The 137518-nt window shown below is 53.0% G+C and overlaps 7 protein-coding genes and 1 long non-coding RNA gene across 14 annotated transcripts in view; 4 read left to right on the forward strand and 4 right to left on the reverse strand.

Moving 5' to 3' along the window:
• The first annotated feature begins 27152 nt into the window (after positions 1-27152).
• Positions 27153-44827, forward strand: WNT2B (Wnt family member 2B). The gene is made up of 5 exons (XM_051808630.1): positions 27153-27431; positions 40128-40348; positions 41783-42060; positions 42451-42715; positions 43754-44827. The coding sequence occupies exons 1-5, from the start codon at positions 27268-27270 to the stop codon at positions 43981-43983; spliced, it is 1158 nt and encodes a 385-aa protein (XP_051664590.1). The 5' UTR covers positions 27153-27267; the 3' UTR covers positions 43984-44827.
• ST7L (suppression of tumorigenicity 7 like) lies at positions 44138-75508 on the reverse strand. Of its 4 annotated transcripts, none has more exons than XM_051808578.1 (16): positions 75268-75508; positions 73950-74032; positions 72797-72956; positions 72134-72188; positions 71593-71708; positions 69648-69726; positions 68737-68891; positions 68518-68615; positions 68007-68121; positions 66215-66287; positions 65388-65490; positions 61978-62128; positions 61774-61866; positions 58629-58768; positions 53365-53434; positions 52599-53130 (listed from the first exon to the last, which is right to left on the reverse strand). In XM_051808578.1, the coding sequence occupies exons 1-15, from the start codon at positions 75458-75460 to the stop codon at positions 53381-53383; spliced, it is 1668 nt and encodes a 555-aa protein (XP_051664538.1). In that variant the 5' UTR covers positions 75461-75508; the 3' UTR covers positions 52599-53130; positions 53365-53380. The 4 variants fall into 4 exon arrangements, with proteins under 4 accessions (XP_051664535.1, XP_051664536.1, XP_051664538.1 ...); XM_051808577.1 differs by having other exon boundaries at positions 68707-68891; positions 75268-75475; XM_051808575.1 differs by lacking the exons at positions 52599-53130; positions 53365-53434 and adding an exon at positions 44138-44361 and having other exon boundaries at positions 68707-68891; positions 75268-75475.
• Positions 58775-61761, reverse strand: LOC127480503 (uncharacterized). Its single transcript, XR_007907932.1, has 3 exons — positions 59117-61761; positions 59059-59086; positions 58775-59004 (listed from the first exon to the last, which is right to left on the reverse strand). It is a non-coding gene; the product is annotated as an uncharacterized LOC127480503 (long non-coding RNA).
• A 629-nt stretch (positions 75509-76137) lies between the features above and the next one.
• Positions 76138-86364, forward strand: CAPZA1 (capping actin protein of muscle Z-line subunit alpha 1). The gene is made up of 10 exons (XM_051808662.1): positions 76138-76213; positions 80778-80841; positions 81103-81154; positions 81977-82040; positions 83304-83510; positions 83903-83982; positions 84403-84481; positions 84974-85045; positions 85591-85653; positions 86169-86364. Exons 1-10 carry the CDS (start codon positions 76175-76177, stop codon positions 86307-86309), a joined length of 861 nt encoding a protein of 286 aa, XP_051664622.1. The 5' UTR covers positions 76138-76174; the 3' UTR covers positions 86310-86364.
• Positions 86365-89137: 2773 nt separating this feature from the next.
• MOV10 (Mov10 RISC complex RNA helicase) lies at positions 89138-97406 on the forward strand. The gene is made up of 23 exons (XM_051808543.1): positions 89138-89336; positions 89855-90115; positions 90931-91027; positions 91122-91261; positions 91333-91571; positions 91649-91889; positions 92122-92244; positions 92333-92486; positions 92567-92721; positions 92844-93020; positions 93103-93250; positions 93341-93502; positions 93597-93700; positions 93929-94026; positions 94118-94237; positions 94324-94426; positions 94626-94749; positions 94829-95020; positions 95145-95219; positions 95327-95452; positions 95619-95707; positions 95840-95961; positions 96147-97406. Exons 2-22 carry the CDS (start codon positions 89982-89984, stop codon positions 95952-95954), a joined length of 2916 nt encoding a protein of 971 aa, XP_051664503.1. The 5' UTR covers positions 89138-89336; positions 89855-89981; the 3' UTR covers positions 95955-95961; positions 96147-97406.
• Positions 97407-97614: 208 nt separating this feature from the next.
• RHOC (ras homolog family member C) lies at positions 97615-108550 on the reverse strand. 3 transcript variants are annotated; one of them, XM_051808676.1, is made up of 6 exons: positions 108444-108550; positions 107113-107185; positions 99977-100134; positions 98975-99095; positions 98528-98658; positions 97615-98406 (listed from the first exon to the last, which is right to left on the reverse strand). In XM_051808676.1, exons 2-6 carry the CDS (start codon positions 107117-107119, stop codon positions 98233-98235), a joined length of 591 nt encoding a protein of 196 aa, XP_051664636.1. In that variant the 5' UTR covers positions 107120-107185; positions 108444-108550; the 3' UTR covers positions 97615-98232. The 3 variants fall into 3 exon arrangements, with proteins under 3 accessions (XP_051664636.1, XP_051664635.1, XP_051664637.1); XM_051808675.1 differs by having other exon boundaries at positions 106926-107185; XM_051808677.1 differs by lacking the exon at positions 107113-107185 and having other exon boundaries at positions 108444-108489.
• A 1863-nt stretch (positions 108551-110413) lies between these two features.
• On the reverse strand, positions 110414-119409 carry PPM1J (protein phosphatase, Mg2+/Mn2+ dependent 1J). Of its 2 annotated transcripts, none has more exons than XM_051808605.1 (10): positions 119147-119409; positions 117754-117880; positions 116939-117250; positions 116342-116454; positions 114684-114768; positions 113036-113154; positions 112796-112859; positions 112508-112615; positions 112228-112379; positions 110414-111973 (listed from the first exon to the last, which is right to left on the reverse strand). In XM_051808605.1, exons 1-10 carry the CDS (start codon positions 119407-119409, stop codon positions 111826-111828), a joined length of 1491 nt encoding a protein of 496 aa, XP_051664565.1. In that variant the 3' UTR covers positions 110414-111825. The 2 variants fall into 2 exon arrangements, with proteins under 2 accessions (XP_051664565.1, XP_051664566.1); XM_051808606.1 differs by lacking the exon at positions 119147-119409 and adding an exon at positions 118245-118310.
• A 6563-nt stretch (positions 119410-125972) lies between these two features.
• The window catches only part of TAFA3 (TAFA chemokine like family member 3), an 18148-nt gene continuing 6602 nt past the window's right edge, over positions 125973-137518 (forward strand). The window contains exons 1-3 of the mRNA XM_051808692.1: positions 125973-126123; positions 132139-132223; positions 132490-132608. Of these exons, the coding sequence (XP_051664652.1) occupies positions 132491-132608 (118 nt within the window). The 5' untranslated portion in view covers positions 125973-126123; positions 132139-132223; position 132490. The remainder of the gene's footprint in view (positions 126124-132138; positions 132224-132489; positions 132609-137518) is intronic.

Raw genomic sequence — 137518 nt, forward strand, 5'->3', positions numbered from 1 at the left:
AGAAGCTCATAATGAAGGATGAAAGCTTAATCCTTGAGGTAGAGCAGGACGTGGTGGGGGAAGAGTATAAACATGACAGTTGTTGCTCAGTGAGTCGGAAAAAAAAGGTGAAGGGATGAGAGCCGCGGTGGGGTGGGAGGGCCGGGGGGCGGGGAGGGGCTGCGGGAGCCCCGGCAGCGCTTCCTCCCCGGCCGGCTCACATCCATCACCCCCGAGCGAAAGGCACAGCTTATCCCGGCAATTCCGGGCACAGAGAAATGCTCTCGTGCTCTGGTGGGTGAAGGTGGGACAGCAAATGGTGCTCCATACCTGTGTGATTCACCACTGGGGGCTGCCCTGGGAAGGGGCTTTAATCAAGATCAGGCTTTGACCGATATAAAATAAAGCACCAGCACGTCTCAGGCTGATTTTTTCATGTTTTCTGGGCTGTCAGGGCTGATGCTGGCGGGTGATGTGACAGTGCTCAGCCAGAAAGGCATCAAGGGAAGCAGATTTTGCTGCTTCCCTGCCATCCCCAGTAACCACAACCCTGACTCAGCATCTTCAAAGCCAGAGAAAACCTGTTTAAATTGAAGTTAAACCCTCTGTACCACTGCTCAGGTTAAACTGAACCTCCCTACCAGCAGACAGATGGACAGGCAGGGCAGTGATGACCCCAGGCAGTGGCAGGACAGGGACAAGGCCATGGGGACATGCACTGGTGGTGGCCACGCTCAGGGCAGTGGAAAGAGCTGGGCTGATGGTTTGGGGCAGAAATGGGTATTGTTTGTGGCTCCTCACTGGAGGCAGCTCCCTGACCCCCAGGCAGCCCTGTGTCCCACCCTGGGTGCTGCAGGAGCTCAGCCAGGCACAGGACAGGGATATCAGTGCTGGCAGAGCCCATCCAGGACAGATCTTGATCCCATGGACAGCTGGGGGGGGTTCCCATCTCCTGCCTGTGGTTTTACTCTCCCCAGCTGCCTCTGTGCCATGAAGTGCTGTCCCTGTGCCCACCATGGTGGTTTTGGGGGGCTGTTGGGTGCCAGGGAGGGCACTGACAGGTACCTCTGGACTAGTGGCTCCTGGCAGGTCCCAGCCAGCCAGGCCAGGCCTGAGCTATTGCGTGCCCTGGGGGGTTCCCAAGACAAAAAAATCTGTGAAAGGGGTTTCCCTGCACGGCATCCCCAGTCCAAGAGGGAAAAACAAACAAGCTCCACTCCTCTGTTTTATTTTTAATTGGCATTGGAGCAGCAGAGGTGGGGTTACACTCTCCAGAGCCCAACCTGCTCTGCCTTTGCTCAGTGCACAGTAATGCTGTTTATGGACTCAGATTCCAACCTTCTCCTCTCTCGAGGCTGTGAAGATGTATTTCCTCTTGTGCCATTTCTCCTTCTGGCAAGCAGGCTCCCAGGTGGGTCTGGAAAATGTCAAAGTGGGAAATAAAGTTGTTCGCTGAAGAGAAAAAAAAAAAAAAAGAAAAAAAAAGGGAAAAAAAAAAAAGGGAAAGAAAGGAAAAGGGGAAAGACAAAAAGGAACAAGTCCCAGAGGTGCAGGGTGAGGGTCTACTGGGTAGGAGTGTGATGACTCTGACAGGGAGCATCCCGAGATTCCCAGCTCTGTCCTGTCACTGCCATGTCCCCAGTGCTGGGCACCACGGCTCCATCAGCACAGCCCAAGTCTCTGGATTTTTTATCCCTGCAGCAGGCTAAAAACACGGGGCAACACGAAGTACCAGTGACACCCTTGGATGCCTCACACCCAGCCCAGGTTCCCACAGTTTTCCTGCCGGGAGCTTGTTTGCTACCTTGCCAGGCTGGGCTCCAAAGGCCTCCAAGTGCTGAAACTGGTGATTTTATTTATCTGAGGTGACTGACAGGGGAGAGAATTCCTGGTTCTGCCATCATCTGGTTCTCATATGGTCAGTCGTGGTCAGCCCTAGTGAACACACACCAGTGTTATTGGTGGCGTTGGGCACCAGCGAGGTGGGGCTGACCTGGAGTTTCTCCTCACTCGAGAGAATTTTTAATACCTTGCTCTTTTACATAGCTCAAACATCCCCCAGCTGGTACCACCATGGGCTGGCAGAGCTCCCAATCCACTGGCACAGGTGTCACAGCCCCATCCAGCAGCGGGGCAGGAAGAGCAGCAAAGATGACACGATGCAGGGAAACTTCTGCCTGTGCAGCCCAGGAGGGACAGGGAGCACTGACCAGCCCCCTCTGCCTGGGAAACTTGTTTCCCACAGAAAAATCAGATGTTGACAAAACAATGTTTATTTCACCCAACAAATCTTCACGGAAAATATTTGGCACTTCCCACAAACAACAGGAAGGAAAAGGCTGGGGCAGGGCTGCCCCACTGCCAACACTGGCAGGAGGGACCCCTGGGAACGCAGGCACTGAGCCCTCAGAGAGTCTCCCCAGCCTCCATGGGTGGAAACCACCCCATCCCTCCAGTTTCTTGGTGAAAGTGTCTCCATCTGGCGAGTTAAAGAGGAGAAGTGACCACCCATCTCTAGGACTGTTGGGTCTCAAAGAGCTGGCGACCCCAAGTGCCACAGTGACCTGCACCCACCATATACCTTGGGCTTGCAGCCACCTGTGCCCTTCCCATGGGAAAAGTGGGATTAGGAATCAGTCCCTGATGTTCCTGCTGCCATCATTCTCCCTGCTGCCCGCCACGGCCCGGATTCCCATCCCACCATGAGCTAAGGGGATGCTGGTGAATGCCCTGTGGCAGCACGTGGGGCTCATCCTGGCACTGCAAAATAAAATAAAAGACAAATAACCCAAAGCTGATCTTCGTGGCAGGTATAGAGGACAGCAAACAGTGGGCGGGTGCCTGGGCTGTGATGAGTGATGGGGTGCCCTGAGAGAACATCTCCTCGCCCAGGGGGTGGGAACCCAGAGGTGCAGGTGACACCATCGCGGTGGTGCCAGTGCCACCTCCACCAGCAGAGCTGCCCAGCAGGAGAGGCTCCACCTGCACGTGCCTGCGAGCGTGAGCAGGGGCAGGCCGGGCCGTGGCCAGGGCTGGGCACAGATGCTGCAGATTAGAGAATGAAGGGCTGGGAGGTTTCTGCTGAAGACATTTTTCCGTTCGTGAGGCCATGGGGTGGAGCGGGCGAGAGGAGGGGGGGGGGGCAGCGCCTGCAGCAACAACAAAAGGCAGAACAAGGGGGGAGGGGGAGCACGAGGGAGAGATTTTTGATTCATACTCAAAAATTACCCAAACTTTATTGCCAGAATGTCTACATTTTTATGTGCTTAAGCACAGTGAGTTATGGAAATCTTAGAACAATGGAATGATCTCCTTCATTGCCCTCGACGCGTTCAAAGTCACCACCCCTCCTCACCAAGTGGAATCTCTTTTTCCGTTTTATCGGCCTGCAAAAATGCCTCTGCTATCAACACCCTCCTCGTGCATCTCATAAATACCAGGGTGGGACACGGGGCTATTGGTGGGTGTTTTTTATAAACCCATCTCTGCCCCAACCCTTCCTCAAGAAATGTTTTTACGGCGTTCGGTTGATTTGGCAAATTTTCTACAAGAACCTGCCTGAGCAAGAGGGGCTGCAAATTCCTTGACTCATGTCCAAACACAGAGCTTTTCTGGTTCCCCTGCTCTCGTCTTTGCTCTGTGGGAGTCCCTTATCTGTCAGTCACGTACTGATCTTATAAATCCTCTGCTGCTCCATGTGAGAGCGTTGCAGGGTGTGCCTTACACGCTCCATCTGCCAGGTAAGGGACTTGCAGCGCCAGCAATCCAGCTCCAGCATGTGTTTTGCAGCCCTGGACACGCAGAATAAAGCAGGTTTTTAGGGGGTTTTAGCGTCGTAGAGCAAAGCCTGGAGCAGACCCATTCGTTTCTGAGCACAACAGGAGTGGAGAGGGCTGGATGCCCCTCACAGGCACCTCCGGCGGGACACGCTCGTCCATCCTCAGGCATCGCAGCCGGGCTCCGAGCCGGCAACGCCCGGAGCAGGGATGCTCTGCTGCAGGGAAAAATCCTCCAGGCAGCAGCTGCGTGAAGGAAACCGTCACAGAGAGTGCAGCGAGGGCCAGCAGAGAGCACACGCCGGGGTGGTTTCCTTCGCCGCCGAGCTAATTCCTCCCCACCCCTCCGAAACAAGGTCCTGCTCGGCTGCGCTGCCGGAGCAAAGCGCGGCCACACAGGCCCGGGCTCTGATTTACAGCCTGCCAGCTGATGGGGCTGCAGGCAGAGAAAGTGCTGAGCTGGGAGAAAATGAGGACCAGACCGGGGAGAGGAGGGAGGGGGGTTTTGCCGGGGAGGTTTCAGGAGCCGGAGTCATCCCACCCTGCCTTCGTGCACCGGCCGGGGTGAGCGATGCCCGTGGCTGAGGAGGGACACAGGGAGCAACTCAGCCCCCGAGCTGCAAGAAGAACTCTGGGGGGGATTGGAGGCATGGATGGGAGGCCCCAAGGTCTGCACAAACCCCCCTGCTGATCCCTCATTTCACAGGCCATCCTGCCCAGCTCCCAGCCCGCCAAGGAGAGGGAAGCTGAGCGAGCCACGGGAAAACGTCTCCAGCCCTATAAACTGACACAGTTGTTTATAATATTCCTAAGTGCCATTGCGTGATGGTAGCAGTGCTCTGACAGGGAAAATTTACTTTTTTCCTTCTTTTTTTTAAATAAAATTAGAAAGCCGCAAGTCCCCCCCGAAGATGTTTTGGCCATTGTCCTGGGTTTGTTTGTTTTCCTGCTTCCCCTAAGTGACACGGGAAGGGCCATGTGTTGCCACTGATGTTCTGGTGCTGTTGCAGCACCAACAGCTCCGTGCTGTGCTCAGCCTGAGCTGGACAATCCCAATCCCTGCTGGCACTGGGCTGGCAGCCCAAATCCTGGGGCAGAGGCTTTTGCCAGCCTTCCTCCAGCCAGCCACTGGCCAACCCATCCATCCATTTATCCATCCATCCATCCTCCCTGCCCTGAGCCAGGGCTGCTCACAGTGGGAGAACAGGGAGCAGGGGGCAAAGGGACAGGGAATAGGGGGCATGGAGCAATGGAGGATGGAGCATGGAGCAATGGAGAATGAAGCAAGGAGCAATGGAACAGTGGAACATGGAGTAGTGGGACATGGAATAAAGGAGGATGGAGCGTGAAGCAGGAAGGGAGCAGGGAGCAGGAAGCAATGGAGGATGGAGCATGGAGCTATGGAACAGCAGAACATGGAGTAGTGGGACATGGAGCAAAGGATGGAGCATGAAGCAGGGAGCAGGGAGCAATGGAGGATGGAGCTTGGAGTAGGGAGTAGGGAGCAACGCAGCAAGGAGCAATGGAACGGTGAAATGTGGAATATGGAGCAGCAGGAATATGGAGAATGGAGCAATGGAACAGAATAACACAGAGAATGGAGCAATGGAACAGAAGAACGTGGGGTTCTGAGCATTGGAGCATGGAAGAGTGGGACATGGAGCAATGGAGGATGGAGCAGGGAGCAGGGAGCTTAGAGGAGCCTCTTGCAGCTCCTTGTCCAAAGCATCCGCAGCTTTCTGAGCCACCCGCAGCTGAACTTCCTGGGAAAGAGGCTTGGATTTGAAGGATGAAAGTTAAAAGTTGTTGACCTTCTGGATAAAACTTATCTGTGCACTTTTCACATCCCGAGGGTTGAAACCACTACTTTGTCATTACTTTTTGTGTGGAAAGACTCCTCCATAGGAGTCAAGAGCTTTGCTGAGGATGCTGCAATTTCCTGCAATCTCCAGTTTGCTTATATTGTGCTAAAACCAAACAAACAACCCCTGAAAGGCAGCGAGAGCTGCAGGAATCTGCTTGGCTAAAAAAAGAGCAGGGATTTATCAGGGTTTCAGTGTGGGACACAGCTCGGATTCTGCAAGGCCACGGAGCCGACTTAGGGGCACCCTCCAGTGTGCCCTTGCCTTTGGGTGTCAGATGTGGCTGTTTCCCATGGGCAGGGAAGGGGCTGACGTTTCACTGACCTGCCCTTCCATCGGCCAAGGCACAAGGAATTACAGAATCACAGAATCACAGAATATCCTGAGCTGGAAGGAACCCACAAGGACCACCCAGTCCAACTCCTGGCCCTGCACAGGACACCCTAAAATCCCACCCTGTGCCTGAGAGCATTGTCCAGACACTCCTTGAGCTCTGGCAGCCTTGGGGCCATGTCCACTGCCCTGGGGAGCCTGGTCAGTGCCCAACCACCCTCTGGGGGAAGAACATTTTCCTAATATAAGGAAGACAACTCAGAGAAGAGAACACAAACTCTTCCTCAAGTGCTGCAGTTGCTGCCCCAGACACCACAGTGTCTGAGGGCGTTTGCTGTGGGAGCCAGGAAACAAGAGATGGGAAGCTTCTAAACATGCAGCAGATGGTTTATGGAAAGAGGTTATGAAATGCAATTAAAGGTTTTATAAAGTGTCCTGGTCGCACTCCTTGGTCACTGAATGATTTTGACCATAAATCAGAAAATAAGATGGAGAATTGAAGGGAAGGGGATGGTCAGGAGGGCAGAGGAGTGCTGTGGGTATTGGTGTGGGCATCACTGTAGGTATTAGCTGGTTCTCCTCAGCACTTGCTTGTGCCTGGGGTTGTGCAGCTGTGACATTCATTTGGGAAATATCCCATAGATAATTAGTCCCAAGTGGGAGCTGCCAGCAGAATTCCCATCCTCTGGCCAGCACCCACCTCAGTGGCTGTTGTTTAATGGCATTTTGATGACATGCAGATTATACAGGAAGGATGAAGGGGCTGATGAGGAACCTGGGGCTACAAAGCTGAGGGTACTCCACTAACTCCACTCCTCCCAAGCCTGTGTGCCCTGTATTTTGGGGGAACCCTGCCAGGAATGCACCAACACCAGTGGCTCCATCACCCACGACAGATCCACAGCACTGAATGCACAAGTCCAGTGGCTCCATCACCCGTGGTGGATCCACACCACCATTGTGGTGGTCTGTGGGCACACAGCTGTGACAAACTGTCCCACCAGCCCCTGGCACCCAGGAAATGTTGGCCAGAGAAGAGAACTGAAGAGGGAACTTATCACAGCAACCCAGCTGTGACTGATACACAGTCAAGCACCTCAAAACTTGGAAAAAAACAATTAACAACCCCCTAAATCCCAAGGCACAGCAGAGGCATCATGAGTCTGACATTTGGCTTCTCATCCCTGAGCTGCTGGTCCAACAGCTCACAAGCCAGAGGTCAAGCTTCCCAGTTCCTCTTTTTGATCTGCATCATTCGCATTTTTCCATGTTGTTGGACACAAGAAGAAACAAAAAAATCCCTTTGAATTAGCAGGCAGGGCGAGTCTGTAATTGCTTCCCCAGCTCCTCCCTGGGTCAGGTCCGGATGGCTGCCCAGACACCCGCACACACCCGCTCGGCCCAGGAGGAGAACAGGAGAGAGGAGAACAAGTGCTGCAGTTCAGGGTGGATAAACACACTCTGGAAAGGCCCTGAATTAAAGTCCAGCAGCCAAGAGCTGCCTGAGCTCTGCTGCCATCCTGGTGCCCGTGGCCAGAGCTCCCGACCCTGCACGCATGGGCCGACTTGGCAGCCAGCTCTCTGTCCATTACCAGTTAATGCAATGGAACTGGCTGACAATGGGCTCAGAGGCTGCCAAAATCCAACATGAGGGCTGCAGATGTCCCTGGGACCGGCAAACCCTGCTGGAAGATCCCTGTGGTACGAGAGGTTCCCCTCAATTTGCTTCAGATGCTGCTCGCCCCGGCCGACAGCCATCGAGGGAGGAGGGGCCTCCTTCAGAGAGAAAAGATAAATCCAGCCCTGCCTCCAGACTGTTATTGTCTTCTCTGGTTCGAATTAAGTGACTGGGGTCATTTTTTATGTGTTGCAATTTGTCTTTTACCTGAGGGCATTGTGGAAAGGAAAGAAGAAAAGGTGAATCCAGCACGAAAGCAGGGAAGGAGCAGAGTCTTTAGTAGATAATTAGCTGAACCGACATCAGGTTCTCCCTAAAACATCAAACTGGAGATTAAATGTAGGCAGACACGACTAATTCCCTGCCAGTGGGCCCGCTGATAAATCAGCACCAGTGACTGTGGCTGCACAGCAGCATCCAGCCCTGATCCCAGGGATGTCGCAGGAGAGGAGCAGGATGGACACCCCGGCTCCCACCAGTCATCAACCTCATGTCAGCACCTCCCAGTTTGATTCCCAAGAGCCAGGAGTGATGCTGATGCAAAGATATGCCCCAGCAACCAGACAGGCACAGGGTGACACCAGTGCCACCACCAAAAGCCACCGAGGGCTTGTTATTCCAGGCAACTGAACCACAATGGGGAAAACAATTTCTCCTCACAGCATCTGCTCCGTGTTTCCACAGCCAGTGCCAAAGGGCTCTGCGTGTGCCTCGCCTGGAAACATGGCTTGACTTTGTTCAACAAGTATTTAAAGAGATTGGGTGTTTCACCAGCTCCTGTATTAGAGGCAAAAGAACAGCAGGAAGCCTCAGGTTGGTGAACATCAGCACCACGGGGCGTGGGGAGACCTGGCAGGTGGACCTTGTCCCCTTCTGACACTCACATCAGCCTGGCTCACCTGCACAGAGCATCCCCAGGGCTGTGTGTGCCCCGGGAACACCAGCACTCCCTGCAGGGTTTGTGCCCACCAGAGTCCCTTTGGCAGCTTTGCACCTCAGCCCCACCCTGTTCTGGAGCCTGGACTAGTCCCAGGAAACATTCCCACTGTGTGTCCCCATTTTAAACAGAACCCCACTTCTCACAGCCCTGCAGAGGCACACAAGGAGCCTGTTTGGCTGGAAGTGCTTACTGGGAAGACACCCAGTGAGTGCACTGGTGGGGTGGGCCTGGGTGCATTTGGGTTCTGGCTGTGGAGGAGGGCACATCCCTTATGGAGAAACTGCTTGGCAGAGGAGGAAAAAATAGGATGTCTAGTGCTTATAGCAATCTGATCTGCCCCCCAAAAGCAAATTATTTGCCATTCCTAAGAGTTTTATAGAATCATTAAGATCATTGAGTTCAACCATTATGAGCCTGTAGAAATCAGCAAACATGGATTAGTTCCAGAAGGCTGGCAAGGGGCTGGGCAAGAGGCTGGGAGCCCCTCCACCCTGCCCACAGCAGGGAGGCATCCCTGGCCATGGCTGGGACTGAGGATGCTCCACACTCCATGCTCCTGGTGCTCCCCAGGGTCACATCCCTCTCTCCACGAGCTGGGATATTCCCGTGGTATGGCAGGAGTTTGTCAGCACCTTCCTCCCCGGGCCAAGCCCAGCCCAGGATGCAGCAGAGGAGATTTATTTCTCCTGACAGGCTCCACACACGCTGCTATTTTTCTTCATTGCTCTTGACATCCCTCCTGCCACACTGGGCAAACTTCAGGGGTCGGCCCAGAGCCAGTGTTGGGGGGGGGGGTAAGATGTGAGCTGTTTTCAGATGGTTTCAAAATTAACACCCCTGAGGTATCCCCGTGTCTGCAGAGGTGAATCTGTGTCTGTTCTGGGTGATTTCATCACCAAGTGACTCCTCACTTAGATTTTCCCTGCCTTGTAAAGAAGGGAGCTTCCCCCTGCCAAGCTGGCCTGGCATCAGGGTGCCCTCTCACAGCCCCCCTGCAGCACTGACCCCTCACCAGCACCAGGTTTGGTGTTGGAAGCAAGGTTTAATTACTTCCAACACCTGGAAATCCGTCCAAGATCCCAAATCACCTGCACTGCCTTCCTGCAAGTGTCTCAGGGCAGCCAAGCTCCCCACAGAGCCCCACAGTGCCACAACCCAGGGATACCCTGGGACACAGGGACAAAAAGCATTGCCTTGCCTTGAATTTTCCATATTAAAACCCAATCAAAACAACTTCTAAAGCAGAAATTTAGACTGAAGTTCAGACCTGGTGCTTTGATCAGAACACATGCAGCTCCATCCCGAAGCAGCCTCTTTTCAATATATTCGGTGATTTAATGAAAAACATGATTTACTTTTTGTTGAAAGCAGATACATCTCACATTTCCACTGAAGGAAAATATAAGCTTTTAGAAAACAACAATTTGATGAAAACCTGTTACTCCTGCCCTGTCTGTAGCACCCAGGGAGAGCTTCATCCCAACACCCAGCTCACCACAAACCACACGCCTGCCTTGGGTCAGGCTCTTTTTTTTTGAGGCACTCTGATTATTTTTTCTCCTGGGGATGGGGCTGGGAAGGACTCAGCCTTCAGCTCAATACAAATCCTGCCCTTTCGGTAAAGTGTAATAAACTTCTTCCCCTGACACATAGGAAAATGTTTTAAGGCAAGACTTTATAGAGAGCATCAATCACTTCGGAGGTGATGGAATTGCTGCAGAATTATAAGCAAGTCTGAAGTGTCTACAGAGGACTCTAAACACTGTCTTCTATTTATTCTCTGTGTCCTTTGTAAATGTAAACTTCGGTGGAGTCCAGAGGCCCTTCAGTCTCCACGGCTTGTCAATCCAGCACCTTTCACCACCCCTAAAATCACAATTAAAAAAAAAAGGGGGATTACAAAAACAAACACAGAGCTCGGCGCGCTCGAGTGATGGCTGGGGACTGTTCTGGGAGCTGTGCTGGGATCCTGCCCTGGATCTACATCTTCCCACCACCAGTGAGCAGGAGCAGGACCCCCAGAGCCACCTCCTTCTGACCCCCCTTCCTGCAGGAGGTGAGGGAGGAGCAGGAGCAAGGATGGGGGAGGACGTGTGGCCTGGCCACAGCATCCAGTCCTGGGTGGTCACCTGTGAACCCACCCCCTCCTCTTAGAGGGTCAGGAGCAGGGAGAGAAAGGCCTGAACTAAAACCCAGATCCTGTCAGGATCCACAGTGAAACCTATCCATCAGGATTCCCAGTGTGAGACCCATCCATCGGGATTCCCAGTGTGAGACCCACCTGTTGGGATTCCCAGTACAAGACCCAGATGTTGGAATTCCCAGTACAAGACCCAGATGTTGGAATTCCCAGTACAGCACCCATCTGATAGGATTCCCAGTGTGAGACCCATCTGTTGGCATTTCTGGTGTGAAACCTGTCCAGTGGGATTCCCAGTATGGGACCCCTCCATCAGGATTCCCATTGTGAGACCCATCCATGGGGATTCCAAGTGTGAGACCCACCTGTTGGGATTCCCAGTACAGCACCCAGCTGACAGGATTCCCGGTGTGGCACCTATCCAGTGGGATCCCCAATATGGGGCTCATCCATCAGGATTCCCAGTGTGGGACCCATCCATCGGGATTCCCAGTCTGAGAGCCATTGAGGGGGCACATGTCCTGGCCACAGCACCCAGTCCTGATGGATCACCTGTGAACTCATTCCTACCTCTCAGAGGGGCAGGAATGAGGAGAAAAAGACCCAAACTAAATGGCAGAGAAGACAGGGATGGAGACCTGGCACCCACCTGTGCCCTGGCTGTTGGCACATTTCTGTCTCTCCCAGACACGACCAGCAAGGAAGGGTTAAGGTGCCCCCCTGCATAAACATCAACTGGAGCTCTGAGAGGCTCCAAGAAGATCACACAGAGGACAGTGCACTGACAGCAGGATGGAGCTGGGTGTGGGAGAGCCATCCCAGCTGGAATGCTGCTCAGGGGAGTGAGCACCGGAGCGGGAAGTGACTTTTCCTTCCACTGAAAGAAAAAAAAAAAGATAAAAGCTCTATAAAGTTTAAAAGATAATCTATATGAAAAACTTCTCTTTGCCAAAATAGCTGGGGGAAAAAAATATTTTATACGTTGAAATATCCCACAGCTGCTCCAGGGGGGAAAGAAAAAAATTAAAAAGTCTGTTTTGATAAATATCTTGCACAAGAGACTTGATGTGCCCCTGGAGCATCCTAATCCCAGCACAATTTACCAGCCAGTGTGGAACTGCCTCTTGCCAGCATCTCTAGTCCCCTCAAAAGCCATTTGCCCCAAAAGATAACTCAGAGCAGAATTATTCCAGCGGTAAAGCAGCAGTTTGGGGACTCCCCCATAGCACCCTCATCGAGTCATGATGACAGACCAGAGCTCAGAAAGCCAATGTGGGGCACAAGTGTGGGGAGGTCCCTCTGCACCTCCTGATGGAGATGTGATTCCACATCTCCCGGGTAGGGCTGGGCTCCCTCTGTACCTCCTGATGCTCACAGTGATCCCACATTTCCCGTGCAGAGTTGGAATCCTCCCTCCACCTCCCACACGGGACCGGGGTCTCCCCACATCTCCTGATGCTTGCTGCGACCCCACATCTCCCATGCAGGGCTTGGGGTCCCCCCCACACGTCCCACACGGGGCTGAGGTCCCTCTGCCCCTCCTGATGCTCGCTGTGACCCCACATCTCCAGTGCAGGGCTGGGGTCCCCCCTACACCTCCCACACGGGGTTGGGCTCCCCCCACCCCTTCAGGTTTAGGGTCCCGCCACAATTCCCACGCAGGACTGTAACCCACCCCCCCTTCATCTCCAGCGCAGGGCCGGGGTCCCCCCGCATCTCCCACTCAGAGCTGAGCCCCCCGCTGCCCCCGCAGGTCCGTGTCCCTCCGGCGCGGTGGCCCGGCGGGCCCGTAGCCAGCAGGTAGCGCTGCGGGTCCGTCCCTGGCTCCGCCGTGTCCCCGCCACCGCCCGAGCTCCGGCCCCGCCGGGGTCCGTCTGTCCGTCCCACCCCCGCCACGAGCGACAGCGAGCGCGGGGATCGTCCAGCGCAGCCGCTTCTCCCCGACCGAGCGCGGGGACCGGGATCCCGAGCCGGCGGCGCTGCCCGACGGGATCCCCGGTGTGCCATCGGGATTCCCACTGTGAGACTCGTCCCTCGGGATACCTAGTGTGGGACCTATCCATCGGGATCCCTGGTGTCAGGAATTCCCATCTGTCAGTATTCCCAGTGCGAAATCCATCCTTTGGCATACGCAGTGTGGGACCCACCCGTGAGGATTCCCCGTGTGGAACCCCCCCACTGTGATTTCTGATGTGAGGGGCTCTGGTGCTGCCGGATCTGCGCGGACGGGGAAGGGGAACACAGTCGCGTTTGCGACAGGTCCTTTTCCTGGCACGCTCCACAACGCCCAAACATCCCGGTGGCCCCGGCATTCCGCTGCTTCCCGGCTGTGCCACAAACAGCTGATCCCTGTAGGATCACACCCACAGCCTTTCCCAGGGCTGACCCGGAGCATCCCTGCCTCCCCAGCCCACTCCGTGGCCTCCCTCCCTGTCTGCAGGCGGTTTGTTTGCACTGATGAGTCGCTGTAGCAGAAGTGCAATTCCAGCAAAAGCTGACAGGGAATCCGGGGGCCAAGTCCGGAGTAAAATTCTGATAATGCTGTGTTTATATCAGGAATTTCTTTGGCAGATTAATCACATGAATGAAGTAACAGATGGGAACTCGCCGGAGACGCTGTAACGGGAATTCCAGTGCAGGGCCAGGCTGGCAGTTCACCCTCTGGAAGTGTCGGGACCACCTCTGCAGGGGAGCAGTGAGGAGGTTAAACAGGGAGCAAAGCAGCACCCGGAGGTGAACTGTCCTCTGAGAGCCAAACAAGAGGAGCCAGGGCAGCAGTTCATGTCCCCTGGCACACGCCAGCCCGTGATTCCAGCCCTGTGGCATCCAAGAAATGATGGGCATGGGGGGCATCGCTGCAGGAAAGGTCTCGTGCTCCTGCTTCCAGCCCCACCCTTGCCACCCGCTGGTTTTGCCAGCTCTGGACTCAGGTTGCACTTGGAGATTAAAAACACACAAGGTCAGAATTCCCCAGGGAGCAGCAGGTGACCAGCCCGGGCACAGCCACCAGGCTCTGGCACATCACCAAGGGACAGACACAGCCCCCACCACCTCAGCTGCATTTCATTTCCTGGCAGTTGTGATGTCAAACCTCTCCCAGACTGGGGAATTATTTCCAGAGTCAGGAACACACCAGGTGCCTGTTTGAACAGCCTGTAGCTGTGCCCGACTTGCCAGGAGCTGCCCCGAGGAGCGACCGGCCACCAACCCTGGCAGAGGGCAGGGGAGGGAGCAGATGTGCCAGGAGTGAGACCACGGAGCAGAGTTCCCTGACCACAGAAGGCTGTTTGCAAGAGGCAATGGGCTTCCTACTACTTCCTTCTTCATTTGGAGAGGAAGAAGATGGATCCTGATCTTTGCACAACCACAACAAACCAAAGCACACCCTTAGCAGCGACAGGCGAAGGGGAAGGTGGCAGCAGTCAGTGCCACAGGACTGAAGCCTTCCCCTCTCTCAGCCCTGGCCCAGCACAGGAGCAGCAAGCACAGGCTGTGGGAAATCACTCCAGGATGACCTTTCCATGCTGTAGGTCCTGCAAAGCGACCTGTCCAAGCTGTGTGATCACCTCACAGCTCCTCTGCTCCTTCCAGGAGCCAGGCACACAGATGGGCAGCACCCACGGGCACGTGTGGGAATGTGCCACCAGGAGAGCGTGGTCTACACATGCCTGACACGGGTTTTAACTGCTCCCTGGTTCTCATAATCTCTCTCTCTCTCAATAAAGCTGCCCACAGTTTTACTGAGCGTGATTTGTGAGAGCCAACGGGTTATTTTAATGACACAGCAACTCGCTGAGGAAACACCACTTCCCCTGCTGCTGGGTCCTTCCAACACGCCCCGAGAGACAGCTCCAAGTGAGGGGCATCAATGAGACCACGATGGTCTCTTGCAGAGTAACAGATCCAGGTGAGCTGGGACAGAGTGGAGACTCTTTGATCTCCCCATAAATCTCTCCAGTGTGCCTGAGCGCTGCCCACAAAAGCTCACCAGTGGCACCAGCCCCATCCACACGCTCCCAATATTCCCCCAGGGTTTGGGCCACACCAACACAGCCTCAGCACAGCTCCAGCTGCCACAGTAGGGAGGACACATGCCCAGCTGCAAGGGGCACCTGGGCACCGAGCGGTCCCATTCCCTCTTCCCTGTTCCAGTTCCTGGGTTCTGGAGCCAGCAAAGTTTCCTGCCCTGGGGCCAAAGAAGCCACTCTCCCCTCGGGCTGCAGCGGGGGAACATATGGGACCCGTTAGCTGGGAGCACATAAAACTCCAGGCTGTGTTAGTCATCGCTGCCTCCACCGCCGGTGGACGCGACTCTCGCAGAATCGACAGACAACTGCTTGTGTTTCTGTCAGCTCCAATAAACAACTGTGGGCAGGGCCGTGGGGGGAGAGGGGGCTCGGCAGCCCCATCCAAAAATAACAAGTTTGAAGCACGACATCCTTTCCAGCTCAGTGGCTCTCCCCTGGGTTGCTGAGTGGCACCAGAGGGAAGCAGGGTCTGAGGGACAGGGTGACCCGCTGGGAATGAGTCCCAGACCCCCTGCCTGCTGTCCCAGTGTGAGTTCCAGCTCGTGGGACCCCCTGAGTCACGAGCCATTAACATTCTCACAGTGACATCTCCAAAATGCTTCGGGGATAAATTGGTTGCTGGCTGATTTGCAAAGCGTTTAGGCAAAATTATTAGGAGGAGGGCTGGTGGGGAGCCAAGGGCTGGGTCCCCAGGGGGGCTGCACGCTTGTGGGTCACTTGGATGTTCATCCCATGGCCTTGGGAAGCTCAGCCCAGGTGCTGTGGGCTCCCAGCTGTGCCACCCAGGCCGACAGTGTCACTTGCCAGCCAGTAAACATGGCATAACTCTCACCCTCATAAAGGGCTTAAGTGCCCTGGCACTGTTGGATAAACAGGCCCGTGCTGAATGCACACAGCAACTTGGCAGAGGCCCTGGAGGCACCTCAGCATCTTCACAACCCTTCTGTGCCCTGAGAGTGGCATCAGAAGGGACACAGAACCCAGTGTCCCTGGGTTCTGCAGCCCTGCAAGGCATTGGCAGGATTCACACAGCCAAGGGGGAATTCGACACCCAAAAAGGGAGGCAGAAAAGCCAAAATCCCTCAGCGTGTTTTGCACAGCCACAGCTTCACATACCCCTGCTTTGCCCATAAAACAAAGCAGAGGCCAATGGCACCATCAGCCTCCTCCTGCCCAGCCTGTCCTGGCCCATGTGCAGCTGAAACCTCCATGGCACAGGGGATGGTCCCTCCTGCCCCAAAGGAAAAACGGCTCCTGGTGTAGCAGGGATGATCTGGTGTCACCACCTTGGCATCAAGATCTCCCTGTAAGGGATTTCCAGCAGAACCCTTAAATGTACTCTCTGAACCAGTAATGGATTTTGTTCCAGATTAATAACAGAGGAAAGCAAGAATGACTCGCTCTGATGAGGGTTGTGCCCCAAAATTGGGAAGGGTTTTGCAAGGGGGTCTGAGGATACCATGTTCCCACCATTATCTTCCCAAGGATGGGCAGCTCTAGGAACACCACACATGCACTTTATCCCCTTCTCTCATATGATACTCTCCCCTTTTTCACTGATTCTTGCAGGTTAAGCTACAGCCCAGCTCCACAGATTGGGTGACCTCATGGCTTGTATTCAAACAAAACAAATAAATAAAATGAACAAACTCCTCCCTTGCAGCTCCTTCTTGAGCCAAGAGCCAAGTCAGAGCCATTCCAGCCATTCCCACCTCTCCATGTGGAAATCCAACCTGCCTGCACAAGGAGCTAGGACTGGGACACAGGGGATGGGGGGGAGAGGTTCCTGTGGAGCCAAACTGGAAGAGACAAGGAAAAATAAACAGGCAGCAGTGAGTTGGCAGTGGGGTGCTGGGGGCACACCCCCAGCCCATGGTGGGGGCAGGAGCTCCCAGAGAGGAACCTGCATCTGTCCCTCATCAACAGCACTGTCAGACCCCACAGGAGACCCCAGGTGAAAAAAAAAAGAGCCAAGGTTCCTCGTGCTCACTTAATTCAAGGGAAAAAAAATCTTTCACAAGAGTGTCTCACCATTTCCTTCTGGAGGTGATGTGGCTGTTAGAGGGCTGGGAAGCTGTTGCTGGAAAACCTGAGCAAGGAGGAGAAGTGTCGCCCCAAATTTATTGTATTTACTTTCTCCGGTGTTTTCAGAATTTTTCACTCTTCAATAGTTTATATTATACACATTTATCAGCTTTCCTCCAGGCTTTTAACCCCGGATTCACTGTCTCAGGTTATAGCAGAAAGTGATGAAATGGGCATTCCTGGCACGTCTGCTCGAGGGGGTGGGTTGTGGCCAAATTTAATCAAATGGCAAAAAGGAACCCAAAACAAGGGCTGCTGCACACTGAAATCTTCAGTGTGTGTCCCTGGCACTGTGAGTTTTCCGTGGATCTCCTCACCCCCTCTCAGATGTGGGACTTCACATCTGCTTAGAAGCACTCGTGGGTTTTATTATCGGCGTATTCCTTATTCATCAACCCTGGATTTTGTTCTTTTTGCTTTTTTTAAGGACACAGATGGGCAAAACCACTTTTTTTTTTTCCCCTAAAGAGGCTTGTAAAGTAAAATGGTGCACTGAGTAGAAATCTTATTTTTTTAAAAGCGTTTACAAGCCTCCAAGAAGCCAAGGCAGCCGGCAGCGATACCAACCCCACCAGACCACGTCCTGCCCGCAAAACCCAGCCACAGCAGGAGGGTGGTATTCCCCAAAAGAAGGGGAAATCACAGGAGTGAAGGGAGGATGCGGGCAAAACCAGCATTTCAAGCCAGGCAAATGTGTAGGTAACGAGTAAATTAACTCCCTGGCTGGGAAACCATTGAAGAGCACAGCCCCGAAAGCGGACAATGGGATCAAAGGCGGGATTTCCCCGGCCTCAATGGAGCGCCCACCGGGAGCTGGGCTCCGTGCCCACCATAGCGCCCGGGGGCACTAAGCTGCTCAGCAAAGTTCAAAGGAGCCCACACAGCCTCGCACAGCTCCCGGGGTGGCACACAATTCCCGGGTTTTCTGGGGGCGTGCTTCCCAAAGGGAGGGGAGCAGGGCTGGCAGCGGGGGCCAGAGACACCCCCGGTGACCCCGGAGCCTGGATAATGCTCGCTCCCGCTGGCAGGATTAGCCATATAGCAGGACAGCTGAATCAGACTCTCAGCCCTTAACAGGATTACGCTCCCGGGAGCTCCAATGAAAATACAGACACCCTGCCCATGGAGTGGCCGGGTAGCCCCCCCTGCAGCCCCCCCTCACAGCGGCCCCGGGGTGTGAGAGACACTCGGGGGGGGGGGTTAATGTCATAATAAATCGTGGGGCTGAGCTCCTCATGGAATCACAGGGAATGGGCTCGACTTTCCGCCAGCCACCAGGGATTTTACACGGGCAGACAGTGACAGGACAAGGGGGAGTAGTTCTAAACTAAAAGAGATTTAGGTTTGATGTTAGGAATAAATTATTTAATATTATTATTTATAGAGTGCTGAGGCCCTGGCACAGGTTGCCCGGAGAAGCTGTGGCTGCCCCATCCCTGGAAGTGTCCAAGGCCAGGTTGGACAGGGCTTGGAGCAACCTGGGATCGTGGAAGGTGTCCCTGCCCATGGCAGGGGGTGGAATGAGATGATATTAGAGGTTGCTTCCAACCCAAAGCATTTGAGGATTTCTAAGATGCTATAATTTGGGCTCCCCAGGGTCCCTGACAATCACAGCTTCCCAGTTGCCCCCAGAGCATCTCACCAGGCAGGAGCAGGAGGCTGTGGCACTCTGGCTGTTGGAATGTCTGGATCTGATCCAGAACCCTGTGCCTCCCAGCAGTACACACTGCTGTCACCTTCCCCACAACACCCAGACTCCTGCTGGAACCTCACTGAGACACAGCCAGTGGGTTGCAGCAGGGACAGCACATGGCAGTGCCAGTGGAGCTGGATCCCATCCCAGCAGTGCCAGTGGAGCTGAGATCCCATCCCAGCAGTGCCAGTGGAGCTGGGATCTCATCCCAGCAGTGCCAGTGGAGCTGAGGTCCCATCCTAGCAGTGCCAGTGGAGCTGGGATCTCATCCTGGCAGTGCCAGTGGAGCTGGGATCTCATCCTGGCAGTGCCACTGGAGCTGGATCCCATCCCAGCAGTGCCAGTGGAGCTGGATCCCATCCCAGCAGTGCCAGTGGAGCTGGGATCCCATCCCAGCAGTGCCAGTGAAGCTGGGATCCCATCCCAGCAGTGCCAATGGAGCTGGGATCCCATCCCAGCATCACCAGGAGTGGGTCGGAGCCCACTGGGAGCACAGGGGCTGATCCTTGGGGCACACACACTGCAGGGTGCTGGGCAGGGGAGGGGTGTCCCATCACCAGGTACCACAGCCAGACAGGGCAGGAGAGGAGCTGGCAAGTCTTCTCCACTGCCAGGGCTGATACCCCTGCTACCAAGGCGGGGGTCTTCCAACATTCTCTAGTAACTCTGGATCAAACCCTCCATTTCCATGGAAACACAGACCTTCAGGTGTCCGTCCTCAGGGTCGTCACATTCCTCCAGAGAGGCTGGATGCTTCCTGAGCCACACTCCTCACCCACCAGGATTAACTGGATAACCAGGTCAAAAGCAAAGCCCGAATTCAGCTCAGCGAGAGGCCGCTCTCATTACATCTCTATTTCCTTGAACAGCAGATTTCCACCAGGCCAGACATTTTTGGGGAAGCACCAGGCCAAACATTTTCCAGGTTAACAATGGTTTTCACCTGCTCCAGCCCGGAATCTCCACAATAGCTCTCGACAGCAGCACACAGGTTATCAGAGCAAAGGCTGAAAGCACAGCTTGCTGCCCTGACTCCTTGTTGGATTTCAGAGAGGCTGGCGACTGAAAAGCTGATCCAATTTATCCCCAGTTCATTATCCGACATAGCATGACATTGGGACACTTGCAGACATAATCCAGCTTCCTCCTGCCTTGCAAGATGTATTGACCAAAGGCAAGAAAACAGAGCATTAATAGCTCTCTGCTGTGCAGCTGAATCTGGGCAGCAGCAATGAGATTCTTTGGGCTATTTCTATCCAATCTCACATAAGAGTAAATCAGAAGCTTCTACAGACTTCCATTAAATTTCTCCCCATTAATACCAATGTAGCAGAGATCACAATTTGTCCTCTTTTTTTTTTTTTCTGCTTTTCTGATATTTTAAAAAATGCTAAAACTCTTCTGCTCCTAGCTGAGCTTAAGATAAAAGTTAACCTCTGAACCACAGCAGCATCTTTCATGTAAGGCACAATACAGACAGAGCTTTTTACAGCAGGTTTAGCTCAGTAACATGTGTTTCAGACGGTATTTGCCCCCATCCTCACCTGGCTCCAGGAGCCAGGCTACAGCATGGTTGAAACTGCCTAGAGAAGCTGTGGCTGCCCCTGGATCCCTGGAAGTGTCCAAGGCCAGGTTGGATGGGGCTTGGAGCAACCTGGGATAGTGGAAAGTGTCCCTGCCCATGGTAGAGGGTGGAACAAGATGGTGTTTAAAGTTCCTTCCAACCCAAATCACTCCACAATTCTATGACAAACAAGAGGAGAAAGAGGCCCTGTCCTCTACCCCCAGCCCACCTGAATCACACTTGAGAGACCATATATTGTCCCTCCTCATGGCCACGGAGTGGCTGCCCTGGGAGATGCCCCGCGGCAGAGTGAGGGCTTTGTAATAACCTGTTATCTGATCTGAGCTCTCTGGCCTTTCCTCCCCGGCAGACAGTCCTTCAAACCCATTCAGGGACGATGAGTCACTGAAGAAGCACTTAAAATTCATCCTGGATGATAAGGTTAGGGCTGTGTGCCGTGCATTTCCTGCCCTAGTTTGGAGTTATGCTTGGGCTCTCCGCACTTCCTCGCTTATTCCACCTACTTTCTCCTTCCAAATTCCCGGCCACACCAAGCTGCAAAACCTCAAGGAGTTCAGTGGAGATTCATCAGGACTCAGTGACCACACTGGGGCTGCAACAGGGAGCAGGCAGCCGGGGTGGATCCGGTCTGAGGAGTCACAGCATCACCTGCTGCAAAGGGCAGAAGGAAAAAACGTGGGAACTTTGACCAGGAAAGCTGCTGCGAGGATGCCACCAGCCCAGGAGCAGCTCCTCACTCACCCTGGGACCTGGCAGATGGCTCTGGGGTGGCTCAGTCCCTCAGGGCTGCAGAATGGACTCTCAGCAGAAAAGGAAAAGCAACTCAGAGCTGCTGAGCCAGCTCTGGTCACAGCAAGGGAAGTGGATAGAATAGACTCAGAGAGTCAAAGAGTATCCACAAGGATCGTCCAGTCCAACCCCTGGCCCTGCACAGGACACCCCAAAATCCCACCCTGCCCCTGAGAGCATTGTCCAAACACTCTTCGAGCTCTGGCAGCCTTGGGGCTGTGCCCACTGCCCTGGGGAGCCTGGTCAGTGCCCAACCACCCTCTGGGGGAAGAACCTTTTCCTGAGATCCAACCTAACTCTGCCCTGACACAGCTCCAGACTTTCCCTCAAGGTCTGTCACTGATCACCAGAGCAGAGATTGGTGCTGCCCCTCCTGAGGAAGCTGCAGACCCCGATGATGTCTGACCTCAGTTTCCTCTCCTCCAGCTGAACACACCAGCTGAGCTCAACCACCTCTTGTGAGGCTTCTCCTTCACACCCTTCACCGTCTTCACATCCCTCCTTTGGATGCTCCCTAACAGCTTTACAATTTCCTAATATTGTGGTGTCCAAAACTGCACACAGGACTCGGGGTGAGGCTGCACAAGCACAGTGGGTCACCCTTGCCCAGGTGGGTCACCTCCACCCAGGAGAAGGTGACCCCAGTGTCCGGGAGCTGAGTGTGGGTTCATGACAACAGCAGTAAATCCTCATCACTGTCAGGCACTTGTCTGACTCACATCTCTGGCTCAGCAGCATCCCCCTCACTATCAGTGGTGTAGGATAAGAAATTTGCCTTACATTAGTGAGGTGATTACTCTGAATACTCAGACACCCGATCCTATTCCTGAGGAAAAGGAAACATAAATCCTTCCTTGCACTGACAGCGACAACCCGCATCCCTAGATAGGAGAGGGCTAATTAAACCTGGTCATTCCAGCCAAAGCCCAACCAGCGTGTTTGTACAAGCCTTGTGGTCAAAGCATGTGCAGGATTTGGCCCTATTTCCCCATTTTCATTAATCACAGGAAAAATTCTCCACTTAGAAACAATGCAAGAGATATACCTGATAGGGGTTTTTTTTCCCCTTGGCCACTTCCCACTTGGCAGCAGAGATGAAGTTCTGCCTTTGCAAAACATTTTGAAACCTGTTTCTGTTCCAATTCAGAATCACCCACCCCAGAGCTTTCCAGGTTATCTGTAAAAGAAAACCCAGAGAAATGGATGGCTTGAAATGCTTCAACTGATAAACTCGAAATATATTATTTTAACTAATTTTGGGTTGCACCATAAAGGAGAAAGAAAATGTTAAAAAACACAGAACAAGAAGTCATTGGAAATGGGAAAGGTTGTTTTGAAACTGAAGAAACAACATTTTTGTGGCCCTAGGGACCACCTTCTCTCTCTCCCAAAGCTTGACAAAGTTTCACAAAACATTTCAAGTTTGATGTGCTGTGTTTTGGAGGAGGGGGGGAGCCGAGCTGTTCTTGCTGGGGAGAGTGAGGAGAAACTCCAGGAGCAAAGAAAACAGCTGGAATCTAGACAAAGGTGGAGTGGGACTGGTCCCTCCAGCCGGGCTTTAGTACCCTGGCACTGGTTTAGGCTTGATTTTGGTGCTCCCGAGCCCCGTTCCAGCTGCTCCAGCGGCGTCCAGCGGAGGCAGAGGTGTCCCCAAAGGCGGCTGCTCCGGGGACGCGGGACATGCCGCTCCACCCCTGCCAAAACCCACCTCAAACCCCTTCCCCGGGTTATAAATAAAGCAGCCGCTGACCTCGCGGAGATTAATCAGTGGGATGGTGTCTCTGCGTGATGTCACCCCGTGTTTTTCCACAGGCCTGTCGAATTTCAGCGCCGTCTGATCCGCCGATGACAGCCGGGAATCGCGCCTGCCAGACAGCCCCGGGACGGCCGCCGTCGGTGGGAGGGAGAGGGAGCAGCCGAGAGCGGAGCCCGGCAGGATTTATGGCCCGTTTCTCCCCGTCCTGCTCTCCCCGCACACACAATACACAGATGCCTCTGGAGGATGACGGAAACCGGGGCTGCTCGGGTATTTTTAGGTGTTATTGCACCACCTCTGGCCTCCGGGGACTTTTCTGACTGGCGCGGCCGAAGCTGGGTGCTCGGGAACATCGGGGCTGCTCTGGGAGGAGCTCGTCGGGCTGGTGGGCAGGGAAGGGAGGGATGGAGCCAGGTCCGAGCTGATGCCACGGTGCAGGGTGGGTCTTGTGATGGGAAACCAGCTCTTTCCAGAGTACTTTCCTCCGGGAAGGCACAAAAACTGCTGGGTGGAAACCCGGGACTGACATCACAGCTTTAGTTTCACTATTCGACCTTTACTCCTGCTCGCAGTCAAACCTGCAACACCAACACCTTTTCAGGTTCCTCAGGCAGGAGCTGCTCAACTCCAGCTGGGCACACAAGGAAGGGCAGGATGTCCCCATGCTCTGTGTGCCCACATATCCACAGAGGCCAAAGGGTTACACACACCACGTGGCTGCAAGGCCAGGCATTGCATGTCCACACAGCAATTCATCAATTAATCTGAGAAGGAACAAAGCAATTAACAGGGGAAGCAGGGGATAGACTAACAAAGCACATGCCTTTGCTCTGCTAACAGGGCTGGCTCGTGCCTGTTTGTTTGGCTCCTGTTTCTATGGTGGTGGGGCCGTAAGGAAGGGTCAGTTCATCCTCCTGGTTATTTGTAGCTCTCCAAAACGTATTCTTAGCATCTCAGACCTTGGGGGTATAGCCAGGGGCTAACTGGGGACTGCTTGGCCGTTGGGAGCCGTGTTCTTTTGGGGGATAAAAGGCCTTCCTTTCACAGGCAAGTGCTGGAGTTGCCAGGGCTCACCACTCACCACACCTTTGCTGGACAAGGTGCAGCTTGCAGAGAGCACTGGGCTCCTGTGGCTGTGATGTCCCAGTGCTGTCCCTCAGCAAAGAACCCCTTACCTGCCCCAGAAAGGGTTCCTTTGCCTGTCTACAGCCAGCTTGAACTACTTCTCCTGAGCATCCTTCTTGGCACAGTGGGGAATGTGGGGGTCCAGGGCCAGCTCTGCCAGAAGCTGAGCCCCCAGCATGGAGCAGGACACCCTGCCTCGAGCATGGCTCTCTCCTGGGGCTCTGCTGTGTCACTGTGCTGGGTAGTGACAATGTCCAGCACCGTGCCCCCTGCTGTGCTGTGGCTGGAGAGGAAACAAGCCTGACAGATGTTGTGCCCCCAAAGGCCCACAGCCCCTCTCAGGTCCCTTTTTCACAAGTTCAGGAGCTTGACCAAGCTGCAATACCCATCCCAAAATAAGTTCCCAATCAATATGTTTTAATAGGTCTCTGTTGCCCCAGAAAATGGGTTTCCCATGAGGTCAGCCAGCCTGGCACTGAGGGTTATCCCAGGACACTGATTTTTTCCCCTTGGGGTTCCAGGCAGCTGTGATCATCCAAAGGCTCCGAGTTATTCCTGGGGCTGCCACGTGAAAGGTGAGCTTCCTAGCAGTGCCCAGCAGGGGCATTTTGGAGGCATGGCAGCAATCCCTCTGCCACCTCCGCTCGCTCCACGCGCCTGGCACAGCCCCAGCACCTGTGCCTGCACAATCAAAGCAGGAATCCAACGGGAGGGACAGCTGGAGAGGGAGAGTGACCTCCTGCTCACACTGCCAGAGCGAGCTGGGCTCATGGGGCAGAGCACCCTCACCTACAGGGACATGGCAGGGGTAGGTGAGACCACACTGCCTCTGTGGAAAGATGGGGAGGCTTGTGCAGAGCAGGGGTGGATCTGGTACCCATCCTTGGCTTGCAAACCCTGCCTGACAGTGCCCTGGGCACGCTGCAGGCTGGATGCCACTTGTGGAGCAGCTTTTTGGGGCAGGGAATGCCATAGATCATCCTCACCTGTGCATTTCCTTACCCTGCTCATCTCCCAGTGGGTAACATCAGCCACGGACCAATCCTCTGGCCCTTGCCACAGCTCTGTGTGTGACACTGACCCTGCAGAGGCTGCCCCAACTTCCCAGCATGACCAGCCACCACCTTCAGCACCCAGAGTGAGTCTGTGGAGCCACCGACCTGCTAAGAAAATAGAGAGCCCGTTCCTTTGAAGTTAATGAGTCGTGAAAGCCTTTGAAAGCAGAGCCTTGTTTATTTACTCACCACAGCTCATGTGGACCAGGCACCCAGACACCCTGAGTGCTGCTAATTTGAATGGAAGATCAAACACCACGAGGCTCTGCCCGGCTGAGCCACAGTCAGAGAAGAGCAAGGGCTGCCCTGGCCTCCTCACTGCCCAGCACGGGGAGAGCCTGACACAAACCCAGGGGACAGTCCATGAGCTGTCAGTTGGGTTTTATGGAGAAGAGCATCAAGATAAGCCACCAGGTTGACAGGGAAATTCAGCATGGTGGGTGCAGAGCTCTGAAACCCGGCCTGAGCATTTCACTTCGACACCAAAATTGAGCTGTGATCCCCCCTGCAGACACCCATCAACCCTGCCTCCTCTCCCAGGGCTGGCACTGCTGCCTCTTGCCCTCATCCTGAGTTTCACCCTGAGCCAGAGGTCTCCTGCCCAGCACCACGTCACAGCCAAGACCTGCACACCCACATGAACGTGGTGCTTGTCAACTCCCCCCTTCCCTCCCCATCAGAGCAAGAAACAGAAAACTCAGGCTCCTCTCTTTGTGTGAAACAACCCATTAGCAGAGCAGAGCCCATGAAATGGCCTCAGCAGAGCCCCCAGCACGCTGCCTGCTAGGTTGGGTCTTCTAAACAAATTCACAGCTTTTCACAGTCTATAAATATCAGCCTTTTCAGTGCCACCACTTCAGGGATAAGCTGTAATGCAATATTCCATGTGGGCTCTCGGACAAAAGGACAGCACCCCACCAGCACCAGCTTTCTGTCACTGCAGTTTTCTGAAGTATAATTGGATTATAACCGAGTGTGAGCTTCTAGTCCCCATTTCTCTCAGGCTGGGGAAGTCTCTCTCTGATCTGAACAACAGGAATGGGAAGGAAAGAGCAGAATGAGGGGAGGGGGCAGCTGAGGGCTCTGGCAATGTGGAAAGGACTCCGGTGGATAATGAGTTTTACAATCCCAGTAAATAATTAGGCATATTGGGAAGGTGCTGGCAATGAGAGGTTACCCAAATGCCTGCTCACCTCCATGGTGTGGAAGGACCAGCTCCACAGGAGCTGGGGAAGAGGCAGCTCCCAGGTAGGGCTGGTCTTCAACAGCTGCCAGCCAACATTTTTAGGGTGATAAAGGAAGGAAAGCTGAGTGCCCAGGGCAGCTCATCCACCTTTTGAAGTCACAGGTGACAGGGGCACATGGAGGTGGGGAGCACTCGCCAAACTGTCACAAAGGGCTGTGCCTGGGCTTGGACACTGATGCCGGGTGGTGACCCTCACTGGGGCCATCACCGTCCCAGGGAGAGCATGTCCATCGTGTCCCACCCCCCAGCCGCTGCCTGCGGGTCCCCGGGCACCTGTGGGGTCTGCACCACCTCCACCCCCTTGCTGAGACCCTCACGGCCACCCCGCACCGGAGCCACCAGCTCTCTGCAAACCGACCCCCGTGCGCTGCCCACTCCCGCCCGCACCGGAGCCGCGGGCACCGCGACGGGCGGGCACAGCCCCCGACGGGGCGCGGAGCCCCGCGGAGCCCCGCGGAGCGCGGCCCACCCTGCGGTTTCCCACCCTGCAGTGACACCTGGCGGGGGGCGAGCGCGGGCGGAGCCGGCCCCGTGCCCCCGCATCCCCGCATCCCGCATCCCGCATCCCGCATCCCGCCGCGCCGCTGCGCCCCTTCCCCCCGGGCGGGGCCCGACGGGGCGGCCGCGACCCGCGGCTCGGCTGCGCGTCCCCCGCGGGTGCGGGCGCGGCGGTGGGAGCGGCCCCCGGTGCGGGGCGGCGGCGGGGGCAGGAGCCCGGAGGGGGCTGTCCGACGTGCCCTCGGGGAGGCGGGGGTCGGTCCGGCCGGAGCGGCGGCTCCGCGCCTCTGACTCTGCCCAATGAGAGCCCGCAGCACGGCGGGCGCCGGCAATATTTGGCCGCGGCCCCCGCGCTCCCATCCCCAGAGCGCCCTCGCCCTCCGCGCAAGGACCTCCATGGCCCGGCCCGGCCCCGCCGCCGCCCGCCCCGCGCCGCTCGGGGGGCTCCGACCCCGCTGAGCGCCCCGCAGCCCCGCGGGGAGCCCCCCCCGCCGCCCCCCCGGCCCGGCCCGGCCCGGCCCGGCCCCGCCGCCCCCCGCAGCAGCATGAGCCTGGGCGCGGGGGCCCAGCCGGGGCTCGCTCAGCAGCGCGGAGCCGGCGGACGCGCCGCGGGGCCGTGACGGGCAGTGCCCCGAGGGAAGTGCGGGCAGGACCCCCCTCCCCGGTCATTTCTCCGTCTGGACCCCGCCCCGGAGAGATATGCTCAGCCCAAACCGCCTGGAAGCGTCTCCTGGGATTGCCGTGGCCCCCGGGCGTGCGGAGTGCGGAGCCTTCCCTCGGACGGCGGGCGCGGCCCCCCGGCTTTGCCTCCCCCTCGTCCTCCTCCTGCTCGCCCTGACGCCCCGCGCCGACTCCTCGTGGTGGTGAGTGAATCCCCGCGACGGCGCCGCCGCCCCGACGGTCCCGGGGCCGCCGCCCGCGGGAGCTGCACTGGGCGCGGTCGAGGGACGGGAATGGGGACGGGGGATGGAGATGGGGATGGAGATGGAGGTAGGGATAGGGATGAGGAACGGGACCGGGGACAGGATAGGGACGTGGATGGCGATGGAGACGTGGATGGCGATGGGGACGGAGAAGAACGAGCGGCGGTCGGGGCAGCGCCGGCGGGAGCGCAGCGAGCCCCGCCGTGCCGGGGCCGGCGCCCGACGTGCGGCCGTGGGAGCCGGCGGGGACCGGCCGGGGCTGTGCGGGTTCCCCGTCTGTCCCCGCGGCTCCACCTGCGCGGCTCCGGCGGCGTCCCGGGGTGCCGGTGTCCCGGGGTGCCGGTGTCCCGGTGTCCCGGGGTGCCGGTGTGCCGGTGTCCCGGCGTCCGAGGTGCCGGTGTCCCGGTGTCCCTGTGTCCGGGGTCCCGGGGCAGCGCGGCGGGGGGAGCGGAGAGGTGGGAGCGGCACCGCGCCGGGGTCGGTGCCGGGTCTTTCCCCGCGGCGCAGCCACCGCAGTGCTTCAGGCACCCCGCGCCCCGAAAGTGCCGCCGCCCCTCTCCCGGGGCCGAGACTTGCGGCGGGCACCCTCCGTTCTGTCGGGCGCCGTGACCTCCCTAAAAGCCATCCCTCCCCGGGCACGGCGGGGAGCAGGGGGAGCCCCTCTGTGCGGTTTAGATCGGGGAAGCGGCAGCAGCTCCCAGCCGATCCACCCTGATCCCGCCGGAGTTCCCCCATCCCTACGGGCTGCGGTGTTGCCCCGCACGCTTGTATTACAGCTCTCGGGAAGTGAAGAAGCTGCTGTTCCCCCTCCTTTGGAGAAAGTGGGGCTCTGTAACAGATAGAAATGATGCCACAGAAAATACGAGCCTTCTAGAAATTAAATCTCCTCCTGCCCCGGTTCCTGTAACAATGAAAATTCATGTATGCGGAATGAGAGTAATTAGGAAAACAAGGATGGCAAAGTTTTCCAAGAGAGACCTCGCGCTGCTTCAGTAGTTCAGCAACACTGGAGAAAAAAAATAGTTGGCTGCAGAAAAGTTCTCAGTGTCCCCCACCCTATAAAAGTCCTCTCTAATCTTGTGGAAAACACTGTTTTCCACGCCAATCTCATCATCATTAGCAGATCGCGGTGGATGAGGCAGAACTTAATCAAATTCAACCCATCTGCCACTGCAAGGGAATGGTGGTTTCTGGAATTCCTCAGCTACCGTGGAGCACTCTGTGAGGGCCCGGGAGCACTTCACAGTCACGCCGATAGCACAAGTATTCCCGGTGTTTGAGAGCACGTCTGGGCGTGTGGCAATCGCGGCCGGGCTGGCATCCCCTGGGAGAGCCATTCCAGGGTGAGGAAGGCAGATGGAAAAGCTGTGGGGCTGGGAGGGAGCGGGTTGCTCAGGGGACGTGCTGCTCAGGCAGCCGGTGGCAACCAGGCACAAAAGGTGGATGGCGTGAGGAGAAGCTTCTTCCAGAGAGCAGGACAGGCTTTGGGGGGCACATACTGAGCAAAGAAGCAAGAGCCGTGCCATTCCCAACCATGCCCAGAGGAGATCTCCTGCAGCCAGATCAGCCGCGGGGCACTGGAACCACCGAGAGAGAAAGTGAGTCACTGTTGGGGAGTCTCAGGTTGATACAAGCACTGGCCTGGCTTCCAGAGCCAGCTCTGCCCCCCCCCCAGCAGGGCAGGTGAAGGCAGGATGGTTTCTGCGGGCAAGGTGAGGTTGCTAAAATCCTAAAAGCTGAGGAAGGAAGGAAGGGACAGTGGAGAAGTTGGATTGCTACCATTCTCGAGGAGGCAGGAGAAGGGGAGGCTCGTTAGAGCCGAGGAGTGGGTACCTGGGGTAAATGTGGCCGGGAAAAGAGGAGGGATGGAGCAGTCACAGCATCATCCGAGCTGGGCACTTCTGGTAACACACGTGGACGCTGCCTGAGGGGTGAGGATTCTTTCTTTAGGAGGAGTGTAAATACCACCCATTTCCCTTGCTGTCGAACCCCACTTCGCCGCGGTCTGCCCTCATTCCGAGCACATGTCGCTTCCCAGCAAGCGGGAGGAAAACCAGCCACGTTTTAAGCCTCGGTAGCTGTGGCTTGTTTGGAGGAAGCTACATTTAGCTCCCACAGCAGTTTGTGTTCTCAGCTTGCAGACAATCCCTGCCTGGCAGCTCGAGGGGAGAGGAGAGCAGGGCAGACCTGGGGTGCTGGGGCAGGGGGGTGGCTGGGGCTGGGCAGCCCCCCACGCAGCCCCACAGCCGTGGTGCAGCCAGGCACGGTGCCTTTGGATGTTTTCAGCAGGGAGAACTGGTCCCAAGGGCCTTAAATACGTTACTTTTAAGCCCCCAAAAAATCAAACCCAAAATACATTAAACTCTAAAATTCACACTTTCAATCGAACTTTCTCTTCTGTAAAGCAGAACATTCCTAAGAAAAGCCTAAATTGAACTGGGCGCTGTTGTGCTGGACGTGTCAGTTCTGACAAAATAGTGTGTTTAAGATGAAACTGGGTTTTACTGAAAGTGGTTTCAACCAGCTGTGGTTTGGGAAAAAGTTATTCAGTGATTTGCATAGGTTTCCAAACACATCTCTAGCACCGCTGATATTACAGTAAATACATTCGGTGGTGCATCATCGTTCCTTATTTTAATTATTATTGCCAAATTCTTCTAGGGATTCACACACAATAAACTTGCGGAACTGGCGGAAATGCTTCTCATTTTCCGAGTCAACTTTTTAAGTAGTTTAATAGGAAAAACCGGGTCCCTTCTGATCGCAGTACACGGAAAGGAAACATCAACCGAACGTCTCTTCTAAACAACTGCAAATTATTAATTTTCGGTGACGTCAGGCGCGGCCCAACCGCCCCGCAGAAACGCCAGGAATTGGTGAACTCCGGCGTCCAAAAAAGCGGCCGTGGGTGCCTGTGTGTGGCTGTGCACGTGCTGGGGGCATGGCATGGTGAGCCCAGTGTCACAGGGGCAGGAGGGACGGGATGGGGACATTGCAGTGGTGGCCAGCGCAGTCGTGGCCGCGCTCCCAGGGCCGCCGTGACTAAGGGTGAGAGCGGGATGGCCGTGGCCGCGGGGAGCAGCACCCTCGTGGAAGCGCTTCCAAACCCTGAAGTGTTACTTAGCAACAAAATACCAGCTGAAACACAGACAGAAATTAAGAAGGAATGCAACGGGGAAAATCCCTAAATCCCGTTTACACTTGCGGTGCGCCGGGGGTGGGGAGAACAGCGTGGTCCAGGCTGGCAGGGCTGTGCCCCTGGCGCCCTGAGAGAGGCCAGCGGGCCCCAAAAGCGGCCTCCGAAATTCCTTCGGAAAGATTTGGGAGAGATTAGACAAATGTTGCTTATAAACATAAACTGTGCAATAAACAAACTTGGTGTAAATAACTAAGTAGAGCTTTACTCGCTGCGGAGAGCCCCGGCGAGCTGCTCTGGTGTGGAAAAGCATCCTAAAACTGAAGGTTTGGTTAAAGAAAAATGTACACAGAGAAAGTCCTGCGTGCCCCCCCTGCACCCCACCCTCACACACACGGACACCCCCAGCCCCCGGCGCACCAAGTCCTCGTTAGCTAACTTGTTTATTGCTAACCACAGCCCTTGGAAACTACAAATATTTAATTTCATCTGGCATTGGAACAGATGGGAGGCATCAGGCTCCCAAAGAGATAAAACAAATCTGTGGAAGGAAGACGAGCGCGAGTTTGGGTGCGGGTTGGGGAGCACGTGGGACCACGCGGGGCTGCCCATGGAGTCAGCAGGGTATGGGGGCTCCAAGGGAGCTGCTGAGCTCCAGGGCATGATGCCCAGATGGGAATTTTGAGGGATACTCCAGTTCAGAGTCAGGCAGCCACCGTGGTCCAACTGCCTTCCTTGGCCAGGGAAGGAGGAGAGTGTTGGTGGGCATGGAAAACACACAAAGGGCAAATCATGGAGCAGGAGTGACTGTCATTGCCAGAGCAACCCCTGGACATGGTGTCGGTCTCTGGCCAAGGGTTTGGCAAGGACACCCCACTGCCAGTGGAGAAGGGGACATTCCCACCACAACAGGATGGCAGGAGTGGTGACCCCACTGCCCTTCTTCTCTGGGGTTTGCCATGTTTCCATCATGACACCAGTGCTGGTTCCTGGCCCAGGCATGGTGGATGGGCACAAGGAGGGATGGAGGAATGGAGCCACACATACATGTGGACAGAGGATATGGGAGAGAGGGGCTCATTTAAACAGGCATCACGCTGAGGTGTGTGGGAGGGGAAATAGCATCAATAGGAATGTTTGAAATTAAGCCAAGGGAAAGACAGCTGCATGGAGGAGCTCCACAGCCCGCCCTGTAACCCTCTGGGGGTGCTGCTGCCTCCCCCTCGTGCCAGTCTCAGCAGGGCAGACATGCAGCAGCCCCAGAGGGCTTCACTAGCAGAGGGTCTCTGAGCCAACGTGGGGGCTCTGAGGGCTGTGTGTCCGTAGCTCTAATGCCATCCCATGCCATGGATAAACCATTCCCTCTGTGCCAGTGCCCCCACTCATTATCCACTCAGTCTGGGCACTGCTGCAGGCAAGATAAGAATCCCAGAATCCCAGAGTGGTTTGGGTTGGAAGGGACCTCAAAGATTATCCAGTTCCAACCCCCCTGCCACGGGCAGGGACAGGGGACAAGGTCCCACCTCAAAGGGGAGAGGGCGTGCAGCACTCAGGGCCCGGGGGATCTCCAGGGGTTCGCCCCAGCTGTCAGTCTGTTGTTGCAGAGCACTTTGCATGGCAATAAAAGCAGGAGGTCAGTGACCAGGAAGTCTTTATCCCGAGGCGCTCTGCAGCTCCGGCTGTCCGGGCAGCCCTGCTGTGAAAAATAAGTTTTAAAGTAACGTCAGACTGATGGGGAATGAACCCTGTGGCCTTTGCAGCAGCCCTGGTGTTCTCGGTCGGGGTGGATGGAACAGATGGGTTCTCTCAGTCGCTCCGCGCCGTTACAACAATCCCAACCGTGCTGCTCAGCCCATTTGTCACTGGGGTCATTTTCACCTATAGCAGATCTTTCTTGGGAAGAAATGCAGAAGGAGGAAAAATCCTTCTGCTCTTCCAAACTCATTAGCTCTGACTGTTACCAACGTGGAATTCAGCAGTGCCGTGAGGAGATCTGTGCTGGGCCAGATCCCGTGGAAACACAGTCCCTGCTCAGAGCAGCATCCCAACACACAGGATGTGCCCTGGACAAGAGAACTGGACATCCAGCTTAACCACCAGAGACTCCCCACCTATTAGCAAAGGGCTTTGGGACAAAAAAAATTGATACTTAAGGATAAAGCATATTTTTGATGAGCAGCTATTGTGTATTCATGCATTGCCAAGGATGCCCCGAGGACCAGCTTTCACCCAGCACTGAGTGAAGTTTTGAGACCTCAATTTCCAGGTCCCTCTCACGCAAGATGCCAACAGTAAACCCTCCCACATCCACCCAGGGGACAGCAGAGCGTGGCACCCATCTGCTCCATCTCCCCTGGACCACAGTGTTTCAGTCCTTCCCACAGAAACCACATCCCCCTGACTGCACAGGGGTGCAGGAAAACCACAGAGAGGGGGCTCCGGCCAGGATCCAAAGGCAGACAACTGGGAAAAGGGAATGCACAAGAAACAGAAAGATAATGGTGCCCAAAATGAAAAATATGTCCCTTGAATGGCACTGGTAGTGGCTCAGCAGGACAATGTTAAAAATTATTCAAGTGAGACTAACGCTCTCAACATGCAGAGTAGTGGTTCTAAGTGAGGAAATTAGGACTATTAATCATTCCAAGGCGTTAACAATTCCAGCAGGCCAGGATGGCCCTGTTCCCAGTGGGGCTTAATAAAATACTCAGGGTTTGTAATACTAAAATAATATCTCAGATGTCTATAGCACCTTGCAACCCGAAGTACTTGGCAGGTGGCTGTAAATTGTCTGCCACAGCCAGGGAGAGCAGAGGAAGGAAGGTGCAGCATCCTTGGGAAGTATGCAAAGAACTCGAGGAGGTGAAAAGCTGCCAGGTATGTTGGAATTTGCTCTTTATCAGGCAAAGAGGCAGGGATGTTGGATTTGATCCTATCTGCACCTCCAAGAGCTGCCCAGAGCTTTCCAGCCTCCCACCAAAACACGGATTTTGTGTGGACTCAATGGGATGGGAAGAGGACAGAAGCCAAGATAGTTTGGCTTCCAAGTGGATCCTTCAGGACTGTCAAAGCTGTTACAGAGCAATTGGGAGGTGAATCACTTTTCCCAGGGGATGGACTCCAACAGCCTCTGGTGCCACCAAGAAGCCAGAGCACGCTCTCATCTCAGCCTCAGGGTCTTGGAGCAGAAGTTGGCAGCAATGAGGCTCTGAGCAAAACCAGCTGAGCCTGAGGAGAGGTGGACTGGGACCCCCAACAGCAGAGCCATCCTCCAGCACTTCTCCAGGAGAGGAGGCTGGAGATGTCCTCAGTGGACACAGGCCAGGTTGAAGAGGCACAGCCAGACCAACACAGCCAGACCCACTCACAGACAAGGGGAACTCCGGGGGTTTTGCAGCACTCGGTTTTCAGAAAGACCTAGAGAAATCCCCAAAGCTGAAAACAACGCTGGAGCCTAAACCAGCCCCAGGCTGCCCCTCCCAGGGATGCTTTTGGGAGCAGGCATCATTCACAATTGACTGTGTCATAGCACACTTGGGGACAAAAGCAGAAGCAGCACCGAGGGGAATGTCCTGGGCTGGTTCTGAGGCCCTGTTACAGCTCAGCTGGTGGCATCAATGGGAGATGTGGAAGAGCTCCAACCTCAGCATTTCTTCCATGTGGTGCTCAGATTATTTACCTGACTCATATTAGGTGGGACAGTGACACGTGACAGGCAGTTGGTGGCCCTCAGAGGACACCATCGGGACTCACACTAAGTGTGGCAGAGACACCACCCAAGTGCTTCACTTACTCTTTTGTTTTGTTTTTTTTTTTGCTGTTTTAAACCTGGCTTGGTCAGGTTCAGAGCCCCCAAGTGCTGCTCTGCCTCTCTGTACTGCTGTAAGACAAGAGAGTGTTCAGAACCCCCCAGGAGGAGTCAACATGTGTGGGGATCCAGGGATTTCAGGTGTCCAGGCTGCCTTACCTGAGCTGAGCACATCCTGCACTTGGTGGGGAGCGGCAGCGCCAGGAAAGGCAAATTCTCCAGCTGAAAAGCCATTCCCTGGGATGTCAGAGCCAAGCCTGCTGCCTGTGCTGAGACCCTCTGCATTGGAGGAGCATCCCTTGATGCTGCTGTGCTGACTGGGCTCATGGTGCTGTGTCCAGCCAGAGCCCCTCCTGCCCCTGGGTGCTGCATCTCCCCACTCTCCCGTTCCCTCCCAGCTCCAACACCAAACAGGGAGCTCTGGCAAAGCTGGCAAGGTTTTGGGATCCTCAGGTTTTCACCCACAAACTCTGAATTAACAAGTGACAGCAAAGAAGCCTTCTGTGTGCTGGGGAGCAGCTCCCTGAGCTTCCCTGCACCCGGATCCTGGCTCACTGCATCACCACAGCTGCTTGCATGGACATCCTTCTCCCATGTAAAGCTGTGACAGCGATTTTAGTTAAGCTAAGCTTCTATTAATCTAATTTAAAACTGTACCTTTAATGGTGTTGGTGCAACCCTGATTTCCCCACAGTGGGAACTTCCAATGTTTCAGCAGCTGTTTTAATTCAGAGCTCAGAGATGTTGAGATTTGCCCGAGAATGGCGATTCCAAAAATTTCCCTTTTGAAATCAAGTCGTGCTCAAATAGGCATTGGAATGCCATATGAAATGGTGAAAAATGAAATGTTAGGCACAGCAGCATCTACAATAAATTTCATTAGGAACTACATTAGGGCACTCACTTATTTCTCAGGAACACCTTGGCATTATGGAGAGCAACAAGAGCAAGCTCTGATTCCATGTAATTTTACCAATTCCCATGACATGCATTCCTTTCTTCAAAACCTCATTTTCTAAGAGACATTTCCTACCTGATATCTCCCAGTGAGTGCAGAACAGTGGCATGGCCCCAGCTCAGCCTGTCCTGGAGGTATCCCAGGTCTATATTGCAGGGCTTTGTTTATATCTAAGGAAAGGGAAACTAAATTCCCTTTGGCAGCATCCTCCTGCTCTGATATATGGAGTTATAGTTTCCTCAGCACCTACCCAGTGGATTTGCTCACTTGGCCGAGATATTTGGGGCTGGCTGGCCTGGGCTGCCACAGGGGTGGCCTTTCTCCAGCAGCAGAAACTCCCATCTGCCTGTTGCTGAGGTGCCTTAGGCTCTGGCCATGCTCTCCATCTCCCCACTGCTGCACTTACAGAGCTTTTCCTGAGCCTTTTTGGTTTTTCCCATTAACGAGCAAAGCAACGAGGAAGCTGCATTCTCCATGTCATGGCCAAAAGCACAGTTTAGGGATCCAGAAAGGCTCCAGCCCAGTGAAGGTGGAGAAGGAACGAGGTGTACTGGGAGATGATCGCTGGGACAAGATGCAGCAGATCCCAGGAGCTCACAGCCCACATGGAACTGCAGGAATCTCCTCCTAACCCTCAGGGAGCTGCACAAGGAGAACAGACATGGAAAGCTCTGGAACTGTTCCGAGCTCTGTCTGAGCTCAGCCTGGCAGCAGAGCAGAGGGCAGAGACACGACATGGGGCAGAGCACCCCGCGGAGCCTGCGAGCCCTTCGGGAAGCCGGGCAGGCTCTTGTGGGAAGCACGGGAGCAGCGCACATCCAGCACGGAGGCGAGCCGCGGAAGGGGGTTTAGCGCAGCCCGCACGCTGCCAAGTAAATAGATGCGTCTGCCTCTGATTTGCATGTTTATCTTAGAAGCAATTTAGGTTTCTCCCTGTTTACAAGAGCCGAAGTCAGCAGACTCTCCGCAAGAACAACAACGGGGAGCCAGCACGTGACGCTCGTCTCCTGTTCCCTCGAGCATCGGGCGCTCGGCGGGATGTTGGGAAGAGCTCGCTGCAGCTGGATGTGCATCCGTGCGACTTGCAGGGAGGAGGAAGGCTGGCAGGGAGAGGGAGAGGAGGGCTTGACCCCGCAGGCTCCGAAGGCACCTGCCTTGGGAACACAAAATCTCCATCCTCCCTTTGTTGCTGCCTCGCGGGAAGGGAGGAAGGCAGGGCGGGAGATCCCAGTGCTGCGTGTGCAGCACAGCGTGTCCCGCAGCACGGGCGGCTCACACCCGGCTCCTGGCAGCGCAATCCTGGGAGAAAGCGGGAAATACACCCAGCCTGGGATTGCTCGCCGATCGGCGAGAGGGAATGCTGCAGCATCAGCCAGGCAGAGGCGGTCAGAGGGGCTGGCACAGCCCCTCACCCGAGCTGGGCAAGCAACTCTGCACTTGGAAGGGCAATGCCAAGGCTTTATGGACCTGCATGAGGAGCTCCCAAGAGGCAGCAGCCCGAGGAACCCTGCTGAACAGGGTGGAGGATCATTATCCCCACATGTACTTAATTATCCACTCCCTCCCTCCCTCCCAGCTCCTCCTCACTGCAGCCTGCCCGGGTCTGCCTCTCTCCTCCCAGCCATGAGCTCCAGGCCTGAGCAGCCACCAGCATCAGGAGCAGCTCCTTCTCACAGTCTTTTCTGAACTCATGCCTTGGGTTTTGGTGGTTTTTTTTTTTTTTCAGCTGGAAAAATAGAGATTCCCCCAGAGTACAGCACTGCATAGAAATGTGCCACTTCCAGCACAGCTTCATTCTTTTAAAAACGAGGTTCTGATAAGGCAGCTGGGGACTTCTCAGAACATCCATTGTCTTTCCTGTTGCAGTGTTTTTAAAATGTCACAGGCTTTGAGAAATAAAATCGGAAGGGATGCTTTCATCCATCCAAAACAAATGTTTGGGTTTTTTCCCCTCCCAGAACTCTGCTTGGCAGAATTTTCTGATGTTCCCTGTCTCTCTGCATTTTAGAGTAACTGAGCCCAACTGGAGCTTTTCTCAGCAAGCCTTGCCGAGATAACCACAGCCTTCCCGGGACATGGGAGGAATTTTCCCCTTTCTGATGGAATCCTATAGGTACTGCTGTAAATACACTGCTTGTTCTCAGCCACAGGCAAAGGGAGATTCAGCCACCAACCCTGGTGGGTCTGGGACCCACACGGCGGTCGGTGCCCTTCGCCTTGCTCTCCTTCCACTTTCTCCTGCTGATAATGTTTGCTCTGATCTGGGTGTTTGGCAGGAGAATTAAGGAGAAGTAATTAGCTCCCAGTGTGAAAAAGGGAGTGCCTGGTGTTTATCTTGTCTGGAGGGTTTCCCTTGATCTCGGTCTCCCAGGGGATGGTGTTAGTCGGTGCTTTATCCGTCACTCTCCCATCCGGGAGGCAGCTCCTCTACCAGCCCAGAGACCAGTGCCCCAGCTCAGGAGCACAGGGTCCCTGCAAGGTCCCTGGTGAGGTGGCCCATCACAGAACATTTTACCTTCTACAGCTTCCCCAGCAAAGGGGAGCTTTGGCTCTGCTGAACTTCCATCCTGCAACCCGCTGACTCCCAGCACCTCATCCCTGCCCTTGGCAGCACAGGCAGGGACATGCCAGCCATCCCCATCCTTGCTGGGCAGAAGGAATTTCGGGCCAGGTGCCTGGCCACACTTCCCCACAAGACCTCTGCTGCCCTGCTCAAGACCACCGTGCCCTTATCCAGCTGGTGGGATGCTCATCCTCCCTGTCCCACTCACCAGCTGCTCTCACAGCCTGGCACGAGCAAGGCAACAAAATACCCTCAGTTCACATTGCTTGATGAGCTCCTGTTGGATTTTCTTTCCTAAAAGTCTTCTGCCATGTCCCTGTCCCCCTGCTGCAGGATGAAAGGCTGATGAGCATGCCTGGGACAATAGTGCTCGCTGCCCCTCTGAGTCTGGGCTCACAAAGCCGTGGGGAGCCGGGTTTATTATCCTCAGCTCCAGCCCGAGATGACCTTGTGCTTCTGCCAGCATTTAAACAAAATATTTTAAAAAGGGGAACAGATCCCATTGCTTTCTGTGCTCGCAGGGCTTTCCTGAGCTTGGGAGCTCTCTCTGGGGCAGACAGAAGCGATAGAACGTGGCCAGAGAGAGACAATGAAATATTGTCCGAGCTTATTGCTTTTTAGTATTGTTATTAAAGGAAGGTTTTTACTTCCAGTCCGGGGGCTAGAAAAAATCTGAATCCCACCCAAACCTCATCCCTTCCAGCCAGAATCCCAGCTCCGTGCTCTGCAGCAAACATCATCCTCCAGCTCAAGCAGCCAGAGGGGCGAGAGGGTGGCGCAGGCGGGAGCTGACCGGGATGGAAAATTCCACGTTGCTGCCATTGTCCGGGCTGGTGTGAGAGTGTGGGGCAGAGCTCAGGGGCCCTCCCCCGTGGCCACGGAAAACTGCCCCCGGGGCTCAGCTGGGCTCTGCCAGACTGTTGTTTGTGCCTTGTCTTCCTGCTCCGAGCTCCCACTCTCTCCTGCTGCTGCAGGGGGGGGACAGGGATGCAGGTGGGACACAGCCAGGATGGGGGACACGGTTCAGCCAGGATGGGGGACACGGTTCTCCCAGTTGTGCAACTTCAGGGCGTGATCACAAGTGTTCACCAGTGCAGGAGGTGCACAGAGAGGAATCGACAGCTGGGGGATAACAGTGTGAGTGAGGACTGTAGCAACAACAGGTGAAGCCTGGTCCTCTTCCTTCTCTACCTAAGCATGGCACAGGTGCCTGTGCCATGGACACTGTTCCCATGGAGTGCAAGCAGGAGACAGGGCAGAGCCTGCACCAGCCATCCTGCTGTGCTCAGCAGGGCCAGGCAGGGCTGGGATGTAGGAAAGAGGGTGGGAGGGAGGTTTTGCACATCAGCAAGTTCCTCTGCTGCCACCCCAGGAGCTGACAGAGCCCAGGCTCATGGGGCTCATCCCAGGACTCGCAGCACCCAGAGCTGGCTGTCTCCTGGGGCAGATGTTCTCCACAGACCCCCTGCTCCTTGCCTGCACAGAGCAGAGCTTTGTCCACCCCATTATACTGAACACAAGGACCGAAGGCCAGTGGCTGTGATGGCTCAGCAGTGCCCTGTCCCTGTGTCCTGCCTGTCTGAACCACAGCCCTGGGCAGGTCTCACATGTGCTTCACAGCTTGCCCACACCAAGAGGATGCTGCAAGAGGGGCACACTGCTGTGGGGGGACACCCTGGGCAGAGCCCAGAGCAGCTGTGACAGGTAGAAAGGAAAGAGGGGAAGGTGGGCTTCAATATAAGACCCCCGAGCAGGGTGAGGACCTGGCATCACTGTTTGTTCAGCCTGGAGGAGACGGAGGTCAGACCTCATCAGGGTCTGCAGCTTCCTCAAGAGGATCAGCTCTGATCTCTGCTCTGTGTGAGCAGTGACAGCACCTGAGGGAATGGCTGGAGCTGTGTCAGGGCAGTTTGGGCTGGATATCAGGAGAAGGTTCTTCTCCCAGAGCGTGGTTGGGCACTGAACAAGCTCCCCAGGGCAGAGGGCACGGCCCCAAGGCTGCCAGAGCTCAGGGAGTGTTTGGACAACACTCTGAGGGACTGGGTGGGATTTTGGGGTTGTCCTGTGCAGGGCTAGGAGTTGGACTGGATGATCCTTGTGGGTCCCTTCCAGCTGAGGACAGTAAGATTCCCTGCAGGCAGGGCAGTGACGTGGCACCGTCTCTCCCGCAGGTACATCGGGGCGCTGGGCGCGAGGGTGATCTGCGACAACATCCCCGGGCTGGTGAACAAGCAGCGGCAGCTGTGCCAGAGGTACCCTGACATCATGCAGTCAGTCGGGGAGGGAGCCAAGGAGTGGATCCGGGAGTGCCAGCACCAATTCCGGCACCACCGCTGGAACTGCAGCACCCTGGACCGGGACCACACCGTCTTCGGCCGGGTCATGCTGCGAAGTAGGTTCTGCCTCATCCCCTCCCCACCCTCGCCTTCCTGGGAGTCTCTCCTCTTGCTGGGCTGCCGTGCCCGGTGGCTTGGATTACTCCCTTAGGAGAGCTTTGCTTTTCCCTGTAAATTAATCAAGCAGTAATGGGAGAAGAGCGCTGCGTTTGGAATAGCTGCACCAGATGAGATGGAGCAGGGGGAGCACTGGGGGAGAAGGGGGAAGGAGGAGACACCTCCGGAGAACAGGCTCATATGTAAACAGTAATGGGATATATAAATATTTGGAGAGCAGGGTTGGCCAGGACTCAGCAATTCACGTGGGAACTGGCTGTTCCCTCGCATGGCAAGGGAGGCAAGGCAGAGCCACGGCTCCAGTCCTCACTTCAGGCGCCAAGGTGGAGGAGGACCATGGATACGGGGCAGGTGCCAGCCTCGAGCAAAGGGCTGGGCACAGCCCCTGCCCAGGAGGGACCGTCCTGCTCCACGTGAGGGACAGACACAACACCAGCAGGGATGTACCCAAGGACAGGTGTGGTGGGGACAGGGATGGGGCAGTTCCAGAGCAGGAGCAGCATCAGGGGCTCCAGCTGCCCCTGGGAGGGCTCCGGCAGGGAACGGGCCGCGGGAGCACCGGCACAGGCAGCGGCACTGCGGGACAGATGCTGCTGCATCCCGTGCCGTGCCGGAGCATCCAGCCATGCAGCCTCCAAATCAAAGGCGGCTGGAAGAGCCTTCCCACTCCCAGCTCATATGGAGGACATGTGAGTGTTGTGGAGGGAGTGGAGGGCTTGCTCCCAGCTGGCGGGGGGATGGGGCGGGCAAGCAGCAGAGCCACAAGCCAGACTCCTGACAAGGACCTGGCCGGGAAGAAGGGGACTGGAATGCCAGGGTGTAGCACTCACCCTGCCATGCTGCAGCCTGCCTGCTCTCAGCCTCTCCATCCCCACCAGGGCACCTTTCCTCCTGCTCGCATCCTCTCCTGGCAAAGGATGGGGAATGATGAAAGCTCCTCGCCACAGCCCCATCCTGCGAGGCCCAAAGAGAGCTCTGCTGCCTTTGAAGTTGCTTTCAAAGGCTCCTCGAAATGAAGACGAGCATGGTTTTGATTTGCAGCTTCTTTTACAGCGTTATAAAAACAGCTGCGAACTTGAAGCAGAGACATAAAATAGCAGGCGCAAGCTGTGCCACGCGGGGAGAGCTGGGGCTGGCGCCGGCTCCGTGCTCTCCATCGCCCCGGGAGGGAGGGAGGTGGCCTTGCCTGAAGGGTGCTGGCTGGTCCTGCAGGCTCAGCACATGTTGGCATGGCTCCTGATAATTCCCCTTGGTCAGAAGGGCAGCGGGGAAGCCAGCGGTGGGTTTGGCTTACCCGTGCACAGGATGGGCTGCAGCCGCCTGGCACAGCCTGGCACGCTCACTGCCCGTCCCTGCTCCTCTCCCCGCTCCAGGCAGCAGGGAGGCCGCCTTTGTCTACGCCATCTCCTCGGCAGGGGTGGTCTATGCCATCACCCGGGCCTGCAGCCAGGGGGACCTCAAGGTGTGCAGCTGTGACCCGCTCAAGAGGGGCCGCTCCAAGGACGAGCGCGGGGAGTTCGACTGGGGCGGCTGCAGCGACAACATCAACTACGGGATCCGCTTCGCCAAAGCCTTCGTGGATGCCAAGGAGAAGAAGGTGAAGGATGCCCGGGCGCTGATGAACCTGCACAACAACCGCTGTGGGAGGATGGTGAGTGAACCCCCAGTGCCAGGACAGCCATCCCACCTGGACCTTCCGAAGGGAACAGCTTGGGCATAGAAGCAGGACTGTGGTATTTGTGGAGGGCAGGTCCTACTGGGGATGAGGGCTGGATGCTGCCCTGCCTTCCCAGTGCTCCCCTGCCTGCTCTGCCCTGGGAATGGCCCCATGGAGGTGGCAAGGGCTCTGCTTACCTTTTCCCCCAGCATTGTGTCCCTGCTGCTGCTGCACCAGTGACCTCCATACACAGCCCCCCTCTCTCGTTAGGAGCCCATCCCGCACAGCCAAGAGCTGATAAACTGCACCAGGGATGAGCAGGCACTGGTGCAATGTCTGGCACCCAGGGTGACCACCAGTCCTCACACATCCCTCTTCCCACAGGCTGTGAAGCGTTTCCTGAAGCTGGAGTGCAAATGCCACGGGGTCAGCGGCTCCTGCACACTAAGGACTTGTTGGCTGGCAATGTCAGATTTTCGAAAAACAGGGGATTACCTAAGGAAGAAATACAACGGGGCCATCCAGGTGACGATGAACCAGGACGGCACCGGCTTCACAGTGGCCAACAAGAACTTCAGGAAGCCCACGAAAACAGATCTGGTGTATTTTGAGAACTCACCTGATTACTGCGTGATGGACAAGTCAGCAGGTAAAACCCAGAGCTCCAGTCATAGCCCAAAAGCAGCTCTTCCTCCCTTGCAGACAGGCCAGCAGCTCCCAGCCAGCCCAGCTTTGGGATCTCAGCTCCCCCAGTGAACCCCAGCCCTCAGAGAACGGGGCATCTGCAGCACCTCACACTTGCACAGGCAGAACTGTGTTTTATCCAAAATCCCCAGGCTTTACACCAAAGCCCCAAGTCCCTCAGGCCTCTCGTAATGACGGTAGCTCAGCGTTTCCTCGGAGCCTGCCCCCCGCGGAGCAGAGCTCCCTTGAAGAGGCAATAAAGAGCCTGTTCCGTGCACAGGCTGCCGGCTGCTCCTCAGAACACAGCCCGGGGCTGGGATGAGAGCGGGGAAGGGGCGTCGGGGCTGCTGGGCTCCTGCAGAGATGATCAATGGTTTCCCAGCCTGGAGCATCCCCGGGTCAGGGGTTGGCAGCAGCCAAGGGGGGCTCGGTGGGGAAGGCAGCACGTGCTCCCACCACCCTCAGCCTGAGCAAAGAGGGCATTCCCAGCTTTGCCAGCTGCAAAGCCTGGCTCAGCAGGCACGCATTGCTCTAGGGGTCCCCCGGGCACAGAGGGGCTGTGCAGACCCCCTCCCTGTCCCCCACTGCCCTTACACTCTGGCAGCAGTGGACACAGGCTCCAGCAGTGGGCACAGGGAGAGGGCTATGCAGAGGATCATAGAACCACAGAATGGTTGAGGTTGGAAGGGACATTAAAGATCATCTCTTTCCAACCTCCTGCTACGGCAGGGACACCGACGCTGCATCCCTGGCTGGGATTGCTGCATCCCATGTCCTTAGAGCACAGTGAGTGCAGGCTCCAAAGTGCTGTGACAGAGACGCGGGGTTTCACCACTCAGGCACTCAGACCCAAGGTCCCTTTGGAGATGGAGGTTCCCAGTCTCACCAACACCTGTGGCTGGGGCGGCGGGGGGGCGGGGAGAAGTGCTGGAACACGATGGAGAAGGAACCTCCTGACCCCGTGTCCCTCCCTCCCTCCCTCCCTTCCTTCCTTCCTTCCCAGGCTCCCTGGGCACGGCGGGCCGCGTGTGCAACAAGCTGTCCCGCGGCACGGACGGCTGCGAGGTGATGTGCTGCGGGCGCGGCTACGACACCACGCGCGTCACCCGCGTCACCAAGTGCGAGTGCAAGTTCCACTGGTGCTGCGCTGTGCGCTGCAAGGAGTGCGAGGACACTGTGGACGTGCACACCTGTAAGGCCCCCAAACGGGCCGAGTGGCTGGACCAGACCTGAGGAGACGGGCGGGAGCACCCCCGGGGGAAGAGTCCGCTGCCAGCCACCCTCGCGATTTTTTTTGTTTAAACCCCTGTGCCCCGAGGGCCGGGACGTTCTGGGAGCTGTAGTTCGACTGCATGGCTTTTATTTAATGAATCCCGCGAAGCACTAAGGGAAGGACTGCGTTTCCCAGGAGGTACTGTGGGCCCTTCTGTTTGCTCAGCAAAACTAATCCCCGACCGGGGAGGAGGCTGCAATCCTTGCTTAGACTGTGAACCCGCAGAGGTTCTCTTTGCAGAGGGATGGTGCGACCGATAGGGGCTCGGAGGGCCGACCGTCGGGATGCGATGGCTGAGGAATCCTGCGCCTCCCCAGAGAATCTACGTTGCAGTAAAGCTTCACCAGCAAAAAAAAACCAAAACACACTAGTTCAGAATAATCCACTCTAGCAAAAGCATTCTTGCTTTTCCTTTTTTTTTTTTTTTGCAAGGCCAGAGGAAGGGTGTTGAGAATCCACGAGACAGTTCTGTGATCCCCGCGTTTCCCTCGAGCAGACCTGGCACGCCACTGACCCCACTGAGCAAGAGCCACCTCTGCACGAGGCTTGTCCCCCTTGTCCCCAGCACAGGGGACAAGTGGAGCTGTAAATTGGAACTGAACCTTGGAGGACTGCACAGGGACAAGGGCCACCCCTAAATGCTGGCGGGCACAGAGGGCTTGAGAGAGCAAATGAAACCTGTGAACTTACTGGTAGGTTCTGAAGTCAACGATACAACAGCGTCTCTGTAAAACTCACGTGTATGTTGTGTATACTGCTTATTATTTTAAGTCAAAAATTCATTATAAACCTATATCAGAAAAAGATGTTCTTTGCTTTTTGAATTCCTACACGCCCAGTTGGGCACTTCCCCAGAGCAGTGTTTCTTCCCCCTGCTGCTTGCAGCTCCCACCATCCCAAAGCACAGACCCTCCCCTCCCAGGAGTTATCTGTAGCTTCCCACAAAGCAGAGGATGGCATCCAGCACCCAAAGCCCCAGGGGAATCCTTCCTCAGCAGCAGCACACCCTAGGACATGTGGCTGCCCATCCCTGGCCAGGTTGGACAGGGCTTGAAGCAACCTGGGCTAGTGGAAGGTGTCCCTGCCCATGGCAGGGGGTGGAATGGGATGAGCTTTAAAGACCCTTCCAACCCAAACCATTCCAATGCTCTCTAGTACTGGGTTGAACAGGAGATGCCAGATAAACTTCCAAACCTTTCCCATTAAAAAAAACCCAAAACAACCACTCCAAACATAATCAAGTAAAACTGAAGCTGATGAGAGGGGGGGCAGGCAGCTGCAGAGCTGCCAGTAAATACATTACAGGGACCCACCCCTCTGATCTGTAGAAATTCCCTCAATTCTTTTCCCCCAATTTGAGCATTACAAAGATGTCTTGTTTAGTGTACAGGTATTTTATAGTCCGATCAAAAGGTCCCAGTCCACACAAACAGATGTAATGTACAACAGTTGCACCTGCAAATTTAATATCCCCAGGTAAAACAGAAAAATTACCTTCAGCATTGCAATTCCTGAGGCTGAGGATGCTTCTGGCACTTCCCCCCTGCCTAGAGCTGGGCTGCCCATTGCCCCAGGCAGGCTGTGCCACCTCCCTGAGCCAGAAAAAAAGGGGTGAGTTTTCCTAACATTGCTCAGCATTGTGTTGGTGGGCAGGTAAGGATGCTGTGCACACTCAAAGGAAATTTTCATGGACATTCCAAGCCAATTGGAAAGGCCAAGTCAAAGGGGACATTCACCTGTAAATACTTTTTTTGCTGGGATCTGCTTTATTGCTGCCAGAGAGGCTGTGGGAGCTCTCCAGGGAGGGTTTTCTCCTGGCAGCAGCAAGATGTGTGGGCAGAGGGAGCTGAGCAGGCCTCAACAGCCAAGTCTGGAGGAAGGTCAAAGGAGCAGGATGGGATTAAGGCAAAGAAGATTATGCTGGTCCTAAGCCACCCATTGGCTGCTGCACCGAGAGCATCTCTGAACGGGGATTTTACTCAATGGCCCTAGGAAATATTAGTTTAAGTGGGGAGAGAAAACCACTTTGAAAACTGCTTTGATGGGAACTGCTCAAAGAATTTAAAGAGCCTGCCATGGGCCAGATTAGAGCACCTTCCTCTGTGCCAGACCACCGAGAGTGCTCGTGCAGAAAAGGGACCTCAAGCAGAGCTGCTGCAGAGCCACAGGCAAGCAAAAAGGTGACATTTTAACAGAACTCTTTTTAAAAAAGAGTTACAGGAATCCCACCTCCCCACTACCTAACTGTTTCTTACAGAATTAAACCATCTCCCTTCTGAATCCTGTGCTGACAGCACGAGAGGGCTGGGCAGCACCTTCTCTGCTCTTGCACTGGTGTTTACCTGGGAGCCTCCTGGTCTCCCCCCAGGCCCTTCCAAGCTCTCTGGGAATTCAGAGACCATTTTCCCATCTCGGCTGTGCTGAGGAATGCTGGCAGGTGAGAGGGAGGTCTGAGCCAGGCCAAAGGCATCCCAAGCCTGCCACAGCCATCAGGCTGATCGACCTGGAAGAGCCCCTCATTTATCTTCATTACTGCTCCACCTACCAGCAATTTACAACAGACTTGAAAAAAATGCTGCCCCCTCAGCCATCAATCCAAGCCTCCCTCCCAGAGCAGGACACTGGGAGGGATCCAGTGCCTGGGGACCTGGGGTCAGCTGTCAACAAACACTTCTTCCTCTCCAGAGGACCCCCGGGAAGTGTCTGCAGCAGATCTGTGGGCCCACCTGATGAATGACACCTTAATCAATGGCTGCTGCCAAAATACATCCTCCCTCTGAGTGCAGATGTTCATATTTTAAACCAAAGAGGGAAACTCCTGAGGACAGGTTGTCTTGGGTTTATTGGCTTCCCCCTTTCCCATGTCATCCCAGAGATGCTGAACTGGATGCCTCCAGTGCTCTGTGGAATAACCACAGCTGAGACAGAAACCCTCCATAGTCCTGTGTTCACCAGTGTGGTGGGACCCCCTGCCTGGCTGCCTTCCCCTGTCACAGCAGTGAATCAGGAGTAAAAACACTTGGAAGCAGGTACCAGTGCTCCAGAAGCACCCAGAGGAGCAGCCATGGGCACAGCCTGAGGAGCTCGAGTCCACCTGACAGAAGAAGGGAGAGTTTCTCCTGAGAAGGGCTATGCAAGGCTACACTCCCTTATTTATTAACAAGCAATTAGCAAAAAAAACCCCAGCAGAATGGCTGGGAATTGAAATGCACTGGTCAGCCCGAGCAGACTCCCAGTGCTTGTGCAAGATGACATCCCGCTGTGGGCTGAAGGAAATCCAGACTGGTCTGTCTTCCCACAGATGAGCCCCACCGAAGCTCCCCCCAGCACACTCATCCTGGGCAGGCAGCTGTTTTCCATCTCTAAACGTTTCTGAAGGCTGCAGTCTCGTCAGGGAACACTCAGTCCCTCTCACAAGCCCCTCTTAAGTAATCTGCCTGAAATGTGCAGGGAGCCTTTTATGCAAGATCATCTTCTAATTATCCTCCAGTCAAAAGCATGTCTGAACTTAAGGACAAGGAGCAGAATTAATTGCTTAATGAGCTTCTGAATAAATTACCTTCTCTGAAGAAGCTGGACAGGACACACAGGTAGAAGGCACTGGAAACACAGGATCATGTGCAGGGCCAGGAGCTGGACTTTGATGTTGCTTCTGTGTCCAAGTCAGGAGATTCTACGATTCTGATTTTCAGTAGATCACAGGAGTGACAACAGGCCTTAACCAAGATGACACCACCATTTTTCTGCATGGATGGTGGTGGCAAGATCCTTAAGTTTTTGAGCCCAGCAAAGCAGAGTGACACCAGTGCCCAGCTACACCTCAATCCCAACACCTTCTGTCTTCCTGTGGGCCTTTTCTGTTCTCCAGGGGGTTCACAGAGGTGCAAAAGGTGCCTGTGATCAGTGTGATCATGGGGGTCACCTGCTGTTACAGACCCAGCTGGCAGGGACAGATTTACTGGGGCATTTTGACTAGAATTTGCACAGCCTGTCAAAGACCTGTGTGGGAGCTTTCACATCCCATATTCCCGATGCAGAGTCACGGAGGGCTGCTCCAGCAAGCAGCAGGGGGTCACTGCTCTGGAATCGCAGCCAGTGAGTCAAGGCAGGAGAATGCAACAGTCACATACTGTGTCACTCTGTTTTATAACTGATGAAAGCCCACAGCCAAATTAGAAAAGGAATCAAGAGGTTGTTAAGAGAAGGGTCCGAGCCGACGGGGGCCACGCTGTGATTGCACAATCCAGCGCATCCAGAGTGAAAGGAAAATGTCACTGGCCAGGAATAACCAGAGGAGGAAGATCCCGAAGGAGGAGCACACTCATCGTGGCGGGTGCACCCTCGGTGATGCCGTAAGTGTGGGTGTGTTACCTCGCTCTCCCCAGCGAGCACACTCACCGAGGATCCCACCAAAGAGCACAGCACAGCAACCCAGGCTGGAAAGGAGGGAAATTCCAAGCACATGAGCAGCATCCCTGATCACCGGCTGTCCCTCCAGTGGAAGGGCTGGGGCAGGCAGAGCACACCCCGCCGAGGAGGCTCCAGAAGGGAGGAGGGAGCCGGGAGGCAGAGCTGGAAAATGAAGCTGCCTTTACTCTGTCTCCACCTTTGTTGTAACTCGGGTGAATTCAGAGCACAGAACACCGTACACAGAAGCCCACTGTGAGTGCTACTGTCACCTGGCTGATGTACAGAGATGGCAATAGCCCACATGTCACCTCTGCAGCCACCCTAATTAACTGCAGGAGAGGGACGGGAGGAGTCTGTCTGTCCCTGTTGGCAGCAATACAGGGCAAGCTGGACACTGCTCAGAGGCTGGTAGAGCCTGGAGGGGAGGTTCTTCCCCCAGAGGGTGGTTGGGCACTGAACAGGCTCCCCAGGGCAGTGGTCACGGCCCCAAACCTGCCAGAGCTCCAGGAGTGTTTGGACAACGCTCTCAGGGACAGGGTGAGATTTTGGGGTTGTCCTGTGCAGGGCCAGGGGTTGGACTGGATGATCCTTGTGGATCCCTTCCAGCTGAGGATATTCTGTGATTCCACGAAGCCCCTCTGCCCTTGCTGCCCACAGTGCCCTCTGTGAAGGGCTCAGCACTCAGCACCAGCTCACATGTGCTCCCAACCTCCCTTCCAACACCTCAGCACAGCCTCACGTGGCTCCCAACCACACACCCCATCCATTAGTGTTTGGGAGGTGCAGCTCCCCTCGGAGTCTCATCCCCGAGCAGGGGGAAGGGCAAAGTTAATTTATGTCTGGCTGAGCCCCGTTGTTCGTCTCCCTTCCCTAAGGGAGTCTGCTCTCATATTTAACCTCTTCATTCTGCTGGCACTGGAGGTGGATGATGCAGCTTGTGGAGAGGTGCAGGCACTTCACTCTCCCCCTCCCCCTGGAATCTTCCTCTCACTTGTGGTCCTTGGGATTCACCCAATGTTTCTCAGGATAAAAAAAAAAAAAAAAAAAAAAGAGGACCTCAAGACAAGTATGCATTTAATAAGCAGTGAGACAAATAAGCTCCAGTTATCCCAGCAGAATTACAACACCAGAGAACAATTTTCTGCATTCCTCTGAAGGCCTGAAGGAACCCAATTGCCTGCTCTCAGCCTAAATAGGTACCAGACACCAAGTGCTCCATAAGCAAACAGAGCCCCCAAAGTGCAAAAATGAAATAAGTAAAAAGCTTCACATTACATATAAACCAGCCGTTTGCACCTTGTTATTAATGGTCTTGACTATGACCTTTAAACCCTGCCTTGCTCAGAGTCATGGATCTACGAGCCTTGGCACCCTCACAACAATTCCAGGACGAGGAGCAGGGAATAAACATGCCTGGCCAGTGCTGGAGAGATGCAGGGAAGGAACTGGCCTGCGACAAACCAGGATGGAGAACCACTCCAGGGCCATCTCCATGTGAATCTGTCCCCATAAACTCAGTGACCAGGGTGTGTGACAGCATGAAAAGTCCTTTGGCCCCATACACACGTGCATATGAGCTACTAACACATGGATCTATCCCAAATTTCAAGACTGAGGGGCTCACAGCATGTAAATAACTGCCAGAGAGCTCATTCCCCAGAATTCTGATGTGGTTCATAAGCCCACATGACTAGAGTTGCCTTGAGCAGACCCTGTTACCCAGAAATATTTGAGTCTAAACTACCTCACCTCTGCTTTAAGAATTTTATCATAATAGCACCAGTGAAAGCTGGTAGCACCCACTGTACTACCATGAGCCACCAACTGAAATCCTCCTACATCAAATCCCCAACAGCACGCTGATATCAACTTCCAAACACCTCAAGTCAGACATCAGAAAGTTGTTCCAGTGATGTGTTAAATCACGTTCGTGTTGTCCCTCCAGATGCACATGCAATGAAGTCCTGATCCACAAAGATCTTTACACACTTTTCGTTAAAATCAGTGGTAAGAGGGCAAATTCACACAGGAATTCAGTCCCCAATTGCCTCACAAACAATAGTTTTACTGTGTGTGGTAACACTTTCCCCCTTCCCTCCCTGTCCTTTTTGGAAATAACTTCTGGAGAAGCAAGAGGTTGGCAGGAGGAAAGGCAGAATTCCTCTTTTTAATCAAGAACTAACCTGTCATCACATGGTGAGACACTGTGAGCACCAAAAACCACCCACCCAACCAAACCCACCCCAAACTTGAACCCTGCCTAAATTGTCAAAGAGATTATAATTACCCTGGTTTACAAATATACATATTGGCCTCAGGTATAGAAATAAATGCTGATCTTCAAGATTTGACTGAATGAACTGAAAATCTGAGAAGTCTATTAATGCCACACAGAGCCTCATGGAAAGGCTTTTTCCATCCCAATGGCTGTAAGGTCACCACAGTGCATGTTTCCAGGAAATTACATCAATGCTTATCTGCCCTGAGTCATAATTGTAATTTTTTTAATATATATATATACACACACACACACAACTTAACTGAGATGGTATTACTAAGGTATGGGTCAGGTCTAAGTCCCTGCTCCCAGGTGGCAAGGAACACTCCTAAAAAGCATGGACAATCCTGCTAGGAAATCATACAGAGCACTCCTCCTTCCTCAAGAATTGCTGGCACTTCTAGAGACAGGAAGATTTTCATTACATAGCCTGCTGCCAGCTCTCCTTTCAGCACAAGCCCATCCCCTTTCTGTTACTGTTATGTCAGGGGAGGACAGTGAGAGAAAGCAGCTCTTGGGATGATACATGGGAGGCAGAGCTTCATTTATAACCCCACACAACTGCTGGAAAAGGTTCAACTTTAAAAAGCATTAGGTTGGTTACCTTATGGGCCCCTGCGGACCAAGAAGTGAAATCACATGAACACAACAGGTCTATTAATCACCACAATGATTCCAAAGTGAGAAACAGCCCCACTGACACACATTCAACTGGAAAAAAAGTTGAGAAAATCACCTACTAGTAGTTAGGTAACTCCAAAAGTATGGGTAGTTACCTTTCTGTAGGGCTCCCCTTTTGATTTCTCAATGAATTAAAGTATTTAACTTGGATTAAAGTCAGTCAATAGACACATAAATGGAGAGCAACAATGGCATTTCTACCTAAACATGTGTGTTTCCCCTCAGCCAGAGTTACAAACAAACTACACTTACATGAGATGCAGAGGTCACTCTCAGCTTCATAGCACTTGGATTGCAAGGTAAAGAAGGATTTGAAAAGAAGAAAAAAATAATTCATTTAATGGTCTTCTTTGTCAAGATGGATTCTAGGTCAACTCAAAGTGACCTCGTAAAGTAACTGATTGCTTTAGGAATTGTTTCAGAGAACAGAGTAGGCTACAACAAGACTCCTCCATTCACATTGAGAAACTGGAATAATTTACATGACCTTTGGAAGAAGCCATCAAAGTCACAAACCTTCACAGAGATAGTGGAGATCAAGTGTGTAAGTTATTAGGGGTAAGTGTATGTGTTTATCTGCAAAATGTAAGATGATGGGTTTCCACGTGCCCAGAATTAGCATTTCTCCACAAGCCTGTGCTATTTTTATCACTTCCCCTCTTAAGAAGCCTGGGCTAACGTGACTCTGCTCCCTCACTGCAGAGCAGCAGATCTGCATGGGAAAAAGGAGACATTTTCTCTAATGGGAGAGTGGAAATGAGGTCACACCAATTACCCCAAACCACTTGGCTGCCACAGCCATCTTTTCACCTCTGCAGTAAACAAACCCTTGGGGCTGGTCTGTACATGAAGCAACTCCTTTGAGGAGTTCTCCACATCTCCCTTCTCCTCAAGTCCTGATATCAACAACCACAGTACTTTGGACTAACACTTGAAAGTTCAGGTCTCCCCAAAAAAAGCCTCCCATGCAGATATCACAACCACTTTGGGCAGATTCAGAAGCCACCCTGCCTTTCAAAATGCTTTGCCTTGAAGAATAGAAAGTGCACAGTTAAATCTAAAGGAGTAACAACATGAAACAGAGGAGTTTATACAACATCTCCTTGAGTTATTCAGTAAAACTACCCTTAAGGACAGAGAAGAAAGAAATGTGTTTGCACACTATAATCTATATTAAACAGACGCTTAAGAAGTCAACAAATTCAATGTGTTAAGAAGCAACTTTTTAATAAAGAAAGCAAAATCATACTTTGCTGTTAACAAATATTTTGAAAAAGGCTTATAAAATTAAATCTAAGCCAAGTATCTGGTGCATCTGCAGCTGAGAAGGAAGTATCAATACTCCAAACACCTGCTCAGTTTGTGTACTCTCCTTTCTTACAGAGGAAGTATGAGCTTCCAGTTGTCCAAGTGATTTAGAGAGCAATAAACTATTGCTCAACAAAAACTATTTTCTTAGATGACTATAGACTAAGGCCAAAGAAGAAATTCATATGTTAAGCACCATCAACATGGAAGCCTGTCAAAGATGTCAGTTTGAGGAGCCCAGATTTCTTCCTTGCCCCCCAGGACTGGGGTCAGCCAACCACCAGGGTGAGGCTCACGAGAATCAAACCAAACTATCATGGAAAACACACTCCAGTCACACTGGAGTCGGCTGATGCCACGGGCTGGGCAGCAGCAGGACCTCAGTGTGTTCCACAGTGAAGCTGAAGGGTGGAAGAAGAGTCCCAAAGCACTGGAAGAAAGAGAACACAACAATAAATCAGCTCAGCTTCCAAACCAACTTCCTCCTGCAGGTTCAAAGTATGAACAAAACCCACCCCGTGTCTTCCCCTCAAGGCAACAGAACCACAATCCCTTCACTGCTGATGACATGAAACAGGCTGGTTGTAAACGTTAAGTATTAATGAAGACACACAAAAGAAGAAAAAAACCCCTGGGAGCCACAGCTCCAGCCTTGTCCACTCACCCCTGGCAGGGTCCACTCAGCTGGAGGCCAAGACACTGGGAGCACTCACCGGCCACAGCACCCGCAGCACCTGGGCAGAGGCAGGAGGGTTAGGATGGCATTTCTCCATGCCACAACTCTTCCAGCTGCTCAGCACTGTGCCTTCAGGGCTGAACAGACAGGGGAGAAGGGGAGTTATAGAATCACAGAGTGGTCTGGGCTTGGAAGGGACCTTAAAGATCATCTCCTGTCTTGATTTATGGGTCATCGACTCAAACGTGCAAACTGAACAGCCCATCCACCAAGAGCAGCCCGTGCTTCCAGACAGGATCCATATTCTAGATGCCATCTAAACAGTTCCAGAAATAAAGATTAGGCTAAAACAAATGGTGCAAGCTCCCCTGCACCTTCTCAACCCATCCCCCAAGTATTCCCCTGGGACTCGGGTTATCCTCACACAAACCCTCGTTTCACGAGGCAGCAACGACAGGACTCATTTACTTTGAAGGTTTCACTTTGGCCCTCCTGGCTTCTATCATAACCTCAAATATTACATTAAAAAGGCTTTTAAAACATAACATTCACAGCAGTGCAGGAGCTTTTCCTTGCAGGCAGCTCTTCCCTGCCTGTTTGCGTGTGGCACCTTCCCATTAAGTGCATGAGTTAAGATGTAGATTAGCAAGGCAAGAAACCTTTGCCCTTGGCACCCACACTCAGCTCTGACAGGAAACTTCAGGCTTTTTTTTTTTCCTATCAAGTGTAGAACCACTCATTACACATTGGCAGGGAAGTGCACATCTCCAAACTATACACATTTTCTCTTAGATAAGCAAAAGACTCAAGTGTTTATAAATATGAAAAGTTCAGCAGCTGGCTAAAAACTTAATTCTCCAGTCTCACTTAATGAGCTTTGGGGAAAGTGGTAGGGGGATTTGTTCAGAAAGTAAAGCAGTGTCACAGAAAGCAGGACTTGCCAGGCACAGCTCTGCTTTGCCCTACTTTCTGTCCCTAGATGGTTGCTCTGGGCAAAATGGTACAGAAGGTTCTTATGGGGAGCCAGGGAACATTCAGAATGGGAAATGCTTTCTCCTAATCTTGCAATCATAAAAATTAGCCAATTTTTAATTTAAGTCCCATGACTTCTTTCTTTCTTGTGAAAATACCAAGCGATCCATATCAAACCACTTTGGAACATGGACTGTCTTAGGATTTTGTCCAATTCCCTGAACAAGGAAGTTGTTTTCAGTAGGATTCAGCAAGAACACTGCTGCATTATTTTTTCAATAATTTAATATTAACTAATACTGGTCTATTCCAGTAGCATAAGGTTTGGATTTAAGAAATTGGATTGATCTGCTTGGAATTGCCCAGAGAAGCTGTGGTTGCCCCATCCCTGGAAGTGTTCAAGGCCACTTGGTCTTGTGGAAAGTGTCCCTGCCCATGGCAGGGGGTAGAACGGGATGAGCTTTAAGGTCCCTTTCAAGCCAAACCATTCCATGATTCTATGAAGGTGTGTTGGGTGCTTTCAGGAATTTCTGGGAAGATTGTTTACAGTGCCTGCTGTCACTCTGCATCACTGTGTCCTTGAAAGCAGACTTCTGAGTGTCTTTGTGTTCCACAAGGAATTGTACAACCCCACTTTTGCAAGATGATATTCAGCCACCCAATTCTCCACCCATGTAATTAACTAAGAAATAAAAATTCATACTGAATGAAGAAGTAATCAGACCCTTTTGTCTGCAGTTACAACAGAAGTTGTTTTATGTAGCAGTGCTTTTCAGCTTGTTCAGTGAGCTGTACATACAACTGTCATCCCTTTTATGTACCTCCTCCCTTCTGTCACTTACTGGGATGAATTTAAGCAGCAACTGCTTGAGAAACAGAGCTGTCTGATGATCAAGAACAGTGTGATTCTCCAAGAGGTCAGAAATCTAGATGAAAGAAACAGCAAGGCTGAGCTGTCACCCTCTGGGAGTGCTTGCATTGGTACTGCAGCTCATTGTGGATCCTCCACCACCGCCTGTCCCACCGTCCTCCCCAGCACCAGCTCACCACGGTCCATCTTCACCTATCAAACCACACAATGGGCTGGAAGGGACCTTAAACAACATCTAATTCCAATCCCCTGCCGTGGGCAGGACCCTCTCCCACTAGACCAGGTTGCTCAGAACTCCATCCAACCTGGCCTTGGACACTTCCAGGGACGAAGAGTCCACAACCTCTGCGGGCACCTCCTCTAAGTGGATCAGTAAATGCCAAACACTCCAGCACCAGTCCCCTACAGCTGCAAACCATCCCACCTGTGCCAGACACACTGAAAAGCCCCGTGGTGCCAGCCCCCAGTGCTGGGAGTGTGGGGGCAGGACCCCTTCCCACTCCAGAGCCGGTGCCAGCGCTCGGGGCCCTGCTGGTGCTGGATCCCTCTGTGTACATTGGAATCGGCCAACGCTTCCTTGTGAGTTTTGGCCACTCGGAATATTTTTAGCAATTTGCCAAGGTTTACCCCGTGATTTATTGTGGAGGAAACAAACTCAAGCACTAACAAATGAAAGTATGTAAACTGCAGACTTTTCAAGTCAATAGGAAGGTATTCGGCTCCTGAAAGCCCTTCCGAGGCTCGGGGGATTCAACTGCTGGAAAAACAGTTGGATTAAGAAGCAACTGAAATGGAATCTAAGGAGCCACAGCTTGGAGCCTTACAGTGAAAAATTCCACAGACACAATAATTTCCAACTGCCTTTCCTGAAATTCTGGAATTTCCAAGAAATCTAGCGCAGAATTTGTCGGAAATAAATGCATTTTGTATTGCTTTGTCCTAAGGCCAAAGCACTGCAGATAAACCATTCATTATCTCAAATTACTATATTTAATAAGTTAAAACACAGTAAGGTGAAAAATAACGAAATACACGGGAAAATTACCATTTAAAAAGCTTAAAGTACTGGAATTACCTGAAGATGTAACACTAGATACAGCAAATAAGAACTGTTTTATTACAATAAAGGTTTGTGTCATTAAACAGGAGATAATATTCTACTTCTTTGTATGAAAATTCAACCAGATGCTACTGCTACAGACCTCCAGAACACAAGAGATAATGTATAAAGTGTTAGGAGCCATCACAGCATTATCTATAGTTAAAATATTGAAGCAATCTATTAATTGAATTGTGGAATCACAGAATGGTTTGGGTTGGAAGGGACCTTAAAGATCACCTTGTCCCAGCTCCATTTTATATTTTATTGCCCTGTTGGCACTAAAAAAATAAAATGAAAAGAATTGCCCTGCAGGCAATAAAATCAGAAGTGTTAGTTTGATGGTGAAGATCAGTGTTTCTTGCAAGTTTTCTGAATGTTCTTGAAAACATCAGGAATGGGATCAAAAGTACAATCATGCAATAACTAGAATAAGGAAGAATTTTAGTCATTAGAGTATGATTGGGAGTTAACATTAAAATCAGCTAAAATAGCCAAATACTTGAAGGTGGTATTTTCTTCTCAGCTGTCGATCTTAGAGAAATTAATACAGAATTCACCTCTTGCCGATGATCTCAGTACAAGATTTCCACTTTTGCCAGTATTAAACTAGCATAGAGTGGCAAGAACCCCTCTGTCTGTGCCTCCCACCACTGTGACTTGGCTGGGGAAGGATGTGACAATGTGCCTCTTGATCATTTCAGCTGAACAGACACTATCCATCCCTTCCTATAGAAAATAAACCAGAGAAACACGCTGCCAAATGACCAGACTCTGGGAGTTTTTCCCCCACACACACACTTGGACATGTCACTTGACATCCAAACTGCCATTCTGCAAAGCCAACTCACTCATACAAAGTCTTTTTCTTTTTTTTTTTTTGTGGTTCAAGAAACCCAGCAGAGAGAACTTCACCAAGCAATTCTTTGTTAGCATAACATTTGACCTTGTATCTCTTTGGAAATCATACAACTTTGCTAATGCAGCCCTTCCAGAATTAATCAAGCAGATAGTTAGCCCCTAGTTACCATGAACCCAGCCAATTATGAGCAGCACTGAAATTTGTCACTGGCATGTCCAGCTACATTTTCCAACATAAAGATCAACAGAAGTGGGTGGAAATGAGGCCCCACTCTCAGACCTGCATGACTTGGACACTGGACTGGGCTCACTAGCAAAGCCAAGGCTTTTAGGAGCAAAGAATTCTTAAAATAAAGGGCTTTCCTCCTGGGTCTCCATTACCTGCTGCATTAAACCAGCCAGGAAGCAAATGCCTTTCACCCTCTATTTTGACTAGCAAAGCTACAATAAATGATTCACTGAGAGTTCACAGCTCTTTATTTGCCACTCTGCTCCACTGCATGAGATCTGCAGTTCAATCAAGGCCAAACCTACTGCGTGGATTACTTTGGGAAGCTGCCTGTGCAGTTTGTCCCTCAGCTCCCAGAGTCCAGGGAGAGATGACAAGGTTACAACCAGCAGATGTTAACAGAAGTAAGGAAGAGAAACCCTAAAAAGAGCAGGGCAGAGAGAGGGAGAAAGAGATGGGCACAGAAGACACCCATAGGAACAGACATATTTAAGATATGGTTCATTTAAGATACATATTTAAGATATGACATATTTAAGATACAAGCTCAACAACTGACACATTTAAAGCATCACAGATTATTGCCATCATCAAGTCCAATTTCTATCCCTGAACAGGTACTTAAATGACAGAACTGTGGTCACTGAGCACATTCTCCATCTAGTAACTGGAAACAGATGAGATATAAAAATCCTGAAAGGTAAGTGACAGCCAAACTCACTTGTGACCCTGCTCTGAAGTTAGCAGTTACTTTACCTGTTCTCATCTGTTCCACTCACATCATGCTATGGCTTTCCAATGCTCACAAGAGACCTGTTTTTCCTGCAGCCCAGCCTGCCTTTCACTCCCTTCTCAAAATCTCCAGTCAACACGTTTATTTTTGAGCCTCTCCCACTGCAGTCTTCCACTTCTTTGAGGATAAAATCCATCCTCAACACAGTGCTCTGTGGCAAAACTTCTCTGGTGCTGAAATGCTGCTCTCTCACCCTAACAGTGCAAATTAAAGCCAGGGGATGTTGTAGTAAACAGTTCATCTTGTTGTCAAAACAGACATTTTGCCCAAATCTCAACACGTGTCACTACCAAGGTTCTTAAAAAAGCAGATAAAATAATTCATGCCCCACAAACACGAGGCTGACAAGAGGCTGCTCCACCCTAGACATCAAAATTCCCAGAAATCCCCCAGGACAGCTAAGCAAGCCCCACATGGCAGTACTTACAGCTTTAGCCAAAATGACCATCAGCTCAGGGAACTGGTGGGTGAGCAGGGCCAGCATGGCTGAAAAGGAGCACAGGCCTGCTGTGAAATGGATGAAAAAGGGAAGTTCCTTCTGGGGGTAAACGGAGACCTCGTGAAATGCTGAAAGGAAAAAATGGACAATGTTGACATTGGACAGTCAAGGGACTGTGTTCTGAATTATTTATAGTCTTGTAACACAGTTCTGGACCTTCAGAAGGAAGAAGTGTGGACTCAAGACTTGTGCAGCACATCTTAGGTCCCAGTACTTAATCTCTTACCCTTCTCAAAAATTTTCTATTTGTCTTCACTGCTAATAGTTATTACACCTTTGTCTTCATTATTAACAGTTATTACACCTTTATCTTCATTTTTAAGTTATTACATGTCTTCATTTTTAACAGTTATTGCACCTTTATCTTCATTATTAAGTTATTGCACCTTTGTCTTCATTATTAACAGTTATTACACCTTTATCTTCATTATTAAGTTATTGCACCTTTGTCTTCATTATTAACAGTTATTACACCTTTATCTTCATTATTAAGTTATTGCACCTTTGTCTTCATTTTTAACAGTTATTACACCTTTATCTTCATTATTAAGTTATTGCACCTTTGCCTTCATTATTAACAGTTATTGCACCTTTGCCTTCATATATGTAATAGCTATTACACCTTTGTCTTCATTATTAACAGTTATTGCACCTTTGTCATCATTATTAATAATTATTACATCTGTGTCTTCATTATTAATATTCTCTTTCCAGTTTTCTTTTTCACTTGGGCCTTTATTTTCGAAGCATTTCTTCAGGCTCAGTTTTTGGTGCATAGTCTTTTAACAGGACAGAGGGAAGTAAAAATTCACAAGCTGTTCAAAATTACCCAGAGCAATTAAAACAATTCTGGAGCAGTAATCCTGTCACCTGAAGGGAACAGCACATCTCCCCACCCTGGGAGAAGCTGAGCAAGTACAAAACCACTGGTATGTTGGACATACAAGGGAGCTGCTTAATACTTCTCCAGGATTTCTGGTTGCAGACTACAGTAAATTTGCTCAGAGCAGCTGACAGAGCAGACCCCAAAGAAAACAGCCCCAGGACTGGGTTATAAATTCTGCACATAGCAGCTCCTTGCAGTTTCCAATCTGTGGTAACCAAATCCAAAGCAGGTGATTAGCCCAGGCTAAGGGTGGCATGTGGAGCTTTCAGCACTCACAACACTACTACTGGTCACCAGCTGAGGACCTGCTTGGTGAATTTGCAATTACTGGCTTTAAATACCTGCAGCTCTGACTTCCATCCAGTGATTTGAGAGGGTTTTTAAATGAAAAAAACCAAACCAAAACAAAAAAAAGTTTCTCTAATGATATGTAATCATGAAAGGGCTGCACTTCTTGACAGGCTGTTTTTAAAATCTAACAAACCCCTCAGATTTTAAAGCCAGAAGAAAGCCCAGCTGTATTCTTTTTAAACTGAAGGTTGAAGGGGAAGAAGACACTTTACCCTCCCAGTTTCTGGTTTTGAATGCTGGTACATGAAAGCATCATTAGAAAACAAGCCCAGCAAAAGTGCCTTGTGCAAATGGCAAAGTGCTTGGGGTTTCTTTTGCTTTTATTGATATGATTTTGGAGCACAATGAAGTAGAACATTTGGAGATCCATGTCTGACACCCATCAGAGATGTTCATGTTACTCAGAGATTCGTACTACCTAAAAACTCACCTCATTTTTAAAGCATGGAGCAATATAATTTAGGAAAGGTCCCAACATAACTTAGGAAAGTGTTAAAAAGAAAAAAAGGAATAATTTTTTTTTTTGCACTGGCTTTTCCTACACTGGGAAATTTAAACCAAATCCAAAATAAGTAAGGACAACCAAAGATAACTCCACACATTCACAGCCATTTGAGAGTTGTTACTCATAGACCAATCCAGGATTTCTGAATCCTTGATTTGGACAACATTATTTTAAACAGATAAATTTAAAAAAAATTAAGTGTCAAGACTTCTCGAGGAAGTACCGCAATAAAAGTGTTAAGATGATTTTATTTATGGGTAGTTTTATATTTAAAACATAACAGGAATGCGTGAGTGATCGTGTTGAAATATCTGCATGTGTTGGTGTTTAATTATGCTGGGAAGTCTACAATTTAGGGTTAGTTGCTAACCAAGGAATTCCTTGTGCAATATCCTGCATAAGTGAGAAATGAGTAATTTAAAGCAGTCTGGGGGCAAATTTAAATTACACATTTTAAATATAACTTCAGGCTTTTAAATAGAAACACGTATGTGCACTTTTCCTTTCCACAGCTGTGGGCTCTGTGGGTCTGCTGGGGCTTTTGCAGTAGCTCTTTCCAGTCCCAGGGGAATTGTGCAGAAGTTCAGCCCCAAAGGAATTCTATTAAGATGTACAATTAAGAGTCCAATTCTACTCTAAATTAATGGTATTTTCCTAAATATGATGAGCACAGGGTGTAGTGATTTAGGTTATTTGCCTCACTCAAAGGAAAAAAACCAACCATGTAGGGTCATAATTGCACAAAATAACCTTGAAGCAATGAGCAGCTGGACAAGACCTACTTTTCAGCATCAAATATTAGTGCAAATCCACAGATATACATGGATAAAAAGTTCCAGGAGGCATCCAGCAGACAAATATGGACCAATGACTTAATGACAGAAATACAGACTATAGAAATAATGACTACAGATTAACCAAGGATTCTCTTTAAGGTCACAGACAGGTTCTGATGGATACCCAAAAGCAGGACTGGAACCATGCACTGACTCTTTGCTACAACAGGAGTCAAATCCACGACTTCTTTCCAAAGTATGTAGAAAAAAATGGTCCATTTTGTTGTTCTCAAAGCTGGCCAGCCTCAGACTGGATGTCCCACACACAGATTTGATCTCTGAAGGATTTAGGCTATTACAGCATCAAGCTGACATTTACCACACACACACGTCAAGTGCTTCAGGATCTTTTGGGAGGGACATCAACAAATAGCTGAATCCCCTTCACAGGAAGCTCCAACTAAAAAAATCACAGTAAGGTAAATACAGAATACCACAAACTGAACATGTCCTTAGCTTGTGTTTTATTATCATTACTGCTTAGAAACCACTTACTTGGCAACAGTTCTCTGTCTGCAGTTTCGGTGCAGCTCGGGTAGGGATAGAAAAGATGTCCTTTCTCTAGTGGGTATGGGATCATCCTAAATGCTGCAAAAGGAGTGGGACATCAGATCTGTATTTAACCAGTTGTGTTTGAGGGGAATAAAAGCACACAGATTAGTCTACTGTACAGCAAAAACTAAAAGGAGAGATACTTACTGCCCTCCCACGTGCAGTGCAGCAGATTTAGAGCCCCTTCTATCCTCTTCCAGTGCTGGAGGTGAAAAAAAGCATAGGCTACTGCCTCACTGTCCCCTCGCTTCAGAATGTGCTCTGGAGGCAGCACTAAGCTCTTCATTTCTAGTAAATACTGGAAGGACAAATGCAAAGCACGTTTGGTTACGTGGAACACACCAAACCCTTTAATTGTGAAATGTAAGTGACTGAGGGAGGCACGAACTGAGCAAATCCCAGGGGCTACCTGGGGAGGAAACGGCCCAACCCTGACCCAGAGCAGCCAGGCTGTGGGAAGGGAAAAGCAGCAAAACACACTCCTGTCTTCAACAATCTTAAATTGGGACTTTCCCATATTAAAAAAAAAATCAAGAAAAAAAATACAGCTTCAGTAAGGCAAAATAAAAATACCTTCTTGTGGAACAGACATAAGTATAATGCTGCAGGTGCAATACCAATGAGGGACAAATTTAGGCTGATAAAAAACCCCAAACCAACAGTATTTTTGCTCATTATTTCATCACTGAACGTTTCAGTGCAGGAGGCTGAGGATTTGTTAGCCCTCAAGTATGAGCAGCAAACCCAAAGTGTCAGTGTGCTAAACCAAAGGAAGAATAATAAACCAAAACCAGGGGAAAAAAATCTTCTTTTAATGTGGTTTTACTGGGCTACCACAAAGCATCTCTGATTTCAGATTTTTTTCAATTTCAGCCTTCTCCCTCCATCAGCAGAATATCTGATGCTCAGAAGGGTCAAAGAACACAAGGATTAATCATTTCCCATTTCCTTTGCAACACAGGACATGCAACTTTTTTTCAATGCACCACGTTTTTATTGTGGCACATTAAAAAAAAAAAGCCAGGTATTCATTTGAACTCAGGTTTTAAAAACAGATGAGCAATTTTTACAAGAATGAAAAGACAGTTTCAGCTCTAGTATTTACCTGTGGGTTGTCCTCTCCTACCACACAGTGTCTCATTCAATAAGAGCCAAAGTTAATCCACACCTTTGATCAATGTGGCAATTCCTTGGGGTGTCCCCCAAAGTGTAAGAATGCAGCAAACCCACCGATTTATTTCAGCAGATGCCACAAACTATGAGATTATTTACTAATCCAGTTTGAGGACTTAACTTTTCCCATTCAGATTCTTCAAGGAATGTAGGAGGGGTTGTGCCCCAGCCAAATAAAGCACATTTACTGCCTGGCTAGGTTCTTCTCTCAGTGCCTTGGGCCTGCACTCTGGAGGGTAATATTCTTGCTAATCCCCTCTAATCCTCTTCAATTTTTTTTCCTTTTTTTAATTTTTTTTTTTTTTAACACAGTGAAGGATCACTGGCACACAGGGCTGCTGTGGGAAAATGGTCTCAAATATCTGACCCCTGACCTGGCTCCTCCTGCTCTCCACAGTGCCCACTTTTCCATTGTGCTGACTGGGAATATAAACCCAGCAGTGGTGGGGAAGCCCCACTGCAAGTATTGCCACAACACACCAATGCTCAGCTCCAGGCTTTGGCTCTCTCTGAGCCCATGTTACCACACAAACAGAGAAATTCCACAGTCTGGCAGGTTTTCATGTCAGTGTTTAAGCATAAAACAGGCAAGGTGTCTCGGTGCTGAAAGTATCTTGGGGTTTTGAAGTCTTTATACACTATAAAAATCTCTGAGATATTCAAAATACGATTGGAAAAGGTTGTTTCCTCCAGCACCAAAATGCAGTTTCAGATCCCTAACTGGAAATGGCTTAAGAGGACCAGTTTTCCAGCTGGTTCTAACTTTCCAAACAAACCCCAGCCTTGTAAAAGCAGAGCTGGGAACAAAGAGAAACAAACCTTATTTTATTTTCCTTATGCAAAATGATGTTATGTGCAAAGACAACCATCAGCTCCAAGAACAAAGGGATTTCTACTTTACACACTCATTTATTTTTAGTCCACGGGACAGGACAGGGTGCAAATTCAAAAATCAGATTTTCTTCCCCACTGTGACCCACTGGGTGAGTTACTTCATTTGTCTGTGCCCTTGTTCACTTGTTTGCTTTGACTATGAGCATTTCAGAGCTCTAGGCAGCCTGGATCAATAAAATTCTGCTCTGTCATCCAGTAAATTGGTTTTTCAAGGTAATATTGCAATTAAAAAAAAAAAAAAAGGCTGGATAGATCCACAATTAGAAGAGAAGATGAAATTACTGAAACCTGGAATCAGCTTCCACGCTGGTCTGCAGAACTACAGACCATATTTTGCTAAGAGCCTGTTTGAAATCATCCCTAACTTCTTTAAAAAGGTACATGAGGCTCCTGAAACAATGAGAGGACACCCCAACTAAAAGAACTTCTCGATAATGATAATGCTTTATAATCTTCTGCCCCTCAAGGCAGGGGCTAAAGAAAAAAAAAAAAACCTGTCTGAGACTGTCTGAAATGAACTTGCCCTGCTCTTGATCAGTCATGCAAAGAAGCAGCAATTTCTCCCAGCAATTAGCTCTCCCTGTGCACATTCTATTGGATTGGACAGGCAGACAGAAGGGAGCAGTCACATCATTCCAGCCTTCACAGCTCCAGCCACTGGGGCTCCAGCATCATTTGCAGAGGATTAGGCCCAGCACTGAGCCAACCTCCTGCATTCAAGGGTTCACACTGAGCCCAGCACCAGCCCTGGGACAGTAAAAAAAAAAAAGCACTGCAAGGTTTTATTTTCACCCCTGGAATCCGTGCTTTGGCTGCTCCAGGTGATGCCAGATATTAAACCCAGCTGGGGTGGTACAGACTCTGCATCTTGGTTACACACTGTAGAGCTCTCAGGAACTGTGGAGCCCATGCTTGGAAGCAGAGCAGAATAAAGGTTTTTTGGAATACTACAGTGGTTATTGTCTGGAGAACTTAATTTGGCTTCAGGGACTTGGAATGAGATGATCTTTAAGGTCCCTTCCAAGCCAAACCATTCTGTGACTTTAAATATCTACATTTATTAATGCCTACAAAATTAATTAATGCCTAAAGCTCTGAAATGCTCATAGTCAAAGCAAACAAGTGAACAAGGGCACAGACAAATGAAGTAACCCACCCAGTGGGTCACAGTGGGGAAGAAAATAATACCCTTACAGAATAAAGGGCCTTCAGTAATACCTCACTGGTATATAACTCATTTTCCAATGAGTTAGGGAATTCCAAGTTAAATTTTTTGTGCAAAAAACCCTCTTTTAACATCATCTATTGCAAAAAAAAACCCAAACCAAAACCCTAATTCTGGCCACCAAACATTTATGATATAAATAACAATGCATTTAACAACTCCATGGCTGGAGTTATAACCAGTTCCAATAACAAAATGATATTATAACATAGTATTATTTTAGAATACAATCAAAGTGGTCCAATAGAAAATAAAATACTCTTACCTTTGGAACATGAGGGTTAAATTCCACAGCTCTGTGAATTGCTTCCACAGCATTAATTTCTGCTGTACTGAGCCCTCTTTTGGAGGCAGTTTCTGGGGAGAACCTGAAGGGAAAAAACCCACATTGAACAAAAGTAATAAATAATAAACCCTAAGCAGGTGTTTATTTGCATTTGTGAGCCTGGAGATCGTTAAGAAATTGGCTGATTTATCAAGAAGGATGAACAAATCCTTCTAGGAGAAAAATGTGCATGTTAATTCAGGTACCTTGACTGTCCCTCCATGCCCATATGACACAGGTATGTTTGAAATTTGATGGCAATCATGTCAGGTGAGTGCCTAAATTTTCCCCTCACTGTTACAGCATCACCTGCTGGACCCAGCTTTCCACAGACCAGAAATCACCACAGCACCAACCACCACAAATATCCTGCACCCACCCCAAAAAATGGTGAAAATCCCAAGCAAGGCACTGAAAACAGAACCATCACAAAAGCACTTGGGCAACACGTGGGCTCTTGAAAAACACCCTCACTTGTATTAACTTTGTGGATGCTTGAAAGGAGCTTTAAATCACATTTAATTCCACACACATATATGTGTATATATAAACACACTGAACCTGCTCTTAAAAATGTAACTGCTACATATTTAGGTATGAGCAGGGGTGTGGAACAGATTAAAAAAACTAAAATAATCTTGAATGGAAGCAAAGATTTCTTTGCAGATTGGAAGTAACTTTAAAACATAAAAGATTTAGACCTTTTTACTTCATATTTTACAGAAGATCAGCAACAAACAGCTGTTTTCACACACATGGTTGCTTACCTTTCTGAAACAGCTCTGGCTTTTAGCAGGGCTGCTGTGTAGCATATTGCTGCTGATTTGGGAAGACTGATGTCTATGATAAAATAAAATAATTAAGCTGTAAGATTGTAAGGCAAGACAAACATTTTAAACCCACATCCTCTGAGCTTACAGATTTTCACTCAGGCACATGAGACAATGAATGTAACACCTGGAACACTTCAGCTGTGATTAGAAACTCTGAATTTCTTTGCTCAGCCAGTCTCAGATTGAAAACTCAGTATTTTGGTGGTAAAGCATCATTTTTTTTTCTTCTAAATGTACCAAGACACTAAAACTGAATTAAGAGAGAAATACATATATAAATACACACCTCAAACCAGAGTATATTTCCTGTACTAACCCACAAAGGTTTAAAACAAGCTTCTAATCTTTTACCTAATTTTGCAACTGTACATTAGCACAGAGTTTTACACAACACTGAGAGGCTGACTAGAAGCTGACCCAAAAAAAAAAAGACACTACAGACAGGTAGACAAATTTTAACAAAAACGCAATTTCCGCTCTTTTCCAGTTCCACAGGGAAAAATTCTATTAGTTGGAGCTTTGTAGGATATCTGAAGCCAAGTTTGAGCTGACAATTACAGATTAGAAGGTTAGCACTCCACAGCACAAGTTTACTTTAAAAGCAGACAAAGTCTGGGGTCTAATTCCCAAGTACCATGTTGTGTATAGTCAGATGGCTCTTGCTTTTTTTGTAAATCCCATCCTGGGCTTGTCCATCACTTACTACAAGTCTGGCTGTCGTGGCAAGCAAAACACAGGGGTGCTGCAGAGAGTTTGAAGCTCATATCCACTTTTCCAGATGCTTAGGGAAAAAAAAAAAACATCAGCAACTCTTTCTTAAGAAAGTGTCCCAGTTCCTGATGTTCGCAGAGAGAAGCACAAATGGCTGTGATAAATTAAGAAGGATCCACCAGAGGAATGTGGATGATCAGGAACAGGAGCAGGGTGTCATGCTGGCTACACACAACAGGTACAGGGATTGGGGAAAAAATATCCTGCTTTTGATTCCCTGAGGCAATAAAGAACAGACACAGCAGAGAACAAAACACAACAGCTTCTGGGAATGGCTGGCATAAAATGTTGCTTTTATGTCCCTCCACTCTGAAGGTGATTTAAGGGCCACCTCTGACAGCAGCCTTTATACCCTCACAATGTGTAGGTGGCAAAACCTCAAGGACAATAAAAAAATAAGTATCTGTTTTACTAACCTTTATCTAGACTTGCACAACCCCTGAAATATATTAGCTGAGGTGGAAAGGGAAAGCCAACTACACTGTTTAATGCCCACCACTAATCTCTGGCAAGCAGCAGGTCTGCACACTGCTGATCTCTGAGGAGCAACTTCAGGGTTACAGGAGCCAAGCCTGGAAGATGACAAAGGAAAACTCCCTTTTCCAGCTTATTTACATCAGTTACTTACAGGGCTATGTGCTGGCTGAAAAAGGCTGATGAATTTAGGCACAACCAGGGGTGTAAAAGAGATTAATTAAATTAATCCTTGAATCAAAGCAAAGATTGCTTTACAGATTAGAAGTAACATAAAAGCATAAAAATTTGGATGCAATTTAGCTTGCCTAAATTTGACCTCAGCAGTCAAAAGAAACACTTGACCTGCACTCAGGAAGCCTCTATTTGTTACTGGTGAAGGGAATCTGGTCACCCAGCTGAGATCATGAGCAAACAACTTGCCCACCTCATTTTTACTCTTATCCAAAAACACCCACATTTCCCAACAGCCACCACTTACCATCATACTTGGCTAAAACTGCCTGGACATCTGCATAAGCCTGTAACTCCAGCAGTGCCTCCAGGAGGTTTTCGTGGATATTCAGCATGCTGAGAAGTGGAAACTCTTTCATCAGCTGCAAATCAGGAAAGAGAAATGAATTACACACAGAACTGCAGTTGAATCCCTGAAATAGTTAACAGAAATGGGTACCATAATTCAGGATTTTTCTATGTTCTGTTCTTTCAGAGTGCTAGAAGCTGAAAGGGAAGCAGCATGAAAAGAACTGTATAATTCCATAGAATCATGGAATGGTTTGGGTTGGAAGGGACCTTAAGACTCATCTTGTTCCAACCCCTGCCATGGGACACCTTCCACTAGACCAGGCTGCATCCAGTCATAATGTGCAAGTCTCACTGGAAAATAATTCAGTTAGATTAATTATGATGCCTAGAAAGGAACTTGAAACCATCAATTTGGACAGTGTGACTGAAAACAATAGTTGCTCACTTTTTTTTTTACTTTTACTTACATCTCTCATCATTTTGACTGCTTCCCTTATTCTCCCAAGCTTCCTGGCACACATTGCTAGTCTCCTCTTCACATAGACCAACACATTGGTGTCTCTTCCTGATGACAAAGACAAAAAATATTAGTCTATCAGTCCCAATCCTTACCTCTCCTAATTCTACCTCAGTTTTACATTTCTGCTCACACAAACCCAAGAGTTTATGGGACTCCAAGTCCTTACTCAGCTGTGCTTCGTGCTGGGGGCTCTGGGAATGGCAGTTCTGAGACTTTCTGTAAATCATTTCCCCTGCTTTCAGAGCCTGCTTGAAATACTTCTCAGCATCCACAATTGTTGTTGCTTCTTCCTCAGCCAGGAGGACATATGCAGTGGCACAACTGAAATAAGAGAAAAGCGTACTAGTTATTCTGAGGGATGAAGTTTAGTATCTTTACTAAGTGCTAGAAGCATTAAAAATGGGCAGGTTTCACTTATGTTTAAGATCTAAGCACTAACAATAATAAAGTACCAAAATATTGACTTCTGTTCAAACGTTTCTGTTTTTCATCTTACATAAAAAACTCTACACATTTGGAGAAAAGCAGCGAGTTAAATTATTTTCCTTGAAATTGCAAAAATGGTCTGTAACTGTCTGGAAAGGCTTTTTTTGTGTTTGGTTTGCTTTTTCAAACCCAGGTTTTAAAGTTTTTTACAAGACAACATACCAAAATGGATCACAATAGTGGGTGAAACTGGTTTGTGCTACAGGAGTATTTTTAAATCCCTTGCAGCAGTGGCATCTGAGAACTCCAAATACAGTCCTACCACCGTGCCACCTCTGAGACACAGGATCTCATGTTCAATTTAGACTGTTCCACATCTGAAAAGAATTTCTCATTTGCTATTGCTGTTGTTACAAAGATTTAAAAATATATTTCCCAAGAAAAGGGAAGCACAGAAGCCATTTTTAATAGAACAGCTCAATACTTCAGTGCAACTGCCCCATGTGCAACTCTCAGTCACAGAAATTGTTCTTAAGCTACTCAGAACTTTGCTAAAAGTGAATTATGAGATGAAGAAATTGATAATGTGCTCAGTATTCTTCCATTTAGTCTTTCCCACAAGAAATACAGCAGCTGAATTTATAGACTTACTCATTGTTCAACTCCAGAGCTTGATATGCTGCTTTAATCCGGGCCTGAGGGTTCCTCTCTCGCCAGGCCTTCTGCATAACTGTTGGAAAAACATGGAAAGGCTGGTGAGGGACAGAGACACCTGGGAAACACCTGGGAGCCAGTGGAGGCCACACTGCTCGATAATTAACATCCATTTCCATGCTGGAAATTCCCATTTACTGTATGACTGTTACGAGGAAGAGCAAACAAGTGTTTTAATCCCAGCCTGTTTCTCCCACAAGCATCAAACTCCTGCAACAGCTCATTACCCCCCAAATTTAGTCTAAGAAAGCAACACCACCAGGAAGATTCTTCACTGACCATTTCAGAACTCCTACACAGAGCACAAAGACAGCTTACATAACCAGGCAGATGTACAATTTCTAAACTGCTACAGATTTTTGGAAACATTTCCTAAGACTTGTTGAAAGCTTGGCAGGAGCAATTGTTAAACACAGGTTCTTGCACGGACCTGCACAGAATTTTAATTTAAGCTTTCAAACAGAACTTCAAAGAAAACAACTGATGGAGTAAGGGGTGTCTTGCACAGGTAGAGATTCATACTTGAATGTTAAGTTGTGTAGAGAAGCTGTGGCTGCCCCATCCCTGGAAGTGTCCAAGGCCAGCTTGGATGGGGCTTGGAGCAACCTGGGATAGTGGAAGGTGTTCCTGCCCATGGCAGGGGGTGAAACGAGGTGATCTGTAAGGTCCCTTCCAACCCAAACCATTCTGGAGTTCTATTCAGAAATCTGTCAGATCATAAAGGGTTAAACAATTCCTTTTTAAATTTACAAACCATACTTGAGTGGCATCACACAGCAAAGTCAATTCAAGTTATACTTGTAATAATTTATCACCTAATTAGAAAGTATTCTAGGAAACAATTGAAAAGGCTGAAATTTATTCAAAAGTGTCGTTTGATTTACAGCTTGAATTCAAAATTATTTCAATGCAATGACTCTAAACCCCTCCCCACTATGTTGCCAATTGGGAAAAATGAAAAACACAAACTGAAAACCAACTTCCAGCAGAAGAAAAACAACACTCTCAGAGCTACCATTTTCCATGCAAAACTAAGTAACTTTCACACTGAAAAACCTCCAAACCTTACATTCATGGAGTTCCATATCTGGCCTATCTCAAGGACGATAAGAAAACCAAAGAATCTATACATGTTTCTTTTGGAACAAACCCTCCTGCTGTCCAGCAAGAATAACGTGGAAAAATGTTTGAGTTTTTCATTTGGAAACAAAATATTAGTCTTGGCTTAGCAAGCGAGACAATACACTCCCTTTTGTGAAATAAAAACACATCGTTCATATCAAGCTTGTCACAGGCAGCTGACAAGGAACACTTCCAGAACGTGACAAATTGACAATAATTCACACCCACACTGACAATAACCAGGTAAAGAACATTTGCTGCACTAAACATGTGGAACACAAGGAAAAAAAAAATAATTCTGGAGACTGCAGTGTTCATTGCTAAGGTTTAAATGAGAGTGTATTTTGGCTGTTGGGAATACAGTCCAGGTTTGTGGTATTGTGTTGATTATTTGAAATGGGTGAGATGTTAAAATACAGGATCCTGACAGGCTTAAAGTTGTAAAGAATGCACAGGGTGAAAAAACATCTTGTCACTAAATTTCACTGAATTCACTAAATTTCAAGGGCAGGTTGGACAGGGCTTGGGGTCACCCTGGTCTAGAGGAAGGTTTCCCTGCCCCTGGCAGGGGGTGAACCTTGATCACCTTTTAATTCCCCTTCCAACCCAAACCATTCCATGATTCTGTACGTTTATTAAACCTCTTCAGCAGCTGAGAAAGGCTGCAATCCCACAAAATATTTGACATGAAAGCTTGATCTGTGTTCAAGTTCATTAAAAATACCCCCTTTGCACTCTCCCCCCCACACGACATCGGTACCTGTGTCCGAAGGCCGCAGGGCATCTGTGTCACAGGTGAAAAAGTTCTGATGGTCTTGAGCTGACAAATTCATGTCATAGTAAGTAAGAGGCTCCTTCCCAGTCACCCACATGTACCTTTAATAGGAGAAATGTCAGTAAGAGGCAGGTTATAAAGGTTGAAAGGTTGTAAAGTTCTGAGCAACTTGGGAACTGGCTTCCTAGGAAGCAGCTTTTCCAATGAAAGAACACAAGGAGACTTGCAATACAGCCATAATAATAAAAGAGAATTTAGACTCAGAATCTCAACCTCTGAATAAAGTTTTTCTCCTACTTTACTCTCACAAAAAATAACGTTACAGTAATATTTGCATTCTTACCATTGAAACTGCCAAAGCTTGGCTTGGTGCCTTTTAAACACAGGATTGGCATCAATCACCCCTATAATCTTGCAGGTCTCCAGCTGTCTCCTGACATTACCAGTGCAAGTTCTGTGAACAAGTCATGTGCATGGCCCCCAATTAATTTTAAAGAGATGCAATGGAAAGTAAGATAATTAATACCTGCTATACTCTGCCCCTCGGAAAAGATTGAGTGGATTTCGCCACACTTTGCACTCTGGGGAGTGAAAAATAAAAGTACTTTTTAAGTGAAGAGCACAGGAAATATTACCTTGACTTTGAAATGCAGTAATAAAATACAGTTTTGCTTTCAAAAGCTGCTTTTATGTTATTGTTATACAACTTGAGCACGATCGTATAATATTCTTCGTAAACTTCTGCTATATAAATATATATTTATATAAAAGGTTATACATGTACATATAATTTTTTATATATAATATTTATATGGAGAGATTTTTTTTTTGCTCCCCAGCATTGCTGGGGTACAAAAGCACATGGTGGGAAGATTAAACACTGCCATGTACACTCATGCAATGTTTATCTTGCACATATTTAGAATAGCAAATAATTAATGTCACTGAAGCAATTTTAGCTGAATGTGTAAGATATTCCCTAAATATTTTAATAAAGAATGGTTTAGAGCATTGATACATTATTCTTTAGGGGGTTTTACCATTATTAATAAAACACTTTATAAGATGTAGGCTTTCTCTGTTCTTCACAAGCACTAATGCAGAGCCAAAGCCACTAAAAGCCAGTTCAGGTGAACCAGCCACCTTGAAGCTTAAGGAAAGCTGCTGGGATACATCAGGAATCAATCACCTGGCATGTTCTGCCTGCTGGTGTCACTGTCCCCTGCTGAGAAGGCTGCTGGGGGTGGGGGGCTGTTCTCTGCACCCCCAATGAGGGGCCTGAGATGGCTCACAGAAACCTGCTCGATGAAAGACGTGCCATATTTTCGGAAGTGCCACCACTCAAACACCTGTCACAGGAGAAAAAAAGCACCAGAAACTCCCTTAGGTGACACCCTTGCAGCAAACAGGAGAGATAAGAGTGTCCACAGTGAGTAAATCCCTCTGCAAATTGACTAGAGGTGGAACTTTTATCTCCACACAAAGTAGCACTAATGATCTGGTTTGGCCTGTCTTGTCATGCAGGATCAGCCACAGAACATGAAAGAGACTGAAAGAAACTTGTAAAATTTTAGCCAAACATCTGTTCCTCCCCCTTCAGGTCATTGGGGTAACTCATAAACTCCTTCAGTAGTGCCTGTGTAGGGAAAGTGGGAACAGAAGCAAAAAAACCTTATATTCTCTTTATCTGGTGAGGATTTATCAGCCCTACCTGCAGTACCAAATTTGTACTGGGTGTAGTTTTTTTTTTTCACTTCACAAAAATAATCTAAAAGAATAAATCATAGAATCATAGAATGGTTGTGTTGGAAGGGACCTTAAAGCCCACCTCATTCCAGCTCCTTCCACTAGACCAGGTTGCTCAGAAATCTATTAAAACAGACTTTGCACATCCTGGTTATTAGGTTTAATTGATGAGAAGAGACATTTTCTTTAGTTTTTAATACTGAAAATAAAGATTAACCCAAAAGATTTATATGCAGTGCCATGGTCTGCACGAGGGTCAGATGGTTGTGGTGTGCCTGCCCATGGCAGGGGGTGGATCAAGATGAGCTTTAAGGTTCCTTCCAACCCAAACCAGCCTGGGATTCTATATTTATTTTTATATAGAATATATATATATATACTAAGTTATTCCAATATATATATTCTAAGTTATTTCCTCAGACTCACCCCAACACACAAAGCAAAAGAGTAGTTACAATACATCAGAGAAGATACTAAACAAGTTCCTTCCCAGTCCAAAGGCACCCTCTAGAGTCAGATACTCATTCCCTTTACCCCTCATGAAATAATCTGAGAAGTGCTAAAGTTGTTTAGGAAAAAAAAAATTAACTACTTACAAATATCAGCCCAGATATAAAGGACGAAGTCACTGTAAGGGCAAAGTAGAATTTTGGAGTCAAAGTGCTTAAGAACATGGTCACTGTTAAGAGAAACAAAAACAAAGACTTAGCAAGCAGAACTGGAAAATAGCTTTTTATTAAATATATAATATACTACAGCCCTAATAGCTTCATAACACTACTTTGTTAGAGAATCCTTGCCATATATTATTTTCTGTTTATAACCATCTCTGACAGTCAATTAGGTTTTATACCTAATCCAAAAAAAAAGCATTGTACATTTTTAGGCAAAGCAGCTTATGGTCTCACCCGTAATGTGGCTGGTGGACCAGAACAAGCTTATTTAATGTACTATTTCACTTTAATCTAAGAGAAAAACAGGCTGTTTTAATGCCAGTTTATATTCAGTGCTAAGAATATACGTTTTCCACAGACCTCTCCCTCCTGCTATCGACAGCACAGGGCAGGGAATGCAATTATTTAGTGGTTCAGACCCAAACTGCACATCAGCTTTGTCACCGGCCACCCCCCCAGGTTGGTGGGAGGAGGGAGGGACAGAGGTGACCAGGGCAGGGCTCCAGCCTGACAGACCCCCCCCCGGGTGGTTCCAGTGGCCTGAGGCTGCCCATCCCAGAGCCTGCTGTGTCCCAGCCCCAGGGCTGGGTGATGTGCTCTGTGTGTCACTGCAGGAGGCCGGGATGTGCCACCAGCCCGTGGGCACTGCTGGGACAGAATCCCAAAAGCACCGAGTCCAACCTGTGCTTGATCCCCACCTTGTCCCCCAGCCCAGAGCACTGAGGGCCACGGCCAGTCCTTCCTTGGACACCTCCAGGGATGGGGACTCCACCACCTCCCTGGGCAGCCCCTGCCAAAGCCTGACCACCCTTTCCATGCAGAAATTCCTCCTGATGTCCAACCTGACCCTCCCCTGGCACAGTTGGAGGCCGTTCCCTCTCCTCCTGTCCCTTGTTCCCTGGGAGCAGAGCCCGACCCCCCCCCGGCTCCCCCCTCCTGTCAGTGAGTTGCAGAGAGCCAGAAGGTCCCCCCTGAGCCTCCTTTTCTCCAGGCTGAGCCCCCCCAGCTCCCTCAGCCGCTCCTGCTGCTCCAGCCCCTTCCCCAGCTCCATCCCTTTCCCTGGACACGCTCCAGCCCCTCAGTGTCCTGAGGGGCCCAGAACAGGACGCAGCGCTCGCGGTGCGGCCCCACCAGCGCCCAGCACAGGGTGACAATCACCGCCCTACCGCTGACACATCCCGGGACGCCCTGCCCGCCCCCCCGGCCCTATAGCGAGGTCCCGCCTCCCCCAGCCCCTCACCGGCGGCCAGGCCGTCCCGCAGCCGCAGCGGCACCCGCAGCACCGCGTACAGGAGCCCGAGCCCCGCGGCCACGGCCAGAAGCCCGCGGGCCCAGGGAGCCGCCGCCCGCCGCCTCAGCTGCTCCCAGCGCCTCAGCGCCGCGGCCGCCCCGGGGCACGGTGGGCCCCGGCCGCTCCCGCCGCTCTCCGCCATCGCCAACGACGGGGCACGCCGGGACAGGGGCGGAGCGGCCGCCGGGGCGGGGCTCCGGCGCGGGGAGGCTGCTGGCGGAGCCCGTCAGTGCTCAGAGCGGGCTCGGGGCGCGCACCGAGCGGTGCCCACACAGCAGCGGGAGCCCCCCGAAGACTCTGGGGCGCGGCGGCTCCGCCACGGCCGCGCTACCAGTCACGGGCGGCCGCGCCCGTTCTTGTGATGGCGGCCACGCGGCGTCTGCCCGCAGCTAAGATGGCGCTGCCCGCACTTCCGGCCCGCCGCCCTCAGCCAGCGCCGCCAACGGGATGACCGGGGCGGAAGCCCACCAGTGCTACTGCGCCTTCGCGTCCCCCACGTGACCAGCGGGAGCCTCAGAGACTCCGGGATGCGGCGGCTCCGCCACTGCCACGCTCCCGGTACGGCGTGAACCTGCCCGTTTCCGTGATGGCGGCCGCGCGGCGTCTGCCCGCAGCTAAGATGACGCTGCGCGGGTCAGCGCTCCCTGAACCCGCCAGCTCTAATGATGGCGGCCGCGCGGCGTCTGCCCGCAGCTAAGATGACGCTGCGCGGGTCAGCGCTCCCTGAACCCGCCAGCTCTAATGATGGCGGCCGCGCGGCGTCTGCCCGCAGTTAAGATGGCGGCAGGCGCGCTCCCGGCTCGCCGGGCGGCGCTCCCGGCATGCACCGCGCGGGGCCGGGCCCGGAGCTGCCAAGATGGCGGACCTGGAGGAGCGGGTGTCGGATGAGGAGAAGGTAAAGGCGGGGGGCGGCGGCCGCTCCGCTCTGGGCCGGCAGCGCCGCCCGCGGGAAAGCAACGCGTGGGGAACGGCGGGGAGGCTCCCACGGAGCCGCCGGGCCGGGCTGTGGCTGCCTCAAGGCGGGCCCCCGAGACCGCTGGGCCGCCGGTGCCGGGGAACCGGCCGCGGGTCGGCTGTTTGTTACCAGAGCAGCGCTTTGCGTTTTATTTTCCTCTTTGCGTTTCCATTTCCTCGTTGCCCGGGTGCAGCTGAGGCGCCTCGGCGCGGCTTTGCGAGTGAAAACGAACCCAGCCTCGAGCTGTGCCGGGGGAGGGTCAGGTTGGACATCAGGAGGAATTTCTTCCTGGAAGGGGCTGCCCAGGGAGGTTTGGAGTCCCCAGCCCTGGAGGTGTCCAAGGAAGGACTGGCTGTGACCCTCAGTGCTCTGGGCTGGGATCGGGCACAGGGTGGACTCGACGATCCTGGAGGTCTTTTCCAACCTAAGCGATCCTTTGAAATTGTATTTTCTGAGCTTCGTTTCCCAAATCAGCGAAGTTCCCGGCCTGTCCGAGGTGCTGTGCGACCCCTTCGCTTCCTAAACACCCTCGGAGCGGGTCTGGGCGTTTTCTGCTCCCTCAGCTGCCAGCGGGAGCTTTGATGTAGATCCTGCAAATTGCACGGGATGGAAAGGACTAAGCAGAACCAAAGAGAGCCGTAATTATTTTAGGAAAGGGGGAAATGAGCAGATTGTTCCTCTTGTGGAGGAATGTGGGGAAATTACTGTCTGTGAGCAGCGCTGGGCTTTGTGTAACAAACCAGGAGGTCACGTTTTCTGCCAGGTAACACCAGTTACCTGCAAACAGTAGTTAAAAAAATCCATTGTTGCACTTTTTTTACATCATAAAAGTGTTATATTTAGTTTCTTAACGTTCAGGAGGAGCTGTTCAGGCTGCTGGAGCTTCCAGGATCCTCTGAGTCTGGAGCCTTGCTTTCATTTTTCCCTTGAACTGCCAATTTTAGCTTTAATACAGTGACATTCATTGTGAAACAAGCAGAGCTTTAAAGGTCCAATTCATCCTTCAGTCAGGATTTTTGATGATATTGTTTGAAATAAGTATTCCAGAGCAGAATTGACGTGGTCTTTGTAGCACATAACTGAGACATTGATTCAATTCCAAGTGTCTCCACACCTTGCAAAGGTAGAAAAGGACAGTCTTAAGGGAGGATCTGAAAGAGAAACAAGCAGCAAAGATTGACTGTAGTGTCCATTTTGTGATTATTCAGATGAGTCTAGAAGTTTCATTTTCTAAGTGTGAGTTTGCCAGTGCTTTAAAGCAAAGCAAAAAAAAAACCCAAACAAACAAACAAAAAAAATCAATAGAACAACAAAATTAACTCGTTCAATCCTCGAAACCTCACTTCTATATTGTCTGTGGGCATATTTTAGGTAAGAGAATCATTTCTCAGGCAGGCTGGGAGAGCTGGGTGGGTTCACCTGGAGAAGAGAAGCTCCAAGGAGACCTGAGAGCCCCTTCCAGGGCCTAAAGGGGCTCCAGGAGAGCTGGAGAGGGACTGGGGACAAGGGATGGAGAGACAGGACAAAGGGGAATGGCTTCCCACTGCCAGAAGGCAGGGTTAGATGGGATATTGGGAAGAAACTCTTCCTTGTGAGGGTGGTGAGGGGCTGGGATGGAATTCCCAGAGAAGCTGTGGCTGCCCCTGGATCCCTGGAAGTGTCCAAGGCCAGGTTGGATGGGGCTTGGAGCAACCTGGGCTAGTGGGAGGTGTCCCTGCCCATGGTAGGGGGCAGGATGAGATGATCCTTAAAATCCCTTCCAACCCAAACCATTCCAGGATTCCACGATTTTAGTTGCAATCAACCCCGTTGCTGTTTTGACAGTTTGAACTGATGGCTGAGCAACTTCCCTCCCCCTCAGCCTTTTCCCCATTTTAGAAGCAGGAAGTTCCTGTTTCAGGCTGAAATGGCACCTGAAACAGCCCCGGGGGCAGGAAATGGGGCAGGTTGCAGAAAGTCTTATTTTGGTGCTTCTGCAGAGGAACATCCTGACACCTCCCTGCTGCAAACCAGCTCTGAAAACCAACAGCCGTGCAAGGGCCTGACATTTCAAACTGATCACTCCCCACCCTGCCTGTTTCCTGCACCCCACTCCTGATTTCAAGAGTTGCACTGAAATGGTTTGTGTTTTATTGTGTTTTATGAGAGAGGCAGGGCGAGGGATAATTATCCAAGTGAACACTTGCAACCTTTGCTTTGTTCAGAACTGGGTTTGTAACAGCATCTGATTGAAGTGCAGAGGCCTTTCTGTGCTGATTTGATTTTTTCTCTCACTTCCAAGTGAGAGAACTTGTGGAAGACTAAAAATCTCTCCTGTAACACTTGCCTTTTCTTTTTCCAGTTTGTTGCTTCTTTTTCCCACAAGGATTTTCTTACGAGAATCCACTGATCTAAAACTCAACCTGTTAAAACACTGACCCCTTTTACAAGGGTTTCATGTTCTGCACCCACAGTGTTATTGCATAAATTTGTAAGATACTAAATTTTATGGCTTTTAGGAGCCTTATAAAGGAATATATGGAGAAATAAAAGGGAATCTGTTCATCCAGGGAGTTAATTTGTTCATCCAGTGCATGGCATGAGTGGTAGATATTTGTGAGAGCTCCAGCACAGTGATACCCTGTGCTGTGCTTACACTTGCACTGCCTCAGAAAAGCACAGGGTGTCATTTCAGAAATCTTTTTTAGGGCTGGCTCTGAGCAAAGCCCACAGAGGATACAGAGCAGCAGGGTCCCTCTTAATTACTGCCAGGCTGTCTTCATCACCACCCAAATTCCTGACTAAAAATTGACAATATTATGGCAGCAGTGTGTCCTCATTACAGCTCTTTAAATAGTGGAAGCTTTCAAACAGTAAGAGCTCCATTTTTAGAATTGCTGTACATTTACCAACCCGAAACCAGAAAATTAGGAGGAAAAAAATTGGTTTGACATTCTGTACTGTATCAATTACACAAGTTACTGTCTGTCTAATCTTTTCTTTGTATTGCTTAATTACCTCAGGCACAAAAGAATGTATCTATTTTTTGAAATAGATGCTAATTTGGAAGATGATCTATTTTTATCTGAAGCTCAATCCAGTTAGGGCAGAGTTGTCACTTGATCCTACTGGAATAAGGCAATTACCCTTTGTTTGGAAAGGTGTTTATTTCCCTCCACGTCTTGCTTTAAATCATTATGTGACAAACAATACAAACAGCAATTTCTAATTGAAACAGGGGGAGACTGTTGAGAGAAGTGAGTTATTTCCAGCTCTGGCAATAACTCAGCTGAAGCAATTGGATGCACAGGGAGAATCCTTTGTTTTGCTGCTCAAAATGAAAAGTAGAAAGTAATCAGAGTGGTAATGAGCAGCTCTGCAGTCCCTTTCAATAAATGTCTCGTTGGGTGGGAGAGGCTCATTGCTCAGCTTTGTTACTGGGCTTATCAGAGGAAATGTGACGTTTTTATTATTCTGAGGGAGAGGTTTAATTTTGTGACATTTCCTGTTTCGTTTCTTCCAAGATGTTTCTATTCCCTTCGGTCCTGTAAAAGCCATAAAAGATTTGATAATGAAAACCATAAACTCTTACTAATTCCAATGGAATCAATACATGGACCATCTAAATTCTAACAGTGCAAGACGTGTATATTGGATTTCCAAACACGGTGGGGGATTGTTACCTTTTTTAGAAGAGAATGGGTTTTTCCTTCCCAGCCTCAAAGTTTCTGGACATTCAGAGTTGGCCTTTTCAGTTATTTATTGTGTCACTCCCAGTTCCACATGCCTGAATTCTTCCACTGCCCTGGCAGTTCATGGCTGGACTGCAGCAAAGATGAGAGGATGCTCCATTTCCAGAGGGATCAGCTTCTCCTTCACACACTGTTTCCTGTGGAGCAGTGACTTCTTCAGCCAGGGCTCAGCAAAACCAAGTTGCCTCAGTGACCTGCAACATGTGTCAGACACTCCTCTGTTGTGCTGGAGTTACAGTTTCACTTTTACTACCCTGGTTCCTGATTCTTTTTAAGCCCTGGTATTCAGGTGTCCGGTTACTGGCAAGGATCAGGAAAAAACATCCACACACAAAGAGTGGCTGGCCAGCATTCATAGTCCTTAAACAGGTCAGGACTGGGCAGGTTGGACAGTTCACACTTCTACAGGTGCCCCTGTGAAGTTTGCAACCTGCTGAGTACATTTGGAATTATTATTACACTAAAAAAAATTCTGATCTTCACAGAAACACAGAATAGTTTGGGTTGGAAGGAACCTCAAAGCTCATCCAGTTCCACCCCCTGCCATGGGCAGGGACACCTTCCCCTCTCCAGGTTGCTCCAAGCCCCGTCCTTGAACAGTCTTATGAGACTGTTTTTGTTTTGGCAACACATGCCCAGATTTCTCCCTACATTTGGCACCTTCTATCACTGTCAGAGCTGGTTTTGTTGGTGAATTGCTTCAGCCTGTATGAACTCAGGGAGTGAACTCAGTACATTATCTTGTCTTTAATTGCTTTTCTGCTCCACTCTAGGTGCGTATAGCTGCAAAATTCATCACTCATGCACCCCCTGGGGAGTTCAATGAAGTATTCAATGGTAAGTAAACAAGGAAAAAATGATCTGTGGTGTTTTTTCATGTCTTATCTATTACAAAAATCTAAGGCTGTGTCACGCTACGCTGCTTTTAAGGTTAAGAGGTGGCTAGGAAAAGCATGCTGTCATCCTGGACTACATCTCCTTAATGAAGTGATTTAATCATTTCAGTGTTTGCCTTTGTACAGTCGAAAATGAAATGCATAAAGAGAAACATTTGATCAAAACAAATCCAATAACCCACCTGAACCCTTCCTTCCTCAGATGTCCGGTTATTGCTCAACAATGACAATCTTCTCAGGGAAGGAGCAGCACAGTAAGTCCTAAAATTTCAAACACAAGTCAAATTACCATGAAATATTCTTATGTTTTCTTGCACCCATCATTCTGTGACAAAGAAGGCCATTTGCTGTACTGAGAGCAATCCTCTGTAATTCCTTACCACACCTCCAACAAAATACATAATGAAAGGTGTGGATGATTCTTTTTAAAAGCCCTAAATTGGGATTTGTGCTGTATAAAACTGACAGGAAGGCACCCTGCCAAAAAGTTTAACTCTGCTGCAGCAGCAGTGTCTGTTCATGATTTGTGAAGCAAGTGGAGCCTGAAATACTGAGTAATCCGTAGCCTAAATTTAGAGAAAGAACTGCCCTCAATAAAAAGCTTTCAGAAGACCTTGTTTACTTCCACAGCCTCATCAGGAGATGCTTAAAGATTACACATACAAGCTTTTTGATGCTAAGATTTGACTTCAAGCTAGGTGACATGTCAGTCAACAGGTCTTTACATAAGAAAATTGTTGTAAATATTAGTCTGCTGGTTTGTTTACCTTGCTGCTGTCTGAATTGTAGCTGGGGTGTTCCTGTTTTGCCTTGGCTTGCTCACATTCCCCCAGGCTTCCTGCTGTTCTACTTTTGAACTCTGTACTTTCCTGGTCATCACTAAACAAACTTGCCTTTAGACCTGAGCTTTATAGCTATCAACAATAAAAGGTGTTGAAAATCCTCTGAGAGTGCTTGTGTGTGCCTTATTTGCCCAATTAGGCTGAAATTTCACGTCCTGTAATCACAGAATGTGCTTAATTCTCGAATCAGAATAAATGTACAGCTAAAGTTCCTGTTCTTTTAACCCCCCACAGTGCATTTGCACAGTACAACATGGATCAGTTCACTCCAGTGAAGATAGAAGGGTATGAGGATCAGGTAAGGGAAGCTTTGTACACCTGAGGTTTCTATTACTGCACTCTGCAAAAGCAATAAAAATGTTGTTTCATCAAGAGGTTGACTCACAGCAGCAGCTGACTCACTCATTCTGCTCACAAGGTACCACCTCTCCCCCTTCCCACACACATCATTGTATTGCCAGCCTTTCTTCTCTAAGGACAAAGCATAAGTGAAATGTTCTCTTAAAGTCCTGCCTGATACTACTTAGTAACTCCAATTCATTGTTCCTTAGAGCTCCATGCTGAAGTCCCTGGAATTCTACTTAGAGTATGAATGATTAAAGATTACTGTCTATTTAAAGCTAACTTCCAAATCCTTGTGTTGCTACTTGCTTACAGTTCCTTCTGACAGTCGATAGTAGATTCTTAATAGTTTGATTAATTTTCTGCATTTTTAATCCATTCCCAGCTACCCTAAAAAACAAGCTGTGTCTTTGATGATACCAAAGCATTGATTTGGTAAAATGATTATACCTAATACCATCCAATCTGGACCAGCAAAACAATTTTCCTTTATTATCCTTTTTTTTTGGGAACAAGCAGCAAGGCACAGAGAAGCCAGAAAGCTGCCTGACCATCTGTTCTGTTCTCTGAGCCAAGCTCTGACCCAGCTTTCCTGGTGTCCCAGATATTCATGGGAGGCAGATATTTTTAAGAGAACTGTTCATACAAATAGCTCTGACAGGAGAAAGTTACAGTAGAACCTGCAAAGAAACCCAGCAAACCCCAATAAAATCAATATTTGGGAAGTCAGAGAATTATGGTGAATAAGAGAGAGGAGAGGGAAGATACAGTGCTTTGTACTTTTTCAGAAGTAGCCACATCTACGTACTCTTCTTGATCAAAAGGAGAACTATTGCAACATGGAGCATGGCAATAAATGGTAAATTCCAGATTAAAATTCTTCGTTTCCTTTAGAAATTGAGAAGCAGAACAGCAAAAATAACTTTAAAAGCAAAACCACCTGCTTATAATTGTAAGGATGTCCAACTTTAAGCTAAATATATTCATTATTATAATACTGCACTTAGTCTTCTGACCCAGAACTGGCTGTATTAGTGTGGAAAGCAGAGTTACCTTCAACCTCACTACAGTTACTGCTAGTTGAAATTATCACTGAAAAATCTCTTTCTTTATGCAGTATTACAGAGCCTGTGGAAACATTGATACCCAAATAGGGAAAAATGCAAAATAACACATTTATAGCGGCCTAAATGTATCTTCGTTTCACTTCCTTTTACAGGTCTTAATCACAGAACATGGTGATCTGGGCAATGGCAGATTTTTAGACCCAAGAAACAAACTTTCTTTTAAGTTTGATCATTTAAGGAAAGAAGCAAGTGACCCCCAGCCTGAGGACACGGAGTCGGGTTTAAAGCAGTGGAGAGATGCCTGTGACAGTGCCCTGAGAGCCTACGTGAAAGATCATTATCCCAACGGCTTCTGTACTGTTGAGTATCCATCTTGTTCCCCTGAAAGTTCATTTCTCTGTGTCAGTCAGTCCTGGAGTGGGCTCTGGGCCGGGCAGAGCTGTTGGAATTCTCCATCCTCACTGGCGTTTTGGCTGACTTTGGAATGACAAGTTCCAAAGAGGGTGCAAATACCTTGGCATGCACAGGGTGTTAAAGATGCATTAGACCTTCTTTTTCATGCTCACCACTGCCAAGCACCTTCACACCTGCAGGGAATGAAATACCTGCCAGTGGAGGTGTTGGACAGTGTAATTATTGATATGTGTTCTCATGAGGTACCACAACAGCCGCCTCCACCACGCTGCAGAACAGAGAATAAGACTGGCTTTCCTCAGCTCTTGGGCCTTTTTAACTCTTTTTCTAAATGCAGGTTTATGGTAAATCTATAGATGGGCAGCAGACAATTATTGCCTGTATTGAGAGCCACCAGTTCCAGCCCAAAAACTTCTGGTAAGACAACTTCAACACAGTGTATTTTCTTCCTTTGCTAGTCCCCAAACCAACCCATCCCCTAGGTCTGACAAAGTCTGAAGGGCAGGTGTTCTTGGGCTTCCCAAGAAGTTCTTCTCCTTCTGTAGTCTTGTTTTCCTTGCAGCCCCCTTGGCACTTGCCAAAACCCTTCATGTGACCTATTCAGAGGGAGAGCAGAGCTGGATAGATACCCCTTTCCATGTTCCAGAGCACAAGCACACTGGAGCTGCTCTGTACTGAGGCTGCTTTGTGCTCAGGTGCCCTTCACAAATATAACTCAGTGCCATGTAGAACACTATACTACTGGTCCTAAGACAACACCAGAAACAACTTGTTGGTTTGGTTCTTTTTGCTGTTAGAGGTTTTGGGGAATAGTTTTCATGCTTTGATTGTTTTTAGGAACGGGCGCTGGAGATCAGAATGGAAGTTCACCATCACACCACCGACAGCTCAAGTGGCTGCAGTGCTCAAAATCCAGGTGAGCTGCTTTTCCTGGCAATAACAGGAGAAGCTGCATTGTGCTTCTCTTACACAAATGCATTCAGCTCAGAATGAGATGCTGAAATGCAGCAGAGATATCCTTCTCAAGTCAGGAGCTATTAAAGTATTCAAGAAATTAATCCTTAAATCTAATGTTGCAGACATAGTCTGCAATCTGGCCTGTGGTTTATTCTGTAGCATTACCCCACAGGCCTCCAAGTCTCCTTCAGTTTATAGGGCTAAAACCTCTACCTTGAATCTTTCATGATTGCTCTTATCTCAACTCTAGGCGTTTACTGCATTAACATAATCTTGAACAAAGTCTTGACAAAGAATGAAACCTTTTAGAAAATCCATCCTGCTTTTAGTCTCCACGTAAGCAGAGAAGTCTGGCACAATGCTCTGTTGTGCCATTCTGGTAGCATTTTGGGGGCTCCAGGGATTGTGGAGTGAGGGGTCATGATAACCTGCCTTCTGTCTCCTGGTCCAGGTCCATTACTATGAAGATGGCAACGTCCAGCTGGTTAGTCATAAAGACATCCAGGACTCTGTACAGGTGTCAGTAAGTGTGCTAAAAGTTTTTTTTTCTTATGCTAAGCAGCTATTTTATTCCTTAAACAGCTCACAAAGCATATACTGCTGTGACTGCATTCTCTTGGCTTTGAAGTAATTTTAGGCTGAAGAGTCAGTGCAGTGTTTAGAATGACATGGGAATCCCAGTTTGACCTTATTAGAAAGGTTACAAGTTTGGGTTAAAGAGGACAGAATATGCTTTTCTATCACAGTGCAAGGGAAAGGAACAGTAAGAGACATACACTAAGGGAAATTAAGAAAGTTCGGTAGTACAGTAGAGGGAGCAACAGCTGCAAAATCCCTTTTGTACCACAAAGATCCACTTCCCTTTTGCTCACTAGGGTGCAGCCCTGTTCCAGTTTGGAGCACAGGCCCTACCCAGTATGTAGCAAGTGAAAGGAGCCCAGCTACAAACACAAGCTGCTGGTGTTACCCACTTCATCTGTACTCAGCCCGTCACTTGAGAAGAAATCTACTGTGTAGCTTTTGTGGATTGCTCTTGAACACAGGAAAATGTATTCTTCTCCTTTGCAGAGTGATGTCCAGACTGCTAAGGAGTTTATTAAGATAATAGAAAACGCAGAAAACGAGTACCAGGTAAGATCACTGGTGGTTAAATAAACCATGGAATCATATCAGTCTCCCTTTACTGTTAGTGGAAAACCAACCTCTAATTCTGCTTCTGGCTGAATCTGGTGTGGACTAAGAATTACTCAGAAAAGGGCCAGTCATATTTGTTGAAAGAATCAGGTTTGCTTTGCAGTTATTTTGAAGGGTTACAAGCAATGCCTGGAACAAGCATGGGAGGGGAGTGGGTGAGTCAGAGTATTTTCCTTTGTGACAGTTAAAAATACTGAAGAGGAAATTTATGCAACAGCTTTTTACATTCTCCCAGCCTGTGTGCAAGGTGACTCGAGAGAGATAAGGCAGTGAAACACCTAAGGAGGTGCTGTTCAGTCACCCTTTTGCTTTTACACACGCTGGTGACTGCATTATTAATTTAGTTAATAGCGTGCCTTCACCTTCTAGGAAGGGGTTTGTGGCTTTACCACTGAGCTGTGCTTTCTCAGAGTATCTTATGACTGCCCTGACCCAAGTGCTTGCCCTTGCAGACAGCAATCAGTGAGAACTACCAGACCATGTCAGACACCACTTTCAAAGCCTTACGCCGGCAGCTGCCCGTCACCCGCACCAAGATCGACTGGAACAAAATCCTCAGCTACAAGATTGGCAAGGAAATGCAGAATGCCTAAGGCAGGGGCAGGGAGGTTCTGTGAAATGGTGGTGTGTGCAAAAAAAAAAACACAACAACAACAAAACAAAAAAACAAACCGAACGTGGTCCTATGCCAAGTAGGTGGTTCCTAAACCAGAGCAGCATTTTTTTAGGGCTTTCAAAGTTAACAGGTTTTCTGGCCTCAGAGGGAACTGTGGAACAAATAGCGTTGTCTTTGTGTTTTGTGTTTCCTGCCACGTAAACTTCCTGTTGTAATGCATTTAATAGGTCATTTTAATTCAGCCAGTCGTGGCTCCGAGGTATAGCTGTTTTCAATCACTGGTTGGAAAACTTCCTAGCTGGAAAAGCCCTATTGTAACCCCCAGAGGAGGGTGCAGAGCATTCCCTTCACCTGTATTACACCACTCCAGGTACTCCAGTGAGTCTGTCAAACCTGCCAACAGCTCACAAAAGCTGCAAGACACAGTAAATGCAAGACAGTGAGTCCTTGTGTATCCTTATCCCCAACCTCCACGAAGCAGAAGGCCTGCAGGCTTAGATTTTACTGTATAAAATAAGTTTACAGGATCCTTTACAGAACTCCCTACTCACCCAGCTCTTCCAGGGATGTATTTTTTTTGTTTGTTTTTTACTCTGAAAATCCATGTTCCCTAAAAGTGAACATCTCTGCTCTCCCCTCTCTCATGTCCTTACGGTTACCAAACATCTGCATTTTTACAGAACAAGTTCCTGTGTTCACTCTGCTGGTCCAAAAGGGCTGGGTAGTGATTAAAAATGCAAATGTCTACAGAATAATAGGTATGTTGTGCTTTAATGCTTTGTGGCAGGTTCATAGATTTGTATCACAGGTGTATGGATGGATAGTGTACAAAATAAATAAACTTGCACCAAAGTGAGAGAAAAAAAATCCTTTCCCTTTTGTCTCAGTTGTGGCCAGTTTCTTGTCATACTTAGAGGGGATTTTGGAATGAATCTCTTCTAGATGCTTGCTATGTGTTACTGTTTGGGTTTTTTCCCTGTAACATCAAGACTAGCAGTCCTACAGGTTTGTCTGAAGGGGAGGTTGAAGAGACATATGCCTTTCTCAGAGCTCAGAACATGGATCCACTGCAAAAATTAACCCCCTTTGGTGAATTCCCTTTGCTTTTTGTTTGCACTTTGTTATCACTGGGCCACCTTGCAGGTCCTGGTTTTTAAACTGGCTCATGTCTTCCTGTTTTTAAATACACAAAGGAAGGGGTTGGGAAGAGAGGGATGGGGCTGCCTGTGCATCACACCTCAGGTTTTGCACAGTAATACCACAAAATAAGTGTGTCTATCCTTTGTGAGTTTTGTCTAAATAAAATATATTTGTATTTGCTGTCGAGACTGACCATTCATCCCTCAGGCATCCTCTGTATCAACTAGTCTAGTGCAAATACACTGGTCTTTGTTTAAAGCCATTTGTGTCTGTTCTTTCGTGGTCTCACTTCTGCTGGTGCCTGGTGAAGGCAGATGGAGAGGTGACTGTCTGAAGGCAGGAAAGTGGTGGAGTCACCATCCCTGGAACGGTTCAAAAATGTGTGGATGTGGCACCTGAGGACATGGTTTAGTGGTCAACATTGGTGTGATCTTCAAGGTGTTTTCCAGCCTTAACGGTTCCATGATTAGGGAGGGGTGGTGTCACTCCAAACCCGGGGGTGATGCTCCCACCCTGCTACACAGACATGGCCACTGGAGGGCTGAGAACTTCCAAAATGGAATAAAAACAGTCACAGAGCTCTAACGAGGCACCTCAGCCTGGAAAACGACAGCAGACGTCATTCCACTGTAACACCTCCCTCAGCTTAGGAAAGGCTCCTGGTTGGATCCTACCCGGGACAAAGCAGGGCTGTGCTGGAGGGCTGGAAAACGCCCTGCACGGAGCCACTCAAGGACAGTCCGTGGGAGAGGGTCCCTCCCTGCGGCAGCACCCGGGGAGATGAAAGGCTGTGTGTGCCAGTGCCCCACGTGCTGGGGCTGTGGCCGTGCATCCATCCAGGAAATCGCTGCAGCAATTCCAAGAATGTGGGGCTGAAGCCGGGGCCCGAGATAAGGCTGTTCACACAACACAGCTTTTATCAGCCTCAAGGCTAGTCTTCTCCTGCTCCTTAGTTACACTGAAAGTTGCTCTCTGCCCTTATTGTTCCAGCCTTAAGAGCTGCAATAATGAGAGTTTCTATCTCTCTGTCCTTCTCCAAATCTTCGGCTAGTCGTCCTTTAGGCTGGCTCGGTCCCTGCCTGTCTCCTGGTCTCTATCTCCCACCAGCGTCTCAACAGCAGGCTCAGCTATCTCAGTCCCAGTCCCGACCCTTATTTCTCCCTTGGAAAAGCAGTGCTTGACATGTCTGACCGCCCCTGGGGCACCAAGCAAGTGCCAGTCCAGGGCTGCCACATGCCCAGAGGGATTGTAACCCTGAAAGCAGTTGTCTCCTGGAGACCAGAGACTTCAGCAGAGACCAAGGCCAGCTCCAGAGCAGTGAATATCCTGGACTGGCTCTGCTGGAGTGTACAAAATTCAAAGTCTGACCCCAGATGAATCACAGCGGGTACTGCAGCTTAGCTGATCCAGGGAGGGCAAAGCTGGCCCTGCCCAGGGCCACAAGATGGGTCCTGCCAGCCTGAGAGCAGCCAGGCTCCCCTTCTGCACATGTGGAAAGAGTTTTCCTCTCTGTTTACAAGACCAAAACTTAAAGCTCCAACATTCTGCCTGACAGACAGACTTGCAAGCAACTCCTCCAAAGGCAATGCCCTGTTCCTCAAGCCTCAGCCCTCCTGCAGTCAGTGAGGGGCTCTACACCATCACAGCCTCCCAGCAACCTCTGGACACTGGCAGGGCATTGGCAGAGCTTGGGATGGAGGAAAAGACCCCGACCTAAGGAAGAAAGAACAGGAGACTTACCCAGCACCCTTGGGCCACAGAGAGGCAAAAGCAGCACCCGGGCAACACCACGAGCAGCCCCAGGGGCTTGGGGTGTCTTATAGCAGCAGCTCAGCAACCACCACCGTCACCAGGCAGGCTGGAGGTGAGAGCATGAGAAACCTGGTGCTGCTGATTCCCTCTTTATAGAGCAGCTGGAGCCCTGGGAGCCCCCCATCCCTCCCATTGGATCCATGGATGCAGCACACCTGGGCACCTCCCCGCCCCGAGGGCAGCACAGGTGGGGGCCGGCAGCGTCTGCTGCCCACCCTGGGGACAAACACTGCTGGGGGGCTGCAGGGGTGGGGTGACAGCCAGCCCCACCTTTGACACCGCACAGCCCGGGCTGGGCACCTGCCCGGCATTTCTGGGGTCACCTTGCGATGGGGGGGATGCGCCCCTCGGGCTCCGTGGTGGGTCAGCCCCCGGCACAGCCCCTCCTCACCCAGCCAGGGCAATCCCCGCGGCCGGACCCCTCCGTGGGGCGCGGGGCGATGCTGCGGGACAGGAGGTGCCGGGCGGGAGCCGCCCCCACGATCCCTCCCCATCTCCCCCCCCCGGTCTGGGCGGGCGGTCCCGAGGGCTCACGGCCCCTTTCGGTTTCGTTTCTCCCTGAAGGAGCAGCCCCGGTGAGCCCAGCCCAGCCCAGCTCTGCTTAACCTGGCACACCTCGGCACGGCACGGCACAGCTCGGCACACCTTGGCACAGCTCGGCACAGCTTGGCACAGCTCGGCACAGCTCTGCTCGACCATGCCGCGGTTCAGAGTGGCTGAGGCCAGGCAGTGGGGGGATCAGTTCGTGCAGTTCCTGCAGGAGACGGGCCGGGAGCAGGAGTGTCAGCGGGAAACTCTGCGGAGTATCTACAACCTCGAGTTCCGGGGCAGGTGAGAGCCAGACCCGGGCAATTGGGACGGTCCCCCTGGCCAGCACCTCCCATTCCCCCCCGCCAGCGTTGCCCAGTGCCTGGCCAGTGTTACTGGTCCTCAGCAGCACCACTGGGCCCCCAAGCCCCTCTGTGTTGCCACAGCCCTGCTGGGATGATCCCAGCTCTGTGGGACCCTCAGCAGCTGCCTGGGCAAGGCCTTGGATACCCACTGCCCTCCACAGTGGCCACCTGACCCTGCTGACCCCACTCACACTGGCCCTTGTGCAACATTACCACTGTTAATCATTGGCAAAGCTGGGGCTCAGGGCACTGGTGGGCTGCAGGGTGGGCCCGGGCTGCAGGAGGAGGTACCTGGGGAGTCATCACTGCTGGGAGTGCAGTGGCTGTGCCTGAGAGGAGCCCCCATCTGTGCCAGGGGCTGTGCAGGGGGCTGACCCCTCTGGGTGGCATCTTCTGTCAAGGATCTGGGGACAGGGAGAAGTCCCTGCCCTGCTGCTGCTTGAGCACTGGCAGGGGCAGGGAGAGGGCCTGCGTGGCTGGCAGGGCCAGGCAGTGATGCCGTGGCACAGCTGGCATGGCCATGGCACAGCATGGAGTTGCTGGGGCAGCCTGCAGGGGTCTAAGATTTGCACGGGCCAGTGGGAAGCCCAAGTCCTTCTCCCTCTCCTGGCACAGAGGAGTCCACTGAGAGCTCCCTCACTGCAGCCTCACTGCTCTGCTTCACCTTCCCTCTTGCCTCCCTTCAGCTGCCCGTGCCCCTGCCTGTGCCCTGCCACGCTCTGTCCCTCACAAACCTCTCCCTTGTCTCTGCAGGACTGACACAAGGACTCCCAACTTCTCCTGCACTTTGAATGCCCTGAGGGTGACCCATCGGGCGCTGGTGCGGGGGCAGGTGGTGCAACTCCAGACGGTGAGAGAGGCCCCTGGCTGGGGCAGTGCCCACGGGGACTGGTTCCACGGGACCCCCGCAGGACCCCGGGGCTGACGGGGGCTGCTCCTCGCAGGTGAAGAGGCGCGTGGTGGTGGCAGACCAGTACCGGAGACCCAGAGCGGATGCACAGACATCACAGCCCACCTCTGCCTCGGGGCAGCAGCAGCAGCCCAGCTCCACTCCACAACCCCCCCGGAGCTATGCCCAGCAGCGGTATGACCCTGCCCTGGAGAGCCCCCAGACCCCCTCCCCAGCCGGCAAAGCCTGACCCTCCCTCCCCGCAGCGCCGAGCTCATCAGCGGGAAGCACGGCGTGGAGATCGTCTCGGAGTACGACCAGGGCAACGGGGAGATCCGCTTCCCGGTGGAGCGGGGCAGGCCCCGCACGGTCCCTGTGGAGGTGCAGAACCGCGGGACGCAGGAGGTGACGCTGCGGCGGGTCCAGCCACGCTACCAGTCCCCGGCGCTCTCCTTCAGCGACGAGCAAGGGGTGACACAGGGGCAGTCCCTGGTGCTCCACCCGGGTAGGGTCCCTTCCTGCCCCATCCCCTGCCCCGCTGGAGGGGCTGCAGGACCCAACGCTCCCCTGTCGGCCCCGCAGGTGGCAGGTACCCCATCCAGGTGCGGTGCCTCACCTCCTGCAATGGGCACTTCCCCACCGTGCTGGTGTTCGAGTTCACCAAGGAGCCCAACGAGCCCTTCAGCATCTCACGCTACGTCGCTGCCGTCGCCCAGAGCCAGCTGGCCAAGGACCTGGGGCCCTCGGCACCTTACCAGCCTTACCAGGCCAGCCTCCAACGCCCTGTCACCGTCATCACCGAGGAAGGCATCCCCCCCGACAGGTATGTGGCAGAGTCACCTGCTGCCATCTCAAGCAGAGGGGCCCAGCCTGTTCTCCAGCCAGAACAAGGCTCAGTTCCTTGGGACCCAGCTGTCTGGCACCCAGGAAAGTGCTTCATCCCTGTGCAATGGCTGGTGACAGCAGGCTGGAGACACTCTGCCTGTTGGAGTAGTCATGGCCCAGGGGGAGCCTGGCCCTGCAGTCCCTGCAGCACTGCTGTCCCCTCCACCCAGCTCCCTGAGAAACAAACTGGAGAGGGAAATCCCTCTAGGCCCCTACCAGTACCCAAAGAACCTCAAGGACACGATCCTGCTCGGACCCAGCACCAGTGCCAGCTCCAACTGGGCTACCATGAGGTGAGTACCGAGGGCTGGGGGCAATGCCAAGCTGCCCCCCCAGAGCCAAGGTGCCTCTGGGACACAATGACATCTCTGCTGCCCACAGCTCGCTGCTGGAAGCACCTCTGGATGCTGACAACTACCAGCAGAAGTTCCAGCTGCTGCTGTACCTGGAGGAGATCCAGATGGAGGTGGACATCCGGCGCTATGACATGCAGGACGTGACCATGGTGCAGGACAGGGGGCTGCTGGTCCTTGACGTGTGTAGGGGAATCCAGGGGGGATGGGAGGGGTGCTGGGGCTCCCGTGGGTCTGGCATCACAGCAGCCCTTTGGCACAGGTGCCCGGCGTGGCCGAGAACCGCCCGTCCGTGCTGAGGGGGGACCACCTCTTTGCCAACCTGAGCAGCGAGCGGGACCACTCCCCGCTCCTCCAGTACAAGGGCTACGTGCACAACGTGGAGCTGGATAAGGTCAAGCTGGGCTTCTCCCCCAAGTGAGTGATGTCTGGCCTCAGCAGCCCCACTCGGAGGTGCTGGAGGCCGGGAGCCGGCTGGGAAGGACCGGGAGGGCATGGAGGAAGTGTCCGCCTGCCCTGCTCACACCACTCCTTCCCAGGATGCTGAGTAAGTTTGTGAAGAACCTGAAGTTCGACGTGACCTTCACCTTCAGCCGGCTGCCGCTGCAGGTCCAGCACCGGGCTGTCGTCCTGGCCATGCGCCGCGGCTTGTCCAGCCTCCTCTTCCCCTCTGCCTCCTGCCACATGTCCCTCTTCGCAGGCCCCTTCCAGCCGCGGTGAGTCCCCAGTTCCGCGGGCCGGGAGGGTCCGAGGGGATGGAGGGGGCGGGGACCGGCAGCGCAGCCTCTGCTCCCGCAGGTGGTTCGACCGCAAACTGCAGGCGAACGAGGAGCAGCGCAGGGCCGTGACCCACATCGTGACGGGGATGTCCCGGCCGGCCCCCTACCTCATCTTCGGCCCCCCCGGCACCGGCAAGACGGTCACTGTGGTGGAGGCCATCAAGCAGGTGAGCGGCCGGTGCCCAGGTCCAGCCCCGGGCATTGCTGCCCACCCTGGCACGTGGGGCTCAGTGCTGTCACCTCCTCCTGCCACCCAGGTGTGGACATGCTTCAAGGACGCCCGGATTTTGGCCTGTGCCCCTTCCAACAGCGCCGCAGACCTGCTGTGCCAGCGCCTCATCCCAGACATCCCCCCTCGGAATGTCTACAGGCTCATTGCCAGCTCCAGGAACTACAGGGAGGTGCCTGCTGATATCAGGGTAGGTCCCTGCCCCTCCAGCCCTGCATCCTGCCAGCACATCTGGGTTGGCAGCCCCCAGGAGAGCTGGATCTCACCCAGTACCTGCGTTCCAGCCCTGCTGCAACTGGGACGATGAGCAGAGCAGCTACGTGTACCCGAGCAAGGAGTACCTGGGGCGCTACCGGGTCCTCGTCACCACGCTGGTGACAGCAGGAAGGTCAGAGGAGCTGGGATTGTCCCCAGTACCCCGGGGGATGGACCCAGGGGCTGTCTTGCAGCCAGGCTGTGAGAGCAGCCCTTCAGGGATTCAGTGGGAAGGGGTGGAGGAGGGCAGGCAGCAGGTGGGACCTCTCCTCTGCAGGAGGATGAGGATGAAGGGGAAGGGAGGAAGGATGGCCAGGTGGGGCAGGGGTGCTGAGGCAGCCCCATTCCACCTCTCCTCCAGGCTGGTGTCAGCCAACTTCCCCCCTGGGTATTTCTCCCATGTCTTCATCGACGAGTGTGGCCACGCGGTAGAGCCGGAGAGTGTGGTCGCCATCGCCGGTGAGTGGTGCCCGGCTGCTGCCTGGGGGACCAGCATCTCTGCATGGCCCAGGGTCCCCCCTGCCTCCCACTGAGCTCTCCCTGTTCCCAGGGCTCCTGACTCCCATGGACCAGAAGACCAACCCCAACGGGGGGCAACTGGTGCTGGCAGGAGACCCCAAGCAGCTGGGCCCTGTCCTGACCTCCCCGCTGGCCATGGAGCACGGCTTGGGTGAGTGGGGAGAGGGGTGGGAGCACTGCTGGTGCCGGGGGGGCTGAGCAGCCTTGCAGGGAGCCATGGGATCTCACTGGGCACAGGCACCTCGCTGCTGGAGAGGCTGATGCTGCACAACCCCCTGTACCAGAAGTCCAGTGAAGGATACGACCCACAGTTTGTCACCAAACTGCTCTGGAACTACAGGTGGGGACAGGGATGGTGCGGGCAGGTGTGGGGCTGCTCTGTGACCACAGCCCCATCCAGGATCTGTGTGTCCCCCTCAGAGCCTCGTAGTGCCCCAGCTGATGTGGGAGGTGGGAGTGTACCTGCTGTCCTGCACAGTGCCTGGGAGGGTGCTGGGCCCATGTGGCACCCATCCTGGTCACCATCCTGCCTCTTCCAGGTCCCATGAGGCCATCCTCAAGATCCCCAATGAGCTCTTCTACGACAGCGAGCTGAAGGCGTGTGAGAGTGACGGGCTGGATGTCCGGAATTTCTATTGCAACTGGGAGGAACTTCCCAAACAAGTGAGGGGGGCAGCAGGGAGGGGGCTGGGGGAAGCCCCGAGGAGCAGGCAGAGCAGAGACCAATGTTTTCCACCCCCAGGGCTTCCCCATAATCTTCCACGGGGTTTGTGGGGAAGACCAGAGAGAGGAGAAGAGCCCCTCGTTCTTCAACACGGCCGAAATCGAGGTGCTGGTCGACTACCTCAAGAAGCTGCTGCAGAGCCAGGGCAAGAAGGGCTGTCCCACTGTGTCCCCCAAGGAGATCGGCATCATCTCTCCCTACAGGAAGCAGGTGAGGGGCACAGCTCTGCAGGCAGGGCACGGGCAGAGACCTCCCCAGGGGACAGGGGACACTGGAATGGGATGGGCAAGAATGGCTCTGTGGTGGCCGGACTTTGCCACGTGCCTCCCCCCAGGTGGAAAAGATTCGGAGAGCCATCACCTCCCTGGACCCCGTCCTGAAGAGGCTGGCAGACATCAGCCAGCTGAAGGTAAGAACTGGGCATGGAGAGGAGCCCACCCTGCTGCAGGAGGAGGCAGCCCTGCCAGCCCCAGCCTGGGGGTGCTCCCAGCCCCTCACCTGCTGTCCCCGCCCCAGGTGGGCTCCGTGGAGGAGTTCCAGGGCCAGGAGCGGCGCGTGATCCTCATCTCCACCGTGCGCAGCTACAGCGCGTACCTGCAGTTCGACAAGACCTTCAGGCTGGGCTTCCTGAAGAACCCAAAGGTACTTCACTGCCCCGAGCAGCCCCTTCTCCCCCCTGGTTCCCACAGGCAGGCAGGGCTGCTCTGGGTGCCCAGTGCCACAGCAGAGCTGCCTGCACCGAGGTGGGGCTGCGAGGGGGCGAGTGTTACCTGCAGCCAGGTAACACCCCTCGGCCTGTCCTCTGCAGAGGCTCAACGTGGCCCTCACCAGGGCCAAGGCTCTGCTGATCGTGGTGGGCAACCCGGCCATGCTCAGCAAGGATGAGCACTGGAACAGGTGAGCTGTTCCTGGCCCCTGCCACAGACTCTTGTCGCCTGCTCTTCCCTGCTGCTGGCAACACACCAGTGCCAGGGAGCAGCAGGGCCAGTGCCACCTCCTGCCCACCCTCCCCTGGCTCTGTGCCCGCAGGTTCCTCATGTACTGCAAGGAAGAGGGTGGCTATACAGGACTCCCCTATGAGGGTGAGGGCACAGAGCAGGACAGACTTGTTGCCGACCTCCAGGGTCTGAGGCTCAACATTTAACACCCAGGTGAGCAGGGCTGGGAGCTGCCAGCACCCTGGGGCACCAGCACAGCCAGGGTTAGGGTTAGAGGCACTGACTAGGAGGCTTCTCCTGCCCCAAATGTGACAGGGTTTAGGATGGGTCCTCACTTAGGAGTTGCCTGTCCCTACCCTCAACTCGGGGGCCAGTTCTGCCATGAGGTTTCTCTGCAGGAAACCTACGTGGGAAAGGAGGAGAAGCCCTATGAAGCTCCAGCCCCCTCAGCCTGTCCCCTGGCCTGCAGCAGCCCTTGCACTCCCCCTGTCTCTGTGCATCCCTGCAGAGTTGGGGCTGAACCCACCGGACCAGAGGATAATGCCAAGCCTTTCCTGCCAGCCAGGAGCCCTGGCACAGACCACAGGGCAGCCCCCTCCCCTTATGGAGGACTGGACTGGGACCATTCTCCATTTTAACCAGTTTTTGACACAGCTATGGCAAAACAATTCTCTGTGACTGGTCTCACTGTTCAGTGAAAGGCTTAAGCCTTCAAAGAGCATCACTGGGTGCACAGGGGAGCCCAGTGCTGCTGTGGTGGGTGACTGGGGCAGGCAGGGACCTGGCCAGCCACAGCATGGCTCAGCTCCTAACAGGGCAGCTGCCTGGCTTGAGAGCTGGCACGGCTGGGCTGGCACTTTGTTTCCTTGGAATAAATATTCACAGAAAAACGGTCTCTTGAGTCTGGGGCTCTGCCACAATGACAGGGCTGCTGGAGCAGGGACAGGCTCACTGCAGCCCTGTCCTGACCTGCTCCAGAGCCAGGATGGCTCCAGCAGTGACAGCAGTGCCCATCATCCAGGGACTGGGTACAGCTGGGAAGCTCCTGCCCAGCCCTTCCCACATAAACTGCTTCCTGGCTCTTATCTGAAACGAGAGCCAGGCCTAAAAGAGTTAACTGAGGTATCTTGCTCTGCTGAGAAAGCCCCCCCAACACCTGTTCTGTCTGTGCTGCTAAGACTTGTTCTGTTCTGTTTACTGGACCTAAACCTAATCATAAGAATGCTAGAAACAGTATACAATCAACCCAGAGGTTATAAATTAGGACAAGGTAGACATCTGAATAGGAGAAAAGGGCTTAGAGCCAAGGGTTTCTGCAAGCTTCAGCAGTTGGGACATTAACAATAGAAAGGTAAGAAGGTCAAAGTGAGGGAGAAGAGAAAAAGACCCCCAATATGAGGTGGAAGACTGGAATGACCACCAAAACTCAGCACCAAGAGAAGAATCTGGAAAGCACCGCCCTAAGCTCTGCCCAGGCCCCGCCTATTATTAATATGCATAATTAGATGTTGTTATCATATGAACACGTATGTAATCATGTATGTAGATTGCACAAATACCTTGATTTTGCACTGGTGCCTTTGAGCAAGTTTGACCAGCGCTAGCTGGCTTGCTCCCAACGCTGAATAAATAAACACCTTGCTGCTTGTAGATAAAAAGTCTAGGAGCAGTTCATCATTCCCAAGTTTTTCGGCATCCTACCCAAGCACGCTGTGCTGAGCCCTGATTCTGCAGCAGCAGCTGGAGCAAGAGGAGCTGTGGGATGAGCAGGTCCCCACCCTGCAGCACGTGGCCTCTGTCCCCAGGCAGGAGCCTGGAGCAGCAAGGGGCTCAAAGGAGAGCCGGAAGGATGCCACGCAAGCAGAGTTACAATTACTAAAATACCGGTTTGCATTTATTCTCCCAATTACACAGTTCAGTTTACTGGTGCCAAGTCCGTGACCGAGGCAGACTCGAAGGCGGCGATACTGGCAGGGCTGGGCACACATCCCGGGAGCAGAGCACTCCTGGCAGCAGCTGAGCCCGGCTCTAATCACAGACAGGGCTAAAGCTGCCCAGGCAAGTCTGTCTAACACTGGTGTGTGCTGCCTGCACGGCAGGGGGAGCAGGCAGAGCACCTCGGGGGCCCAGCACGCCCCACACACGAGCTGTGGGCACCTCCAGCTTCTGCAGCACCTGCCCGGAGCTGGGGAGGGAGGCTGAATACCATGGCAATCCCCACGGGAAAGGCAAAACCAGGGAAATCAGTACAAAACAGGGCGACACGGGGAGCGACACAAACACCCTGCCCTCGGAGAGCAGCGGGTGCTGAAGGCACTGGCCCCTCGTGGCCCCGGAATCCCGCAGGGACGCCCCGCGGGCTCGGGTGGCAGCTCCGGTGCAGAGGGTTCAGGGCAGGTACTGGCACCTCGAGGTCCCGTTTGGCTGCCAGTGCTCCCTCCCCGGGCAGGGCAGGCAGTGCTGGTGCAGGGGCCGGGGGGCTGCTCAGAGCAGCGGGCAGGCTCTGCGCTTCTTGTTCTTGCGGACCTGCAGGCCGGCCCGGGTGGCCATCTCGAACACCTCCCGCACCCCTTCCTTCGTCTTGGCCGAGCACTCCAGGTACCCGAAGGCGTTGATCCTGTTGGCCATGTCCCTCCCCTCCTCTGGCTTCACCGGTTCCTAAAGAAGCAGGAAAAAGAGGGTTTGGAAGCATTGCCAGGGCACAGCAGCGACTGCCCTCGGGGCACCCGGCCCTTTGCACCGGGACCCAGCACGGGCAGAGACCCGGGGCTGCCCCCACCTGCTTCATCTTGGCCAGCTCCCGCCGCGTGTGCTCGTCGTTCCGCAGGTCCTTCTTGTTCCCCACCAGGATGATGGGCACGTTGGGGCAGAAGTGCTTCACCTCCGGCGTCCACTTCTCAGGGATGTTCTCTGCAACCAGCACACGTGGGACCCCGTGAGCTGAGGGGCTGCTCTTTCCCAGCCTCCTCGCAGGGACCAACCCCGGGGCTTTTTGCCACAGGAAGCAGGGAGAGCTCGCCCTCTCACAGCATCCTCCTCTCCCACCACCTCCACCCAGCCAGCAAGTTCCCAGCATTTCCCCAGAGTGCACACCAAGCCAGGGGATGAAGGGGAAGCTCTGGCATCCCCGAGAGGCAGAACAGAGGCTTCCCAGACCATGGGGGGTTCAGCAGCAGCACCCAGTCCTGTGGGAGCCTCAGGTCCCCCCTCACTCCCTGGTCCCTACCGAGGCTGTCCGGGCTGTCGATGGAAAAGCACATGAGGATAACGTCGGTGTCCGGGTACGAGAGGGGCCTCAGCCTGTCATAGTCCTCCTGTCCCGCCGTGTCCCACAGGGCCAGCTCCACCTGGGAGGGGAGAGGGACAATGGCTCAGCAGCTCTGCAGGTCAGGAGTGACAGATTTATCTTCCTCAGGTATAGCTGTGATCTTCCTCAAACTGGGGCAGTGTCCTAGTTAGAATAGCTGGGACCAGTTCATCACTGTATGGGTTTAACCCAAAACTGTGTATTCTAGAGCCTTCCATGCCATTGCCCAGAAACTGTTCTCAATGAACCATTTACACCCTCTGCCCAGAGCAGCCCTGACTCCTCAGGCTATAAACTGGGTGTTAAGGGGCCTGTGAGACAGGAGGATGCTCCTGTCCTCACACCCTTTGTGAAGCTCCCTACCCTGAGGGAAGTGCTGGGCCTGACCTGGAGAATATATAATCTTGGAGTCTTGGGACTTTTTTAACCACTCGTGGGATCCAGAGGAAGACTGCAGACCACCACTCTCAACCAGACTGCAATCACCACTCTCAACCAGACTGCAACCACCACCCTTGACCAGACTGCACCAGCACTCTCACCAACAGGTTTTCCCCTCTCCTTTTACTTTGGACTCAGGGGGCCCAAAGAACACCACCCTGTTCATGCCCCAGGGTGCTGGGTTATACATTTGGGTTTTGTGGGTTAAAACCAACTGTTTGTCTGTATAATCGTACTTATTGTATTATTTTATTAAATTGTTTTTCTGACTTATAATCTCTCTTTTGAGCTGAGTTCATTTCCCCTGCTGGTTTACCTTTAAACCAGCACAGGCAGGTTCAGGGTGACCCAGAAAGGCAGGAGCCAAGTGGCTCCCATCCACACGGACCAGCCCTGGTGGCAGCACTGGGCGGTGGCACTGCCAGAGTGGGGCTGTGGGAGCAAGGGGAATGATGAGCAAGGAATGATGATGGCTCTTACCTGCTTCCCATCTACCTCTATGTCAGCAATGTAGTTCTCGAACACGGTGGGCACGTAGACCTCGGGGAACTGGTCCTTGCTGAACACGATCAGCAGACACGTCTTCCCGCAGGCACCGTCTCCCACGATCACCAGCTTCTTCCTGATGGCTGCCATCGCTGTGGGGACAGGAGCAGGGGACTGGGGCACAGCACCACGGGTAGCCCATGCTCCCAGCCCCCCAGAGCCCTGTGCACGATGGCCAGGGAGGTACCAGACACAGACACCTGGGCACATCCCACTGGGAACAGCCACTGATGGCCCCCACCAGCTCCTGCACACACCAGCTCATGGGCACTGCAAGAACTGGCCTGACTGGAACTATTTACACCCAGCACTGCTGCTGTGGCTGGGAGAACCATCCCAGTGATGTCCCAGCCATGGCAGTGCTGGTGGCTGCCCACAGGGACCTGGAGTGAGGTGACAGACTGCTCTGCCTTACCCACCCCATGGGGAACCCACCCCCCCAGCCATCCAACCCTCCCTGGGCTTTGCTGTGCTGCCACCCAGGTAAAGGGGGTTTCAGACAACCTCGGAGTGCCACGAACACGCTGGGTTTATTTTAGATTATGAATTCCTCACCCAGGCACACTCACTGGCTCCCAAATAATCCGATCAGCAGCTGGAACGCGCCAGGCTGAGCTCCTGGAGGTCCAGGCAAGCAGGACCTGTGTGCCTGGCACCCAGCACTGGGCTGGCCCCATCCCAGCCTGTCTGACAAAGGAGCCTTTGCCACGGAACCAAGAGAGCCGACGCTGGCACCGGTGGCAGGAGAAGCTGCCAGGCATCCCTCGGCAAACACAGGCAAAACCCAGGCAAAGAGGGTGGCTTTCTGCCCCGAGGGAAAAGGATGCAGCCCTGCAAGGAAAGCTATGCCTTTGCATCCCTCGGTTTCAAAAGGGGATTACAGAGGAGCCTGGGAGTCGTCCAGGACAATGCCACAAAACGCCTGGCACAGCATCTGAATGAGGCATGAGAAAATCATCCGTGGTGGGATCACATCCCTCCCAGCCTTGGGACCAAAATCTCTTTCCCATCCCCAGCTTCCCAGACGCCTCAGTTCCAAGAGCCTGACCCACTCCTTAAGTGCCTTTGGCACATCACCAGCTCCCTTTCCCAGAAGAGATCCCGGGAATGATGCAAGCTGACAGCTCAGGGTTTAATCCCTGAAAATTCACACTGCTCTGGGGGAAATTACAGATAGCAAGAAAACTGCTCTTGAAGGCAGGGACGTGCCACATCCCCCCACCAGCCCTGTCCCTGTCCACACCCCCTGCCTGGGTAGCAGGATGGGAAGGGTCTGGGATGCCGGGAGCCTTGGGAAGGTTTCGGGGGAAAAAACCCTGTGGGAAGGCCACACACACCGATGCTGTTGCAGGGAACTGCAGGGGGATCACAGTGGGATCATCCCAGGATCACGCTGGGATCGCCCTGGGAAGGCCAGGACATCATAAGCCTGGCATTTAACCAGGGCACTGAGCTGAGCCTTAACGAAGGCCAGGCATCTGTCCCCACCCAGGTGACACACCCACACCCTGAGCCAACAGAAAAGGGAGGAAAAGGGGGAAAACCCCAAGTCTGGCCACATTGTAATTAGCAGCAAGTGAAGGATCAAGAATCGAGCCCGAGTGGCTGGGCCACATTCCAAAGGCAGGCTGCAGAGCTCTTCTCTCCCATGGCATGCCTGGCAGGTCACCCCTGGCACACAAAGCCTGGGGACCACCCCAGTCTCACAAATCAAACTGCCCAATGGTTTGGGCAAAAGAGAGACAGTTTTCACCCAAATCCAGGCCAGGCCTGCTGGTAGCCATGGATCTTTGCAGGTTCCAAGCACTTTGGCTCACAAGCCGAGGCAGGAATGGTTTGTGGCTGCTGAGTGCTGTGAGCTGTTAATAGAAATAGAAGGCTGGCACTTGTAAGGTGAGAAGAGAGAGGATCAAGGGCTGCATCCGGCAGGATCCAGCACTCCTCAGCCAGGAGCCTGGGGGTCAGGCACACATCCCAGTGGAGCAGCATGCCCACAGAAAGGGTGAGCACATTTGTGCAATGCTGAAGCTGGAGAAAAAAATAAAAGGTGCCCCAAAGGGTCCTTTTTTGGGACCACGGGTACTTTTTAGGGAGGCAGGGGCTGAGCAGGGAGGGGGAACAGCTCCTATCCCTATTCCTCATGCCCTCCTGCTCCTGCCTGTGACAGCTGGGCCAGGGACACCCACTGTCCCAGCAGGGACAGCCAGCCAGGAGCTCATCCTGAGGAGGCACAGAATTTGTGTTACAGAGGCAGATAGAAGGGCTGGAGGAGTCTGCTGGCTCCTGCCCGCCTGAGGAGGACAATATATCCCTGGGGACACAGAAATGCATCATCCTTAGAATCACAGAATCATTAAGGTTGGAAAAGACCTCCAAGGTCATCAAATCTGACCCTTGTCGCAAATCATGCCTCTCATCCTCCTTCCAAGCAGCATGTCCAGAGCGGGAGAAAAGGAGAGCTCAGGGGCAAAAAAAGTCTGTTTACTCAGACACGAAGCTCCTTCGCCCGCAGCAAAACATGATTTGCTGCTTTGCGACTCCCTATCTCCAAGAGGGATGGAGGAGGAACAGCAGTTTGGGCTGTGCCATTATCTCACCCACGGCACAGCACAGACGACACATCTGCAGCAGGAGGAGCAGCAGATGCCCAAGGAGACAAACACCCGCTCCCAGACAGGACCTGCCTGTGCCCAGTCTGCAGACACTGGACAGAAACCAAAACCAACCAGAGTGGCAGCACTCCCGCCCAAATGCTGCCCTGCCCACGCACTGCCCGGCCAGGGGGACTGCAGGGGCTCCGAACTGAGCAGAGCCACCGCACTCAGAGCTCCTTCCCACGGCCTCCCTCGGCCTCCCTGACCCGGGACGGCTCCGGCCCCGGCGGCTCCCGCGCCCGGCGTGATGCCGAGCGGTGACTCAGAGGGCAGAGGCACCGTCCCCACCCAAAATCTCAGCACAGCTCATTCCATTACTCACGAGAGCCGTCCAGAAATAGCCCATTACTAATCCCGAGCTGGCGCGCGAAGGCGAGCGGGGCAAGGAGGCTCGGAGGGCTGCGAGCCCCCGGGGGCCGGCTGGGTGCCCACATCCATGCCCTGGAGCTGGCAGCCGGCACAGCACCAGCACCAGAGGCCAGCAGCACCCTGCTCCAGGAGAGAGGAACTCCTCTGCCAGGGGATGCTCTGCTGCTCGGCAGGATGAGGCCAGTCCCTGGGATGAGGAGTCTGATGCAAAGGCTTTTGTGCTGTTCCCAGATGATGGGCAGATAGGAGTAGTAAACATGAAGACAGTTTCATGAAGACAAACAGGGCAATCCCAAGCACAGATGCAGGAGAATGGATGGAGAGCAGCCCTGAGGAGAAGGACTTGGGCGTGCTGGTGGATGAGGAGCTCAACAGGACCCAGAAATGTGCATTGACAGCCCTGAACCCCTCCTGTGCCCTGGGCTGATCCCACAGCGTGGGCAGCAGGGGAGGGGGGATTCTGCCCCTCTGCCCAGCTTGGGTGAGACCCCACCTGCAGAGCTGCCTCCAGCTCTGGGAACAACATCTGGAGGATGTGGAGCTGCTGGAGCGAGTCCAGAGATACCCCAAGGGCTGGAGCCCCTCTGCTCTGGAGCCAGGCTGGGGCAGCTGGGGGTGCTCACCTGGAGAAGAGAAGGCTCCAGGGAGACCTGAGAGCCCCTTCCAGTGCCTAAAGGGGCTCCAAGGGAGCAGAAGAGGGACTTGGGACAAAGGATGGAGGGACAGGACAAGGGGGAATGGCTTCCCACTGTCAGAGGGCAGGCTTAGATGGGATATTGGGAAAAAATTCCTCCCTGTGAGGGTGGGGAGGCCCTGGCACAGGTTGCCCAGAGAAGCTGTGGCTGCCCCATCCCTGGAAGTGTCCAAGGCCAGGTTGGATGGGGCTTGGAGCAACCTGGATAGAGGAAGGTGTCCCTGCCCACAGCAGGGGGCAGGATGGGATGAGCTTTAAGGTCTGTTCCAACACAAACTCTTGTGTGATTCCATGAGAATTTGAGGACAGTTTTACTACAACTGCCATCAGCCCAAATGATTAAAAGCACACAGTCACCCTCAACGAGCCATGGAAATTCAGATTTTAAACTCTGCCAAGTGCCAACCACCCCGAGTTACAGCCAAGGCTGCCCAGCCACGCTGGCAACCCAACCCAGCCCAGCAGCACCCACAGCCCTAGGGTGTGAGCAGCACCCTCAGGGCCCCACTGGAGATGCCTCCTGCTCATCCATGGAGACAACAAAAGGGAGCAGCAACCGTGGGCTGGCATCTCCCAGTGCCAAACCCCGCAGGGCCCCTGTGCCCATCCCTGTACCCGCTGCTCTGGGCAGGCTGGGGCCACGCTGGGGTGGCTGTGGGTTTAGTCTGTGCCATTGCTGCCAGCACCAGCCTAATCCTCAGCAGGCAAAGAGCTGCAACATGACCCCAAATTGCTCTGTTCTACTTTCCAAGCAGCTAATTCTAAAGCCATCACCATAAAATCAGCCAGGCTCCAGGGCAGCCCTTGTGTTACTGGCCTCTCCCAGCTTCGTGCCTCAAAATGTGAAGTTCCTGCTGAGCAGGAAATGGGGAATTCCTCTGGCAGCAGGATGTGTCCATCACCCAGTGTCTGCTAAAGGATCTCAGGAATCGCAGGGAAAGATGTTAATGCTTTGAAGGACCTCAACCAGGGACAGAAATCTTTCAACAAACCTCCTGAGCCTGGCTTGAGTTCCCAGAGGTAACAGAAGGGTTTTGTTCTAATGCAGGAATTCCCAAGCACTGCTGATGGCCCCACCCCGGCCAGACCTGTCCCACTGGGAATCACAGCCCTGGCTGGAGGCACATCCCGAGGCCTGGGCAGGGCTGGGGGGACAGAGCTGTGCTGGGAGCAGCCCCTTCACAGTCCCCCTGCAAGGGACACTCCCTTTGCAGGGACACCCCCAGTGCTGCCAACATCACCAGGGCCGGCTCCCCACAGCCCCCAGACCTGGCAAATCCCCCTCTCCAAACAAACCCTCCTCACCCAGGAGAGTGGAGCCAGGAGGAGGGTAAAGCCTTTGGGCAGTGCCCATGCACCCACCAGCTTTGCCCCCAGATCACTTTTTGGCCAGAGATAAGAGAACAGACCTGGGGCTCATGTTCCTGCCTTGCAGAGCTGCCACCAAGCATCTCCTCACTCTTTTGCCCCAGCAGCTCTGGCTGCTCCCCTTGGATGGGAGGTTCAGGGAACACCCAGCCCGTGGCACAAAGCCCCACCACCCCAGTGCCACACCACAATACAACTGCAGAAGGAAAACCACCTCTTTGGCCAGCCCGAGATATTCCTGGTGTTGCTGTGCCTTCAGCTCTGATAAACTTTTCATCAGTTTAAAAAACAAAAGCATCCAAGTGCTGGGCTGGAGTGATTTGACTCTTGTTTAGGGCCGAGCTGGGTGAATGCAGCACAGACCAGGCTCAAGGCTGGGTTATGAGACGAGGCTCACAACTGGATTTCAAAACCACACACCTTCGGTTCAGGCTGTGCAGCTGTGAACAGACAGGACCCTCAGCAGCTCCCAGCACCCAGAGGGAACACAGGAAAGGTTTCCTCCCCAGCACAGCCAAGGACAGGCTGTCTCCACCTCTCAACATGTCCGTGTGTGTGCACAGAGCTGCTGTGAGTGCCAGGGGAGGGCACCTCGGGACAGGACCCTGAGAGGTGCCAGCAGGCAAACAAGAGTCACTTTGGCCAGCTCCAGGCCTCCATGGACACTGCCACAGCCCTGGGAATGGGGCACTGGTGGGAAACCCCCTCCAGAATCCCCCTGGGAGCAGCTCCTGCTCCACCAACAGCTCACAGCTCTGACCAGCACAGTGACAGCCACAGCTGTCTCCAAGATAAAGAAGGGGACTGGAGGTGTTTGGGGACAGGATGACAGCAGCACACAGGCCACTGGCACACATGCTCTGCAGGGCTGTTTCACAACAGAAACGGCTTTAGCTGGCTGGACTCACTGGTGCAATGAGAAAGTAAGTAAACTTCCAAATTAAAACCCGACAGGAATGGCCACCGAGGGGAATTTCATTTGCTGAGACACCTAAACCATGGCCAAGGTAGCACAGGGCAAGTGTCCTGGCAGTGTCACAGCTACCAGAGGGTCTCTTACACAGAATCATGGAGTCATTAAGGTTAAAAAGCAGAAAAAAAGTCCCCAAAAGGGCTGGAAGCAAAGAGCAATGCCAAAGGGAAACACAACGGGCAGGGCAGAGCTCAGGCTCCCGGGCAGATCACAGCTCGAGGCGACCCAAGTGGTGCTGATTTTGGCACAGCAGCATCTGCAATTTCACACCCCCCCAGCCCCCAGTTTGTGCAGCACAGACCAGCCCCCAGGCAGCCAAGAGCCATCACTGACACCCAGAGCACACCCACACCCACCAGCACCCGCTGCTCCGAGCCTCCCATCCCGCCTGCCACCCCGCCTGCCTCCGCTGCCAGAACTGCCCGGCGCCGAGGAAAATGTCTGTATTTACCACTGGGAGAGCTGCCTGAAACCTTCCTCAGACCTCTGGACTTCCCCTATCCAAACGACGAGTGATCATCAAAACAGGAGCTCAACTCAGTGCCCGAGTTTAGACCTTACCCATTTTTTTGGGGGGAGCTATTCTGTGGGCATGATCAGGCAAGCTGGGCTTTACCACACACTCCAGTGGCCAAGGGCGACTGTCCGGGCCCAGATTTGGAACAGAGCGCCCAGGCTGGCTCGTTCTCATGGCTAAACCTCACAAAAAAACCATCCACAAGCAAAACAGAGGAAGGGACTCGGAACAGAAGAATTCGAAAGCCTGAACAAAGCTCGAACCGCGAAGCGCTTGAGCTTTGTGGGGAGAAGCTGCCTGCCCCTTACCTCCTTTTCCAAAGGACATCATGCCATGTTCCTATTTTACCTCCCACGGAAGCGACAGCCTTCCCAGCCTCCCGGCAGCACAAGTGTCTTGTGGAAAGCTCCAAATAACACGCCACAATCTCAGAGGGTGCCTGTGCAACGCCTGACTGCCCCAGCGCCGATCAATATTTGCTAATACATTCCTTACTTTTCATGTCAATACGCCTCTCCAGTGCAAACGGCAAGTTGGGAGGTGAGCCTGGTTAAACGCTCCCGACAACCTGTTGGAAGACAGTGACTTGGCTTATTTTCCGCTTAAATGTTTCCCTGGAGAAGCCGTAGCTGTCAGGAGCACGGATTCAAGTTAAAGCCCGTTAAAACCTCGCTCGGGCTCTACCTGGGAGCTGAGGAGGAGGAGCCGGGCACAAACTGGAACTGTTTGGACACCAAAAGCACTTGGCGGAATAGAAACAAAATGCAACTGGTGTCCGTGACACGCAGGCAGCCAAACCGCTACCTCCCGGCTCCGGTTTCCTGACCGGAACACTTTCCCAGGGATGTGAGCCCGGGCGGGGGCTCAGCCGGGCCCCTGCTCCCAGCCCACCCCACGCAGATGCAGCCCGGGGGATCACTCTGCCGTTCTCACGGGGGTGTTGAGAGGCTGAGGCTGGATTTAGGGGGGGTTGGTGGCCGCTGGGAGACTTGGCTGCCAGACTTTTCAGCGCTGGAAAGGGCCGCGCAGTCATGCTTTTGGAATGCTCCCCTGCTCCTAAGACATTACACAATTATTTCCCCTCCCCGCAAGCCCCCCTAATATAAATGTTTAAGAATGAGCTCAGCAGCGAGCAAAGGGAACTTTTTTTCCTTTTTCTGAAGAAAACACGGAGCGGCAGCTCCGTGAGCAAGGCCGTGCATGGGGACACTGCTGGAGCGGGGGCTGTGGGGAGGGATGTGGGATGTGGCAGCAGCCCCGGGGCTCTCACCCTGGGTCAGTCACTGCCTGGGGGACCAACCGCAAGTTGGGACCCACAGCCCAAGGCCACCCTCCAGGGACAACACGCAGAGCCCAAGTACAGCTGACCCACCCCTGCCCACACCCAGGGCCCCCCCGCCCCATCCCGGGCACACCCACCCCGCCCTGTCCCGCTGCACCCCACCCAGCCCGGCTGGGGCACCCACCCTGTGCCCCGCTCCCCCAGCAGTGCCCCGGCACCCAGCATTGACCCCACACCCCACCAGTAACTCCACACCTCAGTTCCCCCAGACCGCAGTAACCCCAGACCCCACACCAATACCAGCAACCTCACATCTCAATTCCCCCAAAACCCCACCAGCAACTCCAAACCCCAGCTGCCCCAGACTCCGCCAGTAACTCAGACCACATCACTCCCAGTAATTCCAGACCCCAGTTCCCCTAGACCGCAGCTCTGCCCCCACTTCTTACCAGTACCCCCGCACCCCACCAGCATCCCCACTCCTCAGCTGCTGCCCCGCACCCCCATCAGAGCCCTCGCCGCTCCGCTCCCCCGGACCCCGCACCTCTCTCCGCCGCTGCCCCGTCCCGCTCCCGGTGTCGGTCCCAGCTCCCGCTCCCGTCCCGGCTCCTCCGAGCAGCGCCGGGCACCGCCCCGTCCGGGGCCACCCGCGAGGGCGGAGCGGGAGCGCTGGGCTGTGCCGAGCCGGGCTGGGCTGTGCCGAGCCCCTTCCCAGCGCTGCCCCCCGCCCGCCTCCGGGACACCCGGGACCCGCCGCTGTTTCCCCGCGGAGCCCCCGGGGGGGTTTCTCCCTGTTCAGGTGGGGAGGGCACGACCCCAACTGCCCGGAGGAGCAGAGCTGCTGCCCTCAAACCCCCCCTGTGCCAGGCACCACCAACAGCAAAGACCACTCGTGCTTTGCCTCTCAGCCGGGGGTCCCCCACCATCGGAGCCCAAGCCCCAAACCATCTGCCATCGGAGCATCGCTCAAGGGGATGCCTTTCCCCCCATAAGCATTGTCTTCTTTCCCCCCTAACCAGGGGTCTCCTGCTATTGGAGCAGCCCTCGAGGGGATGCCTTACCCCCATATTATTTTCTTTGCCCCCCTAAGCTGGAGTCCCCCATCACTGGAGACCAATTCCCAAACCAGCTCCCAGCAGAGCACTGCTCAAGGGGACCCCTTCCCCCTGTGAGTGTTACTTGCTTTGCCCCCTAACCAGGGGTCCCCCACCACGGGAGCAGCACCAGTTGAAGAGACACCTTCCCCCCTCTCTATGCCTTATTTATGGCAGCCCCCCAGAGGCAGTGCCAGCCAGTTTGCTCTGCCAGGGAAGGCTGATCCCAGCAGGCACCAGCAGCCAAACCCCATCACACCCCTCCCACATCCATCCCCAGGTGCTGCCCAGGAACCCCCTCACTCCTTGAGGGACATCCCCCTTCCCACCGTGACAGACACAGAGGTGGCTGAGGGTCGAGCCCTGTCCTCAGGGTCTCTGTCCCCTGCACTGGGGCACTGGCAGAGGGGGCTGTGACATGTCAGGCCCCGCACTGAGGTGACCCCAGTGCTGCTGGCCAGAGCTCTGGCTCCCCATGCCCACCACAGGTTGTCAGGAAGGAGCTGCTCCCCCCCCCAACATCCCAGCTGCAGGGCAGAGTCTCTGTCCCTGAGCCAGGGAGAGGCAGCCCCAGGGGCCTGGCCCAGACCCAGGCTCATAAACTGCTGCTATTTTAAGGACTTGAAGACAATTTTTCTTAATTTATCAAGCCCCAGGCCAGGAGCTGGTTCCAAAGGAAATGTTTCCTTAGTAAAAAAGGGAACCACAGAGGAAGCTTTAAATGCAGCCTCTGCCTCCTTGCCTTATCCAGCAGCTCTCAGGCAGTGACCTGGAAAAGCAGAGCCAGTTCTCAGCCACCAGCACAAAAAGCATCGTGCCAGGGGAACAGGGCTGTGCAAACAAGAGTGGAGGGAGCATCAGGAGCACCAGGGGTACTGTATGGCTGTCAGAGGGATGTGAAACAGCAGGGATACTTCCAGCAGGCAGCCCACCCCTGAGGCAGAGGTAGCTGCTGCTGGAGTGCCTGAACTCCCAGAGAGGGACAGTCACATTCCTGGGAGCCTCGACCTACCAGGTTGTGCCTCCATCCACAGCCCACCCTGCTCCCTCCCCCACAGACAGGAAAACCATCAGCCAGCCTTTCCATCCCTCCATTCCCTGTGTAATGTTCCCATTCCCACCAGACTGGTCACTGCCCCTGCCTCCCAGCCAGAGCTAGGGAGCAGAGAAGCCCCAGGCAGCACCACACAGAGACTGGCGAGTGACAGACACTCCATGGGCTCTGACCAGTGCCAAGGGCAGAGGGACAGCAGCTCACATGGCCCTGCCTGGGCCTATTTGCCTGCCTACATAAATTAATCAGAGCTAATTGGCTTTTAGGTAAGTCTTCTTTGCAGGAGCTCTGCAGAGAAAGACTTTGGAGCGGGGACTGCAAGTGGCAAAACCTTTATTTAAACACACAGTGCTATGCAAGGACAGGCTCCCGGCCCCAGCACCACTCCCTGCTCCCTTCAGCATGGATGCCAACAGGTTCAAATCTCACTGGATCACTTCCACTTCCCATTAAGTGCACCCAGTTTATTTACATCTCACTGGTTACAGGAAACAAACATTCACCGGAGGTGACACCTTACCAGAGCTGTCCGTGCCCAGTGACAGGACACAAACTCCCGGTGCCACAGAGCCTTTGCCAAACAAGGAGCCATGGCCCAGCTCTTCCCACCTCCATGCTGCCAGGATGGGACAATCCCTCACAGTTTGGGAGGATGCAACGCTCCACAGAGGGGCGGGAAATGGATGCCCCAGGGGGAGATCTTCGTGATGCAAAGATCCTGCCCAGAGATCAACTGCTCCCGCTCCTCCCTACGACAGTTTTGAGATTATTAAGAAAGGGAGGGAGCTGTCTGCCCCCACCCTGGTCACACCAAGCTGCTTTTATTGTGGGTTCCCAGCCCCAGGCTAAGCAGATCCACAGCACGCAGTTAAGCTGTTAAGCTCGCCTGAATAGGGCTGCTCTGTGTGCAGCTGCTAATTCAGAACCACTCAAAAATATAGACATACATTCATAGACTCCCCACACCAAGAAAGGATTTAGATGCTTTCCAGCTCAGCTCTCCAGTCAATACACAACTGGCTCTAGAAGCACAGCAGTGATCCAAGGCATGGGAGGGTGGGGGCAGAACCTGTGGCACAGCCGGTGCCAGTGCAATGGCTCATCCCTCCCTGGGGCTCTGGGTGCATGGCAGGGCTTGGTCACTGCTCCATCCTCCCAAACCAGAGACTGAGACGAGGTATGTGACTGGAACAAAGGTGTGAGGGGCTGGAAATTGGGAGCACAAAGCTGGGATGGCCATTGTGGGGCTCACTCACCACCACACCACCCCCAGCTGGATTTGTGCTGGGCTGAGCATCACCCAGCTGCCAGTGGGGCTCCATCCTCATCCATATCCCATCCAAGCCCCAGTGCCCAGCCCCAACAGCAGCTTCAGCGTCCCAAGGTCACAGGGCAGGGGACAGGAGGTGACTGCAGCAGGTACAAGTGCTCCACCAGCCCCACAGCCATCACACAGGGCTGGAACCAGCACAGCCAGGGCTAGGGGCAAAGAACACGCTGAGGACTCGGGGAGCCTTCAGACTTTTCACAGCATTGAGAAAGTAGCAGCACAAAAACATCCCTCAACCCCAGTCTTCACTCTCCGTCTCCACCTGGGGCTGGGATGCAAGCAGGTGGAGGGGATGCTCTGGACAGGGGCACAGACTGAGGCTCCAGGTTTCTTACTCTTCTCGTGGTCGGCTCAAGAAACAAGTGCTTGAGGGAGAGGTGGCCCTGAGGCAGCGCCAGTGTCCTGTTCACCTCCACCCAGGCGAGGCGAGCCCCGGGCTCTCTGGGCATCACGTGTAGTTGCCCGGGCCACCCAGAGGGATCACGAAGACGGAGATGTCATCGCCGGAGCCCAGCTTGTCGTTGGCCAGCCGCCAGCCCCGCTCCTTCAGCACCCCCCGGGACCGCACCACCAGCTCCTGGGCCACCATGGTGTACCTGGGGGCACAGCAGAGCACGGCTCAGCAGCCACCCCAGAGCCCCCGATGCAGCGTCCTGGCAAGGAAGGAGAAGCTGGAGCAGCTCAAGGTGCAGGGAAGGGTCCCTTGGAGAGATCCGAGCTCAGACAGGCACATCCAGGGGAGCACTGCGTGTGTGGAGCCCAGAAGGATGCGTGGCCATGACACTGCTCCAAAGAGCCAGGCCAAGGGGAGGTGTTGGAATGCTCATCCCCCTGCCCACTCGCAGCTCACCTGCAGGGGTCATTGGGCTCGTAGCTCGTCAGCACCTCCATCACCACACCAGCCACCTCCCTGTCGTTGGTGACATCCCAGAGCCCGTCGGTGCCCAGGACCAGAACGTCGTCGGGGCAGTGCTCGTACTGTGTGAGGTCGTAAACCCTGACCTGGCAAGCAGTGGGGCAAGATGGGAGGGCGAGAGGCAGAGAGGTAGAGGAGGTTCCCACTGCACCTTTATAACCATGCATCTGTCAGGCTGCTGTAGGAACCCCTGGGTGCTGGAAGCCAGGCTTACCTCCGGGAAGCAGGACAGGAAAGGCTTGATGTGGATGTTGGAGCTGAACACCTTGAGGTCGTGGTCTCCCAGGCCCCGTGTGACTCCGATTGTGGCCATCATCCGGGCCTGGAGGACGTTGGAATCAAAAGAGAACTTTAAGTCATTTCATCTCCACCTCCATTCCCAGCTGAGAACTGGTGGCATTGGAGCGATGGCAGCACTACCAAAACCAAGCCTGAAACCCCCAAATCACTGAGGGCAGGTGGGAAGCAACACCCACCCCCAACTCCTGCCACAGCACTTCACCTTTTTGCCTTCCCCGTAGATAAGTGGAAACTTCAGGTCATCCTCTTCTATCTTTTTGTAAGCCCTGGTTAAAACAAGCCAAAGACAAGGTGTCAGCAGGTGAAGGCTTCCAGCACCCCCCCTGCTTGCTCAGGGCCTGGGTACCCAGCATGCCAGAGCCTCCTGCCCTGTGGAATGGGATGCTGGAGCTGGGCAGCCACCTCAGCAGGACCCCACTGCCACCAGTGGGTTGGGGGTTACCAGCCATTCATGTTCTGGTCCCTGTACAGCATCTTCTTCCCCAGCTCCTTGGGCTGGATCCTGCGGGGGAACTCCAGGTGGGTGAACTCCTTCCCCAGCAGCTCAGGCCTCAGCAGTGCCTGTGGGGAGAAGGGGCAGCTCAGCCTCGGGGCTGGGAGAGTGGGATCTGCGGATCCAGCTCCGCCCAGACGTGGGACCCACCAGCCCACCGGGACCCCAGCTTTGACATTCCACGGTGGAATCCTCTGCTCTGAAGCAACTTTAACAGGTGCTGATAAAGCAGCTTCAAACCACCCACCTGTGCTCACCCAAAGGGAGTGGAGCAGTCCCTGGGGCTGGGGGCAGCCATGCCAGCACCCAGCAAGAAGGTGAAGCTTTTGCGTGGAGAGTTTTGGCAAATAAGGATCTCCAGAAGGAACCAAAACCTAGCAAATTCCAGAAGAAGCTGGAATTTGCCCAGGAGGAGTCACAGCTGCAAACCCCCCAGGATGCCAGGCTCAGCACAGGGCATGGCACTCGCCAAGGAAAAGAGGGATGGGTCTTTTCCAAACCAGTGTCCCGGCTGCAGCCATGAAAAGGGACAAAGAGCAGCACAGAGCCCTTTCCATGGCAGCCCCAAGCCCTCCTGGAGCACAGCGTGCAGGGGACCAGGAACAGGGAGAGCTGGAAAATGCAGATGGGGAAAGAAAGAGCCAAAAGAGAGGAGGAGATCCTTTGGGAAGACGGCGTGGAGGTGGTTTGGTGCAGAGGCGTGGAGACCCCCATCCCACTCTAGAGGAGCCCTGACCACAGCCTGGGCATCATGTGGCAGAGCACCATGTGCCTGTCCCCAGCCCGTGCCCTGCCCCTCACAGCCAGCTGGAGAGGATCCCACTCACAGCAGTTTCCTCCTCTTGGTCATTCAAAAATAGATTCAAGAAAAAACGCCTCAGTGTTTTTCCAAGTACGTTGCAAGCCAGGAAATCACATCCAGCAAGACCTTCTCCAACACAAACGCCTCCTCCCCTGTGCTGCCCTCAGAGAGGTCTTTATAACCTTAAAAAGTCTCCCTGGGTGGCACTGGAGGGTTTGTCCAGGACAGGGACAGGGAGCAAGCCAGAAACCTGCTGGCACACGTCAGCTCCGACTCCTCAGGGAGCAGCCAGGGAAGAAAGTAGGACTCTGCAGGAGAACTGTGACTCCTGTGACCGTGGGAGGGAGCACAGCGGGTGGAGGGAGCAGAGCCACACTCCTCCTGGTCACAGCAGCTGGGGCAGGGGATGCTCCCTGTCCCCTGGCAGGAGCAGGGCAAGATGGACCAAACTGGCTCCGTGTGACCATCCCCATCCGGCCCCATGCCAAAAGCTCTGGATCTCCAGCTCCTGGCTAGGCCAGGCTTGCAGTCACAGCCCCTCACACTGACCCTGCAGCAAACCAGGGCTCTGCCAGCCACGAGATGCCCCCATGCCAGCTCCCTGCATCCCAGAGCCTCTCCTCATCCCAGTGAGCAGGCTGGGATGGATAAATGCCATCAGCAGGTCCCAGCCATGGGGCTCCTTCAGCTCCAGGGCCCCACCATGGCAGCAGCCCAGCAGGCAGAGTGGGGGGGCTGGGAAGGGGCCAGGAGGTGGTTCAGCAGGAATGAGGTTAGAAGAAAGGTCTTTCTTACTAAAAACTGCAGCCTCTGCCTCTCTGTCTCTGGAGTAAACTCCCTGGACATTGGAATGATTTCCCCGTTACGGATGATAATGGCCCTGCAATGAAACATGGAAGGATGAGATTAGAGAGGAGAAGAGGAGACATGGTGGGGAGCTGAGCCCAGCCCTCAAGGGCTGATTCCTGAGAGCAGTGCAACCCCTTGCCCTGCTCTGCCTGCCCTCTTCCCAGCCTAAGCTGGGAGCTGCTTCCTGGCTCCAGTGTCCCCCTGGGCAGGGCATGGCATCCCTCCCACCTGCACAGGACAGGGAAGAAGGGAAAATGGGAGAGAAGCATGGGGAAGAGGGGAATGAAGCAGAGCAAACCAAAGGACAGGATGTGGTCAGAGAAGGAGCAGCACAAAGGTGGGGCACCCTCCTTTCGTGGTGCTGCCCCTCCAGCACACGGGAGGGGCAGAAATCGCCTGTAGCAGGACATGGGTGCACATGTCTGGCCCACACCAGCACTGTCACTCACTGCTGGGGCTGCTCTGATGGTTTGATGTGTTAAAATAACATAAAAGTCTGATTATGAGATGTTTCTGGATATCATGGGGGGCTCGAGGATCTGTCCCACCTGCTGTCCCAGCTCTGGCAGTGTCTGATGCCCAAGGAGAGAACACAGACCCTCGCCCAGAAGCACAGTTACAGCCTCAGGACCCCATGCATGCTGCCATCCTGCACAGCTGGTGCCTCTGCTGCTGCCATGGAGGGGGCCTGCACCCAAAAGCAGAGGCATGAAGGATCTCCTTGTCCTCTGTCCCAGAGCTGGAAGCACATCCAGCCTCAGAAAACCGACCAGAGCTTGTATTTGGTGGCCTGACACTGCTGAGGACAAGGTAACCTGCAGTAAATACCCAGAGAAGCTGTGGATTCCCCCTCCCTGGGAGTGTTCGAGGCCAGGTTGGACAGGGCTTAGAGCAACCTGGTCCAGTGGAGTGGAGCAAAATGAACTTTTAAGGTCCCTTCCAACCCAACCCATTCTGTGATCCTGTGATTAATACAGGGCAATTCAAAACAGCTTCACCCTCACCATAAGGTGGACCTGCCTTCCTGCCACTGCCTGGGGATATGAGCACACCCAGGTGCAGTTACCCAGTAACCCACCCCAGGAAATGCACGTGGCAGTCAAAATTCTTGAGCTCCCAGCTCCCACTTCACTTGTCTGCACACAGATTTGCGTGTCCTTCTCCCAAAACAGGTCACGGGTGTGACATGTGCCCTAAAACGACTTCTTGCAGATTTTTGAAAGCTTTGCTGAGGGCAATTTTCACTCCCCAGCTTGCAGCCCGGGTCAGCACCAGCAGCAGGGGCTGTGGTGTGATCCAGAGCCATCTGGGAAAGCAGACAGGATGCTGCAGGGAAGGAAGGGAGCAAGTCCCAGATTTTGGGAGGCGATTCCGCAGCCCCACCTGTGCACCAGGTAAACACAGAGATCACATCAGGGCACATTGTCCCCAAGGCATGCAGCAGGCAGGGGGTGGCTCTGCCCAGCCCTGCCACCTCTGCCCTCCCCAAGGCAGGGATGGAGGTGGGTGCTCCTCACCAGCCAGGCCTCCAGCACCGCCCTGCTCTACCAGAGTGCTCCCCAATCACCAGGAGAAAGGTGAGGGCTGCCCTGGGGGGGCTGTACCTGCTGTCACCAGCGTTGGCCACGTAGAACTTGCCCATGAGGTAGATGGCAGCCAGGGCACAGCAGCCCCCAGCGAGGTGCTGGGCCCCCCGCTCCCGCTCGATCTGGTCGTCCTGTGGAGACAGAGAGTGGCTGCAGGCAGGGTGGGTGGGGGGCCCCAAATAATACCAGCTGCTCCAGCAGCATCTCAGCTCCAGGTGGGGAGCAGTGGTCAGCCAGGGTACGTTTCTCCACACAGCCCAGGGGTGGATGTAGGGCTTGGGGGGGTCAGGGGTCCCATGGGGCAGCTGGTAATGTGGCTTCACTGGGGCAGTGGAGGGGGCAAGAAAGAGCAAGACAAGAGGGGAACAGGTGGGACTGCTGGAACAAAGTACAACAAAAGCCTTGGCACCCACACAGGCCTGGGCCACAAAGCCTCTGCGTTCTGAACCCCCAAAATACAGGGCGTCACAGTGCCCTCTCCAAGACCATCCCTGTGGCCCCCTCCTCGCTCCAGAGCTGCCTTTTGCCAGAGGGGACAAGCTGATGCAGACACAGACAGCAAAGGGACGCTGTGAGGGGATGCCCTGGGTGACCCCCCAGGCAGAGGTTCCTCACCATGTGCTTGAAGGCGTTCTCGATGGCGCCGATCACCAGGCTCTCGTGGGACACGGCTTTCTCCAGGTGAAACCGTGGCACGGCGTCGTTGGGGACCTCCCCCTCGTCCTCTGCGACTGACACCCGGGTTGGATCCCCAGGGCCATGTGGGAGGCAGATGGGAGGAGGGGAGGGGTCCTGCAGGATGTCCACGAGGTCCCGGAGCTGCTCACAGATGTGCACGTGGAGCTTCTCGGATGCCATGACAGCAGCACCACTGCCCGCATGGCCGTCAAACAGGGCCCAGTAGTGGAAATAAAAACCCTTCCTGCCCTGCAGGGAGAAGAGGGAAGGTTAAACAAGCCTGGGAGGAAGCAGATGGGACGGGGAATTCAGAGCAGCTGGGGCCACCAGCTGACAGTGACACGGGGCCCTGCCTCCGTCTCGCAGGTCCCAGCGCAGGCAGGAGTGACGTGGGCAGCTGACCAAGGGTGTCTGGACACGGCTGGTCCCTGGCTGGAGCCCAGCCCTGCATCAGACACCTCGTTCTGCCAGCAGCACTCCTCCAGCAGCCGGCTCCTCCGGAGGGGAGGCACCGCGGGGCCACCACTGCAGCCACCTCTGCAGCCCCCCGGGGCACGTGGGCCAGTGGTTTCCCTGGGCCAGCCAGCCCTGGGGCTGGAGGATGGTAGGAGCTGGCAGGGAGCAGGGGCAGCCAGTCTGGGAACCAAGGGAACCCCCAGGGCACACACATCCCCACATACTCCATCCCCTGCTCTGCTGCCGGGCACCCTCCCTGTCGTGTCCCTGCCTGGCCACACCTCCGCGGCTCTCACCCCGTCCAGCTCCCCGCAGCCTTCCCGGGACGTCAGCCGGCCCCTCGGGCTGGGCCTCCTCTCCACAAACACCACCTCGCAGCACGCCTGGTCCTCATTGTGCTGGCTCTTCCCTGCATTTATCACCCTGCCGGGAGGAAACAAGGTGTAAATGCTCTTTCTTTTCACATCATGTTCCAGCAAAGGTCACCCCGTAGCATCTCATCCCCCCCAGCCCTCCACTCGTGTCCCTGTTTCCCCGGGGATGCTTCCACAGATGTTCCTGTCCTGTCCCAGCTGTCCCAGACCAGTTGTGTGGGTTGATCTGGGGCCAGCAGCAGTACTGGGTCCCACCCACAGTGGGGTCCAGGGTGGGGCAGTTCTCTGGGCACCCACGGAGAGAGGTGACCAAAAACAAGCTGTGTTTGCTGCCACAAGCAGAGCAGTTGCCCAAAAACCAGCCTCACACACACCCCCCCAGCCAGGACTCATGGACAGGATCACAGCCTCACCCACGTCCCATCTCTTCTAGGGAGGGAGCAGGGACCTCTGGGAAGGAGGGGAGAAGGTGACGATGACGAAACCAGCAGGACTTTTGCAAAGAGATTCACACTGACTTTTCCCAGCCTGTGCTGACACAGCAGATTTCAGGTCTAGATTGCAGAACCTGCTCACGGGAGGAAGCTGTAAATATGCACGACAGGGTGACTGTGCTTAGGGCACAGACTTTTCAAGTAGTTTGCAGAAAGAAGTCTTGGGAGACCGAAAAGGGTAGTTTTTTGCTCTGGGTACTCCTACCCCAGTATCTCCTGGGGCAAATTAACATCTCAAAAAGCTCTCCAGGGTATCGGGAAGGTCATCTTAAGGAAGGGGTGCAGGACTGGGCTGACAGCACTAAGCTGCAAAAGCCCTCAAACCCTGACCTTCCCCACTTGCTTTCTGTTAGGGGTGAAACTCGCAGCGAGTGAAAGGAGAAGAGAATCAGACCCTTGAAGGGGAAGTCGCAATCAGTCCCGCTCCCAAGGGAAAGGCCCCAGCTCCCTGCTCCCCCTCGAGTGCTGCCAGAGCCGCCGCAGCTCCTTCGCCCTCGGTGTCAGTTCCCCATCGGTGACACCGCGCGTTGTGCGAAAAGTGCAGAAAACAGAAAAGGACAAGGAGAGTCCTGACTCCCCCGGGGGATGGGCGAGAGCACAGCGCCCCGCCGATGCTCTCCCACCGCGGGCATCCACAGCGCTGCTGGAAAAGGGACACACGCAGCTCACCGCGCGTCGCGACCCACTTTTGTCCCCAGGGTGCCCGCTCCGGTGCCGAGCGGTGCCACCTCGCCCTCTTCGGGCTGCAAACCGCCTCCGGTGCCGCTCCCACTCCCAGTCCCGCTCCCAGTCCCGCTCCCGCTCCCAGTCCCGGTCCTTACTCGGCGTATCCCGTCCTCCAGGGCAGGCGGCGGCGGCCGTCGCGGGGGCTCTGCACGGCCCTCCCGGTGTGATCGTCGGCGCGGCGCAGCTCCTCGGGCGTCAGCTGCAGGAAGGCCGGCCGGCAGAACGCGGCCGCGGGCGGCGATGCCCCGGCCCCGGCCCCGGCCCCGCCGCCCCGGGGCTCGCCGGGGGGCTGCGCGCCCGCCCCCGCGCCCAGCCCCGCCGCCAGCTGCGCCACGGCGGCGCGCACCCGCAGCAGCATCCCGAGCCGAGCGGGGCCAAACCGAGCCGAGCGGGGCCGAGCCGAGCCCAGCCCGCCGCCCCGCCCCGCCTCCCGCCCCGCCGCGGTGCGGTGCGGTGTGTGTGCGGGGGGGGATCAGGCGCGGCAGATCAGCGCCGCAGCGCGTACGCGCATCGCCCGCCGTTATCCCGCAGTCGGGAGGGGGGAGAGCCCTCCCGGGGAATGGAATGACCCCCTCCGCCGTTATCCCACAGCTGGGAGGAGGGAGAGCCCTCTTGGGAAATGGAATGACCCCCTCCGCCGTTATCCCACAGCCAGGAGGAGGGAGAGCCCTCCCGGGGAATGGAATGACGCCCCCCCCCCCCCCCCCCCCGCGCCGTTATCCCGCAGCCGGGAAGAGGGCGAGCGGGACACACCTCCCCCCCACCCGCTACCCCTCAGCAGGCGGAGAACGAGCCCTCCCTGGCAATGACCCCCCCGCCGTTTTCCCGCAGCCGGGAGGAGGTCGAGCCCTTCCTGGGAATGACTCCCACGCCGTTATTCCGCAGCCGGGCGGAGGGCGAGCTCCCCCCGGGGAGGGACGGGGCATCCCGCTGGAAGCACCGGGGACGCGAGCCATCGCTGCGCAGCAAAGGCTCCGGGAAAGTCTTTTTTTTCCCGGCTGGAGGTGCGGCTGCGGGGGGACAGGCTCGCCCTGCCCACGCGTGGCTGGCTCCCCTCCCTGCGCTTTGTCGGCAGGTGGGCTTCCCGCCTGGATCGTCCCAGGGCTCCCGCAGAGCCACCTACTCCGGTGCAACATCCCCGTCCAGCGCCGGGCGCTTTGTCCCCCCCCTGCGCTCATCAGCCCACGCGCGGCCATGCCGGGCTATTAATAACCAGCAGCCTGCGGAGGAGCGGGGAGGTACCGTGAGAGGGCTCAGAGCTGAACCTCTCCCTCCCTCCCTTTCACCCAGGATGCTGCGCTCCAGCGTGAGCAGGATGCGGATTTAGCTGACCCAGAACAACACATCCTCCCTGGCTGGGAGGGGAAGAGCCGGCAGCGTAAACACCATCGCTCTCACAGCCTGACCTCAGCACCTCCCTGCCTTCTGGGCTCCTGTGAGAACAAAAAAAAAAAACTGGTGAAAAAACTCAGTACTTGCCTGCTCTAAAGTAAAATTGAGGCTGTTTCTTACACTTTGTGTGCCCCAGTGCTCTGAGCATCACAGAGAAACCACTTATTTCTGTCCACACAGGGCTCTTGCACTGTAAGTTCTGAGCAGAAGCAGCTCTGTTGAGCCCTCTAGGCTTTAGCCATCTTCAGCCAGAGCTCTTCAGACTGTACCAGACTATTAGGATCACACTGCAGAAGTTGTTCAGTACTCCCTGTATTCCCATCTTCTAATCCCAAACTTTAAGGTCTTCAGTACCCTTTTAAGATCTTTCTGAACCCTTCAGGACCTGATCTAGTGGGTGGTGTTGGAACTAGGTGACCTTTAAAGTCCCTTCCAACACAACCTCTCCAGTCTGTAGGGCCAGCAGCCCTCTGCTGCCTCTCCAGCAGCCCTGGGTCCTTTCCTCAGCTCCTTCCCCCTCATCCCCATCCTGCTGCTGGTTACACAGGGAAGCTCCCAGATACTCTGAGTGCACTAATTCTTGTGTTATTAAGGCTGAAAATCATGGGATTCTCCAGGGAATGTGTCTCCCCTCTGTGGGACCACCAATCTGCTCTGTCCTGCTGAGTCACCAGGATGCTTTCCTTGGAAAGAAGGAAATGGCAGTTTCCAGAATGAATTCTCTGACCCTGTTTGATATTTGTTGTTTCCGTTACACTGAGCACGAACTGAGAGAATGGTCTGACATGTAAACACTCTGCAGGAAGCCTCCCTGAAACAATGCAGTGCTAACAACTGTTTTCCAAGAAAGAGGGCTCCGTTTCCTCCTATTCATCTTACCTGCCAGCTCCATGTGAAGGTTCCTCCTTGTCTGTGAGGCTGGTGTTCCTCTTCACAAGGCTGCCTGGCACAAGGCCTGGGGATGCAGATGATGTAGACTGAGTGTGGGGAGACCAGTGCCAGTAAATGACCACTTTGGATGCCAGCAGCTCTTCCCATCCCTCTGGGAGTCCTGCCTGGGATGCTCGTGCTTCCCATGCCAGCCCATCTCACCCAAAGTGTCCCTCCCTGAACAGGGGGGTTCAGGCACTCACTGTACGTGGGCACAGCTCCAGGTGATCCTTCAGCAGCACTATTTCAGCAGCAACACTCCTCAAGTGTTACAAAGAGCTGCAAAGCCAGGCAGACTTTCTCCTGCAGCCCCCAGAGCTGGTGGGATTCCTCAGGCTCATCTAAATCCGAGGATTCTCTGTAGCTCAGCATCATTTGAGCGTTTCTGATGGACCTGGACATGGGTATTTCCTCCTCCTCTGCAGCCAATGTCTCCCTTCCCCACAGCTCCAGGGGGAGCAGGAATTCCCATATTCTCCCTTCCCTCCTTAACAGCTGAGGGTTTGCCTATGCAGAAGGGAGGAGATGTAAGGTTATGACATCACCTCTGTTTCTGGACCAAGCCTCGTGAAAACGGATAATGAAAATAACTCCTTTTAATTTCTGCGGGGGAACCGGAGGAACAATTTTCCAAAGCCCCTTTTAAATGAAAAGCTTTATTTCAAAGAAGCAGGGATTTTAATTACTTTCAGAAAGCCATTTTCTTTGAGAAGAGCAGCCCTTTTGCTGGTTCCACCTGTGTCTGGGCAGGGCAAGAGGAGCTGAGCTGAGCAGGGCAGCAGCCACGTGTCCGTGGGGAGCACTGGCACCAGTGCCAATAATCCCCTGCCAGCCTGCTGCCATGGTAAACAGTGATTTAAAAACTACTAACACAGGAATTAGGCTTAAGTTATACTGTTTTGCTTAATTTCTCATGCAACTGCTTAGCATTGGAAAAGCCTTTCTAACTTCCATCCTTCATCCATGTTGCTGAGCCCAAAAGGAGGTAGGATGGAGCCAGGGATATTTCTTTGTGGAAGAATGACATGTTGGTGGCATTTAAGGCAGAACAGAAGTAAATTGAACATCTAGATCATAAAAGTACCAGAGGATGTTTTAAAACGGGCTCTTTGCAGCAGTGCATTAGTTGACTGTACAGCCTGACTGCGTAATGAGCAATATATTAATTTATAATTAGTGTAATACAGTGAAGCTCAGCAAATAGCTCTGTGCACTCTGGATAATTCATCAGCAGAAGAAGCAGCTCTTAATGGTTTCCAAGGTTTGCCTGTCCCCTGTAATTGGGAAGTTCGGAATTTATTGTTATTTCTTTGAAGGGATAATTTGATTGCAGCCACACATCTTTATTCCCTGTCTGCTCTTGCTGGAGTGCAGAGAAGCCTTTGGAGCGTTGCTGCTCCGGGTACTGTGTGACCTCTCTGCAGGTAAATGCCTCAGTGTTTTGCAGAGCAGATGACCTGGATTTGGTGCAGATTCCCAGAGGGTTTTGCCCTCTACTCTCCCTGCTGCAGAGCAGAGGGAGGGCGGCACGTTAACCTCCTTGGATCACTTGGCTTTTCCCCCTCTGCTGCTTCAAAATCTTCCATACCCCTTGCACATCTCCCAAGGGATCTCCATTCTTAATTCTGCTCTCAAAGTCTTCAGGAGCTCCTGGTCTCATATAACGTCGCCTGACAGTAGAAATACAGAAGGACAATAACAAGTGTGTGATAATAAGGCTATTCAGAATTTATGGAGCCTTTGGGGAACTTATTTTTCAGCTGGGGGGCTCAGCCCCACATCTTGGAGGGTGAAAGGAGCAGGACTGCTCCCTGCCTGTGCAGCAGTGCCCAGGCTCCCGGGAGATCCTCCCTCCTGGGCTGCCGTGTTGGCAGGCTGGGAATCTGTGCTGAAATTCCCTGTTGTCAGCAGAGTCTTCTGAAAAGGGAACAAAACCCTCAGAGTTGGGTGCTTGGTGCTGAGACAGCCTGGAGGCGCCGGGGCCTCCTCAGAGGAAGGGGGTAAATAAACTTGAACCTGAATTCAGAGCCCCACTGAAAAGAGGGCGTGATAAAATGTCAGTTCTGATTTTTCCCGCTTTAATAAAATAATTTGGATGCCTCTGCCTATTAGCAGCTGCAGATAAGTTGATTCACTGAGGATTTGAAGTCTTCTGGTGTGTCCATCTGCTTTTGCATAACCATCTGCCCCAAACACTCGCCTTGTACCCCAAGCCCCAGTCCATGAGTTTTCTTCTTCGTCTGGAAGGCACAGAAGGGTTCCAGGCATGTGACAGACACCTGGTCTAAGGGGAAATGATTTCTCACAAGGGAGCAGGATCCATCACTAAGGATTCATCAGGAATCATTGCTGAGATTTTCTAGTGATGTTCCTTTCCTTGCCAAATTTATCTTTTTATGGTTACTAAAAACTTGGGTCCCTCCATCCTTGAAGCCACAGTCAGAGAAGAGAGTGAGGCTGAAGGCTGCTCCTGGACACTCAGTAGGAAGTCAGGATGATGATGAGGAGGAATAACTGTGTTTACTTCCAGCAGAATTTAAATTAAACCAGTTTTACTGAAGTCTTAATTCTTCCCCTGCATTTAAATGCTGTGGTCTGGAAAGCAGCAAGTTTGTATTTCTATATCATTACATCAATAAAGAGCTGGAGTTTTGTAGGCTTCCTTAATAAATAATCTGGCCTAATTTAATTGGAATTTGGCTGGTGTGAAAAATAGTTTTGATTGCATTTGCTCTTGATCATTCCACTAAAACTTTGTGATGTGAAAGTAGCGTGTTTGTATTTACTTATCACAGCACTAGAGACCTGAATTGGCAGCCTCTCGATCAAATTACCTGATGAATATAAACAGCAGATTTAATTTAGTTTCGTATTGATTTTTGTCATTATTATTAAAACCCTCTGATCTGAAAAATGAGATGCTTGTATTTCCTTAATATCTTATTACTGGGGCTTGGGTTAATCTTGTAGAGCTTTTCCTTTTTTCTTTTGAGCAGCCAAGTCTAACTAATTGGAATTCAACATATGGCAATTTTGACTCTATAAAAGGGGAAAGAGGAACTCGGTTTCTTTAGATAAAACAGCAAAGGAACCTAATCTTCTCGTGGGCTGGGGTCCTCTCCCCTGGATCCCCGTGTGCATTTTGGGGTGATTATTACCCTGGGGAAGAAGTCAAGGTTGTGGGTCCCCCAGGGGGGACCTCAGGGCATCTGCCTGGGCATGGGGTGGCAGTGCCAGGAGGGACAGTGCCCAGGGGAGGCTGCCAGGGATTTGAACACGGCCAGGGCTCTCAGCAGAGCCCTTTCCAAGGGCTGCTTTCCTGGGAAGGGAGGGGGGCTGCACAAAGGCTTCAGGGATCCCATGGAAAGCAAATGGCTGGGAGATTTGCAAACTGCCCACGTGTGATTTGTCTGAACAGCTGCCGTTGATCTGTAACTCAGATTGGCCTTGGAAATCATTCCGTGCTTCCAGCTGAGTGGTGGGTTGGAAGGTCCAGGAGTAAGCAGTGAGCTGTCTTCAGAAACCAAAGGCTTTCATCGATGTGCAGATGGGTTTGAACAAAGCAAAGAAAATGAGAGTATGTAACTCCAGCCTCTGCCTCAGCTGTGTTGAGGCTGCTGGTCTAACTCCTGGCAGCAATTGTGAAAATTCAACCTTTGCTCTTGCTGTTTGTTGGCGTTTTAAAGCCTGTTGCTGCCTGTTGTGACTGGAGCTGTGTCCTGGGGGGCACCGGGAGGGGTTTGCTGGCCCGGCCTGGAGCTGCTCTGGGGAAGGAACTGGCCCAGTTGGGATGTTGGGGTCCCCAGCATCAGAGCGAGTCTCCTGCAGAGCCAGAGCCAGGTATTTCGGCAGTCCTTGGCTCCAGGAAAGCTGCGAGTTTTGGTGGGTTGACACCAAAGTCAGGCTCCCCCTTCGAGGAGGAGAGGGCTGCAGGAGTGCGTCCATCTGTCCATCTGTCCGTCCATCCCCACACCGTTCAGTACCCCTCTAGTTTTTGGGTAGATGAGCTCTGACCAGGCTCATGCTTTGAGAGTGCCACAGGAGCAGGGCCAGCAGTCAGTCAGTTTGTCTGTGTGTCTGTCTGTCCATCCGTCCGTCCATCCCCGCACCGCTCCGTGCCCCTCGTTGCTCACAGGGCCACCATCACCCCGTGATTTTTTTTTTTTCCGGTAAATTCTCTCTCTCTCTGCCCGTTCCTCCCCTCCCCGGCCGCCTTGACGGGCACCGGGGCTGACCGGGGCGGGGCAGCCGCCCTTGCAGGCGGGGGCGGCGGCGGCGGGCGGCTCGGAGCGCAGCCGGTGCCGGTACCAGCCCGGGCATCGCGGGGCCGGTCCCGGGGGCGGCGGCAGCAGCCGGTGCCGGTGCCGGGAGAAGATCGCGGGGCCGGTCCCGGCGGGCGGCGGCAGCAGCCGGTGCCGGGAGAGGATCGCGGGGCCGGTCCCGGGGCGGCGGCAGCAGCCGGTGCCGGTGGCGGGCGGGGATCGCGGGGCCGGTCCCGGGGCGGCGGCAGCAGCAGGCGGCGCTGCGCCCCTTCTCGCCGGCACCGGGGCCGCCGGGCTCCGCTCGGCTCCGCGCCCGCCGCCCCCGCCCAGCCCCGCACAGCCCCGCGCCGCCGCCGCCGCCGCCCGGCGATGCCCGCGGCCCCCGGGCGCACCGGCCCGCGGAGGCGGCGCTGACCCGGCGGAGCGGAGCGGCCCCCCCGGCCATGGGCAGCGGCGACCCCCGCCCGCACCGAGGGCAGCACCGGCAGGTACGTGCGGAAAGTTTGGGGAAGGGGAGCGCGAAGGGACCCCCGGGGCGGCTCCCGCCGCGCTGCCGGACGCCGTCGGGGCCCCGCGCCCCGGCCCGGTGCCGCTCCGAGGGGACGCTGAGCCCCGGAGAGGGAGCCGGGGTCTGGGGAGCCGCCGGGGTCGGTGTTGCCAGCGGGCAGCGGCGGCACCGGGATGCCGGTTCGGGGGTCCCGGCTCGGCCCGGCCGCCGCACGTCGCTGCCCGGTCCCCGAGTGCCCCGGTCCCGTGTCGCCTCCCGGGGCTCCCCGGAGCCCGTGCGGGGCTCGGGAGGGTCCCCACGGTGAGTTTCTCGCGGCCGGCGCTGCCCTGAGCCCCGAGCCCCGTTAGCGGTGGCTCCGGCAGCAGCGGCGCCCCCGGTCCCTGCCCGCCCTGTGGCGGGGGATCTGCCGCGGAGGGGGCTCGGACCCGGCGGGGCCCGGTCCGACCACTGGCTGCGGGGGTGGGCTCTGACCAGGGGGACTGTTTGCCCCGGTGAAACGGTTCTGCCCACCCTGCGAAACCGCTCGCCATTCTGAGAGGCAAAACACGGCTGGAGAGACCCCAAGCTCTGCAGCCAAAGATGCTCCTTCTCCCTGGAAGGGGCCGTGAATCCCAACCGCTGCTGCCTTCGGTGCAAGCTGCCTGTGTGACCAAAGCCTCGGGCAGGACAGGATGGGATGGTGTCTTCCATCTTCCTCTGCTTCTTTCCTCTCTGCCATAGCTCCTCTAGTCAGCCTCTGTCCATTGCCCGGCTGGAGTGGGGAAGGGGCGCTGGGGTTCTGCTGCCTCCTGGGGTGGCTCGAGGGGCACAGGATGGACACAGGATAGGTGTCCCCCTCACCCACGAGTGGAGGCTCAATGGCCCAGAGGAGAGTGTGAGCTGTGCCAGTCCCATTCTGGAGCGGGGCACGAGTCGGTCCATGCCGTGGTGCCGGGCAGGGAAGCAGGAGTCTCCTCCTCCTGCCCATTAGCCATCCCTTTTGCTGCAGTGCGAGGCTTGGGGGGCTGTTCAGTGTGTGGGTGCTCTTGCCCTGAGAGAGCTGATCTGCACTGGGGCACCCACACCCCAGCAAGGAGCCTGCACAGGTGAGATGTTGTAACTCCTGGGGAACAATCCTGGCACTGGACGAAGCAGAGGTTCTGGCTGTCAGCAGAGCTGACCTTCAAGATGCCAGTGGCAGTGGCGTGGTGGGATCCACTGAGTGAGGGAGCAGGAACAGGCCCGTGCTTGGGTGGAATTAAAAACTCTTCCGCTCACCTTGGCTGGGAAGGAAATGCTGCAGACGCTGGAGGAATGAACAAGAAGCTGGAAATAAATCAGCGTGGAGAAGAGGATGAGAGAGCACATTTGGGGGAAGGAGTCCTCTGCATCTCTTTGTGCTCCCCTGACACCTCTTTGCCTGGCCAGAGGGTACATGCTTCCTGCTGCCCTCACAAACACAGCTGTGGGGCGGGACTGCTGTCAGTGTGACCTGAGTAAGAGCTAAAATGAAGTGTGCAAAATGACTTGGCTCAACCTGGAGCTCTGGGGCTGGGCCAGCCTCCCCTGCAGTGGGGTTTTCCTTTCGGGGAGGAGCAGTACAGCCTTTGGGCAGCTCAGAGCGTGGCAGGGTGTGGGAGATGCTGCATGAAGCTCCCATCAGTGGTGCTCCAAGGGGCCATCCAGCTCCCTCAGTGCTGCCCCAGCTCTGTGACCATGGGAGCTCCAACTTCCCAGCTCTGCCTCTAACGGAGCATCCTCAGAGCTGCAGAGGGAGCAGGGATTGAGCCAGGCTGCTGACCATACCAGAACCCGTGCTGTGCCTTCCCAGGTGTTTCCTTGCTTGTCAGGATCTTCCAAGGAGGCACCAGCTTCCCTGGAAACCCAGCAGCCTCTCCACACCTCTGCCTTGGCTGTTGTGCAGCCCTCGGAGCTGTGCCTGGGGGTGAGGGAAGGACACATTCCCTTGGGCAGCTCCTGCAGACACGGAGCAGGCAGAGAGCTCTGCGGGTCCAGCCCTTCTTTTGTGTGGAGGGATCAGCCACTGCTGTCCTGAGGTTCTCCAGCTATGGACAGGGATGCTCAGGGTGGTCCCAGGCTGGGTGCACAACCCATCCCCGTATCCTGCCCAGTGGGACATTTGCTTCAGGGAAATACTAAAATAAAATCACCCTCTCCAATGGGCAGCATAACATCCCCAGTGGTGTGGGAGGATTTCTGTGCCCGAGGGCTCTGGCCAGGTTTTCCTTCCCGCTCTGTGGCCGGGGTATGGAGCTGCCTGGCACTGCCGACCTTCAGGTTGTGCTCTGTTGGGTCAAAGCATCAAACAAAGGTGCCCAAGTTCCAAGAAATGCTGAAACAGCAGGAGTATGGAAATAGCTCTCGGAAAACTGGCAGGACTGCAGGGCCAGAGGTGCACAGAGGTTGACAGGGTTGGGGCTGCAGCAAGGAGGGTTCGTGTCACTCGGCACAGAACCCGGCCAATGCAGCAGCTCCCCCACCTCTCTCGTTCTTCTTTTTGGGTGGAATTCTGCTAACTCTAATTATCCAGCTCACATGGACCTTTGCAAACAATGCTCCAGACCGGCAGGGCTTGGAGCATAATTTGGCATGACAGAGTCCCTCATTAGCACCGTGGGGCGCGGGCTGTGCTCCAGTGAGCTGTGCACAGAGCAGCCCTGGCTGGAGGGTGGCAGTTCCACGTGTGGATTTAATGAAGGAAGAGGGAAAAATCCAGAGGTGCTGTGACAGGTGGAGTGGTCAGGGTCTGGGAGGACAGCATGGAGCTGCTCTCAGGATGTCTCTGTGTTGGGAGACCTCAATATGTCTCCGGTGTGGGTGGTGGCCCGTGCCCACGTGTGCCTATGGGGAGGAACATTGGCCCACACAAAGGAAATATCATCTCTTGCCACCCTGGTTACAGCTGAGTTTGATCTTCTGAGAGATTTGGGCACTTGGCAGTTACCTCAGGTCCCAGCCCAGACCTGAAAGGCAAAAGCACCTAAAAAATCTTAATGAAAAATCCCACAAAATTCCAAACGGAACGTAACAGAATGGAGAATATTGATACTTTCAATCAAAATTAAGTGCTTTGACGTGCCAGAACGCCACTCTTCATTTCAAACTGACACTCCAGGCTGAAAAATCTCGAGTCAGACCAAACATTTGTAGTTGGAATCTCACGACGCCGGGGGTTGACAACTGTCAAAACAGCAGTTTCTGCGGAGATGTGTTTTCTGACGGGAGTTTGGGCATGAGTGGGAGCCCTGAGTGCCTGTGCCAGGGTGGAACACCAGGGTGGCACCTCTCAGCCTCGTGCTCCCCTGAGCCCCTGCGCTCTCCTGGCTGCCGGAGCGGCTCCTTCCTCTCCGCGTGGCGGCTTCCCTTTGGAATGTGCTGTGGACAGTGCAGGCTGCATTATTGATAACGTGATTTATTTATGCTTCCTTGGCTACAACAAACAGCTCAGCCTTTCCGAGCTAAATATAGCTTGCTCTGGGAGCGTGTCCCTGTCCTGTGTGGGATGGGAGCAGCCAGCGGGGCGCTTGGTTTTTGTCCGGCTGAGAGGTTTAGGGATATCCCCTGGAGACCTCACATGGCTGGAGGGTCCCATGGGCAGCAGCTGAGGCCAGGCTCTCCAGAGGGGCTCTGGTGTGGGCTGTGGGGCTCGGGGCTGTGCTCTCTGCATGAAGGGGCAGCCAGAGCTGGAGCAGCAGCCAGGAGAGTGGGGTCTCCTGATGTGAGCCCGACTGCTCCGCTGAAAGGCACGTGGGATGTTCGTCGGGGACTCGCCATCACAAGAAATGCAGAGGCTGGCTGGCAACCCTCACATCTGGGCTGCCAGGTGTGCCCCGGGGTGGGGCAGGACAGCTGTGTGCACATCCCAGCTGGGGCACAGCTCCTCCCTGGCACGGCATGTCTGGGGGGGTGCCCACAGGGTGGGGGGACACATGCCCTGATCCCGGCTGGATGCAGCGGAGCTGCCTCTGGATTCACATGGAGGGCTGAGCAGCTCCAGGAGAGCTGTTTACTTTGTCACTGAGCAAATAGTGCACACTTTAAGCTGGCATCAATATTTACACAGTAGGCTGTCGTGTCTCCAAAGGAACTCCAACAGTGCTGGCTGTTGTATGATCCCCCTCTGAGAAGCCTCATGCAGCGAAGACTCTGCTGGAGTGCAGGAGATCACCTAAGCAGGGGTTTACCTGAGGGAGTCTCACAGTCTCATCACATCACCTCAAGGTTTTCTTGTGTATTGACCCATCCTGGGTTCATTCTGGCAACAGAGGGGCTGGAGCAGGATCAGTCCCTTGTCACCCAGTGGGCAGGGATGGAGCCAGGACAGTGAGCAAGATGCTCCCAGCCACTCTCCCGTTTGCTCCTGGCCAAACCGACCATCCCACAGCATTAATTAAGAGCATTTCCTTACCTCTAATTTCTTTTTTAGCATAAAATATGTGTTTTTGCCAAAATACCTTTCCTTTTTTTTTCTGGGCAAATGTCAGCATTTTTGATGACATTTTCGGATTATTTTTTTTTTCCAGATGGGAGAATCAAAGTGGAAAATATCACTTTAAATCAACAATTTAGAATGAAGCATTTTTCATTTTGAAATGTCATTTTAAAACAGGACAATTCATTTTGAAATGCTTCAAAACAAGAAATGCCCTTTTTACCACCTCGAATCACTTTGTTTTGATTAAAAATGTCAGCACTTTGTGTTCTGGCTCTTCATTAGAGCTACTGTTTCACTGTCTCGTGGTCCAGAGCGGATAGAAATTTAGAGGATGGTTCAAAAATGAAGATTTCTTCCCTCAGAGGTGTGGGTTTGTCTGCTGCACTGCTGGAACCCTGTGCTGCCCATGGAGGGGACTGTGGGTGCGAGGTTGGCTGCTGGTCCTGGCAGCTCTCCCCAAGCTGAGCATCAATCCCCTTCATGTTATGAGTTATGATCCAGCACTAAAGTTTTATGGGGGACTCAGTTTGCTCTGGACCTGGTTAGACCCCAGCAGGTGATAACCAAGGCCACGAGGTCTCCACGTCACTTGGCAGACGCCGAGCGGTGACGTCGCTGTCAAGTGCTTCTGCCTGTGGAGCCCCAGAGCTGTTCCCACCTGCAGGGCTGTGGCTGTAAATAGTGCAGAAAACATATTTAGAGCAGTCGACAGTAAAATACCAACTCTTTGGGGATTTACATTTTCCCCTAAGGGCTCCAGATGATGTAAAACTCGGCTCCTTCCCGGCGCACCCTGTGTGGGGTGGAAGGGGGTGCCTGTGCAGTGCCCTGGTGTGCACAGAGGTGCCAAGGGAGGTTATTGGTGTGTCCAGAGGTAATGGATGCAGTGTGCATGTGTGGTTGCATGAACCTGGCAGCTGTGCTGAGAGGAGAAGCAGCCCCAGAAGAAAATGATGTGCTGGGAGAGGAGAGCACTGGGCTGCAGGTTCTGGAGCTGCTGCGGGCTGTGTGTATCCAACCAAGCATCAGCTGCCCTATTTCTCAGATCCCTGAGTGGTGCTGACCCCAGGAGATCCAGCATGATCAGTCCATCCATCTGTCTGTCAGCAAGTGGTTTGCAAGTGCCAAACCTTGGGCATCACTGCAAGGGACCTGGGTGACACGAGGGCAGTGTGGGTGTGTGACCACGCACGGAAAAGGTGGAGCCTGGAACTGCTCCTGCTGATTTTACTCTGGCTCTTCCCACACACTCGGGGTCTGTGTGTGGTATTTGTCATCTGCATTAATAACCTACTACAAAGGGCCTGGTTTTGTGCTTTCAGCAGTAAAAACCTGGAGCAGCTCTGCTGCAGTGGATGGGTCCTGCTGCTGCTGTTCAGAGGGGCGAGCAGGGTTAGGGGCTGGGCTCCTGAGAGGTTTCGGTGTGTGTGATGGCCACCCGAGGGTGTGTTGGTTGAAGTGGAGCTGGTCAAGCCCAAGGTGTCCCCAGCCACTCCCAGGGACACAGTGGCTCACGCTGACAGCAAGTATCACTGCCCATGTCCTTCTTTCTCCTTTCAGACGCGCTGATGTCTGCCCCTGGCCAAGACCTGACCCACCTGAGGTTGGCAGATGCGCAGATGTGAGCGTGAATCCCCAGTAAAAGGTAACTATTACTTACCTGTGCTGCTGCTGGTGGGGTTTCTTTCTGTCCTGCTGCAGTGGCCTGGGCTGCTGCTGAAATTCGAGCCCATTTGAGGGTGGTGGGTGAATCCCTTCCTCTCCCAGGACCGTGTCCCCACAGCCAGGACACCCCAGTCCCTGCATGTTCAGTGGCTGCACCGCTGTGTGCATCAGCATTGATGAGTGGGGCTGCACCTCCCAGCCCTCCTCACCCCTCTTCCTCCACATATCTTTTCTTCTTTTTGGTAGAATGAGTGAGAGAGACATACAGAGCCTGAGCAAATGGGTTTTCGTGCTCACTCTCTGCCTTACCACGCTGTGGGGACGACTGACACTGGCCTCCACCCATCATCACAGAAGCCATTCAGGTAGGAGAGTGACGTGGGATTTGCACTTGGAGTGCCTGTGTGTGCAGAAAACTCCCTGGGCTGCTCCTTGGAGACAGGCAGGAACATGGAGCCATAGGCCAGTAAAGCTGCTCCTTGGAGTTAGGACTTGTGGATACCCGATATGAGGCATTTAAAACCTGTAGTTTGGTGAGTCTGGCTGGTCTGAGGAGCTGAAAAGCGAATTGCTTCATGTCTGTAGCAAAATCTGAGACACACAGGATGACCCATGGGTACATCTGATACATCTGTATATTCAGGTGATTACTGAGGTGATTCTTGGTCTGTGAGCTGTGGACGTAAATCTTTCCATCCAAGGTGCAATGAGAGTCACAAACCCCACTTGTTATGCAATGAACACTCTCCACCTCAGGCTTTTGTTAGAAATACAAATTTTCATCCCCCTGGTTGCAAAGATCATCTTGAAAGGTGGAACAAGTATAAAGTGATGTAGGACTGAAAGTCCTGCTGGAAAGCATCGTCTTGGCTCTGGAATGTTCATTTGTTATTCCCAGCTGTGGATCTGAGATTCTCCCTCTGTGTGTGTGTGTGTTGGAATGCTCCTCTGTGCCATGGAAGTGACTTTTTGGAGGGGTTGTGTGAACCTGTGGCTGATGTTTGTGTCTGGAGAAGGGAAGCAGCTGAGGAGTCATGCTCAGCCCTTTGTGCCCACCCTGCCTGGTGCAGGAGCCTGATGGGCCATGCCAGGGTGGTGACCCAGTGGTCCAGGGCTGGAGATTCCTTGGGTGCATGGTGGGAGGACGTGTGGGTGGGTGGGCACTGGTGTCACTGGTGCTACTGGTGTTGCTGGCAGGGCTGTGCTGTTGGGCAGCAGAGACAAACACTTGGAGTGATCCTGGGGCACCCACTGTCTGCCTCTTGTGCCTCAGTCTGGAAAGGGCATTTAAGGGTTAATTTGAAACCACTCGTGCTCTTGATTGACCCCACACCTAACCCTGTCCTATTTCTGTCATTTTTGCCTGACAGTTAAAGCAGTTCTAATCCTGTAATCCCCAACCACGTTGTTTAAAACCAAAACGCCTCTTCCAGAGTGACTCCCTCACCCAGCCAGGCAGCAGATACCTGCCTTTCCCTCCTCCTAACCCCGGATGCCCCATCCCTGGAAGTGTCCAAGGCCAGGTTGGACAGGGCTCTGAACAACCTGAGCTAGTGGAAGGTGTCCCTGCCCACGGCAGGGGGTGGAACAAGATGAGGTTTAATGCCTCTTCCAACTCAAACTATTCTGTGATTCTGATCTGGGAAAAACTAATTTTATTTTTGGGATGACTTTACAGCACTGGCTCAGGAGTCCCTGGGATACAGGCACTGCTGACAGCCAAGTGTTCACCCAACCTGCCCAATCCCAGTGCCAGAGAATCCCACTCCACCACGGGATCAATTTGCAAGGAGCTGCTTCTTCAGGGAAGAGTCAGACCTGGCATTAATAAAGCAGCAACTCACCCAGGTTTGAAGTGCAGATGCCCAAGTGTACTGCTGGGGTGTGAATTATGTATAAATCTCACTCGTCCATGAACAGCCAGGCTCAGGGACTCACGTGCCAGCAGGCAGAGAGCTGGGGAATTTTCACTCACACAGACTTAACCACAGTGGACCAAACCCTGTACTTTTTATTCAGGAAAAATCTAATCCACAGCAAAGAGAGCAGACCAGGAGTAAGCACTTAAAATTTTGACCCCACCCTATGTCTGTATGAACACGGTTTCTCTCTGCCCATCCTGCTTTTCTGGCACTGTAAGAACCTTCCGTGGCTGCCTCCTCTCCTGGGCTGTGTTTCCATGAACTCAAACCAGGAATTCTTGCTCTGCTTGCCAAGTTCATGGCCTTTCCTTTCCTATTTTTTTTTCTTTTCCTGTGCTTTTGCTTCATTTGGGACAGTTTTTGGAGAATGTTATGTTTGAAACACACTTCCATAATGCTGCATCCTTGGTGGCAGTGACATTTGTGTCCAAGGAAGCTGCAGTTCTGTTTCTGTATGGAATTCTGTGTCACCAGTGCCTGAGACCCCCAGAGTCAGAGGTGCTGATGGACACACACATCAAGAGCTTTCAGCCCATTAGAGCATTGACTTTATTCACAGCTAAAACCACTTAAAATGAGCAATAATAGAGAAAGGGCTCTAATGGTTACTGCAAGGTTTCAGAGCCCAGAAAACTTATGAATTTCTTGAACAGAGAGCCCACCTGCAGACCCTCTCTTTGCCACCACATTTGGGCTGTGGCAGTAAGGTCTGATGGTAGAATCATGGAATACCCTGAGTTGGAAGAGACCCACAGGCATCAAGTCTAATTCTTGGCCCTGCACAGGACAGCCTCAAAAATCACACCGTGTGCCTGAGACCCCCCTGTGCCCACCCCATGTGGAGATGCTGCTGTGCCCAAGCAGAGCAGTCCTTCCTGGGGAGTGTGGTTGGGTTTAAAGAGCCACAGGAACCAAGCACAGTCGTTTGGAAATGGAATAGGAGACTCCTCAGTGAGGAATGATTCACCAGCAGTTTAATCCCCCGTGTAACGTGGCGAGGTCTCTGTGATGAACAAGGCTGGGGTGTCTGGCTCCAGCTCCCACAAAGGTGGCCCCAGCACTTCCTACTGAACCCCTCTAAAACTGATAATCAAAGTGATGTCTTCGCTTTTATCCATGTTCGTTGCTCAACCTGGAGCAGAAGTAAAGGCATTTAGTCAGCTTTTGGGAAATGAGGTTTTCTGGATGAAAGAACAGCACCAGTTTCTGATGGGGTTGTAAGAGGGATTTACTGGTCAGCACTGCTCGGAGGGAAGGCAGCAGCTCTGTGGCTTTTGCTTATGAGATGCTTCACTTGGAGAAGCCTTGGTTCCTCTGTCCCATGCAGCCTTTACATGAAGGTGGAATATTGTCCTAATTCACCCTTCCTAGACAAGGTGGGTGTGGGATCACCATTCAGCACCTGGGGGATGGGTGGTTGTGTGTGGGGAGCTGCATCCCCAGCTGCAGGGTGTCCTTGTCACACAATGTCAGAACACTCCCAGCTGTTCTCAGCACAAGCCCAGGAGTTTGGACTTCTGCTTGCAAGTGTGGAGTGATGGGATGTGCACGAGCAGTTCATGGATGTGCACACACTCACACACGTGGGGACGGAGTGTGATGTGCAGTCTCGAGGTGACAAGAGCGAAAAAATCCCAACAGAAATGTGGTGATAATGAGCGATAAAAACAAGGCTGCCTCTCTCCAAAGCCCTCTTAAATAATACATGCATCTAAGGCAGTAGTGATTTTAAGGCTTTAATTATTTAGTGAATATTAGTAGTGGAGTTGTTGCAGGGTGCGGAGCACAGATCACTCACACCGCTGGCTGCCCAGGTCTGCCCATGATCTGCTCCATTCCTGGTGCCCCCAGGGCTGTGCCACCCTTGAGCAGAGCCCACCAGGGACAGGATCCTCTGCCTCCCTCCAGGTCCTGCCTCTCCCTGCTGCTCAGCCCCTCCCCGGGACACCCAAACCCCTTTAACAGCATTTCAGTGCCCAGGAGAACCATATCATAGAATGACAGAATGGTTTGGGTTGGAAGGGACGTGAAAGTTCATATTGTTCCATCCCCTGCCATGGGCAGGGACACCTTCCAATAGACCAGGTTGCTCCAAGCCCCATCCAACCCAGCCTTGGACACTTCCAGGAGGAGGAGGTTTGACACAGGGCTTTGGGCATTGCCTGGCACTCACATGCATCCAACTTCTCTTCATTTTGCAGCTCTCTACCAGCAAGCAGAGCAGTGTTTTATACTGAACATGTGGAGCTGTGCCCACGCTCCCTGAGACACTCAAAATGTGTCATTTGAGGTTATGCCATAAAAACCCATGTTCTGCTGCTCACTTAAAGGTCAGCCAGAGCAGGACACCATTTTTATTTTATTTTTGCATGCAGGATTCAAAAGCCCTGCTCTCTTACAATTCTTTTATGGTTCCATGAGATAAGGTGTTTTTTTTTTTTCTAAAAATGGTTCCAGTGGGGAAATACCAGTTAAATGGGAGGGAGAAGTGTGCCAGAAGCTCTGGAACTTATCCCAGGCTCTCTGGGGGTTTCCTGCTGTTGGTGTTAAACACACCATCCATCTGATCCGCGTTTTGTTCCAAGTTTCCTGCTGCTCAGCAAAAGGAGAGGCAGCTGCAGGGAGCTCTGGAGCCCATGGATCGCGCTGCACGTGGGCTCAGCCCCTCTGCTTGTGCTTGCCGGGCGTGGGACATGAAAGCCCAGCGTGGCAGGGAAACCCTCGGCGCCGCTCTCCTGCTGGAATCCCTCGGCACGGGGGCTGCTCAGCCCCTCTGCAGCGAGGAGACAGCAGCGTCTCTTGCTGGCATCCCGGGGATCAGCACATCCGAGCAGCGGGAGCTGCCACCGCCCAACCCCTGAGCCCGCTCGGCTCTCGGGGTCGGCGGCGAGGGGCAGGAAAGGGGGTGAATCTGGTGTGCAGGAGCTGGGGTGCTTCGTGCCAGGTGGGATGGCTCTTCCCGCGGGAATGTCACTCCTGCTCAAATGCCTGGGAAGGGGATGCACCTGGAGGGGTCTGGGCAGCAGGCAAACTTCCATTGTCACTGTGCCCCAGGGCAGGATGTTGGATGCTCACAAGGTAATGGTTTTAAACTAAAAGATGAGAGATTTACAGTAGATTTTAGGAAGAAATTCTTCCCTGTGAGGGTGGGGAGGTCCCGCCACAGGTTGCCCAGAGAAGCTGTGGCTGCCCCATCCCTGGAAGTGTCCAAGGCCAGGTTGGACAGGGCTTGGAGCAACCTGGGCTAGTGGGAGGTGTCCCTGCACATGGCAGGGGGTGGAACGAGGTGGGCTTTAGTGTCCCTTCCAATCCAAACCATTCTGTGATTCTACAATTCCAAGACCTTTAGGCAC

The sequence above is a fragment of the Manacus candei genome, unplaced genomic scaffold (assembly GCF_025592945.1).
Source record: "Manacus candei isolate 608988 ecotype Guabito, Panama unplaced genomic scaffold, ASM2559294v1 h1tg000073l, whole genome shotgun sequence".
NCBI lineage: Eukaryota > Metazoa > Chordata > Aves > Passeriformes > Pipridae > Manacus > Manacus candei.

Excerpts from the sequence above, each read along its gene's own strand:
- WNT2B (XM_051808630.1), top strand. The coding sequence starts at position 27,268 with ATGCTCAGCCCAAACCGCCTGGAAGCGTCTCCTGGGATTGCCGTGGCC. Across the intron at positions 27,432-40,127 it reads CGCGCCGACTCCTCGTGGTG|GTACATCGGGGCGCTGGGCG; the intron begins GTGAGTGAATCC and ends TCTCTCCCGCAG. Across the intron at positions 42,716-43,753 it reads CGTGATGGACAAGTCAGCAG|GCTCCCTGGGCACGGCGGGC; the intron begins GTAAAACCCAGA and ends CTTCCTTCCCAG.
- ST7L (XM_051808575.1), bottom strand. The coding sequence starts at position 75,460 with ATGGCGGAGAGCGGCGGGAGCGGCCGGGGCCCACCGTGCCCCGGGGCG. Across the intron at positions 69,727-71,592 it reads CCTGCGGCCTTCGGACACAG|TTATGCAGAAGGCCTGGCGA; the intron begins GTACCGATGTCG and ends TTTTTCCAACAG. Across the intron at positions 62,129-65,387 it reads TTAACCCTCATGTTCCAAAG|TATTTACTAGAAATGAAGAG; the intron begins GTAAGAGTATTT and ends TTGTCCTTCCAG.
- CAPZA1 (XM_051808662.1), top strand. The coding sequence starts at position 76,175 with ATGGCGGACCTGGAGGAGCGGGTGTCGGATGAGGAGAAG. Across the intron at positions 81,155-81,976 it reads CTCAGGGAAGGAGCAGCACA|TGCATTTGCACAGTACAACA; the intron begins GTAAGTCCTAAA and ends AACCCCCCACAG. Across the intron at positions 83,983-84,402 it reads TTCCAGCCCAAAAACTTCTG|GAACGGGCGCTGGAGATCAG; the intron begins GTAAGACAACTT and ends GATTGTTTTTAG.
- MOV10 (XM_051808543.1), top strand. The coding sequence starts at position 89,982 with ATGCCGCGGTTCAGAGTGGCTGAGGCCAGGCAGTGGGGGGATCAGTTC. Across the intron at positions 93,251-93,340 it reads TGGTGGAGGCCATCAAGCAG|GTGTGGACATGCTTCAAGGA; the intron begins GTGAGCGGCCGG and ends CCTGCCACCCAG. Across the intron at positions 93,503-93,596 it reads AGGTGCCTGCTGATATCAGG|CCCTGCTGCAACTGGGACGA; the intron begins GTAGGTCCCTGC and ends CCTGCGTTCCAG.
- RHOC (XM_051808675.1), bottom strand. The coding sequence starts at position 106,947 with ATGATGTCCTTTGGAAAAGGAG. Across the intron at positions 100,135-106,925 it reads GATGTCCTTTGGAAAAGGAG|CGATGGCAGCCATCAGGAAG; the intron begins GTAAGGGGCAGG and ends CTGTCCCCACAG. Across the intron at positions 98,659-98,974 it reads CGACAGCCCGGACAGCCTCG|AGAACATCCCTGAGAAGTGG; the intron begins GTAGGGACCAGG and ends TGCTGGTTGCAG.
- PPM1J (XM_051808605.1), bottom strand. The coding sequence starts at position 119,409 with ATGCTGCTGCGGGTGCGCGCCGCCGTGGCGCAGCTGGCGGCGGGGCTG. Across the intron at positions 114,769-116,341 it reads GCCAACGCTGGTGACAGCAG|GGCCATTATCATCCGTAACG; the intron begins GTACAGCCCCCC and ends GTTTCATTGCAG. Across the intron at positions 112,860-113,035 it reads GACCAGAACATGAATGGCTG|GGCTTACAAAAAGATAGAAG; the intron begins GTAACCCCCAAC and ends TGTTTTAACCAG.